Genomic DNA, 144,179 nt, shown 5'->3' with positions numbered 1-144,179 from the left:
CACACTAACCCAAAGAAACTCTAATTCATGTACATTACAAGATGTATACAGGGATATTTATTACATCACTGTGTGTAATATTGAAAATTTTAAATCAAATTGCTTTGCCTGACCAGGTGGTGGTGCAGTAGATAGAGCATTGGCCCAGGACACCGAGGACCCAGGTTTGAAACCTTGACGAGGTTGCAGGCTTCGGCACGGGCTCATCTGGCTTGAGAATGGGATCTCTAGCTTGACCATGGGATCATGACCCCATGGCAGCTGGCTTGAGCCCAAAGGTCACTCACTGGCCCAAGGTCATTGGCTTGAGCAAGGGTCACTGGCTTGGCTGGAGCCCCCCAGTCAAGGCACATATGAGAAAGCAATTAATGAACAACTAAGGTGCTACAACTATGAGTTGATGCTTCTCATCTCTCTCCCTGACTGTCTGTCTGTCCCTACCATTCCCTCTCTCTCTGGGGTCTTTTTAAAACTCCATATAAAATTTTTTAAGACTATATTTATTCATTTGGGGGAAGGGGGAAAGGAAGCATCAACTCCCATATGTGCCTTGGCCTTGACCAGGCAAGCCCAGGGTTTTGAACTGGTGACCTCAGCATTCCACGTTGACACTTGATCCACTGGGCCACCAAAGGTCAGGCCATATAAAATTTTGAAATATTTGTTCTAGTTCTGTGAAATATGCCATTGGTATCTTAATGGAAATTGCATTGAATCTATAGATTGCTTTGGGGAATATGAACATTTTAACCCTTTGAATAGTGAGTTTTTTTCATGTTCACTGACCCCCAGGAATGAGTTTTGTGGGATTTTTTTTCTTTCAAAAAATGAAATTAGTTCCAGTTCCAGTTTTATTAACTTAAAATCATGTTTGTTTGATAACCAATTTATGGAGACAAGAAGAACATACATTTGCCTTTTTTTTAATGTTGCCTTACACATTTCTAAAATAAATCAATCATCTGGATGGTCAGGAGCCATGAAGACGTACATGAATGTTTGTATTACTCAAAGGGTTAATGATGTTAATTCTTCCAACCCATAAACATGTTATATGCTTCCACTTATTTGTATTTTCCTCAATTTCTTTCTTCAGTGTCCTATAGTTTTGAGAACAGGTTTTTTTTACCTCCTTGGTTAAATATATTCCTAGATATTTTATTCTTTTTTGAAGCAATTGTCAATGAGATTGTTTTCTTAGTTTCCTTTTCAAATAGTTCATTATTGATGTATAAAAATGCAACAGCCTGGCCTGTGGTGGCGCAGTGGATAAACCTTTGGCCTGGAATGCCAAGGTTGCTGGTTCGAAACCCTGGGCTTCCCTGGTCAAGGCACATACAACAAGCAAACAATGAACAACTAACATGAAGCAACTATGAGTTGATACTTCCCATTCCATGCTCCCCTTTCTCTCCTGTCTCTGTAAAACCAATAAATAAAGTATTTTAAAAAATGCAACAGATTTCTAGATATTTATTTTATATGTTGCCACTTTACTGAATTCATTTAATTATAGTAGTTTTTGGTAGAATATTTAGGATTGTCTTATACAGTATTATGTCATCTGCAAATAATGACTGCTTTATTTCTCCCTTTCCAATTTGAATGCCCTTTATTTCTTCTTGTCTGATTGCTATGGCTAGGACTTCCAATACTATGTTGAATAAGAGTAGTAAAAGCAGATATTCCTGTCTTGTTCCTGATTTTAACGGAAATGCTTTTTGTTTTGTCAAACTATATGAAAAGGCCATTGTAATCAAACACCCTAATAAAGCGTTGACCTGGAAATGCTGAGGTCGCCGGTTCAAAACCCTGAGCTTGCCTGGTCAAGGCACATATGGGAGTTGATGCTTCCAGCTCCTCCCCACCTTTTCTCTCTGTCTCTCTCTCCTCTCTTCCTCTCTGTCTCTCTCTCTCCCTTTCTCTCTCCTCTCTAAAAATGAATAAATAAAAAAAATTAAAACAACAACAACAGCCTAGTACTGGCATAAGAACAGGCATATAAATCAATGGAACAGAACAGAGAGCCCAAAAATAAACATGCCTTTATAGTCAATTAATATTTGACAAAGGAGGCAAGTGCATACAATGGAGTAAAAAGGGACTCTTTAATAAATGGTATTGGGCCTACCAGGCGGTGGCGCAGTGGATAGAACATCAGACTGGGGTGTGGAGGAACCAGGTTCAAGATCCGGAGGTCGCCAGCTTGAGCACGGGCTCATCTGGTTTGAGCAGGGCTCACCAGCTTGAACCCAAGGTTGCTGGCTTGAGCAAGGGGTCACTCGGTCTGCTGTAGCCTCCCAGTCAAGGCACATATGAGAAATCAATCAATGAACAACTAAGGAACTGCAATGAAGAATTGATGTTTCTCACCTGGCCTGTGGTGGCACAGTGGATAAAGTGTCAACCTGGAATGCTAAGGTTGCTGGTTCAAAACCCTGGGCTTGCACGGTCAAAGCACATACACGCTCCTCCCCCACTGCCTTTCTCTGTCTCTCCTCTCTCTAAAATCAATAAATAAAATCTTTAAAAAAAAAAAAAAAAGAATTGATGTTTCTCATCCATCTCCCTTCCTGTCTGTCCCTATCTGTTCCTGTCTTTGACTCTCTCTGTCTCTCCCACAAGAAAAAAAAAGACTTAAAATGTAAGTTGTAAAATCATAAAAGTCCTAGAAGAAAATATATGCAGTAAAATCTCAGACATTTCTTGTAATAATACTTTTGTTGATACATTTCCTCAGGCAAGCAAAACAAAGGGGAAAAAATAACAAATGGGATTACATCAAACTAAAAAGCCTTTTGCACAGCAGAAGAAACCATCAAGAAAATGGCCTGACCAGGCAGTGGCGCAGTGGATAGAGCATCGGACTGGAATGTGGAAGACCCAGGTTCGAGACCCCGAGGTCGCCAGCTTGAGCGTGGGCTCATCTAGCTTGAGCAAAAAGCTCACGAGCTTGGACCCAAGGTTGCTGGCTCAAACAAGGGGTTCCTCAGTCTGCTGAAGGTCCATGGTCAAGGCACATATGAGAGAGCAATCAATGAACAACTAAGATGTCACAATGAAAAACTGATGATTGATGTTTCTCATCTCTCTCCGTTCCTGTCTGTCCCTATCTATCCCTCTCTCTCCCTGTAAAAAATAAATAAATAAATAAATAAATAAATAAATAAATAATAAATAAATAAATAAGAAAATGAAAAGAGCCTGACCAGGTGGTGGCACAGTGGATAGAGCGTCACACTGGGATGCAGAGGACCCAGGTTCGAGACCCTGACTGAGGTCGCCAGCTTGAATGCGGGCTCATCTGGTTTGAGCAAAAGCTCACCAGCTTGGACCCAAGGTCGCTGGCTCAAGCAAGGGGTAACTTGGTCTGCTGAAGGCCTGCGGTCAAGGCACATATGAGAAAGCAATCAGTGAACAATTAAGGTGTCGCAACGAAAAACTGATGATTGATGTTTCTCATCTCTCTCTGTTCCTGTCTGTCTGTCCCTGTCTATCCCTCTCTCTGACTCTCTCTCTCTGTCTCTGTAAAAAAAAAAAAAAGAGAGAGAGAGAGAGAGAAAGAAAATGAAAAGACTGAATGGGAGAACATATTTGTCAATATATTTGACAAGAGGTTAATATCCAAAATTTATAAATAATCCATAAAATTCATCACCAGGAAGACAAACAATCCAATTTAAAAATGGGCAAGGGCCTGACCCGGCAGTGGCTCAGTGGATAGAGCGTCAGGCTGGGATGCAGAGGACCCAGGTTCGAGACCCCGAGGTCACCAGTTTGAGCATGGGCTCATCTGATTTGAGCAAAGCTCACCAGCTTGAACCTAAGGTCGCTGGCTCGAGCAAGGGGTTACTCGGTCTGCTGAAAGCCTGTGGTCAAGGCACATATGAGAAAGCAATCAATGAACAACTAAGGTGTCGCAACAAAAAACTGATGATTGATGCTTTTCATCTCTCTCCGTTCCTTGTCTGTCTGTCCCTATCTATCCCTCTCTCTGACTCTCTGTCTTTGTAAAAAAATAATAAAATAAAATAAAAATGGGCAAGGGACCTGTATAGACACTTCTCCAAAGAGGATACACAGATGGCCAGTAGACATATGAAAAAATGCTCAAAGTCATAACTCATCAGAGAGATGCAAATTAAAACCATAATAAGTTATAACCACATACCTGCCAGAATGGCTTTCATCAATAAATCAACAAACAACAGCCTGACCAGGCAGTGGAACAGTGGATAGAATGTTAACCTGGGACACAGAGGACCCAGGTTTGAAACTCCGAGGTCACCAGCTTGAGCATGGGCTCATCTGGCTTGAGCTTGGGCTCATCAGCTTGAGAGCAAGGTTGCTGGCTTGCGTGTGGTATCATAGACATGACCCTATGGTGGCAGGCTTGAGCACAAAGATTGCTGGCTTAAAGCCCAAGGTTGTTGGCTTGTGTCCAAGGTCATTGGCTTGAGCAAGGGGTCACTGGCTCAGCTGAAGCCCCTGGGTCAAAGGCATATATGAGAAAGCAATCTGTGAACAACTAAGGTGCTGCAATGAAGAATTGATGCTTCTTATCTCTTTCCCTTCCTGTCTTTCTGTTCCTATCTGTCCCTCTCTCTGTCTCTGTCTCTCTCACTTAAAAAAAAGTCAACAAACAACAAGTACTGGTGAGGATGTGGAGAAAAGGGAACACTTGTGCACTGTTGGTGGGAATGCAGACTGGTACAACCACTGTGGAAAACAGTATGGCATTTCCTCAAAATAGTAAAACTGGAACTGCCTTTTGACTCAGTGATTCCATTTCTGAGAATATATCTTAAGATTCCCAAAACACTAATTTAAAAGCATATATGCACATACCTATGCTCATTGCAGTGTTATTTACAATAGCCAAATTCTGGAAACAGCCCAAGTGCCCATAGATAAAAAAGCTGTAGTACATCTACACAATGGGATACTATGAGCCATAAAAAAGAAGAAAATCTTTCCTTTTGTGACTACATGGATGGACCTGGAGATAATTATGCTAAGTGAAATAAGCCAGTCAGAGGAAGACAAATACCACATGATCCCATGTATATGTGAAATCTAATGAACAAAATAAACTGATGAACAAAATAGTAACAAAGGCATGGATGGACACATGGAACAGAATGACAGCTGTGGGGTGGGTGGGGGGTTTGGAGGACTGAATGAAAGGTGAAGGGGTTAGGCAAAAACATACATACATAACAGACAGTTAACAGTGTGGTAATGACCAGAGGGAAAGGGGGTGGGGCCTAGGTGGATGTGGGCAGAGGTGGAGAAAATAAGAACAGAAAGAGATGTTGCTAGGGGCAGAGTGTGAAGGATGCAGTGGGCACACTGTGGTTTGTTGAGCTGTGTACTTGAAACCTGTATGGTTTTGTGAACCAAAGTCATCCCAATAAATCCAATTAAATAAAAAAATAATAAAAATTAAAAATTATCTACAAAAAATAAGTAAAAATAGAAAAAAAAATAATTTTGTCCTGCAAGAACAGAGTAAATAGATGCATTGTGGTGTATTCCTGAAAAAGAATGCTATGTATAAAATAAGAAAAAAAAATGAATAAGCCAGAACTAAGTATAAGAACATGGACAAATCCCAAGAACAACGTAAAATGAAAAATCAAATTGAAAAAAATGTATAGACCCTTTATATAATTTTTTCAAAAATATCAAACAATGCTGTACATATTTATGGATATATACAGTGTGTCCGTAAAGTCATGGTGCACTTTTGACCGGTCACAGGAAAGCAACAAAAGATGATAGAAATGTGAAATCTGCACCAAATAAAAGGAAAACCCTCCCAGTTTCTGTAGGATGATGTGGCAGTATGTGCACATGCACAGATGGTGACATAACACCGTGTATACAGCGGAGCAGCCCACGGCCATGCCAGTCCAGATGTGGATGGTACAGAGGAAAGTTCAGTGTGTTCTGTGGCTTGCTAAATTCGAATCCGTGACCAAAGTGCAACGTGAATATTGGTGCGTTTATAATGAAGCGCCACCACATAGGAATAACTTTACTTGGTGGGATAAGCAGTTGAAGGAAAGCAGCAGTTTGGTGGAGAAACCCCGTTCTGGTAGGCCATCAGTCAGTGACGAGTCTGTAGAGGCTATATGGGATAGCTACCTAAGGAGCCCTAAAAAATCTGTGCATGAGCCCACATCGAACTGCACTGAATAGGTATGAAACTGGGAGAGTTTTCCTTTTATTTGGTGCAGATTTCACATTTCTATCGTCTTTTGTTGCTTTCTTGTGACCGGTCAAAAGTGCACCATGATTTTACGGACACACTGTACATACGTGATAGAAGTTCAAAAACACATGTGAATGATAAATATTAAAACTAGGGCTTTACCAGGTGGTGGCGCAGTGGACAGAGCGTCAGACTGGAATGCAGAGGACCCAGGTTCGAGACCCCGAGGTCGCCAGCTTGAGCGCGGGCTCATCTGGTTTGAGCAAAAGCTCACCAGCTTGGACCCAAGGTCGCTGGCTCCAGCAAGGGGTTACTTCGTCTGCTGAAGGCCCACGGTCAAGGCACATATGAGAAGGCAATCAATGAACAACTAAGGTGTCGCAATGCGCAACAAACAACTAATGATGGATGCTTCTCATCTCTCCATTCCTGTCTGTCTGTCCCTGTCTACCCCTCTCTCTGACTCTCTCTCTCTCTGTCTCTGTAAAAAACAAAACAAAACAAAACAAAAAACAAACAAACAAAAAACTAGGACAGGGGACCTGACCAGGCGGTGGCACTGTGGACAGAGCATCGGACTGGGATGCGGAAGACCAGGTTTGAGATCCCGAGGTCGCCAGCTTGAGCATGGGCTCATCTGGTTTGAGCAAAAGCTCACCAGCTTGGACCCAAGGTTGCTGGCTTGAGCAAGGGGTTCCTTGGTCTGCTGAAGGCCCACAGTCAAGGCACATATGAGAAAGCAATGAATGAACAACTAAGGTGTCACAACGAAAAACTGATGATTGATGCTTCTAATCTCTCTCCATTCCTGTCTGTCTGTCCCTATCTATCTGACTCTCTCTCTGTGTCTGTAAAAAAACAACAACAACAACAAAAAAAAAAACCAAAAAAACCCAGGACAGGGGTACCTCTGAGAAGAAAGAAATGGGATCTATGGGCTATTCTGGAAGATTTCACTATATTTTTATAAAGTTTTCTTTCTTAAAAAAAAGAGATCTAAAGCAAATATGGCAAAATGTTGAGATATGACAGAATTAGAAGTCGGATATACCAGCCCTGGCTGGCTGGCTTAGTGAATACAGCATTGGCCTGTTGTATGGAGGTCCCAGGTTCGATTTCCAGTCAGGGCACACAGGAGAAGTGACCATCTGCTTTTCTCCACCCTCCCTTTTCCCCTTCTTGCCCACTTCCCCTCCCACAGCCAGTGGCTCGGCCCCCAGAGGGGGATGGATCACGGTGGGGGCACCTGCGGGATTCTGTCTCACTATCTCCCCTCTTCTCACTTAAAGAAAGAAAAAAAGAAGTTGGATATACCAATTTATTATGCTCTATATTTGCATATTTGAAAGATTTCATACTAAAACACAAAATACATCCTTCATTGCTACTGCCATCATCGTCCTGACTGCAGTAGTCTCTGATTTATTTCCTTGCCTTCTATCTTGCTCCACTCCAACTACTTTCCATATAACAGTCAGAATGATATTTTTAAAATATTCAATATAAATCTGATCTCATCAACCCCCTACTCAAAACCTTTCAACAGGTTTATATCACTCTGAAAATAAAACTCAAACTCCTTATCACAGTCCACAGTTCTTTGTTTTATTGCCCACATTTAGCCCTTAATCTTCCTCTACAATCAGTATTTATCTCCTCAAAATGATTTGTTTTCCTTTTGGAACTTTTCACCACCCCAAATTATATTAATTCATGGCATATGGACAATTTTTCCTGTAGTCCCCAGCCCTCTTAGAATACAAGTTCCATGAAGGCAGATACTTTGTTCTCTAGTATATCTCCATTGCCAAAAACACGGTTTGACTCATATTAAGTATAAAATAAATATTTTCTAGATGAACGAATAAGTGAATGACTTCATTTTCATTCAAACAGGGAAGGAATAACACTTCAGTGGTAAAAAAAAGAAAATAGTGTAATAAAATGCATGGAGGTTGCAAATTATACAGTACTCTGTCAACATTATCGATAAGCAATGACATAAATGTTTATTATGTCCAGGCATTTCTAAGCGTTGAAAGCACATCAGTACTTTTTGGAGTGCATGTCAGCCTCACTCTCCTCATAAGCCCTGCAAAACTATCTTTGTCATGGGAGCCTCCTCCCTAGCCATAACTGATTGGATCTGGATGGAACACTGGCTGAGAAAAGCCCATCTGTTAGCCAAGAGGAAGCAGTTGGGTTCTTTTTCTTGAAAATTTGCACTGAGATGTGCAGGCTAAGGAAGTTTGAAGATGAGTCATGTTAATGGCAGGACATTTTTGAGTGAAGGGAACAGCTGCAGAGGTCCTTAAAAGTGCGCTGGTATTTGCCCTTTCCGGACCTTGCTGTTCAATGTCTCCTTGGCCTAATGAGGTAAGTTACCAGCTATCCTTCCACTAAAACCCACTTCCTTCATTTTAAAAACTAATAAGGGCCCTGGCTGGGTGGCTTATTGGATAAAGTGTTGTCCCAGCACACCAAGGTCAAGGATTTGATCCCTCCTCGGGGCAGGTAGGAGAAGCAATCAATGAGTAGTCAAGTGGCCCTGGCTGGTTGGCTCAGTGGTGGAGCCCCGGCCTGGCGTGCGGGAGTCTGGGGTTCGATTCCTGGCCAGGGCGCACAGGAGAGGCGCCCATTTGCTTCACCCCTCCCCTCTCCTTCCTCTCTGTCTCTCTCTTCCCCTCCTGCAGCAAGGCTCCATTGGAGCAAAGATGGCCCGGGCGCTGGGGATGGCTCTGTGGCCTCTGCCTCAGGCGCTAGAATGGCTCTGGACGCAACAGAGCGACGGCCCAGAGGGGCGGAGCGTTACTCCCTGGTGGGCATGCCGGGTGGATCCCGGTGGGGCGCATGCGGGAGTCTGTCTGACTGCCTCCCTGTTTCCAGCTTCGGAAAAATGAAAAAATAAATAAATAAAATAAATCAGTAGTCAACTAAGTGGAACAATGAGTTGATGCTTCTCTCTTTCTCTCTCTCTCCCTTCCTCTCCCCCTTCCTCTCTCTCTCTCTTCCTCTCCCCCTTCCTCTCTCTCTCTCTCAAATCAATGGAAAACTTGAAAAGAAAACTAATACGGTTAGGTTCCTTTATTTTGTTTCTCTTAAACACAAACAAACAAAAAGGCAAACAATTGATAATCAAGGAAAATTGACAAAGGTAGTCTTTGCACGCAACACTATGAGAGGTGTATTACTGTTTCTATTTACAGATGAAGAGCCAAAGCCTGAACAGGTCCAATACCTTTCCGAAAGTCACAGAGGAGTAAATATTCCAATCCTGGCCTGGGTGACTCTCGAGAGGGGCTCTGAACTGCTACATGTGGCTGTAGGAAGGCAGCAAGAGGACTGTTGTACAGATGAAGTTAGAAAGACAGGGAAAACATTTCAATACCATTTTGGGTGGATTAGAAAATGACTGTTGGGCAGATAAAATATATTATGCTCACTTTGTAAAAGATGGCATTACCCACGTGGAAGCCCGTTGCCCAGGTGATAATATTAATTGCTTGGGATGGGTGTGATTATATTAATGTGTGTTGGGGGTAGGCTGTGGGCAGGCAGGATCCTTGTAGCCTGGGGCTTGGTTTTAGGACTAAGCCTTTCCCACCCTTTTTGATGTGGGGTGGTGCACTCTCATGAGGAATCCCATTATGCCTCAGATAAGTGACTTTGTATCAGAGACATCCTTGTTTGTATATGGGATTAAAGGTTTTGATTTCTACTATAAAGTGGGGCAGACCAGGAGCTTGTTCTCAGTTCCTGAGATTAACATTAGAGAGGAGAGCCTGACAGGCAGTGGCACAATGGATAGGGTGTCAGACTGGGATGCAGAGGACCCAGGTTCGAGACCCTGAGGTCGCCAGCTTGAGCGCGGGCTCTTCTGGTTTGAGCAAAGCTCACCAGCTTGGCCCAAGGTTGCTGGCTCAAGCAAGGGGTTACTTGGTCTGCTGAAAGCCTTCGGTCAAGGCACATATGAGAAAGCAATCAGTGAACAACTAAGGTGTCGCAATGCGCAACAAAAACCTAATGATTGATGCTTCTCATCTCTCGCTGTTCTTGTCTGTCTTTCCCTATCTATCCCTCTCTCTGACTCTCTCTCTATCTCTGTAAAAAATAAAATAAAATAAACTTAAAAAAAATAAAATGGGGAGAAAAAAGATGGCAGCGGAGTAGGCGGATGCACAGATGCCCTGCTCTCACCACCAAACTGGAATACAAATCAATTTAGGAAAAATCAGCATGAAAAACCAACTCTGAACGGCAAGAACGGCTCTCAAAAACCAAGGAGCAAAGAGGAAATCACAGAAGTCCTGGTAGGGAGCCCCTGAACCTCCTCAGCTTGCCGGAATGGAGGGGTGGGGTGGGCCTGAGAGCCCAGAGAGGATCTCAGAGGGAGGGGAACAGAAACTACTGCTCACAGCCACTTTCCTGGTGACAAGGGAGCGAGGAGCGAGGTGCTTTGAAAGGACCAGCTTATCTACCAGGTGGAGAGGACAGGGAGAGGGACAGACTGTGAGGGGATAAGGAATGCAGGAGAGGAGCTAAAAGGGCTGACTCATCCGTGCTGGAGGCGGCCATAGCTGGGGGAGGGACTGAACCTTTCACAAAACAGAGCTGAAGTGCTTCCGGATCAGAGACCTCTGGACATATCTCCAGCTCCAATCAGCGTAACAAGACACAGCTGAAAACAAGAAGTGGGGAGGAGGGGCAGTAACTCAGGTCTCCATGGAGATCTGAGATACACCTCCCCCTACTGAAGCTGAGAAAACACCCTGCCCCCAGTGAGTCTAGCTGGCTAAAGAGGCCTTCAGAGTCTCAGGTTACACCCACCACATTCCTGGATACAGTTTCAAGGAAGCCCCCTGCTGAGATCAGTAAACAAGACTATCACCTGTTAAGAAAACAAACAAATCAAGACTTCAAAGCTGCCCAAATCCGAAAGTGGATTACAGATAACAGCTGATACCAACCCAAGAAGACCTAGAAATAACACAACTGAAAACTGGAGGCAGACAACACCAAGCCTAGACTCAACCAACTCTACAAATAAAACAAACAAAAAAAAGAGGATGAGAAGACAAAGGAGTGCAATCCAAATGAAACCACAAGAGACACCTTTGAGAGATGAACTGAGTGATATGGAAATAATCAAACTTCCAGATGCAGAGTTCAAAATAATGATTGCAAGGATGCTTAGGGATCTTAGAACAACAATGGAGGGGCAGTTTAAAAACCTAAATAAAGAAATAGCAAGTATAAAAAAGAATCAGTTGGAGACGACAAATACAATATCAGAAATAAAGACCACAATGGAAGGAATTAAAAACAGAATAGATAGAGCAGAGGATTGAATCAGCGAGTTAGAGGACAACTGGAATGAAGGCATGAAAGCAGAGAAGAAAAGAGAAAAAAGACTCAAAAAGTCAGAGGAAACTCTTAGAGAGCTCTGTGACAACATGAAGAGAAATAACATCCGCATCATAGGGGTTCCTGAAGAAGAAGAAAAAGAACAAGGGATAGAGACTTTGTTCAATCATATCATAGCTGAAAACTTTCCTAAATTAATGCAAGAGAAACTCTCACAAATCCAAGAAGCACAGAGGACTTCATTAAAGAGAAACCCAAAGAAACCTACACCAAGACACATCATAATTAAAATACCAAAGCTAAGCGATAAAGAGAAAATATTAAAAGCTGCAAGAGAAAAAAAAGTTATCACCTACAAAGGAGCCCCCATAAGGATGACATCTGACTTCTCAACAGAAACACTTGAGGCCAGAAGGGAATAGCAAGAAATATTCAAAGTAATGCAGAACAAGAACCTACAACCAAGACTACTTTATCCAGCAAGGCTATCATTTAAAATCGAAGGAGAAATAAAAAGCTTCCCAGACAAAAAACAACTCAAGGAATTCATTACAACCAAACCAATGCTGCAGGAAATATTAAGGGGCCTGGTGTAAACAGATCAAAGTGGGAAAAGAATACAGCAAAAAAAAAAAAGGAATACACCTTTAAAGAAGAAAATGGCAATAAACAACTACATATCAATAATAACCTTAAGTGTAAATGGATTAAATGATCCAATCAAAGGAAATAGGGTAGCTGCGTGGATAAGAAAACAGGACCCATACATATGTTGTCTACAAGAGACACACCTTAGAACAAAAGACACACATAGATTGAAGGTAAAAGGATGGAAAAAAACGTTTCATGCAAATGGAAATGAAAAAAAAGCTGGGGTAGCAATACTTATATCAGACAAATTGGACTTTAAAACAAAGGATATAGTAAGAGATAAAGAAGGCCACTACATAATGATAAAGGGAGTAATCCAACAGGAAGATATAACTATTATAAATATCTATGCACCTAATATAAGAGCACCTAAATATATAAAGCAGACTTTGATGGATTTAAAGGGCGAGATCAACAGCAATACTATAATAGTAGGGGATTTCAATACCCCACTAACATCACTAGATAGATCCTCAAGAAAGAAAATTAACAAAGAAACAGCAGACTTATTAGAAACACTAGATCAACTCGATTTAATAGATATCTTCAGAACCTTTCACCCTAAAGCAGCAGAATATACATTCTTTTCAAGTGCTCATGGTACATTCTCTAGGATAGACCACATGTTAGGGCACAAAAGTGTTCTCAACAAATTTAAGAAGACTGAAATCGTATCAAGCACTTTCTCCGATCACAACGGCATGAAACTAGAAATGAATCACAACAGAAAAGCTCAAAAATTCTCAAACACATGGAAACTAAATAGCAGATTGTTAAATAATGAATGGATTAAGAATGAGATCAAAGAAGAAATAAAAAAATTCCTAGAAACGAATGACAATGAGCATACAACAACTCAAAATTTATGGGATACAGCAAAAGCAGTGCTGAGAGGGAAGTTCATAGCACTACAGGCACACTTTCAGAAGCTAGAAAAAGCTCAAATAAACAACTTAACCCTGCATCTAAAAGAATTAGAAAAAGAGGCCCTGGCCTGTTGGCTCAGCGGTAGAGCGTCGGCCTGGCGTGCGGGGGACCCGGGTTCGATTCCTGGCCAGGGCACATAGGAGAAGCGCCCATTTGCTTCTCCAGCCCCCCCTCCTTCCTCTCTGTCTCTCTCTTCCCCTCCCACAGCCAAGGCTCCATTGGAGCAAGGATGGCCCGGGCGCTGGGGATGGCTCCTTGGCCTCTGCCCCAGGCACTAGAGTGGCTCTAGTCGCGGCAGAGCGGCGCCCCGGAGGGGCAGAACATCGCCCCCTGGTGGGCAGAGCGTTGCCCCTGGTGGGCGTGCCGGGTGGATCCCGGTCGGGCGCATGCGGGAGTCTGTCTGACTGTCTCTCCCCTTTTCCAGCTTCAGAAAAATACAAAAAAATAAATAAAATAAATAAAAGAATTAGAAAAAGAACAGCAAGTAAAGCCCAAATGTAGTAGAAGGAAGGAAATAATAAAGATCAGAGCAGAAATAAATGACACAGAGGCTAAAGAAACAATACAGAAGATCAATGAAACTAGGAGCTGGTTCTTTGAAAATGTAAACAAGATTGATGAACCTTTAACTAGACTCACCAAGAAAAAGAGAGAGAGGACTCAAATAAATAAAATTAGAAATGAGAGAGTAGAAATAACAACTGACATAACAGAAATACAAAATATTATAAGAAAATACTATGAAGAACTATATGCCAAAAAACTAGACAACCTAGATGAAATGGAAAAATTCCTTGAAACATACAATCTTCCAAAAATCAATCTGGAAGAATCAGAAAACCTAAACAGACCGATTACAACAAAGGAGATCGAAACAGTTATCAAAAAACTCCCAACAAAGAAAAGTCCAGGGCCCGATGGCTTCACAACAGAATTCTACCAAATATTCAAAGAAGAACTAACTCCTATCCTTCTCAAACTATTTCAAAAAATTCAAGAGTAAGGAAGACTTCCAAGCTCCTTTTATGAGGCGAGCATAATTCTGATTCCAAAACCAGGCAAAGACCACACAAAGAAAGAAAATTATAGGCCAATATCTCTGATGAATATAGATGCTAAAATCTTCAACAAAATATTAGCAAACCGGATCCAACAATATATGGAAAAAATCATACACCATGATCAAGTGGGATTTATTCTGGGGAGGCAAGGATGGTACAATATTCGTAAATCAATCAATGTGATTCATCACATAAACAAAAAGAAGGAGAAAAACCATATGATAATTTCAATAGATGCAGAAAAAGCATTTGATAAAATCCAGCACCCATTCATGATCAAAACTCTCAGCAAAGTGGGAATACAGGAAACATACCTCAACATGATAAAGGCCATCTATGAGAAACCCACAGCCAACATCATACTCAATGGGCAAAAATTAAAAGCAATACCCTTAAGATCAGGAACAAGGCAGGGGTGCCCCCTTTCACCACTCTTTTTTATTTTTTTATTTTTTTTGTATTTTTCTGAAGCTGGAAATGGGGAGAGACAGTCAGACAGACTCCCGCATGCGCCCGACCAGGATCCACCCGGCACGCCCACCAGGGGCAACAATCTGCCCACCAGGGGGCAATGCTCTGCCCCTCCGGGGCTTCACTCTGCCATGACCAGAGCCACTCTAGCGCCTGGGGCAGAGGCCAAGGAGCCATCCCCAGCGCCCGGGCCATCTTTGCTCCAATGGAGCCTTGGCTGCGGGAGGGGAAGAGAGAGACAGAGAGGAAGGAGGGAGGGGGGTGGAGAAGCAAATGGGCACTTCTCCTATGTGCCCTGGCCGGGAATCGAACCCAGGTCCCCCGCACGCCAGGCCGACGCTCTACCGCTGAGCCAACTGGCCAGGGCCTCACCACTCTTATTTAACATGGTCCTGGAAGTCCTAGCCACAGCTATCAGACAAGAAGAAGAAATAAAAGGAATTCAAGTGGGAAAAGAAGAAGTAAAACTATCATTATTTGCAGATGATATGATATTGTATATAGAAAACCCTAAAGTCTCAGTCAAAAAGCTACTGGACCTGATAAATGAATTCAGCAAAGTGGCAGGATATAAAATCAATACTCAGAAATCAGAGGCATTTTATACACCAACAATGAACAGTCAGAAAGAGAAATTAAGGAAACAATCCCCTTCACAATTACAACCAGAAAAATAAAGTACCTAGGAATAAACTTAACCAAGGAGACTAAAGACTTGTACTCAGAAAATTACAAAGCATTGATAAAAGAAATCAAGGAAGATACAAACAAGTGGAAGCATATACCGTGCTCATGGTTAGGAAGAATAAACATCATTAAAATGTCTATATTACCCAAAGCAATCTATAAATTCAATGCAATACCAATTAAAATACCAATGACATATTTCAAAGGTATAGAACACATATTCCAAAAATTTATATGGAACCAAAAGAGAACACGAATAGCCTCAGCAATCTTAAAAAAGAAGAATAAAGTGGGAGGTATCACACTTCTTGATATCAAGTTATACTACAAGGCCATTGTACTCAAAACAGCCTGGTACTGGCATAAGAACAGACATATAGATCAATGGAACAGAACAGAGAACCCAGAAATAAACCTACAGTTCTATGGACAACTGATATTTGACAAAGGAGGCAAGGAAATACAATGGAGTAAAGACAGCCTCTTTAACAAATGGTGTTGGGAAAATTGGACAGCTACCTGCAAAAAAATGAAACTAGATCACCAGCTTACACCACTCACAAAAATAAACTCAAAATGGATAAAAGACTTAAATGTAGGCCGTGAAACCATAAGCATCTTAGAAGAAAACATAGGCAGTAAGCTCTCCGACATCTCTCGAAGCAACATATTTGCTGATTTATCTCCACGGGGAAGTGAAATAAAAGACAAGATAAACAAATGGGACTATATCAAACTAAAAAGCTTTTGCACAGCTAAAGACAACAAGAACAGAATAAAAAGACAAACTACACAATGGGAGAATATATTTGACAATACGTCTGATAAGGGGTTAATAACCAAAATTTATAAAGAACTTGTAAATCTCAACACCAGGAAGACAAACAATCCAATCCAAAAATGGGCAAAAGAGATGAATAGACACTTCTCCAAAGAGGACATACAGATGGCCAACAGGCATATGAAAAAATGCTCAACATCACTAATCATTAGAGAAATGCAAATTAAAACCACAATGAGATTTCACCTCACACCAGTCAGAATGGCGCTCATCAACAAAACAACACAGAATAAGTGCTGGCGAGGATGTGGAGAAAAGGGAACCCTCCTGCACTGCTGGTGGGAATGCAGACTGGTGCAGCCTCTGTGGAAAACAGTATGGAGATTCCTCAAAAAACTGAAAATCAAACTGCCTTTTGACCCAGCTATCCCACTTTTAGGAATATACCCCAAGGACACCATAGAACGGCTCCAAAAGGAGAAATGCACCCCCATGTTTGTGGCAGCATTGTTCACAATAGCGAAGATCTGGAAACAGCCCAAGTGTCCGTCAGAGGACAAGTGGATTAAAAAGCTTTGGTACATATATACTATGGAGTACTACTCAACCATAAGAAATGATGACATCGGATCCTTTACAATAACATGGATGGACCTTGATAACATTATACGGAGTGAAATAAGTAAATCAGAAAAAAAAACTAAGAACTACATGAATCCATACATAGAAGGGATATAAAAATGAGACTCAGAGACATGAACAAGAATGTGATGGCAACAGGAGTGGGGGGTGGTGGGAGGGGGGATGGGGTGAAGAAGGAGAGAAGGGTTGGGGGAGGGGAGGGGCACAAAGAAAACCAGATAGAAGGTGACAGAAGACAATTTAACTTTGGGGGAGGGGCATACAGCACAATCAAATGTCAAAATAATCTAGAGATGTTTTCTCTCAACATATGTACCCTGATTTATCAATGTCACTGCATTAAATTTAATAAATAAATTTAAAAAATAATAAAATAAAATGGCCAATGGCCCTGGCCGGTTGGCTCAGTGGTAGAGTGTCGGCCTGGCGTGCAGAAGTCCCCGGTTCGATTCCCAGCCAGGGCACACAGGAGAAGTGACCATCTGCTTCTCCACCCCTCCCCCTCTCCTTCCTCTCTGTCTCTCTCTTCCCCTCCCGCAGCCAAGGCTCCACTGGAGCAAAGATGGCCCGGGCGCTGGGGATGGCTCCTCGGCCTCTGCCCCAGGAGCTAGAGTGGCTCTGGTCGCAACAGAGCGATGCCCCAGAGGGGCAGAGCATCGCCCCCTGGTGGGCAGAGTGGCGCTCCCTGGTGGGCGTGCCGGGTGGATCCCGGTTGGGTGCATGCGGGAGTCTGTCTGACTGTCTCTCCCCGTTTCCGGCTTCAGAAAAATACAGAAAAAACAAACAAACAAACAAACAAACATTAGAGAGGAGAGCAAAGCAAGGCCACGTGGATGAGGCCAGGAGAAGCAGCCAAGATGGTGGAGTGCTGAAGGAGAAGCCAGTTTGTGCAGAGTTTGTGCAGAGAGAAGGAGACGGAGAACAGAGGTGAATAAATCTGGTGAGCTAGAAACCTTTGATTCTAGGAAACTCAGATAAGTCAGTGGCTTTGGGAGCCCTGAATGGAATGGGGAGTGTTTTCCCACTGTGTGTATTTCTTGCTCATTGAGTACAAGCTGGGATTAAAGCTAATGGCCCACCAGTTCTTGGCTCCATTGTTTCATTACCATCTGTCTGAATCTAATGCGAACCTGCATGGGCCAGGCGGCTGTGATGGTGGCCGTGGCTACTGGCTTTAAAATCGTGGGGTGGTCAGCAATGGGGGATGGTCACGTGAGACACCAGACCTGGGAACTTTGGCTAGACTGTCCACCCACATCCAGGCACGCCAAAAGAAACTTCCCAGGAGCCCTTTGGAAAAAAGCGACCGTCTGCCAGCCAGTGAGATTTCACCACGTCATATTAGCTCGACCACCCTAGATGGGACCCTTTAAATATATCCCACGCAAGTCACTTCATGCGACTTCCCTGGCCTCCATGTCCCCAGGACCAGGGAACCTCGTCGGGCGGGATGCACTCTGTACTCAATAAAGCCTTTTATTATTCCACACTTTGTGGCTCCGGCCCTTTCCTTCTTCCTCGGCGGGGAAATATACTTTACATTTTGGTGCTGAAAACCCGGGAGGAGTTGCAAGGACCACTCCTCTTCCCTTCCCCTCCTAGAAAGAACCAGGACCTCCGACCTTCCACCCACTTTGGTGCACAGTGCAGTAAGTCCCCTGCCTCCAAACTCCCCTCAGTTCTTTCCGCTGAGACTCCCTGTCCGAAACCGCAGCTACATCAGGAACCTCTTTCTGTTCCGTTCCGAGTGAGTGTGTGCCCATGGAGATGTTCTGAGCACATCCACTTTACCTATCCGTCAGTGGCCAGAGATTGAGTTGCGGGACATCAATGTTCAACTCTGACCACTCTGAGAACTGAGGGCAGTCGTGGGGGCACAGGAATCTAAACCTAATCCAAAAACACTCCTGGAGTGCCTTATCTGAAATATCTCCTTCCCTTAAATAAGAAGAAACAGTTCTTCTCCACTGTGGCCAGGCCACAGAACCCACTGGATAATCAGACCAGGTAGCCTCCTGAAGGGACTTTCAGTTTTAACACCCTCACCAATTTAACTATTATCAAAAAAGCTGGGAACTGGTTAGAGATCCCTTACATTCAGGGCTTCTAGTTATTCGCACTCCTATCCTAAATCTCTGTGCCGCCTGCTATCAAGCAGGCTTTTTTTTGGCCAGAGAAACCTCACCTAAAACCTCCACTCCTAATCTTTCCTTTTCCACCGACACCCAATTATCTCCCCCTCCCACCTGACCGACCCCAGGGCTGCCCCTCTCTCAGGACCCCTCTCTGGTCCCTCTGTGGACCTCTTTTGTTCGGGTCTCTTCCTACCAAGAGCCCCCTCCCTACACGGAGTCTTGTTTCTTATTCATCTGCAAATACAATTCTCTCTTTCTCCTCCCCTGCTGGCCAGGGGCCCCTCTCTTCTCCACTGTGTCCTTTTTTTTTTTTTTAATTTTTTCATTTTATTTATTTATTTATTTGTTTGTTTGTTTATTTATATATTTATTTACTGAGAGAGGGGTAGATAGGGATGAACAGACAGGAACAGAGAGAGATGAGAAGCATCAATTATCAGTTTTTTTGTTGCGACACATTAGCTGTTCATTGATTGCTTTCTCATATGTGCCTTGACCATGGGCCTTCAGCAGACCGAGTAACCCCTTGCTCAAGCCAGTGACCTTGGGTCCAAGCTGGTGAGCTTTGCTCAAACCAGATGAGCCCACACTCAAGCTGGAGATCTCAGGGTCTTGAACCTGGGTCCTCTGCATCCCAGTCCGATGCTCTATCCACTGCACCACCGCCTGGACAGGCTCCACTGTGTTCTTAAACCCCTCCTCTGTCAGGCCATTCTCAGCCTGCCATTGGCGCCTTTTTTTTTTCTTTTCTTTTCTTTTTTTTTTTTTTTACAGAGATAGAGAGGGATAGACAGGGACAGACAGATGAGCAGCATCAGTCATCAGTTTTTCATTGCAACACCTTAGTTGTTCATTGATTGCTTTCTCATATGTGCCTTGACTGTGGCCTTCAGCAGACCGAGTAACCCCTTGCTCAAGCCAGTGACCTTGGGTCCAAGCTGGTGAGCTTTGCTCAAACCAGATGAGCCCATGCTCAAGCTGGCAACCTCGGGGTCTCGAACCTGGGTCCTCGGCATCCCAGTCCGATGCTCTATCCACTGCACCACTGCCTGGTCAGGCCTGCCATTGGCTCTTCCACTGGTTTGCAGGACCCCAAGGCCCAACCCCAATTTTCTTACAGGAAGTTCTGGCCCTGTCCTGCCTAGAAACTTCTTCTCTTTCAATGGGAGACATAATTTACATACCACCTTGCATTGATTGTAGTTCCTCCCCCTTCCTGGAATCTTGAGGGTAAAATACCTCTAGGCTAGTGAGGGAAGTTGAACCCTGAATGATTTGTAAACATCTTTGATTGTGTTACCTTGAAAAATCTCAATGTCCCTGTGTATCCCCTAAACAAACGTTGCCAGTTGTACCGTGAGGTCATGGTCTCCCCACCTGCCCGTGTGTGCTGAAGGGTATATAAGCAGTCCCTAAACTATTTTTGGGACTGCATGATTTTGGCCTGTAGATGCCCTGTGTCAGCCATATATGGCCGGCATATTTAATAAATCTCCTCCTCTAATAAAACTCTTTAAAATTCATCTGGACTGGGTGTCTCTACATGAACTCATTGAAATGAGGTACAGTGCCTTTCAGAATCTGGGGTGCAGTACTTTAAAACACATATACCTCAAATAACACACCTTGTGTAAAGCCAGTAGCCATGGCCACCATCACAGCCGCCTGGCCCATGCAGGTTCGCATTTGATTCGAACAGTTGGTAATGAAACAACGGAACCAAGAACTGGTGGGCCATTAGCTTTAATCCTAGGTTGTACCTGGCGGGCAAAAAATACACACAGTGGGAAAACAATGTTGTAGTAATATAAGGTTATAGTAATTAAATATATAGAAATATAAAAATGTGGAAGATATATAAAAGTAATTAAAAGGATATTAAAAATAATTATTAAAATTAAGTAAAGTTATGCCAATTGGATAGGAATTAATATAGTGGCTTAGTGCCATAACTCTGTAATGTGATAAACAGACTCTGACTTTCAAGCAGAGCCCAGTTAGTATGTGTGTGTGAAGTTATACATAGATAAGAAGTGGCTTGGTGTTATTTACATTAACTTTGTAAATTAATGAAAATAACATCTTAAAAAGTGGTTTAATGTAAACATTTCAGTAGATTGACATAAAGGGGGTTCCCTGTGAGGAACTCCCAAAAAGGTGGTTTGAGGTGATAATTCTGTAGATTGACACCTGTTAGAAGGCGTTGGCCAGAAAAGGTACTAAAGCTGAGGGCCCCCCTGCTGCAGTAGTCGTCCAGACTCCAACATTGATGTGGACTGTCTGCACACCACTCTGAGCTCTGACCAAAGCCAGCCGAGAGGAGCACGCCGATGGGGCCCCCTTAAGCTGTACCCAGGCACGCCAAAAGGATTTGTGAGTAATAAATTGCCTGTGTGATTATTGCAACTAATTTGTGTGTCGGTCATGTCTTTCCTCTGGTGGCATTTAGCAGTAGCATCCTCATAGCTGCCTCAAGAGTAGCCTTGAAGAGGCTGCCAGCCTGCTAATAAGCAGGAGTGTCCCACTGCACGGGGAAGTCGAATCAGGGACGCCTGGTCGACGTAGAGCTTGGGCTCTACTGGGACAACACTTCCCTTTCCATTCAGGGCTCCCAAAGCCACTGACTTATCCGAGTTTCCTAGAATCAAAAGTTTCTAGCTCACCAGACTTATTCACCTCTGTTTCCCATCTCCTTCTCTCTACACAAACTCTGCACAAACTGGCTTCTCCTTCAGCACTCCGCCATCTTGGTTGCCTCTCTTCTCCTCCATGTGGCTTTTCTCCGCTTTCCCCTCTAATGCTAATCTCAGGAACTGAGAGAGGGCAAGCTCCCCGTCTGCCCCACTTTATAGTGTAGATTCAAAACCTTTAATCCAATATACAAACAAGGAAGTCTCTGATACAAAGTAACTTATCTGATGCATAATGGGATTCCTCATGAGAGTGCACCACCCACATTATACAATCAGTCAAAGGTGTGGGGAAAAGCTTAGATTTAAAACTAAGCCTTAGGTTATAAAGACTTGGCCCACTTACAGCCTGTCCCCCACACCCAATACAAACTATAAGCGAGCAAACATATATATCATATTTACAAACTTATTTGACCATCCTTGGAAGCATCATTAGTGTGCACACCAGACACAATTCCATTTCTTTCCTAATTATTTAAATGTTTTAAAACTCAAGCTTAAGAAATTATAATGTTTTATAAAAGGAGAGAAAATAATTTTTTCTTAGAAAGAGGGGAGATTCCCCCCCCTGTAGATATTAATAGTTTAGCAAGTAACACATTGATACAGTTTAAAATCTTATTCTGGAAGCAGGAAGCCTGCCTTTCATTCACCTGTGCTTTTGCAGTCCCTGGAATCCTCGTGGCACCTGAAAGCGGGCCACTTTATGAATATAAGACAGACAGCAGCAAGGCGTATGGTGGGAAGCTCTGGACATGGACAACAGTAACTGCCAGATGTCCAACATCACAGTCCCCTATAGAGATGCTGAGTGGCACAGCTGGAGCAGGGTACATCCATGACAGCAAGATCCACATTCTGATCTTGTCTAACACGCTGAAAAATGCTCACACGTAAAAGAGCAGGAAAAAGAAAACTCAAGGCTCAGGGTCTGGCTGGGGAAGAGCTGCTAATCTGAAAATCCAAGTGGCCTTGAGAGGAAGAGGACATGGAATGGGACATGGAAATATCTTCCAGAAGTAAAGTTTATCTGTTTAGCAGAACAGTGCCTCTATTATTATTATTATTATTATTATTATTAGGTTACTAATAAGAGAATGGTCAACAATTTCAAATGGTGCTAAGTTTACATAAGATAAAGAGTGAAAAATAACCTATAATTGGATATCCTAATTAGGAAGTTATTGATAACTTTAACAAGAACAGCTTTAAAGAAGTTGCGACAGACAATGCTGAGAAATGAATGGGGAGGTGAGTGAAGAAGACAGGATAGCTAATCCTTTCACAAAGCTTGAAGTGAATGGGAGAGAGGTGATTCAATTCAGCAATTATGAGAGCTTTCTTTAGATCAAGAAGACATGAATCTTTTTGAGGGGAGAGAACTAGTGACTAAGGCTGACGATAATGAATAGGGTATGGTTTAGAAGAAGAATAAGATTCACAGCAAGAGAGGCAGAAGGGAAAGCCACTGAAGACACAGAGTACTGTAATTAATACATGAGGAAAATGGAGCAGAGGAAAATGTATAGCCCCTATTTGTTCACTTTTAATGAGTAGGTCTGATGTGGAGGCAATTGGAGCCTTCTCCAAAGTTTGATACATAATTAGCATCCCAGAATGCCCCTACCAACCAACCAACCAAAAAGAAAAAAAGTCTACAGCAGATTTTTTCCCAACCTAAATGGACCACTTATAGGCCATTTTAAAGTAAAGCAGGAACTTCCAAACCTTTATGGGGAAGGGGAGCCGGGCCCAGACAAAAAGGGATGTCAGAAGTACAGTAGTCTTGGGAACATAAGCATTTGGTCACAAAGGCCTTGAACAACTGTCAAAATCACGGACAAATTCTATGGTACATAAACTTGGGTTAACTTGCATTTCAGAGACAGAATTAAGAGAAGTTCACCAGTTGCAATTCCCGCCCCAAGCCCTGCCAATCATCCCCTCTCGGTCTCTTGATTGGTCAGTGCTATGCAAATATTCTAGATTACATTTGCTAATTTTAACATTGATTGGCATGATAAAGATTCCATCTCTGCCCAGTGATTGGCTGATCTGTCTAGGCTCTGGCCAATCCTGAAAGGGGCGGTCTGATTAAGGGTCAGGTTTCTCCGAGCTGCTTTTCTCGGGTGTACTTACTGGTGGATCAGCAAGTGGCTCCTTTTCTCGCTTCTCTCCGGCCCAAACACAGTGTCTGATGGAGCTTTCTTACCAGGCCCTAAAAGTCAAGCATCAGGCACGGGAAGCGGTAAGGAAAGCAAATATGAAAAGAACTGTATCAGGAAATCATCTCCCCTTCTTTCTGCAGCCCTATTTGTGTGTTGCCGGTTACTATGGCGACAGAGTCCTCCGCTGAGTGGCGCAAGCGCATGGAAGGCCTCTAGGTACCATTGGTAAAGTCCTGGGGCCGGGCTTGAGGTTATCACATGATGCTGATAGGATAGATCTGGGACAGAGGCGGGTTTGGAAGTGACTACGGGTTTGCTGAAAGGAAATGCAGAGTCTGTTTGTGGCTGAGGGAATGGAGCGGCGAGGGGGAGGTATTTGTTAGACAAGCTGAGTCTTGATAGGTGAATGGGTTTGGGAGTGGCCAAAATGAAGATTGTTGAAAGGCCGGACAGTGTGACCTGATGGTTGGAATATTGTATTCTGGTCCGGTTTCACCACTACGAGTCTGAGAGACTTTAGGAATTCCATTTTTGGGCTTTAGTTACCCCACTTGAAAGGTAATTGGACTGTGCTCCTTTTCATGAAGATTACATAAATTTTATAATACGTACAATGGTTTCCTGTTGTCTCTGCTAATTAGCCAACAATACTTTTTACAACACTGAATATGACTTGAGGACATACTCTATGCCAGGCACTGAGGAAGTAAAATCAATGCTTGGGAAGTAGGTGGAAGATAAATAAAATTAAACAATAATAATAATAATAATGCTATCTGAGCCCCACCTCTAGAGATTCTGATTTACTGGTTTGGGATGAATGAAGTCTGTGCATTGATATTTTTTTGAAAGCTTAGCAGGTGATTACAATGTGTAGCCAAGGTTATGAACTGCTCTAGTGTTTCCCACCTTAAAAAAAAAAATGAAAGAAAGAAAAGAAAAGCCTTGGTTGGTTGGCTCAGTGGTAAAGTGTTGGCCTTGTGTGTGGATGTCCTGAGTTCAATTCCTGGTCAGGGCACACAGGAGAAGCACCCATCTCCTTCTCCAGCCCTCTCCCCTTACTTTTCTCTCTCCCTCTCTCTCTTTCTCTCCCTCTCCCCTCTCCTCCAGCAGCCATGGCTCAATTCCAATGAGTTGGCCTCAAGTGCTGAGGATGGCTCTGGTTGCAACTGAACAAGGGCCCCAGATGAGCAGAGCATCTTCCCCTAATGGGCTTGTCGGGTGGATCCTGGTCGGGGTGCATGTCAGAATCTGTCTCTGCCTTCCCTCCTCTCACTAAATAAAAATTAAAAAAAAGAAAGAAAAAGAAATACTAAAACTAATAGTACAAAAAATAGCCTGACCAGGTGGTGGCGCAGTGGATAGAGCGTCGAACTGGGATGTGGAAGGACCCAGGTTTGAGACCCCGAGGTCGCCAGCTTGAGCGCGGGCTCATCTGGCTTGAGCAAAGAGCTCACCAGCTTAGACCCAAGGTCGCTGGCTCCAGCAGGGGGTTACTCAGTCTGCTGAAGGCCCACGGTCAAGGCACATGTGAGAAAGCAATCAATGAACAACTAAGAAGTCGCAACGCGCAACGAGAAACTGATGATTGATGCTCCTCATCTCTGTCCCTGTCTATCTCTGCCTCTGTAAAAAAAAAAAAAAAAAAAAAAAAAAGTACAAAAAATATATAGGCCCTGGCCTGTTGGCTCAGTGGTAGAGCGTCAGCCTGGCATGCAGGAGTCCTGGGTTCGATTCCCGGCCAGGGAACACAGGAGAAGTGCCCATTTGCTTCTCCACCCCTCCCCCTCTCCTTCCTCTCTGTCTCTCTCTTCCCCTCCCGCAGCCAAGGCTCCATTGGAGCAAAGTTGGTCCGGATGCTGAGGATGGCTCTGTGGCCTCTGCCTCAGGTGCTAGAATGGCTCTGGTCGCTACAGAATGATGCCCCGGATGGGCAGAGCATCGCCCCCTGGTGGGCATGCCGGGTGGATCCCGGTTGGGTGCATGCGGGAGTCTGACTGCCTCCCCGTTTCCAACTTCAGAAAAATACAAAAAAAAAAAAAAAAAAACCAAACAAAAAACCCAACCAAGACCGCCTGACCTGTGGTGGCGCAGTGGATAAAGAGTCAACCTGGAAATGCTGAGGTTGCCGGTTCAAAACCCTGGGCTTGCCTGGTCAAGGCACATATGGGAGTTGATGCTCCTTGCTCCTCCCCCCTTCTCTCTCTCTCTCTCTCTCCCCTCTCTATAATGAATAAATAAAATCTTAAAAAAAAAAACAAAAACCCAACCAAAACCAAAAAATATATAATTTTCTGTTTGACCTCATATCCTGCCCTCATCTTCCCCAACAACAACCACCTCCTTTTCTCTCCAACCTTGGTACAAGGTTGGCTACACTTTGTTACTACTGCCTCATTTTTGGATTGAGTTTAAACCATTCCTATCTGAGCTTGAACTACCTGCATTGGAACCTTTTAGACTGGCTTTTATTGTTGTTTTGTTTTTTGTTTTTAAAGAGACAGAAAGAGAGTCAGAGAGAGGGATAGACAGGGACAGACAGACAGGAATGGAGAGATGAGAAGCATCAATCATTAGTTTTTCATTGCGCATTGCGACACCTTAGTTGTTCATTGATTGCTTTCTCATATGTGCCTTGACCGTGGGCTTTCAGCAGATCGAGTAACCCCTTGCTTGAGCCAGTGACCTTGGGTCCAAGCTGGCGAGCTTTGCTCAAACCAGATGAGCTTGCGCTCAAACTGGCGACCTCAGGGTCTTGAACCTGGGTCCTTGGCATCCCAGTCCAACGCTCTATTCACTGTGCCACCACCTGGTCAGGCTAGACTGGCTTTTAAAAAGTAGATTCCTGGACCTCACCAAGACTTAGAAAATCAGAAACATTCTGAGATGGGGGTCTTGAAAATTGCATTGTAAACACACAATCCAGGTTTGAAAACTACTTCCCTAAATGGTCTCATACATTTTCAGGACTTCCATTGCCATTTATACCCTAAGTTCCACATGTTGACTTCCAATGTCAACAATCCCCTAAACTGACTCTAGATTGGACTTTGTTGCTGAGCCCAAACCCTGAGGTATCCTAGACTCTCAGAGGATAGACTACAGAGAAGACAGTGAATCAGCTAATCACTTGACAAATCTAGTGGGGTATCTCAAGTATCTGCATCTTAAATTGTTTAACACTTAACTTTTAACCTTCCTGTCTAAAACTTGTGCCTTTTGCTCTGGCTGGATAGTTTGGTTGGTTAAAGCATGGTCCTGGGAAAGAAAGCTTGCCAGTTCAAGTCCCAGTCAGGGCACATATGGAACCGGATCGATGTTTCTGTCTGTCTGTCTCTCCCCCTTCCTCTCTAAAGTCAATAAATTAACAAGACAAAACAAAAAGAACATGTACCTTTCTTTTCCAGTCTTTCTCCATCTGGTTTATTTCTCCTAGCTGTTTCTTCCTTGTAGTCTTTCTTCTTTGTCCTCTACATAAGGAAGACATCAGCAAATCTTACTGATTCTGCTTCTATACTGAGTCTTGAATCATCTGTATCTCCATAGCCATGATCCTGATCCAGGCAACCATAAACTCTTAACTGACCACTTTAATAACCTCTTAACCATTCCCCTATTGGTTTCAGCCAATGATCAGAGTGATCTTAAAATTGTGTCACTTCTTGTCTGGGATCCTGTTACTGGCTTTCCATTACACTTGGGATAAAAGCCCCTCAAACCTTGACCAGAGCACTGCAGTGAGGTGGCCTAAGTTCCACATCCAGCCTCTTCCTTTCTGCCCTCCACTTTCCATTTGGCCTTCTACTGCTCCAGGGTCATTCTCTCTAATCTGACACATCTCTGAACTCCATATACTCTGTACCATACAAATTAGTATTTAATTGTGATTCACTTATATTATTATCTGTTTCCTGCCTGTAACATAGCCTCTCAAACAGAATTTATGTAAAAACTGGCAGAGACCCAGTTTCACTTCTTGTTTTATTCCCTATACAGTGCCGAGAGCAATGTTTAGGTTTGCTCCCCGATGGCTTCATCTCTTGGGATCTGATTGCAAGGAACTGTGCTGATTAGGGGTCTGGAGAAGGAAATAAGGTAGAGGTGGGTGTGGTGACCTGGTGAACTAGTATAAACAGTACTGGGTACCCACAAAAATTTTTTCTCATAGAGATTATCTACTGTATTAGGATTTCCAGAATACTTCCTTTTTATTTGTTTGATTTTTATTGTTGTTTTAAATTGTTTATTTATATATTTTTCAATTAATTTTATTTTTAACTAAGTAGTCACACATTGCTAAACTTTATAATAGTTCTACAAATTAAGAGTCTCCTGCTTCAGCACACCCTGCCTTCAAGAATTACTCCCCAGAAACAATCACTTTCCCCTCTTTTAGCAACATCTTCAAAATAAAAGTTTATACTTCTGAATTTTGGTTTTCATTCTCAAATGTAAATCCACTCACTTTTATTGAAAATGAGAATTTGATTTTCTTCTACCTACCTCACTCTTTCCCCTTATTCTATCATTAGTCCATCCTTCTTTCCCCGTATTCTTCCAACATTTTTCTGTTATAATTTTGGGTTAAATAAGTATTCAATATTTATATTAATCTGATTATGTAAACATTATTCAGAGCTGAGCCATATGGTACACTTTAGTTATATTTTATTTTTTTACTTATCTTTTGGAGAATGCAATCATATCTTTTTTTTTTTTTTTTTGTATTTTTCTGAAGTTGGAAATGGGGAGGCAGTCAGACAGACTCCCGCATGCGCCCGACTGGGATTCACCCGGCATGCCCACCAGGGGCGATGCTCTGCCCATCCAGGGCATCGCTCTGTTGAGACCAGAGCCATTCTAGTGCCTGAGGCAGAGGCCATGGAGCCATCCTCAGCGCCCGGGCCATCTTTGCTCCAATGGAGCCTTGGCTGCGGGAGGGGAAGAGAGAGACAGAGAGGAAGGAGAGGGGGAGGGGCAGAGAAGCAGATGGGCGCTTCTCCTGTGTGCCCTGGCTGGGAATCGAACCTGGAACTCCTGCATGCCAGGCTGATGCTCTACCACTGAGCCAACTGGCCAGGACCAATCATATCTTAATTAATGCCTTATTCTTTGGCTTAGTTGTCTATATATTTGATGCCACTTCCTAAACTTTTTGAAAGAACTGTAAAACTCCTCTCCATTTTTGGATTGGATTGTTTGTCTTCTGGTGTTGAGATTTACAAGTTCTTTATAAATTTTGGTTATTAACCCCTTATCAGACGTATTGTCAAATATATTCTCCCATTGTGTAGTTTGTCTTTTTATTCTGTTCTTGTTGTCTTTAGCTGTGCAAAAGCTTTTTAGTTTGATATAGTCCCATTTGTTTATCCTGTCTTTTATTTCACTTCCCCGTGGAGATAAATCAGCAAATATATTGCTCCGAGAGATGTCGGAGAGCTTACTGCCTATGTTTTCTTCTAAGATGCTTATGGTTTCACAGCCTACATTTAAGTCTTTTATCCATTTTGAGTTTATTTTTGTGAGTGGTGTAAGCTGGTGATCTAGTTTCATTTTTTTGCAGGTAGCTGTCCAATTTTCCCAACACCATTTGTTAAAGAGGCTGTCTTTACTCCATTGTATTTCTTTACCTCCTTTGTCAAATATCAGTTGGCAAAAGAGATGAATAGACACTTCTCCAAAGAGGACATACAGATGGCCAATAGGCATATGAAAAAATGCTCAACATCACTAATCATTAGAGAAATGCAAATTAAAACCACAATGAGATATCACCTCACACCAGCTAGAATGGTGCTCATCAACAAAACAACACAGAATAAGGTGCTGGCGAGGATGTGGAGAAAAGGGAACCCTCCTGCACTGCTGGTGGGAATGCAGACTGGTGCAGCCTCTGTGGAAAACAGTATGGAGATTCCTCAAAAAACTGAAAATCGAACTGCCTTTTGACCCAGCTATCCCACTTTTAGGAATATACCCCAAGGACACCATAGAACGGCTCCAAAAGGAGAAATGCACCCCCATGTTTGTGGCAGTATTGTTCACAATAGCGAAGATCTGGAAACAGCCCAAGTGTCCGTCAGAGGACGAGTGGATTAAAAAGCCTTGGTACATATATACTATGGAATACTACTCAGCCATAAGAAATGATGACATCGGATCATTTACAATAACATGGATGGACCTTGATAACATTATACGGAGTGAAATAAGTAAATCAGAAAAAAAAAACTAAGAACTATATGAATCCATACGTAGAAGGGACATAAAAATGAGACTCAGAGACATGAACAAGAATGTGATGGCAACAGGAGTGGGGAGTGGGGGGTGGGGGGAGGGGGGATGAGGCGAAGAAGGAGAGAGGGGTTGGGGGAGGGGAGGGGCACAGAGAAAACCAGATAGAAGGTGACAGAAGACAATTTAACTTTGGGGGAGGGGTATACAGCACAATCAAATGTCAAAATAATCTAGAGATGTTTTCTCTCAACATATGTACCCTGATTTATCAATGTCACTGCATTAAATTTAATAAGTAAATTAAAAAAAAAAACCCTCCTCTCCATATGGTGAAGCTCACCAGAAGTTCTTCAGTTCCATTATTTTTTTTCTTATAGACATCCTTTCTGGCTTTGCCCTATGTATCTCTTCTATCAGGCTGTTATTGATTTTAGATAGGAAGGGAGAGAGACAGAAACATCGATCTATTTCTGTATGTTTCCTGACCAGGGATCGAACTGGCAACTTTTGCGTATCAGGATGATGCTCTAACCAACCAAGCTATTTGGCCAATGTCTGAATCATATGCTTTTATAATAAATCTGTGATCTATTAAGTAAACAAAACCAAAACAAACCTGGTACTGGTATTTTGAGATATCCATAAATGGGAGCGTTAATTATCCTTAGGAAATGCATCCTCCCTTGGTTTTCTTTTTTCTTTCTTTTTTTGTATTTTTCTGAAGCTGGAAACGGGGAGACAGTCAGACTCCCACATGTGTCCAACCGGGATCCACCCGGCACGCCCACCAGGGGGCGACGCTCTGCCCACCAGGGGGCGATGCTCTGCCCATCCGGGGCGTCGCTCTGTTGCGACCAGAGCCATTCTAGCGCCTGAGGCAGAGGCCATAGAGCCATCCCCAGCGCCCGGGCCATCTTTGCTCCAATGGAGCCTGGGCTGGGCTTTGGGAGGGGAAGAGAGAGACAGAGAGGAAGGAGAGGGGGAGGGGTGGAGAAGCAGATGGGCGCTTCTCCTGTGTGCCCTGGCCGGGAATCGAACCCGGGACTTCTGCACACCAGCCCGACGCTCTACCACTGAGCCAACCGGCCAGGGCCCTCCCTTGGTTTTCATACTATAGTCTCCTGGTGTTCCACTTTACTTTTCGGCTTCCTTGATGAGCTTCTCTTTCTCTGCCTCCTAAATTCTTGTTCTTCAGGATCTGAATTGGCCTTTTCCTTTATGTTTCCTTCCCCTGACCCAAGTGGACTCTGGCAGGTTTCTTTATGAACTAGTAAACTGATCATGCTTTTGCAGGCTTCTCAGTCTTTAATGTACACTCTAAACACCAGGACATTTTGAAATTTCAGATTCTGATTCAGTAGTTCTGGGGTGGGGTACATATCATAAGCTCCCTTGTAATACTGATACTACTGCTGATCTTTGGGTAGCAAAGATCTGGGAATGGAGAATTTTTTCCCATTTCACTTTCAATTTAGTGTTTAATTAAAATAAGACTATATTCAATGTGAGAAACCTCTGCTAGTTTCTTTTTATCAACTTGCATGTAATATCATTTAGAATGTGCTAAGGGCAAGGAAGCTCTGAGGAACAATTGCTTCGGTGTTTTTTAATTTGAACAGAATTAAAACAAACGGTAATTGGTACCAGTGCATAGGAATGGTTTTGGGAAAGCCATAATTGATCCACACATTCATGTGTACACACAAAATAATCTTGAAACAAAGATACTTTCATTTATTCACATGGGTCTTTATATGTACTTTTCAAAAATATGACTGCCTATGTGAGACTTTTATAATAAAAAATATCTATTATAAGTGTTAGCTAATTAATTAAATGGTTGACTAGGTTTTTAAATGCGTATTGTTAAATGTCTTAGCTTTTATTAATTGCATGGTCCCCCCCAAAAAACAACAACAGAGTGATTGAAAATTTAATTACATCAATGTTTTTTCTTTGAAGAACTAAGGCTTATTAAACTTTAAATGTTCAAACATTTAAGCATCTATTGAAATACCAATAGCTATAAACAATGAGCAATTCTAAATACTAATTAAACAAACTCTAAATCACCATAAAGCTAAGCTGAATTTTAAATAACTCTTATATTTTAAGTGCTCTGCTCTTACAGAAGGAAAATTAACCACTTCAGTACTGACCACGGCTGCAGCCTTGAGGGCATCGTTTAAAATGCTGTGGCTGCTGTTGAATCACATTCTTCCTGTACCTGGACCAGGAAAGGCAGACTGATTGCACAACCTGGAACACTTTGCTAATGTCACACTCCTACTCTTGGAGACGTATTCTTTGTTTTTTTCTTTTTTAACCACTAACTGAGAATATGAGAATATGTAGAGATGGATTTGTATATTTGATATTTTTGTGTTAAAAACATTCTTTCTTTTGTAAAAACAACAGGTTTTATTTTTAAATACACACACAAAAAAGGATATATCTGACCACCCAGATAAATCGTGAAACATTTTTAAAAGATTGATATAGACTTTTGCTTTCAAATATGATAGTGTAGTTGGTACCAAATTAGTGTTCCTGCTTTATGCAGCTAGAAAACTGGGCTAAATATATCATATAAACAATCTGTTTTCACCCATTGGACAATGTGATGATAAGAGAAGGCTTTCTGCCTGGAAGCAGTTACTGGATTCTGGCACATGAGGGAGTATCTCAGCAGAGCACAGCTGATGAGATAGAGTAGAGTTTGGGAAGATTCAGGTGATTAGAATTGGGAGGGAAGCCTGGCTTGTGGTGATCAGTGGATAAAGCGTCAACCTGGAGTGCTTAAGTTGCTGGTTCAAGGCCCCAGACTTGCTTGATCAAGGCACATAACACGAAGCAACTAGGAATTGATGCTTCCCACTCCTACCCTCTGCCTTTCTCTCTCTCTCTCTCTCCTCTCTCTAAAATCAGTAATAAAATCTTTAAGAAAAAATAGAATTGGGAGGGAAGAAGACCAGAGAGAAGGGAGCTATACAAACAAATTGCTTTATAATTCTGACTTTTTGGCTAAATATTAAGCTATGTGTATATACAGTGAAGATGAATGAAGCTTAGGAAAGACCAATTACTATAGGCTCAACAACTGTTGGTACTCATATAACAAGGAGAGACATTTGAATTCCAAACAACCTGAGTGGAAAAATCTTGTGGGACAACATTTAGAGATTTCAGGATGGCTATGCATTAGGAATGAGCTAAACTAGCCCTAGAATAAAGTTTACTTTAGATATATCTTACCTAACAAAGCTTAAAAATAATCCTTGATAGGATCAGACTTACCTGCAAATAACTAAACTATTTGCCAAAATAAAACTCAACACACTTAAAAAGAAAACAATAAAATTGAAACTTTCAAGAAGACTAGCATTCAATAAAAAATCATTAGTGAGGCCCTGGCCGGTTGGCTCAGCGGTAGAGCATCGGCCTGGCGTGCGGGGGACCCGGGTTCAGTTCCCGGCCAGGGCACATAGGAGAAGCGCCCATTTGCTTGTCCACCCCCCCTTCCTCTCTGTCTCTTTCTTCCCCTCCCGCAGCCGAGGCTCCATTGAAGCAAAGATGGCCCGGGCGCTGGGGATGGCTCCTTGGCCTCTGCCCCAGGCGCTAGAGTGGCTCTGGTCGCGGCAGAGCGACCCCCCCGCCCCCCCCCCGTGGGGCAGAGCGTGGCCCCTGGTGGGCGTGCCAGGTGGATCCCAGTCTGGCACATGCGGGAGTCTGTCTGATTGTCTCTCCCCGTTTCCAGCTTCAGAAAAATACAAAAAAAAAAAAAAATCATTAGTGGGCCCTGGCCGGTTGGCTCAGTGGTAAAGCGTCGGCCTGGCGTGCGGAAGTCCCGGGTTCGATTCCCGGCTGGGGCACACAGGAGAAGCGCCCATCTGCTTCTCCACCCCTCCCCCTCTCCTTCTTCTCTCTCTCTTCCCCTCCCGCAGCCGAAGCTCCATTGGAGCAAAGATGGCCCGGGCGCTGGGGATGGCTCCTTGGCCTCTGCCCCAGGCGCTAGAGTGGCTCTGGTGGTGAATGAGCGATGCCCCGGATGGGCAGAGCATCGCCCCCTGGTGGGCGTGCCGGGTGGATCCCGGTCGGGCGCATGTGGGAGTCTGTCTGACTGCCTCCCCATTTTCAGCTTCAGAAAAATACAAAAAAAAAAAAATCATTAGTGGTTACAGAAACAGGAAAATGTGATTAAACCAGCATGAAAATCAGTCAACAAATTTAAGTTCATTTCAGCAGGACTACTGATACCTTTAAATTTCTTTTTGGTGTCTGTTTGGTATAATGTGTTTTCTTGGAGTTTGTCCATCTCATCTAAAATTTTAAATTTATTGGCATTGTTCAGAATATCATGGTTTTTTGTTTGTTTGTTTGTTTTTTACAGAGACAGAGTCAGAGAGAGGGATAGATAGGGACAGACAGACAGGAACAGAGAGAGATGAGAAGCATCAATTATCAGTTTTTCGTTGCGACACTTTAGTTGTTCATTGATTGCTTTCTCATATATGCCTTGACCGTGGGCCTTCGGCAGACCGAGTAACCCCTTGCTCAAGCCAGCCACCTTGGGTCCAAGCTGGTGAGCTTTGCTCAAACCAGATGAGCCTGTGCTCAAGTTGGCGACCTCAGGGTCTTGAACCTGGGTCCTCTGCATCCCAGTCCGATGCTCCATGCACTGCACCACCTCCTGTCAGGCAATATCATGTTATTTTATCCAAATATATGCAGGATCTGTAACCATCTGCCCTTTTTATTCTTGACATTGTTTCTTTGTGCCTCTTTTTTTTTCATCAGTCTTGCCAATGATTTATTAATTTTGTTAGTCTTCTTAAAGAATCAACTTTTGTTTTGTTGATCTTGTCTACTGGAAGTTTGATTTCTACTTCATTTTCATATTTACTTATTAGTTCTTAATTATTACTTCTTTCCTTCTACTTTTCTTGGGTTTATTATTCTTTTTCTGATTTCTTCAGATGGTTAACTCATTAATATTATTACCTTTTTTCTCTTCTAACAAATGCATTTAAGGACTTAAATTTCCCTCTAATCACTACTTTGCCTATTTCCAACATTTTAATAGGTAGTATTTTCACTTTAATATTTTCATTCAATTCTAAATATTTTCTCATTTCTATTGGGATTTTTCTCTGACCCACAAGGATTTAGAAGTATATTACTCGCATATAGGAAATCTACCGATATCTTTTTTTAATTACATTTTTAAAATTAATTTTAATGAGATGACATTGATAAATCAGGGTACATATGTTCAGAGAAAACATCTCTAGGTTATTTTGACATTTGATTATGCTGCATTCCCATCACCCAAAGTCCAATTGTCTTCTGTCACCTTCTAACTGGTTTTCTTTGTGCCCCTCCCCTCCTCCAAACCCACCCTCTCCTCCTCCCCACCCCCGTAACCCCCACACTCTTTTTTTTTTTTTTTTTTCATTTTTCCGAAGCTGAAAACGGGGAGGCAGTCAGACAGACTCCCACATGCACCCGACCGGGATCCACCCGGCATGCCCACCAGGGAGCGATGTTCTGCCCCTCTGGGGCGTCGCTCTGTTGCATCCAGAGCCATTCTAGTGCCTGAGACAGAGGCCACAGAGCCATCCCCAGCACCCGGGCCATCTTTGCTCCAATAGAGCCTCGGCTGCGGGAGGGGAAGAGAGAGACAGAGAGGAAGGAGAGGGGGAGGGGTGGAGTCTCTGAGTCTCATTTTTATGTCCCACCTATGTATGGAATCATAAGGTTCTTAGTTTTTTCTGATTTACTTATTTCGCTCAGTATAATGTTATCAAGGTCCATCTATGTTGTTGTAAATGATCCGATGTCATCATTTCTTATGGCTGAGTAGTATTCCATAGTATATATGTACCAAAGCTTTTTTTTTTTTCTTTACAGGGACAGAGAGAGAGAGTCAGAGAGAGGGAGATAGGGACAGACAGACAGGAACGGAGAGAGATGAGAAGCATCAATCATCAGTTTTTCATTGTTGTTCATTGATTGCTTTCTCATATGTGCCTTGACCATGGGCCTTCAGCAGATCGAGTGACCCCTTGCTCAAGCCAGTGACCTTGGGTCCAAGCTGGTGAGCTTTGCTCAAACCAGATGAGACCGTGCTCAAGCTGGCGATCTCAGGGTCTCGAACCTGGGTCCTCTGCATCCCAGTCTGACACTATATCCACTGCGCCACCGCCTGGTCAGGCAAGGGTTCCCTTTTCTCCACATCCTCGCCAGCATTTATTCTGTGTTGTTTTGTTGATGAGCGCCATTCTGACTGGTGTGAGATGATATCTCATTGTGGTTTTAACTTGCATTTCTCTAATGAATAGTGATGTTGAGCATTTTTTCATATGCCTATTGGCCATCTGTATGTCCTCTTTGGAGAAGTGTCTATTCATTTCTTTCGCCCATTTTTTGATTGGATTGTTTGTCTTCCTGGTATTGAGTTTTACAAGTTCTTTATAATTTTTTGTTATTAACCCCTTATCGGACGTATTGTCAAATATATTCTCCCATTGTGTAGTTTGTCTTTTTATTCTGTTTTTATTGTCTTTAGCTGTGCAGAAGCTTTTTAGTTTGATATAGTCCCATTTGTTTATCCTGTCTTTTATTTCATTTGCCCATGGAGATAAATCGGCAAATATATTGCTGCGAGAGATGTCAGAGAGCTTACTGCCTATGTTTTTTTCTAAGATGCTTATGGTTTACGGCTTACATTTAAGTCTTTTATCCATCTTGAGTTTCTTTTTGTGAATGGTGTAAGTTGGTGGTCTAGTTTCATCTTTTTGCAGGTAGCTGTCCAATTTTCCCAGCACCATTTGTTGAAGAGTCTGTCTTTACTCCAATGTATGCTCTTACCTCCTTTTTCAAATATCAGTTGTCCATAAAAGTGTGGGTTTATTTCTGGGTTCTCAGTTCTGTTCCATTGATTTATATGCCTGTTCTTATGCCAGTACCAGGCTGTTTTGAGTACAATGGCCTTGTAGTATAACTTGATATCAAGAAGTGTGATACCTCCCACTTTATTCTTCCTTTTCAATATTGCTGAGGCTATTCATGTTCTCTTTTGGTTCCATATAAATTTTTGGAATATGTGTTCTATATGTTTGAAGTAAGTCATTGGTATTTTAATTGGTATTGCATTGAATTTATAAATTGCTTTGGGTAATGTAGACATTTTAATGATGTTTATTCTTCCTAACCATGAGCACGGTATATGCTTCCACTTGTTTGTATCTTCCCTGATTTCTTTTATCAATGTTTTATAATTTTCCGAGTACAAGTCTTTAATCTCCCTGGTTAAATTTATTCCTAGGTACTTAAATTTTTTTGGTTGCAGTGGTGAAGGGGATTGCTTCCTTAATTTCTCTTTCTGACAGTTTGTTGTTAGTATATAAAAATGCCTCTGATTTCTGAGTATTAATTTTGTATTCTGCTGAATATACCTTGCTGAATTCATTTATCAGGTCCAGTAGTTTTTTGACTGAGACTTTAGGGTTTTCTATATACAATATCATATCATCTGCAAATAATGATAGTTTTACTTCTTGTTTTCCAATTTGGATGCCTTTTATTTCTTTTTCTTGTCTGATTGCTGTGGCTAGGACTTCCAGAACTATGTTGAATAAGAGTGGTGAAAGGGGACACCCCTGCCTTGTTCCTGATCTTAAGGGGATTGCTTTTAATTTTTGCCCATTGAGTATGTTGTTAGCTATGGGTTTGTCATAGATGGCCTTTATCATGTTGAGGTATGTTCCCTGTATTCCCACTTTGCTGAGAGTTTTGATCATGAATGGGTGCTGGATTTTATCAAATGCTTTTTCTGCATCTATTGTAATTATCATGTGGATTTTCTCCTTCCTTTTGTTTATGTGATGAATCACATTGATTGATTTGTGAATATTGTACCAGCCTTGTGTCCCAAGAATAAATCTCACTTGATCATGGTGTATGATTTTTTTCATATATTGTTGGATCCAGTTTGCTAATATTTTGTTGAGGATTTTAGCATCTAAATTCATCATGGATATTGGCCTATAATTTTCTTTCTTTGTGTTGTCTTTGCCTGGTTTTGGAATCAGAATTATACTCGCCTCATAAAAGGAGCTTGGAAGTCTTCCTGTCTCTTGAATTTTTTGAAATAGCTTTAGAAGGATAGGAGTTAGTTCTTTGAATATTTGGTAGAATTCACTTGTGAAAGCCATCAGGCCCAGGACTTTTCTTTTTTGAGAGTTTTTTGATAACTGTTTCAATCTCATTTGTTGTAATTGGTCTGTTTAGGTTTTCTGATTCTTCCAGATTAATTTTTGGAAGATGATATATTTCAAGGAATTTGTCCATTTAATCTAGGTTGTCTAGTTTTTTGGTGTACAGTTCTTCATAGTATTTTCTTACAATATTTTGTATTTCTGTTGTGTCAGTAGTTATTTCTCCATTCTTATTTCTAATTTTATTCATTTGAGTCCTCTCTCTTTTTTTCTTGGTGAGTCTGGTTAAAGGTTCATTGATCTTGTTTACCTTTTCAAAGAACCAGCTCCTGGTTTCATTGATCCTCTGTATTGTTTCTTTAGCCTCTATGTCATTTATTTCTGCTCTGATCTTTATTATTTCCTTCCTTCTACTACTTCTGGGCTTTACTTGCTGTTCTTTTTCTAGTTCTTTTAGATGCAGGGTCAAGTTGTTTATTTGAGCTTTTTCTAGCTTCTTAAGGTATGCCTGTAATGCTATGAACTTCCCTCTCAGGACTGCTTTTGCTGTGTCCCATAAATTTTGAGTTGATGTATGCTCATTATCGTTCGTTTCTAGGAATTTTTTTATTTCTTCTTTGTTTTTTGTTTTTTTTTCCAGAGACAGAGAGAGAGTCAGAGAGAGGGATAGACAGACAGGAACGGAGAGAAATGAGAAGCATCAATCATTAGTTTTTCATTGCACGTTGCAACACCTTAGTTGTTCATTGATTGCTTTCTCAAATATGCCTTGACCGCGGGCCTTCAGCAGACTGAGTAACCCCTTGCTCGAGTCAGTGACCTTGGGCTCAAGCTGGTGAGCTTTTTCTCAAACCAGATGAGCCCGCACTCAAGCTGGCGAGCTTGGGGTCTCGAACCTGGGTCCTCTGCATCCCAGTCCGACGCTCTATCCACTGCACCACCGTCTGGTCAGGCTATTTCTTCTTTGATCTCATTGTTAACCCATTCATTATTTAATAACATGCTATTTAGTTTCCAAGTGTTTGAGTATTTTTCAGTTTTTCTGTTGTGGTTGATTTCTAGTTTCATGCCATTGTGATCAGAGAAAGTGCTCAATATGATTTCAATCTTCTTAAATTTGTTGAGACCACTTTTGTGCCCTAACATGTGGTCTATCCTAGAGAATGTACCATGAGCACTTGAAAAGAATGTATATTCTGCTGCTTTAGGGTGAAAGGTTCTGAAGATATTTATTAAATGGAGTTGATCTAGTATGTCCTTTAAGTCTGCTGTTTCTTTGTTAATTTTCTTTCTTGAGGATCTATCTAGTGATGTTAGTGGGGTATTGAAATCCCCTACTATTATAGTATTGCTGTTGATCTTGCCCTTTAAATCCATCAAAGTCTGCTTTATATATTTAGGTGCTCCTATATTAGATGCGTAGATATTTATAACAGTTATATCTTCCTGTTGGATTGCTCCTTTTATCATTATGTAGTGACCTTCTTTATCTCTTGCTATAGCCTTTGTTTTAAAGCCCATTTTGTCTGATATAAGTATTGCTACCCCAGCTTTTTTTTCATTTCCATTTGTGAGAAATATTTTTTTCCATGCTTTTATCTTCAGTTTATGTGCATCTTTTGTTTTACGGTGTGTCTCTTGTAGACAGCATATGTATGGGTCCTGTTTTCTTTCTATTCTTTTCTTTCTTTCTTTCTTTCTTTTTTTTTTTTTTTGGTATTTTTATGAAGTTGGAAATGGGGAGGCAGTCAGACAGACTCCTGCATGTGCCCAAATGGGATCTACCCATCATACCCACCAGGGGGCGATGCTCTGCCCATCTGGGGCATTGCTCTGTTGCAACCAGGGCCATTCTAGTGCCTGAGGCAGAGACCATGGAGCCATCCTCAGTTCCCGGCCAACTTTGCTCCAATGGAGTCTTGGCTGTGGGAGGGGAAGAGAGAGACAGAGAGGAAGGAGAGAGGGAGGGGTGGAGAAGCAGATGGGCACTTCTCCTGTGTGCCCTGGCTGGGAATTGAACCTGAGATTCCTGCACTCCAGGCTGATGCTCTACCACTGAGCAAACCGGCCAGGGCTGAATATTCTTGCCATCCCCTTCTGGCCTCAAGTGTTTCTGTTGAGAAGTTGGAAGTCATCCTTATGGGGACTCCTTTGTAGGTGATAGTCTTTTTTTCTCTAGCAGTTTTTAATATTTTCTCTTTTTCACTTAGCTTGGTATTTTAATTATGATGTGTTTTGGTGTAGATTTCTTTGGGTTTCTCTTTAATGGAGTTCTCTGTGCTTCTTGAACTTGTGAGATGTTTTCCTGCCTTAATTGAGGGAAGTTTTCAGCTATGATATGTTTGAACAAAGTTTTTATTCTTTGTTCTTTCTCCTCTTCTTCAGGAACCCCTATGATGCGGATGTTATTTCTCTTCATGTTGTCACAGAGCTCTCTTAGAGTTTCCTCAGACTTTCTGAGTCTCTTTTCTTTTTCTGCTCTGCTTCTGTGCCTTTATTTATCTTGTCCTTTAGCTTGCTGATTTGATTCTCAGCTTTATTCTTCCTGCTTTTAATTTCTTCCATCGTGTTCTTCATTTCTGATATTGTATTTGTCATTTCTGATTGATTCTTTTTTATTATTTCAATGTCCTTTTTTATATTTGCTATCTCTTTATTTAGGTGTTCATAATGACCATCTATTGTTGTTCTAATATCTTTGAGTATCCTAACAATCGTTATTTTAAACTCCGCATCTGGTAATTTGGTTATATCTGACTCATTTAGGTCCTCTTCTGGGGATTTCTCTGATTTCATTTGTGTTGCATTTCTTTTCCTTCTCATTTTGTCTGTTTAAAAGAAATTTTTGGCCACTGGAGTCCACTGGGTGTGGCCTTTTTGTTCCTTTGGTGTGGTCTGTCTGTAGGCCTGCCACCCCCTCTGCTGTTGCTGCCTAGGGTGTTAGGGTATGGGCATTGCCGGTGCCTGCCCACTGAGGCTGTTACTGTGGTTTTCGCTTCTCTTTCACAGGAGTGGCTGTGATAACGTGCTTGGGTGTACAAGCCTTGGTGGCCTTGGCCTTCACCCTGCCCCTGCAGGTGGTGTTATGCTCGGCCCTGAGGGCAGGGGTGAGCACCTGTGCTCAGCTGCGGGTCTTGGCCTGATTCTGGGCTTTTGCCCCACCCCTACAGGAGGATCCCGCTCGTGGGAGGGCTGCAAGCCTTGGCTCCACAGGTGGGGTGGGCCTGCGTGCCCAAGCTCAGTAGTGGGACTCCACCTGTTCTGGACTTTTGGCTCCACCCCCACAGGAGGAGCTGGCTCCCAAGTCAGGCCACAAGCCTTGGTTCTGAGGGTGGGGCAAGGCTGTGCTCCTGCACCCTTGCTCTAGGGTGGGTCTCCGCCCCATCCATGGCTCCTACCCTTCTCCTGCAGGCTGGATTGCAGGCAGCCACAGCTGGGCTTGAGCACTTTTGCACTCCCCTCCTCCCCAGCCAGGCAAGACTTAGCTCACACCTGGGCCTCAATGGTGGCCAGCTAGCTTCCACCCTTGCCGACAGAACCACGCTTCCGCGTCCTGCTGCCACCCACCCCTAGGCGAGCCCTTAGCCGTGTGGGTGGGGGTGCTGCAGCTCAGACCCTAACACTCACTACTGCAGTCCCGAAAGCTCCCTCCTTCTAAGCGACTCTGCTCTGAGTGCTGTGGGAGAGCCTGTTTGGCTGGTGTCCTGCTTCCCTTTGCTGATATTGCTGTTTCCAGGGGAAATATTCACTTCAGATTTGGGGAGGGATTCATCCCAGAGTTTAGGGTGGCTGTCTCTCAAAATGTTTCTCCCTGTGCCTCCTAGATTACACTCTCTTCCTGCTACTCTGGTCCTCTCCTCTCTCCCTGTCCCCCAGACCCCCGGGTGAGTGGTTGTGAGAGAGGTATTCTGTGTGGTCCCTTTAAGAAGAATCCTGCTTCTGAGAAATCAGTCTCTTTCTCACAAACAGTATCCTGACTTGTTCCCAGCTAAATACTGTCCATACACCTCTTCTAGGCTCTGGGGCTGCAGGCTGGGGCTTTGTTCCTGGAACTCAGGACCCTCCCCTCTCTGCTAAACTCACTTCCCACCATGCCAGTCTCTCCTGGCTGCCGTTACTCCGGGGAGCTAGGCAGCCCTCTCCACGTTTCCGCTTTTCCTACCAATCTCAGTGTGCCTTCTTTAGTGTTCCTTGGTTGAAGAGTCCTCTTAGTTTAGTGCAGTGTTGTTTTTTCCAGATGATAGTTCTTAAAATTAGTTTGTAATCCACTTTGGTTCTGGGAGGTGGAAGTTGGTACGTCCGCCTACTCCACTGCCATCTTGTCTTCTCCTGACAGTTTTCTAGTTTAAGTATATTGTGTTCATACAATAATATTCTATGTGATTTCAGTCATTTGACATTTGTTGAGAATTGTTTTATGGCTCAGTGTATGGTTAAGTTTATTAATTGTGATGTTCAAATTTTATACCTCACAGATTTTTTTCTTTTCTATCAATTACTGAGGAAAGCATATAAAATTCTCTCACTGTGGCCCTGGCTGGTTGGTTCAGTGGTAGGGTGTTAGCCTGGCGTGTGGATGGCCAAGGTTTGATTTCTGGTCAGGGCACATAGGAGAGGCACCCCTTTGCTTCTCCAGCCCTCCCCCTCTCACGTCTCTCCACACACCCCCTCCCACCCTCCTGCAGCCATGGCTCAGTTGGAGTGAGTTGGCCCAGGGCACTGAGCATGGCTCCATGGCCTCTGCCTCAGGTGCTAAGAAGAGCTTGGTTGCTGAGCAATGAAACGATGGCCTAGATGGGCAGAGCATTGCCCCCTAGTGGGCTTGCCTAGCATGGATTCTGGTCGGTCGGGGCACATGTGGGAGTCTGTCTCTCTGCCTCCCTTCCTCTCACTGAATAAAAAGAAAGAGAGAAGGAAAGAAAGAAAGAAGGAAAGAAAGAAAGAAAGAAAGAAAGACAATTCTCTCACTGTGATCTTTTTAAATTTTTATTTATTTATATTTTTTACAGAGAGTGAGTCAGAGAGAGGGATAGACAGGGACAGACAGACAGGAATGGAGAGAGATGAGAAGCATCAATCATTAGTTTTTCATTGCGCATTGCAACACCTTAGTTGTTCATTGATTGCTTTCTCATATGTGCCTTGACCGCAGGCCTTCAGCAGACCAAGTAACCCCTTGCTGGAGCCAGCGACCTTGGGTCCAAGCTGGTGGGCTTTTGCTCAAACCAGATGAGCCCACGCTCAAGCTGGTGACCTCTGGGTCTCAAACCTGGGTCCTCTGCATCCCAGTTCGACGCTTTATCCACTGTGCCACCGCCTGATCAGGCTGATTTTTTTTTTTACCTATTTCTCCTGCTTCTGTCAACTTTTGCTTTATTTATTTCGATGCTATAGTTTTAGGTACCTAAAAATTTAGGATTGCTATCTTCAATTAATTTGTGTGATGTGAGATGGGGGCAGAGTTTCATTTTGGTGAGGGGAAAATCTAGTGACTTTAGCACCTTTTTAAAAAAATTTGAATTATATAGCCAACTTTGTAAAAAATAAAATTACTATATATTTGTAAGCCTATGTCTGAATTTTCTATTCTGTTCCACTGATGTATTTGTCTGTCTATATGCCAACATCAAACTATCTTAATTATTATGCCTTTATGTTCAGCATTGAAAATTGATAGTGTAAATCCTCTGACTTAGCTTTTTTTCAATGCTGCCTTGGTTATTCTAAATTTTCACATAAAAAATTAGTTTTTAATTTTCACATAAATTTTAGAATTACATTTTCAGTTTATTGAAAAGGCCTGCTGAGCTTTTGATGATCCTGCATTGAATCTGTAAATAAATTTGCGGAATTAACATCTTAATATTTATTTTCCCTATCATAAACATTGTATTTTCTTTCATTTCTCTTAGCTATATTTTGTCATTTTTAACAGAGAGGTTGAATTAACTTGCTAGGGCTGCCATAACAAAATACCAGACTTGGTGGCTTTATTTTCTCACAATTCTGAAAACTAGAAGTCCAAGATCAAGGTGTCAGTAAGTTTGGTTTCTCCTAAGGCTTCTCTCCGTGGCTTGCAAATGCCACCTTCTTGCTGTGTGGTCCATCATATGGTCTTTCCTATATTGGAGAGCATCCCTGGTGTCTCTTTGTCCAAATTTTCTCTTCATATAAGAATACCAGTCAGTCTGGATTAGGACCCACCCTTATGGCTTCATATTAATATAATCAATTCCTAAGAATCCTATCTCCAAAAACAGTCACATCCTAAAATATACAAGGTTAGGGCTTCAATATATAAATTAGGGAATCGGATACAATTCAGACCTCAAAAAAGTCTTAAACATCTTTTGTTAAATTTGTTTCTATTTGATTTTTATATGCTACTGTAAATGGCATTGGTTAAAATAGTTTTTCTAAAGTCTGTGTCTGATAGTTACAATATCTTGAGTCCCACGTGGATGCTTCAATTGTCATTATTACTGAGGTTTCTCATTATGTTGTACTTATCTTAGACTATGCAGGGCAGTGTAGTTGATAATTTGTTTTTGGAAATAATTTGTAATAAAGGATGATGTTATCTTCCTGTAGAGGTGATTTAAGTGTGTTTCTACCTTGTGCCTGCAGGGGCTTACTAGTAATCCAGGAACATCTCAGTCCAATTTCAGAAACTGAACATTTTTTCTGGGTCATATACAGAACTGGGGCCCGATCTGGGGCAACTTAACTTCTCCTCTGTCCTTATTCCTAGGATAGAGCCCTTCATGGGTTTTACCTATGGTTCCCTACAGGGTCCTGTATCTTAATTATTATGCCTTTGTGTTCAGCATTGAAAATTGGTAGTGTAAATCCTCTGACTTCAGCTAGGTTTCAGACTTCAACTTTTGTACCTGTATCACCTTGAGGTTTTCAAATGTACTACTCAGCATCTTTGCCTCCTAGAGACAGGTAAATGTCCTTGGAGAAAAGTGGCTTCAAATGCCACAATCATGTGTGTGCATTAATGAACACACACGCACAATACGCACATACACAAGCAGGTATATCTGAAGGATAAAAGTCTAATAGTTGAAATTGTTATATCAAAGAGTTTGTATATGTGTGTATTTGACATATGTGCATACGTAACTGAACCACAGTACATATCCATATATACTTCCAGGTCCTTTTCTATGAGTGTATATACACACAGGCATCACACTCTCCTGACATCTGTGGCACGAGGGTTCACAGGTCTAACACTTGAAAACTACAGTTGTCAGAGTGCAAAAGTTTCCACGAAGCCAAAGATTCTGGTCTCCTGTAGAAGTGCCACTGCCAACCCTACTGTCCTTGCACTCCTCATTTCAGATTCCACACCCAAGGCGAGTGGGGGGTTCATCATCGGGAGAATCTGTTATTGATGTCTTTCATGGTCTTGGCCATCACTGGAACAATCTGCTTCGCAGGCTTCCAGCTGCTGTTGACCACCCGCCCCAAGTGGGCACTGGAGGTGCTTGTGCAGTCATGTGCCAGCTTTCCAGGGGTGGGGTGAAAGCTGTAACACTAACACCGTTAGAGGGAGTGTGGCCACTTGTTGTGTGAGGTGTGGGCCTGACACAGTCTTTTTCCTGAACAGCTGCTCCTCTTTCAAATGAGTTGAAAAGGATCATCTTTACTCGTTGGCCTTCGGGCCTAATGGCATGTACAGATCCAATTTTCAGTGTCAGTGCTCGTACGCAATAGTATTTCTCTAGGTGACATAGCTGATCAGGTGTGCAGCTCTCCAAAATGGGTTGGAGAACAGAATACGGCACTCCTCTCCCTGGGAAGAGTAAGTTGATGCTGTTGCTAAGGACCTCGCTATACTGCTGGCACAAGGTCACCATCTTGCAGAGGTGGGCACGCTTGGACCTGGAGAACACCCGCATCTTAGAGTTCATTCTGAGCCCGGTAAACCCAGCTTCTTCCTCTTCCTGAGGTGAAGACTGTGCTCTTTAATTCGGTTGGAAGGAGGACATGAATTCGAAGGTAGGAAGTGGACGGTAACTGGGCTGGACCCTGGGTAACGGGAAGTCTGGCAGCATGGGTGACACATAGTGGTGACCTTTATCAACTCGGTCCCGTGGGCTCCAGATGGCCGCGGGTCTCGGACTGGTCTGCTTTGGCCTCAGGTAATTCCTGACGCAAGTCCAAGTTATCACTAGCACTTTTAGAATCCTTTTTCTTAAATCTTTTTCCTTCAAGCACAGTGGCTGGAGTCTTCACACTCTTCTTCCTCTCAGGAGGCTGGTCCTAGGTGAGGTATGCCTCAAAAGACAGGGTGGACGGCTTGAATTCCTCATCCATATCTGCCTCCTCCAGGCCAGGGAGGGAACTGCTGGCTTCCTACCCAAGGGAGAAGTTTTGACTTTCCCTTCAGGAATCTTGAGGTTGTTGGCAACCCTTCCTTTCAGCTTGAGAAGCAGGCCCCGGACCCTACTTTCTGCATCTGAGTGGTCTAGATACTGCTTGGCTTTGTGGGGATGGGTTTTCTCTGAGTAGTCGTACTTTCACTTTTTCAGGGGGTTGTCTGAGGCTACCTCTGATGGAGGGGAAAACTGCAAGCTGTGGCCCTCTCTTTCCTTTCCCTTTCTGACACCATGAAAAGACAGATTTTCCTTGGTACCTGTCTAGGGAGAGGCCTTGGACTTTCCTCTTGGAGAAGGCCCGGTGTGATCTCTGACTGATCAAAGCAGAGGACTTCCATCCATTGGCACCCACCTGGTGGTGTCCTTTTGGGATGGTGGGTGCTTCTCGCTTTGACTCACAGCCTCTCCCCTGGGACACCTCCAGGTGTCATTCTTGGCCAAGTTCCTGTCTGTCCCAGGAGACTGCAAGCTGTCTGTCAGGCCTCTGGCGTTCCTTGTGGGCCTGAGCAGGAACCCTGTAATGGCTCCCAGACATCTGATGAGAACCTGCTCTGAGTGGAAAGGGCTGGCTCTTGCCAGAACATTCCTGCTGAGAGTCAGCTGGTGGAACTCGATGGCCGGTCCGTTTCTCCCCTCTCTTTTCACAAAAGGGGGGACCTTGCAGGGGCCTCAGTGCTTTCTCTGTGGGTGCTCAGAGCTGTGCGATTGCCATGGGATGCTGGGCGGTCTCCCTCCATCTCCTCCTTCTGAAGAGAGACCCTGGGTGCTTTCAGGACTTGCTCTCCTCTGAGGCCCTCTCATGCCCAGAGTTTCATATATATATATATATATATATTTAATGAGACACTCAAGTTCTATGGCTTTTTAGCAATAGAGCATCTAACGTGCCAGAGTTTCTTCCATGGGAACCAGCTTTTTGCACCGGGCCATGAATGCCTGGCAGAGTTTCCTTCTATCTGCAGTGGGTCCAGGTGGGCACAATTTGGGGCAATGGCACTGCTCCCTTGCCCTGGGCTGTGCTAGGGGCCATTTGGTGCATCCTGTGGAGTCCCAGGCACCCCTGGCCCCTGGAAGGCCTGGCTCAGCTTCCCTCATGTGGGGGAGCCAACCCATGAGGTCCATTATATTATCCCCGTTTTTTGGATGAGGAAACTGAGGTGTAGGGAAATCAAATTAATTTGCATATGCAGGTCACAAAACTGGTAGAGGGCAAGCTGTAATTTAAGAAGTCTAGGTCCAGTGTGAGCATACCCTTCTGAAGTAGGCAAGGAGTGCAAGTCTAGAGAGAGAAAGGGATCTGTCTAAAGTCAAACAGCTTACCCCCAGGAGAGTTATAATAGCTCCTGCATCTGGTTTGCTGCAGAGCAGTGTCTGACCCGGGTATCCATCAATTCCTTTCAAATGAATGACTGAATAGCCATTTGCTCTGATCACCTGAACATCAGCAGTAGGGCCTGACACTCCAAATGTCCTTGAGGACATTTACTCTCAGCCTACAAGGACTCGATTTCATTGTTACTATGATTACTTCATAGTCATAACTGACAATGTCAGCACTGACTCCCTCTCCTTGATTAGATCAGGTCTGGGGGATCCTAGCCAGGAATGCACCCGGCCTGACCCCTTGCCCAAATCAGGAAAGCTCAGTGGCTGCTCTTCCTTGATTTTTTTATGTGGACATTTTTTGACCTCTTGAACAATTCTGTAGTAAGTTTTTGTTCAACATTTTCCTCATATTATTCCAGTTGTCTTAACGTTATTTATTGAGCAGTCTATAGTTCCCCCATCTATCTGGGTTTTAAGGATATCCCAAGTTTTAGAATTTATGAGATCTGAGAATTCCTGACAGTTATCATTGTTTGTAGTATTCTCCGTAGTATCAATTGGTGGTTTTAATATTGCATGATTACTCTGAGTCATAAATCAGTTTTAAGAAAAGGATATTAACAAACAAAATAAGTAAAATAAAAACACCACATTCCCACAATCCACTGATGTGTTAACCAAGGGTGAACCTCAGTGTATATCCATATATCCTTCCAAACCCTTTTGGGTGTGTGTATATACACACACATGCATACACACTGGATTTTTTTTTAAGAAAGAGGAGGAAAGATAGGCTAGAAGGGAGAGAGATGAGAAGCATCAACTCTTCGTTGCGGCACCTTAGTTGTTCACTGATTGCTTTCTCATATATGCCTTGACCAGGGGGCTTTAGCCAAGCCAGTGACACCTTGCTCAAGCCAGTGACCTTGGACTCAAGCCAGTGACCTTGGGCTTCAAGCCAGCAACTATGGAGTCATGTCTACGATCCCACGCTCAAGCCGGTGACCTCTGGCAACCTTTGGGTTTTGAACCTGGCTCTTCAGCATCCCAGGCCAACGCACTTATCTACTGTGTCATCGCCTGGTCAGGCCACACTATATTTTTTAATCCAAACTGAAATTATATTGTAAATATCGTTCTTTAACCACTTAGTTCTCTAACCAGCATCCAATCCAGGATCATGCATTGCCTCTGGTGTTTGTATCCGTTAAGTTTCTTTGGATGAACATAGCTTTTTAGCCCCTCTGGTCTCTATTTTTATTTTCAATGACACTGACTGACTTTTTAAAAAAATCATGAAGATTGTTCTGCAGAACCTATCTCCTCCACCCTGTTTTTTTCACAGAGACAGAGAGACAGTCAGAGAGAGGGATAGATAGGGATAGACAGACAGGAGGGAGAGAGATGAGAAGCATCAATTCTTCGCTGCGGCACTTTAGTTGTTCATTGATTGCTTTCTCATATAAGCCTTGACTGGGGGGCTACAGCAGACAGAATAACCCCTTACTCAAGCCAGTGACCTTGGGCTCAAGCTGGTGAGCCTTGCTCAGACCAGATGAGCCTGCTCTCAAGCTGGCGACCTTGGGGTTTCGAACCTGGGTCCTCCGTTTCCCAGTCCGACGCTCTATCCATTGTGTCACTGCCTGGTCAGGCGACCCTATCCCTTTCTTGATTTGTGTGATTACTTCCTTGAGCTCTCATTTGCTGCCCATCCCTGCTGAATTGGAAGTTTGTCCTAAAGGCTTAATGGATTGAAGTTAATCCTTGAGCTTACCTTACAGGTGATACAGAGGACATCAGGAGACTGTGGTGTTGCCTTACTGTGACGGCAGTCTGATCTCTGCAACATCCAGCTCTGTTGCAGCCAAAAAGTAGCATGTGTTAGCATGAGCTTTATGAAAAGAACATATATATATCATGATTCCATATCTAGTTCAATGTTAATAACAATGGCACAGAATGGAAAGTCCTCCATGTTTCAGTGGATTTTTATACTTCTTTGAAATCTCAAATTTTATAACCAGTTCATGATCAGGATCAACAACAAATGCCCCTCTTTGTGGAGTACTGTTGCCGAGCAGAGTGGACCAGTCTTGACTTTAAATTTATTGAATTGGCCTGACCTGTGGTGGCGCAGTGGATAAAGCGTCGACCTGGAAATGCTGAGGTCGCCGGTTCGAAACCCTGGGCTTGCCTGGTCAAGGCACATATGGGAGTTGATGCTTCCAGCTCCTCCCCCCTTCTCTCTGTCTCTCTCTCCTCTCTCTCCCTCTCTGTCTCTCTCCTCTCTAAAAATGAATAAATAAAAAAAAATTTTATTGAATTAAGTACAATAAATGTAGACATTCCTTGGAAAGTTCTAGTGCTTTTTCAAGTTATGCAGCATTTGAAACTTAGGAAGTTTCCTGGTAGAAACAGGAGGTAATCAGGAAAGAAACAAAAAAACAAATTAGAACCTACGGGTATATATATACAAGCTTTTAAGTGAATATTAGATGCAGGGACTATAAAATAGAACTATAATAAAAAACATTTCAAAGGAGAAATGTGTCCTTTTTAACCGTTTATTATTGAGATGGAAAGCTTAATGCAAAATTTGGATCTTATTACAGAAATTGAGATAAGCTCATGCAAATTAATCTCCATTGCACCCGTAAAAAAGAAATTAAAAGCACTAATGTTGCATGTGGTGTATATACAGTAACATTTCCTAAATATCTTCTGGGTCTAAAACTAGGAATGATATTCAATGCTTCCTTTTCCTCAGGCTACAGTATCATAGGATTCAATTTTGAATTTGATAATGGAGGCATTTTTTGTTGCACAATAGCCCACAAAGGAAATGAAGAAGAAAACAGATTCATGAAGCAGAGACAAATGAGATACCTTGGTAAATGCTCACTTCTGGGCTGCCTTTTCTTGGTAGATAGAAATTAGTTGAGCATCTAATAGTGTCCATTTTAGGGGCACACTTTTTTTACAGTTTAAATTGACCATTTGTTGGTGGCCCATTCTTAGTTTCTTAATTCAGCAGATAATTTTCTATGCTGATTTGAGTGGCATGAGTAGAAACATGTTACAGATCTGGCAAACTTTACACTTTAATTAACAAGTTTATAAGTCCACATTCTACATTTCAAGTAACAGTACATCTTACTAAATTCTGAATTTCCATCAAGCTTGTCTCAAAGAAAAAGTTGCATTATTATTTCAAGGCCCGGAGACCTCAAGCACAAGCTGTTTCACAATCTGCATAGTAAAGCAGCCTCATTACCAAACAGAATTTTAAATCACTGAGCCAAAGGATGTCCCTCAGTTCTCATCATCTGCCATAGATATCAGGGCTATTTTCCAAACTTTGTGATTCTAGCCAAAATAAACCCTGGAAAGACTCATGACTGGAGTTGGGACAGCTACCATTTTCGAAGAATGTAATCAAAACCCTGCACATGCCTCTCTGATAGGTTATTTATATTCTTTGAAGAATATGGTCAAGATTGTTTGGATAAGCTTAAGATCCAGAGATCTTTCCATCGCAAGAACCGGAGCTTTGCCTTCCTATCCTGATCTACTGTGAGTTCACTAGGTCAGTGGCTTTCTGTTTCAATGGCTCTCCAAGAATTCTAAAAGGAATTTGAGGAAGATAATTCTGGTAAATCTTCGGCTCCAGTTTTTGTTGTTGTTGTTGTTGTTGTTGTTTGTATTTTTTCTGAAGTTGGAAACGGGGAGGCAGTCAGACAGACTCCCGCATGCGCCCTACCGGGATCCACCCAGCACGCGCACCAGGGGGCGATGCTCTGCCCATCTGGGGCGTCACTCTGTCACAACCAGAGCCATTCTAGCGCCTGAAGCAGAGGCCATGGAGCCATCCTCAGCGCCCGGGCCAACTTTGCTCCAATGGAGCCTTGGCTGCAGGAGGGGAAGAGAGAGACAGAGAGGAAGGAGAGGGGGAGGGGTGGAGAAGCAGATGGGCGCTTCTCCTGTGTGCCCTGGCCAGGAATCGAACCCTGGTCCCCCACACGCCAGGCTGACACTCTACCGCTGAGCCAACTGGCCAGGGCTAATATTTATGATTCTTATTGAAAGAAGCTTTTTTTTGTCCCAATGAACTGAAAAAATATTAACAATACTTAAGAAGTTTTCTTCTACTTTTAGGTGCCTTTCAGCTTATGATAAAAACCAAAAGGAAAAGCTTAGAGGGAGATACCTGCCTAGACGATTTTGTGGGTTTTCTTCCTGTCCGGTCCCATGGTCACATTGATGCAGCCAGCTTGTTAGAGCCTACTCATCAAAACAAGGAAAGAAAGATGCACCATTGCCACATCTCAAGATGTGACCAGGCTCTGCCGTCAGGGTGGTTGGGCAGCGTTCACAGTTGTGTGGGTGACAAGCAGCTCTGGCCACCATTTCTACTTTGAATAACTTCAAAACGTTGCATGAAATTAATTCTATTGTTAGACTATTTACTTTATATATTAGGGCAAAAACATTACTCAAATTATTTACACTCCTTTTAGCCTTCTTTTCTCTACCTCTCCCCGTGTTTGCATGTTAAAACTTCCTTATTGAGATACAATTCACATACCAAGCAAATCATTCATTTAAGGTGTACAAGTCAGTGGCTTTTAGTATATCTACAGAGCTATATAACCGTTACATTAATTTTAGAACATTTTTACTACCCCCAAAATGAAACTGCACACCCATCACCTTCTCAAACCCTTTCCTCCCCTTCCTTTTTAAAAATATCTCTCTCAAGACCTTTTTCTGTTCCTCTACTGAGTTTTCTGGTTCTACGTCTTTACAAAATTCAGAGCTATAAGCCAAAGCCAGTGCAGAGTGTGCAGTATTGAGGAACACACACACACACACAAAATACTCCTTGGCTATTTTTTTCTCAGCATCCTAATCATAGAGAATATTTGCATCTGTGCATGTTTGGATGAGGAAGCACACTTTCCAGAGTAAAGGAGGAGAGACTGAAATACATGAACAAAGCAACCAACAGCTGCTGAGCACCCACCATTCACTGACTCTGGCATTGCATTGCACCCCACGGTTTGCAAAGCACTGCGCACTTAGAAAGGTACTAGTCTGTGTCCAGGGTAGTCTCTTTGAAAACATTCATGGCTTTCATGGCTCTTTAATTTGACATTTTTGTTCTCGAAGTGCTTTCCATACAAATGAGATGGATTTGCTTCAGTTACAGTAGGACTGTGACTTCAGACATTAAAAGACATAATTAATCTACTGTAAGACACACTACTCCTGGTGCAGCATGGCATCTAACTTTTTGAAGTTCTAGTCAATAATTGCTTTGAAATGGTCACTAAAATTGTAGGATATTTGGTTTGAGAACTTATAAGAAACATCATTCACCTGTCACTATGTGAGGTTAGTTGAAAAGGCTGGTAAAACTTTAAGGAAAGTCTCTTAGATTCATTAAAAACTGAGCTCGTCTGACCAGGCAGTGACGCAATGGATAGAGCATTGGCCTGAGATGCTGAGGACCCAAGTTTGAGACCCCAGGGTCATCAGCTTGAGCACAGGCTCATCCAGCTTGAGTGTGGGGTTGCTGGCTTGAGTGTGGGGTCATAGACATGACCTCATGGTTGCTGGCTTGAGCCCAAAGGTTGCTGGCTTGAGCCCCAGGTCACAGGCGTCACAGGCTTGAGCCTGTGGCTTGAGCAAGAGGTCACTAGCTCTGCTGGAGCCCCCTGGTTAAGGCACATATGGGAAAGCAATCAATGAACAACTATGGTGCCACAGTGAAGAATTGTTGCTTCTCATCTCTCTCCCTTCTGTCTGTCTGTCCGTATCTGTCCACTCCCCCATTTCTTTCTCTTGCGCGAGCGCGCACGCACACACACACACAAAAAGAGCTCAGACAATTCTAGTTCTGTGAATGAGTGTCTGAGCTATTGAGATTAGTTAATGTCACTATTATTTTTCCCTAGTCAAACTTATTCACATTCTGTGTATATATTTTATACAATTCATATTCTGAAAAGTAATTTTTTGAGGATAGACCAGACATTTGGGGCTCTTTGAAATAAGGTAACTTAATGGTTCAGTTCACCGTCTTTAGTAGGTATCAATCACCCCTGTCTTCACGTGTCCTACATTGGACACATGACCATCAGTCCTACATTGAGACTTGTGACTTCTTTAGTAAGTGACCCAACTTTAAAAGAGAGCAATTTACCCATCGTGGACAGGGTTAGGAATAAAGGAAAACACTGCAAATAGTTTTGTTGATTCTTGTCATACAACTTTAGAGTAGGGTTATTGAGAGTAGAAATATTTAACAAACACACTTTTTTGAAATGATTTTTGTTGTATTTACATGTCATCACTGCTTTTTGCTGCCCTACTGTTCAGTGTTTAACTAATTCAATGCTGCCTGCTTTAAAAGAAACTATATTTCTTTTCACTTTGCTGTCATAAGATTAAAAAAAGACAGATAATATCAGTTGTTTGATTTTGTAAAATTTAGAACACAGATTCTTTTTTTGTGGTTTTGTTTGTTTGTTTGTTTGCAAATTAAAACAGCAATTTTTCTCTGGTCTCAAGTCAATGTGCTGGGGTGAGAGGGGAAATTGATGAGGAGGGATTAGGACAGGGGAAGAATTGATGGAGGGAAGAGCAATGGCTCTAGAAGACTTGGGTTCTGCTCCCAACTTAACATGCTTCTGAGTAAACCTCTCAACTTTTCTAGACCTCAGGTTCCTGAGACTCAATGACCTCCAGGTACCTAAATATTCTGAATCAAAGCCCCCAGCATGAGTTTGAGAATTTGTACAATTAAAAACATATACCGTCAATCCTATTACTGTATATTTCATATGAGGTTATATTTTTATTTTGCAAACTTGATTTGGGTTAAATTTTGTGATGATTTTCATCTTTATTATTATGGAACTAATAATTTGGAACGACCTAAATTTCATGAAGTGCTTCCTCTCCTAATACACTAGATGGCACTACAGGCGAGGCAAATCAAATTAAAAAAAAAAAAAAAAAAGGAAGAAACTGACCACCAAAACTACTTTTGGTAAATTAGAAAGGCCTGCACCAAGGGTTGTTGCGTCAACACCTTCAGAAAGATGAATGAAAACTGTCAGTGTTGGGCAACTTAATATCAAGACAATGTCATTTTTACAATGGCTTTCAAACTTTTCTATTGTGATCAACTAACGAAAACCTCTTAGATCGAGATCCAGAACACATACATATGGGCAAACACAACAGAAGTTTCACGAAGCAGTAGTAAGCCTTCTTAACTGTTATACATTCTTTGACAATTCTTTTGCATTGTAAACTATGCTACTTGTAACCCATTAAGTTGGTTTCATGACTTGTAGTTTGAAAACAAATAAACAATTATCTAGTAAGTCTATCAAGAAACACCAGACTCGAGTTAGCATTTGGCACCATGGCGGGTACTATGGGCAACAAAGAAATATTTAACGATACATTTGTGTTTTGGGAAAGGGAATAGTTAGTTATCTTGAAAGATACTAGATAGCAGCCCTGAAAATATCAGTGGAAGCAGATAATTTAAGAGTAGATTTTATGTTGTAGTTGGATCATATCAAAGTAAAGTAGCAGCCTTTACTTTGATATGAACTTTTGCTGGGAAAATTACACACTGTAGAACAAAAGTAGTCACAAAATAAATGCATATTCCATTCATATAAAATTTAAAAATGTGAAAACTAAAATATGTTTTTAGAGATATATACATAGTCAGTAAAACCACAAAGAAAAAGAATTATCATAAAAGTCACGATGGTAGTTACCTCTGGTGGGAGGAGAGGAAAACATCTGTAAGGAACACAACAGGGAGTTTCTAAGTCACTCTGGGGCTTAACCAGGGTAGTATTTGTTTTTATTATTATTACTACTATTATTAAATATAAATGGGTGTTTCTTACACTCTTCTGTATGAATTATATATTTTATGATAACAAATAAAAATAGCAAGATTACCGTAATTGCTTCTTGATTCTTTATATCTTCTTGGTAATTTGATTTCTGGTTTGTTAACCCTCCTTGACTACCGGGGTCTCTTCAAGGACAGAGATTGAAATGTACCCAGAGTCCTGTTTTCAGAATACCTGTTATATACTTGTAAAGCTCTGTCCTTCAGGTTGACTTCAGATTTTAGAAATAGTTAAACCTGCCAATAAAGTGTGTTTTTAAATTGGATAACTTCAAATAGCAGCAAATGACAGGACTGTCCAACAGCAGAGGGTTAAGTTATGGTTCAATCTCCGCAGTTATTAGAAGTTATGTGTTAGAAATACTTTTAATGTCTTGGAAAAATATAGAGGTGGGCAAAAGTAGGTTTGCAGTTGTTCATATCCTTATGCTTATTAACTGAAAAGAATGTCACAAAGGCACAGTGCACTTAGGTACAATCGTGTAAGTGTTCCAATTGCCGGCCTTCATTATTCACACATTCTTGCCGTCTACTTGCTCTATTCAAGCACTCTTCAGCACAGAGTTCTTTATTGTCATCAATAAACCTACTTTTGCCCACCCCTGTATTTACCAAATGGTTTTAAGAAAAAAGAAAACCATAGGTTATCAAAACACAGAAGAGGCATATTTTGTAAGAAGAGTGGGGAATGTGACTAAAATGTTTTATTTATTTTTTTCTTTTGCCTTTAGGCATTGTCTCAGTTTTCTACACACTACTTCTGTAAATGTGGGCTAAAGTAAGACTGGTCATTTTTCTACATTGATGACAATTTAAATAGAGGAATTTCAGAAATGTTTTAAGCAATGGAATAAAAGCATGACTTGCCAAGGTGACTGCTTTGGAGGGTGGCTCCACTTAAATTATTCAGTCTGATATATTTATTAAAAAAATAAGTCACTACTTTCAAAAATAGACATTAATTTTCTGGAGAAGTTTTAGGTTCACAGAAAAATTGATCAGAAAATACAGAGGAATTTTATATCCTCCCACCCCCACACATGCACAAACTTCCCGACTCTGAACACCCTGCACCGGATGAACCTACATTGACACATTATAATCATCTGAAGTGCATAGTTTACATTAGAGTTCACGTTTTCTTTTTAAAAATTTTTTATTTTATTTATTCATTTTAGAGAGGACAGAGAGAGAGAGAGAGACAGAGACAGAGAGAGGAGAGAGAGACAGGGGGGAGGAGCTGGAAGCATCAACTCCCATATGTGCCTTGACCAGGCAAGCCCAGGGTTTTGAACCAGCGACCTCAGCATTTCCAGGTCGACGCTTTATCCACTGCGCCACCACAGGTCAGGCGAGTTCACGTTTTCTATCATACATTCTATGGATTTTGACAAATGTATAATGATGTGTATTCACCATTATAGTATCATACAGAATAGAATCACCTGAAATCCTCCGTGTTCTGCCTCTGTCCCTCTCTCCTAGCCCCTGGCCATCACTGGTCTTTTACTGTCTTCATAGTTTTGCATTTTCCAGAATGTCATATAGTTGGAATAATACATTATTCAGATTGGCTTTTCACACTTAGTAACATGGATCTAGGTTTCCTCATGTCTTTTCATGGCTTGATAAATCATTTCTTATTAGTGCTGCTTAATATTCCATTGTATAGATATACCACAGTTTATTTATTCATTCACTTATTGAAGGATATCTTGGTTGCTTTTGGCAACTATGATTAAAGCTGCTATAAACATCGACATGTAGGTTTCCCTGTAGACATACAAATTCTTTTGGGTAAGTACCATGGGGTGTGATTACTGGATTATATGGTAAGAGAACGTTTAGTTTTGTAAGAAACTATCAAACTGTCTTCCAAAGTGGCTGTGCCATTTTGCATTCCCACCAGTAATGAATTCTCTACATCCTCATTAGCATTTGATGTTGTTAATGTTTTGGATTTTCACCATTTCAATTGCTGTATAGTGGTATCTTGCTGTTGTTTTAATTTGCCATTCCCTGGTGACATACGATGTTGAGCATCTTTTTATGTGTTTATTTGCCATCTGTATATCTCTTTTGTGTCTGTTCATGTCTTTTGCCCACTTTTAATTAGGTTGGTTGTTTTCTTAGTATTGAGTTTTAAGAGCTCTTTGTATATTTTGGATAACAGTCCTTTATCAGATATGTCTTTTGTAAATACTTTTTTCCCAGTCACTACTTTTTTATGTTATAAATTTAATCCTTCAAGGATTAATTATTTATTTAAAAATTTTTCTTCATTAATTTGAAGGAGAGAGAGACAAAGGGAGATGGGTACGGGTAGGGAGAAAGACAAACCTCCACTCATTGTTCCATTTAGTTATACACTCATTGATTACTTCTGATACATGCCCTGACCAGGCATTGAACTGCAACCATGAGTTGCAGGCATGCCAGGATGACACTTTATCCACTGAGCCACCTAGCCAGGGCCTACTTCAAGATTATAATTTTCATTTAACCTCCTTTTCTCTTGAACTTCTGAGAGCCCTGATTTATTTACAGGGAGTGGCAAAAATAGCTTTACAGTTGTTCATATGGAAAAGAATACAATAATTAATAAATATAATACAAGAATAAACTGTAAACCTACTTTTGTCCTACTCTGTATTTTAGGCTAAATTCAAAGCAAAACATTTCATTGACAACAACAAAAAGTATGTGCAAAGCTGTGTGATAAATAAAATGTAGATTCATTTTTTTAAAAAGTACTAACTACCATCTGAATGGTAGAAAACACAATAAATTTTGGTTGATACTTTGCTTCCTTACAAGCTCTTTAAAACACAAATTCCAGCCCTGGCCGGTTGGCTCAGCGGTAGAGCCTCGGCCTGTGTGCAGAAGTCCCGGTTCGATTCCCGGCCAGGGCACATAGGAGAAGCGCCCATTTGCTTCTCCACCCCCCCTTCCTCTCTGTCTCTCTCTTCCCCTCCCGCAGCCAAGGCTCCACTGGAGCAAAGATGGCCCGGGCACTGGGGATGGCTCCTTGGCCTCTGCCCCAGGCGCTAGAGTGGCTCTGGTCGCGGCAAAGCAACGCCCCAGAGGGGCAAAGCATGCCCCCTGGTGGGCAGAGCATCGCCCCTGGTGGGCGTGCGGGGTGGATCCCGGTCAGGCGCATGCGGGAGTCTGTCTGACTGCCTCCCCATTTCCAACTTCAGAAAAATACAAAAAAACAAAAAACAAAAACACAAATTCCTCTAGCTTGACCAGGTGGTGGCGCAGTGGATAGAATGTTGAATTGGGATGCAGAGGACCCAGGTTTGAGACCCCGAGGTTGCCAGCTTGAGTGTGGGTTCATTTGGCTTGAGCAAAGCTCACCAGCTTGGACCCAAGGTCGCTGGCTTGAGCAAGAGGTTACTCAGTCTGCTGTAGCCCCACGGTCAAGGCACATATGAGAAGACAATCAATAAACAACTAAAGTGCCACAACAAAAAATTGATGCTTGTCATTTCTCTCCCTTCCTGTCTGTCTGTTCCTATCTGTCCCTCTCTCTGACTCTATCTCTGTCTCTGTAAATAAAAACAACAACAAAACAAACAAAAAACCCCCAAATTCCTCTATTTGCTGTTTTCTAGCAATGTGAATAAAAGCTTATCCCTTCAAGCAAAAGAAAAAGAAAAGCAAAACAAAAACAAAAAAACCCCTTTGTTTGAATCATTTTGGAGGACTGTCGTTAAAGAAATTTACCTGCCCACTTAAACAGCAAATATTGACCATAATTGAACCTCTTCATTATAACTTTGAATTATAAGAGAATAGTGTATTCTAAAAACAAGAACAAAATGTTACAGAAAAGGGACAATCAGAGATAAGAAGGAAGTCTTGGAAAGTAAAGAATATTATTGTCTAAATAAATTCTGTGGAATGGTTCAAAGAGGTCAAGGAAATTGCTCAGGAAATAAAAAAGAGACAAATAAATGAAACACTATAGGGGAAAAAAAGTCTTTAAAAAATCAACCCAGAATATTCCCCATTAAATAAGTATGAGTTCTTAAAAATAAACCAGAAAGAAAAGGGGAGTAATTTACCAAAGAAATTTTCCAAGAACGGAAGCATGGGGATGTCCAACTTGACAATGGCGAGCACAGTGGATGGAAAAGATCCGTACCAAGGAAGTTGTATAATTTCAGAAAACCAACGTTAAAAATAAGATCCTAAAAGCTTCCTGGGAAGAAGACACATTACATAAAAAGAATTGGGAATAGAATGGCAATGTTATGCCCTTTTAAACTCTCAAGTGTAAAGTAGAATAAAGACACTTCCAGGCATGCAAATTCTCAGCCACATTATCTCCATGCAAGAGGATGTGTGCTCCTAAACCAAGTGAGTCGCCAGGAAAGAAGAAGATTCCATTCCTAGGGGATCTAATGCAGGAAACGGTTCAAAGAGAAATCCCCTGATGAGCGCCCATCCTAAGAGTCGACAATCTGGAGGGGAGTGGGAAGGGAAGGGGAGAGTATAACTGACACATCACCTGATGTATTTGATGAAGTGGAATGTGATATGACGGGGGGTCTTTAGAGGTATGCTGGTGTTTGAAATTTAGCCATAGGTATATAGAAAAGTAACCAAATTTTTAAAAGGAAGCAATGATTCATTTTTTAAAAAATGTTGTACAGAAATAGAAACGTAACTATAGTATGATACTTTTTGACTCAGCAGAGAACATTATTTACATGGTGATGATAATCCAATCATGGAATATTGATATAACTGTAAGGAGAAGGCAGAATGAGAAGTGTGTAAAACAGCTCAATCCTCATCTACCTTAACAGAAAGTAATAGTTAATGTCTACTATTCATAGATCATGAAACACAGTGATATATTTAGAAATATGGCGGTAAATAACAGAAGACACAGCTAAAGTAATTAAAGTTGTTATCTCTAGGGATTGAAGGGTGGGGTGGGTAGTAGAGCAGGGCAGGAGATTATAATTTTTCTTTAAGAATATACAGTACGGTATTATTCAGCCTTAAAAAGGAAGAAAATTTTGATACAAACTGTAACATGTATAAACCTCAATGACATTATACTTAGTGGAATAAGCTGAATACAAAAAGGGCAAATACTCTATGAGTTCACATATGAGGTACCTAGAACAGGCTAATTCACAAAGACAGAGAGTAGAACAGTGGTTTCCAGGGATTCAGTTATTGTTTAATGAATACAGAGTATTACTTGGGGAAGAAAAGACATTTTGAAGATAGATGGTAGGGATGGTTGCCCAACAATTTGAGTGTACTTAATGTCATTATCTAAACTGTACACTTAAAAGTGGTTAAAACATATATTTTAAAAGCATTTATTTAAAAAGCAACATAGAAAGAAAAAAATGACAGTACTATTTGATTTTTAGAACGCTTTGGATGAATGCATGAAAAGCTTTTACATGTGTTAGGAGTGTATGTTTGTACATAGATTTTTATGACATAATTTGGATTACTTGGGCCTTTTTTGCTTTTATTCAGTTCTTATCTGTGTTCTTCTTAGAAAAAGATGTTAGGTAAGTTATTTTCAAATAGGGGAAGTATTTTATGAATATTAATCAGGGTACCTTCGGTTTACTATTCAGTGCTAGTAGGAAAAGAACAATGGAAACACGTCCAATCACCTCCCAGCCTTCAAGCCATGCTTCTGGGTTTTCACAGAGCACCTTCACCTTCCAGGATATCGTTCTCTAAAAGGAGTGCTATATCTCACTGTCCTCTCATCTAAATTTTCCTTCTTGTTCACAGTGCGAGAAGAGGGCAGAAGCACGACGAAAAAACCTTCTTATTTTGATTTTGCATTATTTAACTGAAGAAGGGTATGTTACATTACAAATGTTTACAGAGATAATTCCTCTCTTTTTCTGACCTCTCCTTTCCCAGATACAAGTAATAGACTTTACTTTTTGGAGCGGTTTAATATTTACAGAAAACTTGAGCCGAAAGTACAGAGAGTACCCGCATGCTGTCCCCCACCGCCCCCGCCTCACCCAGTCTCTCCTATTATGAACATCTTGCATTCGTGTGGTACGTTTGCTACAATTGATGAGCCAGTGCTGTAGATTGGTATGTTATTATTAGCTAAATCCGTAGTTTACATCAGGTTTTGCTCTGGCGCTATAAAATTATGTCGGTTTTGACAAATGCATAATGTCACATATCTGCCACTAGAGAATCCTACAGAATAGCTTCACTGCCTTAAAAATCCCGTGATCTACCTGTTGCTGCCCCATCCCCAGTAACCTAGACTTTTGTTGCCTCATTTGCCTAAATATTTTCCGCATTATGCACTTAAAAATTTTATTAACAAAGCTACCCGGTTTACGTTATATACACCTTTTCCTGGTCAGGTTTGAAGCTAGCATAGGCCATTCAAGTGAACTTCTCAGAGGCCCCACTGCTGCCTATGTACACAGAAACAACACTTTTTTTAATTTTTTTATTTTTTTTGTATTTTTCTGAAGCTGGAAACGGGGAGAGACAGTCAGACAGACTCCCGCATGCGCCCGACCAGGATCCAGCCGGCACGCCCACCAGGGGCGATGCTCTGCCCACCAGGGGGCGATGCTCTGCCCCTCCGGGGGGGTTGCTGTGCCACGACCAGAGCCACTCCAGCGCCTGGGGCAGAGGCCAAAGAGCCATCCCCAGCGCCCGGGCCATCCTTGCTCCAATGGAGCCTTGGCTGCGGGAGGGGAAGAGAGAGACAGAGAGGAAGAGAGACAGAGAGGAAGGAGAGGGGGAGTGTGGAGAAGCAAATGGGCGCTTCTCCTATGTGCTCTGTCCGGGAATCGAACCCGGGTCCCCCGCACGCCAGGCCGATGCTCTACCGCTGAGCCAACCGGCCAGGAAACAACACTTTTAATGCTTCATTAAAGATACTGCATTTGCCTGAATGACCTGTGCGCAGCTCTTTTCTGTGCAAAGCTCATCCTGTGGCTGGCAGGGGGAGGCACCTTGGCCGTCTACCTGCTATGGCCTGAAGACTTGACTGTGTATTAACAAAGCATGCATTTCCCCTTTCTGCCATGAGATAGCCCCTTGCATCTCGAATCAATGAAAATTCTACTTAGAGTTGATCATTTTCCCTGAGACCTGCTGAGAAAAGGACTTGTGAGTGGATTATCAAGATGGAAAAGTGAACTACAGTGTAGGTACTTTTAAGGATATATCAGTGTCAGAAAAGTAGACCTGCCTTTAACAAAATACTAAGAATTCAGCAAAGAGGATAGATTACTGTGGATTGAAATACATCAGAGAAAGCTGTGTAGAGAAGATGGTGAGAGCTGGTCTTTTTTAAAAATATTTTTTTATTTTTCAATTACAGGTGACATACAATGAAAGATGTGAACAATAGACAGATGTGATGGACAAGGACATTCTAGGCAGGGGCACAGAGGAAGAAGGGGTATGGCATAATTGAAACAGATAGGGAAACAGAAAAACCAGAGTTTGAATACATGAGGGAGAAATGGTGAGATCAGACAGTGGAGGGTCATGGGTACAGGCTCTTGTAGCACATGACACACTCATCACAATGGGGACTTGGTGCCCATAACAACCCCCCCATCTCTCCTGCTGTGTCTTGCTCATTCTACTCACCCCTCTCCCTGTTGTCCTGTCCTGTCACTCTAGTAGTTAAGAACCTCTAATGGATTCTGTCAACCCTATCAAGTTCAGACTTCATAAAAGCTCAAATAGTGTAACAGAAACACAGTGAAGCAATTTTGTTCCCTTGATCTATTAATTAGGAAACATGGTACTCGCTGTCATCTATATAATTTTTTTGAAGTCAAAACCTTATGATCCTGGAAAGAATTTAGAACATGCTACAATGTCAGTAAAGACAATAAGCAATTGGGCCTGACCAGGCGGTGGCGCAGTGGATAGAGCATTGGACTGGGATGCCGAGGACCCAGGTTCGAGACCCCGAGGTCGCCAGCTTGGGCACAGGCCATCTAGTTTGAGCAAAAGTTCACCAGCTCGGACCCAAGGTCACTGGCTCAAGCAAGGGGTTACTCGGTCTCCTGTAGCCCCCACCGTCAAGGCACATACGAGAAAGCAATCAATGAACAACTAAGGTGTCGCAACGCACAACGAGAAGCTGATGATGGATGCTTCTCATCTCTCCGTTCCTGTCTGTCTGTCCCTCTCTATGACTCTCTCTCTGTGTCTGTAAAAAAAAAAAAAAAAAAAAAAAAGACTAAGCAATCTATAATATATGTTTTCATCTTTTTTCCCTTGCTTTATAAGTGCATATAAGTAAATATATGTGTATTTAGTCATTAAAAATGTTTGGAAGTATAAAGAAAATGTTAACAGTCATTATCTCTGAGTGATAGAATATTCTTTTGACATTTGTATTTTCTAGTTTTTCATTCTTTTTTTTTTTCTTTTTTCATTTTTTTCTGAAGCTGGAAACAGGGAGAGACAGACAGACTCCCGCATGCGCCCGACCGGGATCCACCCGGCACGCCCACCAGGGGCGACGCTCTGCCCACCAGGGGGCGATGCTCTGCCCATCCTGGGCGTCGCCATGTTGCGACCAGAGCCACTGTAGCGCCTGGGGCAGAGGCCACAGAGCCATCCCCAGCGCCCGGGCCATCTTTGCTCCAATGGAGCCTTGGCTGCGGGAGGGGAAGAGAGAGACAGAGAGGAAAGCGCGGCGGAGGGGTGGAGAAGCAAATGGGCGCTTCTCCTGTGTGCCCTGGCCGGGAATCGAACCCGGGTCCTCCGCACGCTAGGCCGACGCTCTACCGCTGAGCCAACCCGGCCAGGGCTAGTTTTTCATTCTTAAATTAACATATGTTACTATAAACTAAACAAATATTATTAGTTATAAATGGATTTAGTTTTTCTCTCTGTAAAACGGGGACATAATGCAGAAGCCTGGTGAGCCATCAGTAGGTATGGAAGCTGACCGATTACAGCCAGTTGATGTTTGCAAGTTCTTTAAAATTAGCAAGGTCAATGGAAATAATCATGGCAACCTCCTTTAAGAAACTTCAGCCTTCTAATTGGCCTGAATCTAGGGCAGGGAAGAAAGCATGATTTAAAAAGTTTTCTCAGCCCTGGCCAGTTGTCTCAGTGTTAGAGTGTCAGCCTAGCATGTGGATGTCCTGGGTTTGATTCCTGGTCAGAGCACACAAGAGAAGCACCTATCTGCTTCTCCTCCCTTCCCCCTCTCCTTTCTCTCTCTCTTCCCCACCCGCAGCCAAGGCTCCATTGAAGCAAAAGTTGGCGCTGGCGCTGAGGACGGCTCCATGGCCTCTGCCTGAAGCACTAGAATGTCTCCAGTTGCAACAGAGCAACGGCCCAGATGGGCAGAGCATCACCCCCTAGTGGGCATGCCAGGTGGATCCCAGTGGGGTGCATTTGGGAGTCTGTCTCTCTGCCTCTCTGCTGCAGAGAGAGACTTTTTTGTATTCAGAAAAATACAAAAAAGCACACACAAAAAAACAAGTTTTCTCTTTTCCAGATTCAAGTCAAACAGAAAGAACGTTAATCTGTAGCAGGAATTCTTTTTTTTCTTTTTTCCACACATCTGAAAACAGATTTATGAGCAACTGTAATTCACTGCTAGTAGAAATATAAAAAGTATAACCACTTTGAAAAACAACTGGATAATTTCTTTAAAAGTTAAGCATACACCTAGCATATGACCAGGGAGTCCACTTCTCAGTAAACAAAATTTTAAGTTGACACAAAGACTTAGACATACAGGGTGAGGCAAAAGTGCGTTTATAGTTGTGTGTACTTGAAACACAGAGTTTATTCTTTTTTTTTTGACAGAGAAAGAGAGAGATAGTGAGAGGGACAGGTAGGGACAGACAGACAGGAAGGGAGAGAGATGTGAAGCATCAATTCTTCATTGAGGCTCCTTAGTTTTTCATTGATTGCTTTCTCATATGTGCCTTGACTGGGTGGGGGGAGCTCCAGCAGAGTGAGTGACCTCTTGCTCGAGCCAGTGACCTTGGGCTCAAGCCAACAACCTTGGGCTTCAAGCCAGCGATCTTTGGGCTCAAGCCAGCGACCGTGGTGTCATGTCTATGCTCCCACGCTCAAGCCAGCAACCCAGCACTCAAGCTGGATGAACCCGTGTTCAAGCTGGAGACCTCGGGGTTTTGAACCTGTATCTTGTGTCCCAGTCCAATGCTCTATCCACTGTGCTACCACCTGGTCAGGCTGTAGCAGGAATTCTTAATCTGAGGTCCTTGGATAAATCTCTGAACTGTATGCTAATTTGTACATATATGCATATTTTCCAGGAGAGAGTCCTTGTTTTTAAAAAGAAGTTAAGGACCCTGGCCGGTTGGCTCAGTGGTAGAGTGTCGGCCTGGCATGCAGGAGTCTCTGGTTCGATTCCCAGCCAGGGCACACAGAAGAAGTGCCCATCTGCTTTTCCACCCCTCCCCCTCTTCTTCCTCTCTGTCTCTCTCTTCCCCTCCCGCAGCCAAGGCTCCATTGGAGCAAAGTTGGCCTGGGCACTGAGGATGGCTCTATGGCCTCTGCCTCAGGTGCTAGAATGGCTCTGGTTGCAACAGAGCAACGCCCCAGATGGGCAGAGCATCGCCCCCTGGTGGGCATGCCGGGTGGATCCCTGTCAGGCGCATGCGGGAGTCTGTCTGACTGCTTCCCCGTTTCCAACTTCAGAAAAATACAAAAAATTAAAAAAATAATGAAAAGAAGCTAAGAACTAAGATTAAGATCTGGGGAGTCTCCCTTTTAGAGGATTGTGAGACAAGGCACTTATTTTTATTGCTAAGACCATTTAAGTGAGATAGCTTTACAACTAAACAGGTTAAAAATGACAGTGAAGAACCCATGGGGAAGATGCTACTTAAACCCAGAAGTTGTAATGTGTAATGATGAAAAAATTACCAGAAATAATACATCTAGTGGGATGACGTCTTCTTATACTAAATTTCCTTGATAATGTTGATCAACATATATCACTGGCATTTCCTTTGGACCTCATGACATAAAAGCACTGAATTCATAAAAGAATTCCTTTGAATTGCCTCAGTGATAGCAAATCTTGTCTGTTGGGGCTGATTTTGGGTTTTATAAATTGCCAAATGTTATCTAAAATGAATAAAGAGGTAATCATGTTGGGAAAATACCCACTTTTGGCTACAAACGAATAAAAGTAAATCACAAGACATTTTCTTAGTTGACTTACTTATTTGACTAAGTACTTCCAGACACATTTTAAATAATGAAGACCCTGGACTTTTAATGCCTGTTTGCTTTTACTCTTTCTACCCAGAATTAATCTTCTTGTTTTTCTTTTGTGAAATGGCCAGATATATCGATGCAGCCACTGCTTTGGAGCAAGAAACTAAACTGGGGTTACGACGCTTTGAAGTTTGTGACAACATTGATCTTGAAACTATTTTGATGGAATATGAGAGCTATTATTTTATAAAATTTCAGAAATACCCTAAAATTGTCAAAAAGGCACCAGACACAGGTACATGGCTCTTTTCTAGAAGTAAAACCTTATCTCACTTTTAAGATTAGCAGTTCTTCTTCATTTTATTCCCAGAGAGAGGGTGCCCCTCACACAATACTGAAAGAATGGACCGAAAAGGTCCTATAGCTTCTCTTAGATTCAGTGCAGACAGTTTACATTTGCTCCTCTAGACAAGGACATTCCTTTCGTTGTGTTGGCATTTATTTGAGAAACATGTTTCTTAAGACAATGAAAGCAAACCCCAGTGAGTCACAGGTTCCTGTTTTTTTTTTTCAATTCCAGTTTGCAGTCAATATTATTTTGTATTGGTTTCAGGTATACAGCATAGTGGTTAGACAATCATAATCTTTACAGCTACTTTTTAGAAGACCAACATTACTTTGATTTCTTTAGAGATGGAAAGAGCTGTTAGAAGAGAATAAATGACAGAAGACTCTTTTCTTGTTAGGAAGACCTATTACCTATCTTGAAAATAACATGAAAATGAGTATTGGGAAAGCTAATAGCTCATGTATAGATAATGAAATGCTTTTGAAAGCCATCAATCCAGATAATGATCAATATTTTGCAAAGACCCAGTATAGGTTAGCAGTCAAGGAGGCTGGCTGGAGGAAAGATCTAAAATGAGGGCCCTGTGTTTTGTAGTGACATTGACTTAGAAGTCTGTAAGTGGGGGAAGTAATTATAAACCAAGGGAGATCATTGTCCTGTTTACAAGGCACTTGTTAAGCCACAGATGTTAACATTTCATGTGGGGACCAGGAAACCAAAAGGAGTGTCAATTAAAAATAGCCAGGGCTGAATCTCAGAACTGGAAGGGGTCTGAGAGAGAGGAGTTCTATCTGAGCTCCTTTCCAGTGCAGGACTCAGAGCTTAGAGTCCTTGGCTGGTGGACCTGGGTCTTGGCAGAGAAAGCACTGAGTCCTAACCACTGGGTCACCAGAACTATTATCGACATGACCTGATTTCTGAATTGCTAGTTCTAATCTAGCTTGGAAACACATTCTCCAGGGATATGGACACTGTGTCTTTATGAAGGTAAACTGGAAGAGTATGACTGGTAAGTGTTCCCTGCCAGACTCATGGACTTGTCCTCGTGTCCCACAGACCACAGCAAAATGCTGTCAAGTTCATGGAAACCTAATGAAATGGTAACTATAAAGCTAGCCCATATTGGAATTCTCACTAGGTCCATGGTCTCCAACTGGTTTAATATCTGGGGACTTTGGGGGTCTTTCTCTATGTGAAAATGTTTGAGAAGCCTGTACTGCTTTCTCTTCACTGGTAATTTCATGTCTCTCTGATAAAAGTAGCTTAAAGTCTTTAAATTCCAAAAGGCTATAGCACAAATTCAAAAACAATGTAAAAGGAAAAGCATACCTGAAAAAGTCACTTTCTCTTAAAAATTAAATTCTTTCCTTTTCTCCCAATATCTGTTTTGCCACAGCAGAAAACAATTTACCACCAAGAAGTGGAGGGAAGGCTAAAAGGTAAAGTGAAGGGTAATTCATCTTGATCAACTCAACTCTCGGAGTTTGTGGGACCCTTTGCAGAAGATTCTCCAGTGCAGCTCCATGACCGTCTCCCAGGCTGGGGCCATATGACTTTAGCGGGCTCAGCCGTGCGTTCTCCTCACATTACAGAGGTCCAGGACATGGGCCAATATCTGTCAGTTCTCCTGCAAATAGTTGCATTCACTGGTGCTCTGTCTTTCTAGGCTGTGTGCTATGAAATGGATGTACTTCAGAGATGAAATGACCTGGGTTCAATTCTGGGCTCTGCTTCTGACAAGCTAGGAGCACCTTTCTGACATACAGTGCATTCCTAGCATACACTGAGCACCCGAGAAATATTATTTCCCCTTTTTAAATCATACATGATTTTTTTGTTGACACTCATGTTCTGACCTGTCTGAAGATATTCAGGTTCGTTCTTTCTCCTCCTTTTCTGACACACATGTTTCTTTCTTCAGCTTTTCAAAATAAAATCTCATTTGAGACTTGCAGCATCTGCAAGTCTTTTGACCATTCTGGGGAGCCACAAGGTGCTACCACTCAGCGTCCTCTGCCATATTCCCTCTTCCCTCTCCCAACCTGCAACCATTGTCAGAACCTATTCAGAAATGGCCAGGAGTGCAAGGCAGCGCTGCCAAGGATGGCACAGCTTTGGGGCATGCAGGCCTGGAGATTTTTACTATTATAATAAGGCCCAATCCTTAGGAGAGGGTTGAAATGGGGGTCCAGTAAGGGCTCCACAACCACTTATTCATTTGAAGAAAATTTCTTTATATCTTAGAATGCAATTAAAGAAGAATTAGATTATAATCAGAAGTAACTCATTAGGCTTCAAAAAGTGAGCTCCTTATGGTCCACTAAGTTCCCTGCTCTTGGGACTCCAGTCTCTGGTCCACAGCCTAAGAACAAGGGGTCAGACACCTCAAGGGGCTGCTTGACGTCACTTATAAAATGGCAGCGAAGCCTCTGAATGCTTCAAGGTAATATGCACAGTAATCCTCCGCCCGTGGCTATCTTTCTTTTGCACTATTCTTTAGGAACAGTTTTATTATTTTGACCAAAGTGTAATTCTTTTCTTTTTTTTTTTTTGTATTTTTCTGAAGTTGGAAACAGGGAGGCAGTCAGACAGACTCCCGCATGTGCCCGACCAGGATCCACCTGGCACACCCACCAGGGGGTGATGCTCTGCCCATCAGGAGCGTTGCTCTGTTGCAACCAGAGCCATTCTAGCTCCTGAGTCAGAGGCCATGGAGCCATTCTCAGCGCCCCGGCCAACTTTGCTCCAATGGAGCCTTGGCTGCGGGAGGGGAAGAGAGAGACAGAGAGGAAGGAGAGGGGAAGGGGTGGAGAAGCAGATGGGCGCTTCTCCTGTGTGCCCTGGCTGGGAATCAAACCTGGGACTCCTGCACGCCAGGCCGACGCTCTACCACTGAGCCAACCGGCCAGGGCCCCAAAATGTTATTCTTTTATTTACAGTTTTTATAAAGCTAGTCAGACTCTGGTAATAAATAACTACTTGTGAATAAAACCAGCGAGGAGCATTTTAAGAGGCCAGCTTTGGGAACACATTTGAATTTCGATTATTTTTCAGCCACTCATTCATGTTTGGAAGTTGCTCCATGTTCCTTACCTGGCAGAGCAGTCTGTGAGCAAATGTCATTGGAGCGCTTTGCTTCCTTTAGAGCATGAGGGCTTGGGTTTCCTTCAGCTCTTTTCTGAGTAGATGTTCATGCCAGCAAGCATGAGGGTTGGAAAGCAAACAGCTGCTGTCAGGAAGGCTAACAAGAAAATAACGAATGCTGTTTGTTTACAAGTTCATACTCAAAGATAGTTACTGAAATGAGAGGTTGTGTCGTGAGACTGGCTATTAACAAATGATAGTGCCTTTTCCCAATTCTTGCATCTCGCGCCAGAGAGCACAGCTGACTCAGAGGAGGAAAGGTTCTTTAATGTGACGGATGACAGAATTAGGATGTCAAAAGATCCTGACAGTTTGGGAGATGGGCCCAAAATAAAAAGATGAAATTTAATGAAATATGGTTTAAGCTCTAAGCAAAGATCCATAGCTAATATCACCCTGTCACATAATCAGAGACTAGGAATCTCAGCAGACTGCAGGTGCAGCCTAAGTCAGCGGTGTGGTGTGGTTGCTAACGGGGTCTCGGGTCTCACTGATAGAACTAGTCCAGAAAGTAGGAGGTGGCTCCATTCTGGTCAGAAGACAGTGGATAAAGGGGAGGTGTCAGGATGAGTCAGAATGTAGGAGCTGGAGGACCTTACTAATGATCAAACTGGAGACACTTAGCTTGAAAGAACAGGAGACGGGGTGAGGGTAGTCCCTAGAACAATGCAGTAGCTGTTTTCACTCTGTAAAGAGGAATTGGACCTTCTTTGCAAAGTTACACAGGACACACTTAGGACTAGTGACTACAGTTAAAGCACAATGAATCTGGTTCCCTAATAGAAAGAATTTTATAATCGTTGGAGCTAATTGGAAATAAATTGCATTGCTTTGCACATTAGTGCACTTGTGTTTGGTCATGTTAACACTAATCTGTGTATCAGTTGCCCCCAGTGGGAAATCACAGCTGGGAAAACAGACTCCTAGTTCCCTGACAGCCTCATAGGGCACTGAGGCAAATTTAACTCTCTCTATAGATCTAGCTATCATCTATCTATTTATCTATCTATCTACCTACCTATCTATCATCTTTCTAGCCTTACTTCATTTAAATCAATGCTGTTTGCAAGGGTTTGCACTTATAAAGTGCTTGGTATTCATTTCACAGATATTTTATTGTGCCAGCAAAAGACCTGAGGGACAGACACTCTTATTTCTAATTTACAGATGAAAAACAGATGCCCTGATAAACAGACAGCTGTTCACCTCTCATGACATGTACCCTAATGGGCTCAACACTGGTGTGGACATTGGTGGTATTGCTGGCGTAGGGCCGTAGGTGGTCTTGCTGGCTAAATAACTATGCATATATATTGGACATAAAGAACTTTTTATTTCTCACAAGAAATGGAGTTGAAATGGCAGCTCTCTGAGACCCTTTAGCACAAGGAGAGAAAATCTTCTAGAACTACCTCCTGCAAATGCATCTCACATGTAAGGGCAAGAGAATGGAGAAAGCTGAACAACTGATGATGTGGGCATGCGTGTTCTGCCCCCAAGCAAATCCTGCCCCTCTCTGGGTTTCAGCTAAAACTACTCAATACTGAATTTTACATCTAACTATGAGGATTAGGGGGAAAACTACACACCGCTCACAAAAATTAGGGGATCAGGGAATGTGCAGATACTCCAGTGCTTTTAGCCTTTTGTGTAGTGCATTTTCACCAATGAAATAAAAGTTAGTTTTACATCTCATTTGCATAATAGAACAACTTTCTTTGACTTGTTTGCTTTTCTGATGTTCTTGTTTAATAAAAAAATCAAATGGTTCTTTTTTTTATCGCTTCATATTCATTTTGAAATATCCCCTAATTTACTTGAGCAGTATATTTTACCTCTGTGTTGATGTATAAGGTAGATAGAGTCAAATGCATATATACTCATAAGTACCACCGCTGGCTGCCTACCAGCGGGCTCCCTTCCCAGTCAGCACCTCCCATCTCCACCTCAGCTAGCCACTCTTCTGGTTTCCAGCCCCATCAATTTGTTTTGCCTAAAGTACACAATTCTGATGAAAATTTGTTTTACAAATATGAAGGATCTGTGACAACAGAGATGAGGTAAGGTCGCTTTCCTTCCATGAGTCCCTTTTGACATTCATTGTACACAGCATGATGGGAGGTATTTTAAATAGGCAGAGTACACCCAGAACACTGGGTTGAAATCATGGACAAAACCCTAGGCTTCCTAATGCTTGTTAATTAAAAAAAAAAGACTTTATTTACTGATTTACAGAGAGAGAGAAGAAAGAGAGAGGTGGAGGGGAGCAAGAAGTATCACTTTATAGTTGCCTCACTTTAGTTGTTCATTGATTGTTTGTTGTGTGTGCCTTAACCGGGCAAGCCCACAGATTTGAACTAGCAACCTCAGGATTCCAGCTTGAAGCTCCATCCACTGTGCCACCACAGGTCAGGCAATGCTTACTAATTTGAGTAGAGGATTCCTTCATCCCCTGTACTATTCTGGTCTGAGTGCTGCTCTTTCAAAAAGGTGGAAAGAAACAATGGAAGGATGTTTGTAAAGCAATGTGTTCTTGGGAAAATAAAGCTATTTACAGAACTAGAACCAAGGGACACAAAGGGGAAATGAAGAGCGTGAATGGTGTGCCTCCAGGAGGAGGCGGGCCCTTCAGCCCAGTCTTGAAGATCCCAATGGGTAGACTGAGTGAGTAAGGGCATGGGTGGACACGCTGGGGGGCGGTGCACCTGACTGTGTCTCAAGAAGGTGTGCTCTACAAGTTGTTTAGTTACCTCAAACTAAGTGGTTAGAATAATTTTTTTCAAGGTCTTTGTTTCCTCCCCTAGGATGATGAGTGACAGTTGTCAAAATCTTCCCAAGATCAGTCAGCAGAGGCCATGGTCCAAAGTCATGGCGGGGAAGCCAGGGGAAACAAAACCTCTCCATAAGGAACATCCTAAAGAGGTCAGGATGGCTTTGCTTGGTGTCGGTAACGTCGCAGGGGACTGAGAAGTAGCCCCAAGAAAATAGTCCCATTTAATTATTTTTTTGAGGACCTATGTTTTTTAAACTGCTGTATGATTTCGTTAAATTGTAGATTTTCTTCCAATTCGCCAGATTAGAGCCACAGACAAATCCCTAGTCTTCCTACTGTTTCTAAATGTGAGTGGGAGGGCTCCTTCTTGCCCCAGCCTTTCCCAGGGTCTGAGCACTGGGTGACAGGCCCCGAGGGGTGGGCCCGGGCCCAGGCAGAGCTGGGGGGCCTGGAGCCTGCCGAGCTCCAGCGTTCCACTTGAGGTGACTGTAGTGGGCGGGCCTTCCTGTCCTGAAGCACATCTCTGGGTTCCTAAATAGAGGCCAGGGGTAGTCTTGGGTGTGGCTGAACCTCAGAGTCTCCTGTTGGGTTTTTCCAAGTGCACACGGTTGTTCCCCACCTGAGACCTCCACACCAGACTTTCTGGGAGAGGAGATGGGAAGCAAAAGGAGACAGTCCAGCAGGCGGGTGAAGCCACCAGCCCCTGACTCAGGAGATCCATGCCTAGAACCTCCTGGTTTAGGACAAACATACCAGGTTTCCAAGGAAAGAGACCCAACAGAAATTGTGAAATAGAATTAATGTCAAATATGTCTGGTGGGATAGAAAGAAAGAATCACAAAACTCAGTTGGTCAAAAGGACTCTCTCAGCCTCAGAGAGGGTGGATGGAGTACCTGGCCATTGCAGTCTGACCCAGGCAGAAGGGGGGGGGGGCAGCGGGATAAATCCCACAGGAGCGGGCTGACTCTGCTGCCTCCCCACACTCAGCCACCCCTGGTCACAGACACCTCTGGTCACAGGAGAAAGACAAGCCAGTAAGTGGGGATGAGTTGAGGCACAACCATGTCTTCCATTGGAAACGCAACTCAGACCCCACGGCTTCCAAGACCTGCTCCCTCCATGTGGCACAGGCAGATGTTAAATTATTTCATCTTGGGGCTGCACAGAAGTGGCCAAATCATATGTAGGGTTCCCCATTTACAGAAATGATCTCCAAATTTTGATTTGGGATGATGGTATGGGCAGTGACAACCAGCATCTGCGTCACTTTCCACAGCTGACTTCTACCTGTCTTCCTCTCTCTTCAGGAGGTCGTCAATAACGCTCACATGGAGTGTCCTGACTTTGGCTTAAATGTGTCAGGAATTGGCAGGAGCAGTGGAGAAGGACATGTCCACCCACACAGAGTAAGTGAAACCCAGGAACCTGACACCGAAAGTGGAAATTTCTTTTGGTTTTTAAAAATGAAAATAAAAATAAAAATGGCCCTGGCCGCTTTGCTCAGTGGTAGAGAGTCGGCCTGGCATGCGGAAGTCCTGGGTTTGATTCCCGGCCAGGGCACACCCATCTGCTTCTCCACCCCTGCCCCTCTCCTTCCTCTCTGTCTCTCTCTTCCCCTCCTGCAGCCGAGGCTCCATTGGAGCAAAAGATAGCCCGGGCACTGGGGATGGCTCCTTGGCCTCTGCCCCAGGCGCTAGAGTGGCTCTGGTTGCAACAGAGTGACGCCCCGGAGGGGCAGAGCATCGCCCCCTGGTGGGCGTGCTGGGTGGATCCCGGTCGGGCGCATGCAGGAGTCTGTCAGAAAAATACAAAAAAAAAAAAAAAAAAAGTAAAAAAAATAAATAAATAAAAATGTCATTTTTTACATTAAAATAAGCTTTTTGTGTGTGGGTGACAGAGACAGAGAGGGAGATAGAGGGACAGAACAGTTAGGGAGGCAGAGAGATGAGATGCATCAATTCTTCATTGTGGCACCTTAGTTATTCATTGATTGCTTTCTTAAATGTGCTTTTGACAGGGGGAGGCTACAGCAGAGCAAGTGACCCCTTGCTCAAGCCAGCGACCTTGAACTCAAGCCAGTGACCTTGGGCTTCAAGCCAGCAACCTTTGGGCTCAAGCCAGCAACCTTTGGGCTCAAGCCAGCAACCATGGGGTCATGACTAGGATCCCATGCATAAGCCAGCAACCCAGTGCTCAAGCTGGCAACCTTGGAGTTTTGAACCTGGATCTTCCACGTCCCAGTCCGACGCTTTATCCATTGCACTACTGCCTGGCCAGGCTTAAAATAAGCTTCTAATGTTCCTTTTAGCTTAAAATTCTGTGATTAAAATGATGAACATTGGCATGACTTTTTAAATTATTTAAGGTGTGGCCTCATGCTCATTCTTTTCTGCTCTGTCAGCGGTTGCTGATTAGTGGCATCACCTTTCTCCTTGGAGGTGTGCCATTAGCTGGGGCATAATTTCCTGTGAACCATGAACCATTTTCTCAAACTCCAGGAGTGCTGGCTCACTTCCAGTCAACTCTTCTCAGCCAGACTCAACTCTGGGTTGTATGTGTTTGGAGGGGAAGCTGGGAGCATCTCCTTGGAAATCCAAGGTGCTGTCTCATGGCCTGAACTGGCTCCTTTTAAGGGCCTTAATCATATGAGTGATTGCTGGAGATGATACCATTTGAATCAGTGCCTTGCAGGAGAAATATTTCCCTGTTCAACTTTACTACTTTTATCATATTTTTAGTCACTTTTGTGCCTAGCAGTTTTGTGGCATTAGTTTCTCTCCTGACTGTCTCAAGTTCATATGAATGGATGTTTCTGATTAGGTCATCAGGAAGGGACTATTTAACCCAGCACTTAACCTTTGAAAGAGTCTGGCTATAAATTCTCTCCTAGCAGAAATGTCCTTAAGGTAAAATGGAGATGATTTTTCTCCCTAGCATTTCAAATGTTCACAGCTGAATGAGCCGGGTATGGTCAGTGGGCTAATCTCCAAAATGTGTCTCTCATCGCCACGGCAGGGCCCCTAGCTTTAGGATTTCCAAGTCCCCTTGCAAAGTTAGTAGGTGTGTTGCTCTTAAAGATAATGGCTTTAGAGTCAGCTTGCCAAGGTTCAAACCCCGGCTCAGACCTTCCCAGCTATGTAACCTTGAGCAAGTTGTTTAATTTTTCCAAGCCTTATTTCTCTCATCTGTAAAATGGAAATACTAGGGCTGTTTTAAATGTCATAATAAATGGAGGGCCCTAGTACGGTGCCCAGCACATAATAAACACTCAATAAATGCCCGCTACAGTTATTTGTTTTTGCACATATCCTTACTTTTTCCTTCTTCCTAGAGGGAAGACAAGGTGGCATTGGAAGGAGTATAAAGACAGGTATTTGGGTTTGAATTCTCACCTGAAGTCACTTGTTGCCCTGGTTGGTTGGCTCAGTGGTAGAGCGTTGGTCTGGCATGTGGATGTCCCGAGTTCGATTCCCAGTCAGGGCACACAGGAGAAGCACTCATCTACTTCTCCACCCCTCCCCCCTCTTGCTTCTCTCTCTCTCTCTCTCTCTCTCTCTCTCTTCCACTCCTGTAGCCAAGGCTCCATTGGAGCAAGTTGGCCCTGGGTGCTGAGGATGGCTCCATGGTCTCCACCTCAGGTGCTAAGAAGAGCTCGGTTGCTGAGCAATGGACTAACACCCCACATGGGCAGAGCATCATCTCCTAGTGGGCTTGCCAGGTGGATCACTGTTGGAGTGCATATGGGAGTCTGTCTCTGCCTGCCCAGCTCTCCCTAAAAAAAAAAAAAAAAAAAAAAGTCGCTTGTTAGCTGTGTGGCCCTGGGAAAATCACTTAACTTCCCTGGCCTTACTTCCACATCTATGAAACTAGGACACTATGCCTGACTAGCAGAAGTGCTTTAAGAATTGGAAATAATCATCAAAAGTACAGATTGGTAATTACAAAATAATCATGGGTATGTAAAATACAGAATAGGAAATGTAGTCAATAATATTGTAACAACAATGTATGATGCCAGGTGATTACTGAAAAGGAACACTTTGTAAAGTATATGACTGTCTAACCACTATGGTGTACACCTGAAATTAACACAAGGTAATATTGTGCCAATGGGTTCTTCCTGAGTGCGGAATGTTTCAAAGGGGGGAGAGTACAGGGGAAACAGACATTAAGGAAGCACATGGTATGTGTCAGGAACTGAAAAACACTGCGAATTTCTATTCAAACCAACTTCATTCTGAAGAATTTATTTACAACTTGTTTTTTCTTTTTTCTAGAGTGCCCCAGTCAGGAAATTACCTTGTTCATTATGAGTGCAGGTTCTTTTTAAAGCTTCACTTTAAGTTTGCCCTACACACCAAGGAACATAAATGTGTCCTAGTTTAATGAAGCTGAGCTATTAAGGATAGTCTTCCCTCAAGTTTCAGTGCTGTAAATAACCATTGCTCCCTTTCAGCGCCCGATCATTGACTTCCGAGGGCTGCTCACAGATGCTATCAAAGGAGCAACCAGTGACCTTGGCTTGAACAGCTTCGACTGTAACCCAGACCCCTCAGTAAGTGGCTAACATGTGACATTCATTTTGTAAACTGCCAAAATCTAGAACTTTAGAAATATAAATCTGAGTCCAGAGAAACCTTGAGATTGAGTAGAAGGTCATAGCAACCTGCCGTCATTTGTCTCACTATGGTCCATGCCCTCTTTTTCTCCCTAAATTACGAAGCAATAATGATAACATGAGGCTTTCTGTTCTCATCGTCAGGAACGATTGCTGAAACCTCTGAGTGCATTTATTGGCATGAACAGTGAGATGAGAGAATTGGCAGCCATAGTGAGCCGGGTAAGATCTGATATTCAATTCACAAATTTACAGAGGCGGACTGGGGCTCCTGGAGCATTGCGGGCTGCTTCTTTATTAATAACAATAAATATGATCATTTATTTATAAAGTGCCCCCACTTGCAAAAGCACTCATATTGTTTAGAGGCACAATAATGCATGATAAATAAATTATAGAATCATAAAATTACAATATAAAAAGCCCACCATCTCACTATAGAGGCCAAGAAAACTGAAAGAGAAAAAGACTTAGAAAGTAAGGGACAGGTGAAAGGTTTTAATCTGAGCCAAGAGTTAAGGAAAGAGAGCCTCCCAGAGAAGGGAAGAGCACGTCTGCGTCTTGTTTAAACAGTCAGAGCCTAGAAATAGAAATGTCAGGAGTCTGATGATTTCATAAGTGGAAATTTCCATGAAAAACAAGATTAGTAGGAAGGAGCTTACCATCCAGACTACTGATGTTTCAAAGCTGCTCCCCAGAATCTAAAGGAAGGGAAGTGTTTTGGTTAATGACACAGGCTCTAGAATTGGTTGACCTGGATTTGATGTCTAGATCTTTCTTTTTCTAGCTGTGTGGCTCTGGGCAAGTTCCTTGGGAACAGAAGAGATTCCTGAGCTATGGGAGACTTCCTAATTTCTAATGATCTTGTATTTCACGAAAGACTAAAAGCTAGGCGGGCTCAGGCAGATGTTTAAAATGATACTGAGGCTCTGGTGGTTGGCTCAGTGGTAGAGTGTCGACTCTGAGTATGGAAGTCCCCAGTTCGATTCCTGGTCAGGGCACACAGGATAAGCAACCATCTGCTTCTCCAACCCTCTCCCTCTCCCTTCTCTTTCTTCCTCTCTTCCCTCCCCACAGCCATGGCTGAAAAGGTTCGAGCAAGTTGGCCCCAGGTGCTGAGGCTCCATGGCCTTGCCTCAGGCACTAAAGTAGCTCAGCAATAACTCCAGATGGGTAGAGCATCACCCTGTAGGGGGCTTGCCAGGTAGCTCCCAGTGAGGGCTCATGTGGGAGTCTGTCTGTTTGCTTCCCTGCCTCTCACTTAAAAAAATTGATGCAGAAAACTGCACAGTGATTGAGTAATTCAGCTCCCCAGCTCTGGATTGCAGTCCAGCCATTGTTCCCTGCATGCCTACTATGTATCAGGTGTGTGCTGGGGGCTGGAAATACAAAGGTGAACCAATCAACACAGTCCTGTGCCAAGAGTTTCTTGTCCCATGGGCAAGGTGGACTTTGAGAGCACAAAAGAGGAACATTTTGTGCCAAAGGGAGGGTAAAGTGTTAGGGAAAAAGATATCCAGGAAATGGCCACATGAAAAAAAAGTATTAGACAGATGCTGGGAGCATTCTGGGCAATGGTACACACCCGTGAATTTGTACCGATTGTGCAGTGCTTCTTGTGAGCCAAGTAAGGCGCAAGGAATGCTGGGAAATGGGGCTGGAGAGAGAGGCCAGGGTTCCTGAGTAAGGGAACAGTGAACAGGGTCCCCAGTGAGAAACCTGCCTGTAGGGGGTGAGGAATTTTTCAGAAGCGTCCACTGAGAATGGAATATTCAAATGTGCTTTTAGATGGCTGTTCTAATGACAGTGTGGTGGATGGATGGATGGATATCACAAAAGTGGAGATAGGGAGAGAAGCTATGAAGTTTTTATCAGTGAGAGAAGATGAAGGACTGAGCCAGGTTGTAAGAATTGGGATGCATAAGAGAGCAGAGGAAAATGTTTTTTTATGGCCACAAAAATCAATAGTCTCATTACTGTTTTTGTAAAAGGACTAGTGATGATAGAGTTGTAGAGTGAAATGGCCTGAAGTGATCCCATCTGGAATCCTTTCCACAGTACCATGATAGACAGTGGTTCAGCCTTGGCTTGAATTCTTACGGGGATGGGGAGCTCACTACTGCATGAAACAGCCCTGTTGAGTGCTGATGGATAGTGTTTGATTGCTATCAGGAAAAACTTACTTTGGGGAACTTAAACACTACTATGTGGAATTCAATGTCAACTTTAGAAGAGGGCAAGAAATACTGCTATTCTCTATGACTGGATGGCGGGCAGGCAGACCCAGGCTTTGAAGAGCTTGGTTCTCCCAAGGTCCTGTAAGGTTGAGTCCTTTCTCTGTCATCCTCTCCAGGAATGGCCCATGCATATTATGCATGACCAAAATCACTTGTATGAATAGTGTATCTAATAAAAGTCGTCACCTGCAGGTGAAGGGAACTGGGAAGGCAGGAATGGGAGCATAACATTTCCCTGCATTTAAAAAAGATATTTTTATATTTTTGAACTCGTACATGTATTACTTATCTAAAAATTAAATAACTATAAACATAGTTTCCAGATTGTTGTGTAGTCATCAGAATGACTTTGGAAAGGAGGCTTTTTTTTATTTTTATTTTTTTATTTTATTATTTTTTTGGAGGCTTTTAAAAAAAATGTAACATTCTAGATATCTAATTTGCCTGAAACAGCTCCTACTGAGAAAGGCCCCTGAGTGACAGTCTTCAGGCGTCCTGTGAAATTGAAGTTTGGAAACTGTAAATGAGTTATCTGTAGACAGTACCTTCATTGATTACCCTGGGTGGTTGCAACAGGGCTCTACTGTGAAAGGGGAAAACTCACTTTTGCTTGGTTGTTGGCTTCCTTGAATTTGGTAGGAGCAATTGCTCTTGATGGAAGTGGGGAGTGATCACTGGGGAAAAGGAAAAATTGGTTTCAGAGGAGCATTATCTCTTTTATGCAACAAATTAAGAAAGTATTTGTAACAAGGAGCAAGAGAGAGAGAGTTCAGGCACCAGCTAGTAACTACGTTTTGCAGTAAAAGCTAATATAATTTGGAGGCATATTGTATAGCTTTCTTGGTTATGGTCATAAATCAGCATGGTTTGCTATTGACTGAAGAAAAGTATAGTCCATCATTAGGAGCTCCCCTCCCCCCAAAGTACGATATTATATTATCAATATCTTCTTCAGGGAAAATCATTTAATATTCTCATGGCATTCCTTTGGTGAACCAATCCAAAATTACAATGTGCATATATATACATATATCTAACATGAAAAACTTTTATCACCAGCTCTTTATGTCCTGTTGTAAGTCCGCTATCCTGCAGCTCCTGTGTTTATTACAGCTATGGAGGAAAATATTAGTTTTAACAAAATGACCAAATGTGCATTGCAGGACATTTATCTCCATAATCCAAACATAAAGTGGGATGACATTATTGGACTTGATGCAGCCAAGCAGTTAGTCAAAGAAGCTGTTGTGTATCCTATAAGGGTAAGGAGGGGAAGCCTCTTGGGGGTTATTTCTGTTCATTATCCATTGGACAAACTGTATGTCATACACCCATTGAGGAGAGAAGCATGGGGTGATTTTCTGGTTACAGGTTAACTTTTTTCCTGTCACAATACTTTGTCACTACTGGAGAACCAAGGCCCAGTCCATTCTAGGCAGTCTGAAATATTACATGTAGGTTCAGGGCAGGTGTCTGCTCTTAGTGGTAATATTAGGCCTAAGGCTGTAACATATATGATTGTTAGTCCTATAGATTGGTTCAAATTAGCCTGACCCCTTAAAAACATACTATAGTAGAACTACCTCCATAGGAGAGGGCCACTTACTTTGTTTTCATCAATCACTGTCCCCAATAGGCACAGCAACCCCCATCACCTGGGGCTTTGCTTTTGGCTGGTTGTAAAGACTAGACTGCCCTTCCAGGGCACCCGCCAGTAAAGCCAGCCTGTTGTGCTCATTGTTTTCTCCTGACAAGTCTTTGTGCAGAGCGGCTCACTAGACAGGAAGAAAAATAGAAACAAGACTCTCCTGTTTGGTTAACAAATGTGGTGATGAGAAGGTTAGTGTGTTACATAGCTTTTGCTGTGTAACAGACCTCCCCAGAATGTAGTGCTTTTGAAACAAGAATCATTTACTGGTTTGCAGTTCTGTGGGTAGGCTGTTTTGGCAGGGCTCAGCTGGGCTGGCTCATCTTTTTCACGTGCTATTAGTTGGCCTCATTCCAGCTGGAAAAGAGGGAGAGGCTGGGAAAGCTGAGATAAACAGCCAGCTGAGGCCTCTCTCCATGTGCCACTCATCTTCCAGCAGCCAAGCCCAGTCTTGTTCACATGGTGGCAGACAGTTCCCAGACAGAAGCAAGAAAAGGCAGGTCCCAATCCATGAGCATTACCCATGTCTTTTTTTATATTCCTCAGATTAGCTAGTCTTATATTTTTAAGTCTCTTCTTATATTTACTAATGTCTCATTGGCCATAATCACAATGCCAGGTCCAGATCCAGGTCATGGAAAAATATACCCTGACTCTTGGTAAAAGAAGCTGCACATAATTTGTGGCCATTTTCTGCAATTTACTGTAGTCAGGATTACAAATTTATTGCATAATCTATTTATTTTTACTACAGAGCTCATGCAGCCCCTGATTTTTGGATGCTTCCATTATAGTGAGACAAAATAAATAAATTTGTATTATGTTTTCCCCCTTTTTTCTTGTGTTAGGCAGCTGGGTAAGAAATACACTGATGTTCAGAATTAGCAGACATTTACTCACTATATCCGCTGAGTGGCTCTATACTTCTGGAAAGGATAGAACATCTCACTGAAACTCTCTGGATGTGTTATCTCCATGGTATTATAAACCCTGTATATGATGGCATAGAGATTTTGACATCAGCAAAGCAAGAAACTAATAGCTAGTTATAATTTTACTATTATCTTTCCTTTTGGTGGTTCTCTACCAGTGCTACCCACCCTCTAGATTGTTTGAATTTGAACTAATGGGAGAGACTCACTGAAGTCCATGCATGTCCCATTTAGAGCCAGTGTCTCCTAATGCATTTAGCACTGAATGTTCCCATCTCCTAAACTGGGCTTCACCATAGTTTTGTGCTTTAGTCACATACACCTTTAGTTGTTGGTTCTAGTGTGTCTCTAAGTTCATACCTGCTAGGTCTTCAAAAGATTGCCAAGTGCTCTGCATATAGAACTTGGGGGGAGGGGGAACTATGTTGTGCATTTAAGAAATAACTATTGGCCTGGCTGGATGGCTCAGTTGGTTAGACAGAGAGCATTATCCCAATATACCAAGGTTTCAGGTTTGATCCCCAGTCAGGGCACATACAAGAACAGATCAATGTTTCTGTCTCTGTCTCTCTCTTCCTATTTCTCTAAAATCAATAAATTAAAAAAAAAAAAAAATAACTATTGTAATGGAGAGGAAAAGTACTGCATATGCCTTTCTTTCCTTAAAAAAGTTGCTCTTTTAAAAAGCCACAGAAAGTAAGCCATGCATTCCTATCAAGTATGAAAGTAAAGTAGGGATGGAGAAGGTGCATGTATATAAGCAGCCAGTCCTAATTACAGGAAAGCCTGACTCTCAGAGCTGTGCTGTGTGTACCATGGCTTCCCGGGCTCACCTGTGCTAAGCGTAAGTGAAATACTGACACCAAACCTCATCACTGTTCCTTGTGCCCACAGTACCCCCAGCTGTTTACAGGAATTCTCTCCCCCTGGAAAGGACTACTGCTCTACGGCCCTCCAGGTAAACAGGCTTTCTGGTTTGGTCTGGTGGTAAATATGCAGGTACAGGATGAGCTGCCCCATTTGTCCTCACATCAGAGCTGAGGAACCTCTTTTTTTGGCTTATGAAACTGACTTCTATCTGTAAGCAGAGAAAGGATGTTCCAGTGCCATTCATACTTTCTCCACGTGTGTCCCTAGGTACAGGAAAGACTTTACTGGCCAAAGCTGTGGCCACAGAATGCAGAACAACCTTCTTTAACATTTCTGCATCTACCATTGTCAGCAAATGGAGAGGCGATTCAGAAAAACTTGTTCGGGTAGGAGTTCTTTGCTTTCTTTTTTTTAATGTATAATTGCCATACAACATCCTATTAGTTTCAGGTGTACATTATAGTGATTTGATATTTATACACATTACAAAATGATATCCACAATACATCTAGTTACCATTTATCACCATACAAAGTTATACAATATTATTGACTCTATTCCCTGCACTGTCTAGTGCATCCCCGTGACATTTATTTTACAACTGAAAGTTTGTACCTCTTCATCCCATTCACCTATTTCATCTGCCCCCAACCCCTCCCCTCTCTGGTAACCACCAGTTTCATAGATACAGGAATTCCTGATTTTGTTTTTTTAGAGTAAGTTCCAGCAGAATACAGTGGTACAATATGATGTTACAGCTTACTTGTTTTTAAGTGATTTATATGTTAGACTTTATCCTGGATCTTGACTACCCAAATCCCAGGAGATGGATTAACTATTATATGTGGATATTAATTATGCCTCCATCAGCAAAACATGATCTCCCTTCCTTTGGGAATTTGACCAACAGCCCTTTTGTAATTCATGCAACTTAGGAATGGAAGCTGGAAAAAAATTGTCTCTGAAGTGGCCTATTTTTTCCTTCATTCAAGAAGCATTTATAATTAAGCACGTGCAGTATATTCAGTTAACATTTATTGAGAGGCTACTATAGTATGCTAGTCCCTGTACTAGGTACTCAAAGGAAGAATCAGGAAACTTAAAACTTAATTATTTGTTCAGATGCTCTGGGCAACTTTCCTCCGTAGTGCTCAGAGCCTATAGGGTTTTGTTTTTCTTTTCTTTTTTAAATTTTTCCAAAGTGAGAAGTGGGGGGTTTGGGGGGAAGAGGGAATCAGACAGACAGACAGACTTCCACATGTGCCCAACCAGGATCCACCCGGCATGCCCACCAGGGGGCGATGCTCGGCCCCTCTGGGGCATTGCTCCACTGCAATTTGAGCCATTCTAGGGCCTGAGGCGGAGGCCATGGAGCCATCCTCAGCGCCTCGGCCAACTTTGCTCCAATGGAGCCTTTGCTGCAGGAGGGGAAGAGAGAGAGAGAAAGGAGAGAGGCAAAGGTGGAGAAGCGGATGGTTGATTCTCCTGTGTGCCCTGACTGGGAATCAAACTCCAGACTTCCATACGCCATGCTGATGCTCTACTGCTGAGCCAACTGGCCAGAGCTGTTTTCCTTTCATTAAGAGATTGTTTCCATATTTATAATATCTCATTCATAGTCTATGGTATATTTTATATTATAAAATTTTACTTTTTTGAGAATACCTGTTTACGACTTATACCTCAATGTAAGGTGAGTCCTTCTCAGAAATCCTGTTAAATGTTGTACTTTGTAGAATAGCTGATAAGTAATCAATACTGAGTGAATATAAATATTATATAGTTCCTGAAAAAATTACTCTAAAATACTATCTTTAAATCACATTTTTTTGATGACTCATTTTCAAAACATTATGGCTTAATTGGAAGGCATAATAGAATATTTTAAAGGATTGATTTACCTAAAGTAACCTATTATTTACTACTTTAATATTCTCAAAATGCTTCAAATGTACACATTTTTAATAAATTTTGTCACCCCTTCAAGACTGTAATTCATGGAAATCTAGGTCAACATCTTCTATCCTTTGTTCTTCATCTTGAGTCTAACTCACCATATCCAAAGGTGGGGCTTGAATTTTGCTGGTCCTGAACCTGGGTTCTGTGTGATTCCAGTTAGCTGGATTTTAATAAGTTGAAATCCAACTAATTAGAATCCTTATCAGCCTGAAGGTTTTTTTTTAAAAGTTTCATTTCTGTGTACTAAGGAACAACAAAACTATTACAAAATGCCAAGGTGCTCAAAGAAAGATTACACTGTATTCCCTGGACAGGACTGACCCAGACAGAAGAATAAATTGAGATAGTTTATGAATATTCTCAACAAAGATCAGAACTAGATGGATTTCCTTGTTCAATGGTGAATAGCCAGAAAAGTCATTTAGCTGGAACTCTTCCTTCAGTGTGAGAATTTTAAGTATTCCTCTGCTTCAGAATTATTCTGTTAGAATTCTAAGAGTGAGCACATAACTTCTCCTTTTACTTGACAATATTTTAAAAAGTAACTAATCTTTTTGAAAAAAAAAAGTACAAAAGGGTTTATAGACCTCTAAGCTTTCTCCCAGAGGCAACTACTACTATAACACATATATCTATATGTTAATATAGATATAAATAAATGTTTTATATAAATAAATGTCATTATAGAACACTTGTTTATACCTATAGTAACATCAACAACTGTATATATAATTTTCTCTCTTTTTAAACACAGGTAGGAATATACTATCCATACCCTTCTATATCTTGCAGGGTTTTTCTCACTTCAGTATTGTTTCACACTATTATAGACAGATAGACGTGTTCTTTTATATGTCTGAATGACATTTCATTGCATGGGTGTGTCCAACAATGTATTAAACCAGTCTTTTCTTTTCTTTTTTTTTTTTTTTTTGTATTTTTCTGAAGCTGGAAATGGGGAGAGACAGTCAGACAGACTCCCGCATGTGCTTGACCGGGATCCACCCGGCACGCCCACCAGGGGCGACACTCTGCCCACCAGGGGGCGATGCTCTGCCCCTCCGGGGCATCGCTCTGCCACGACCAGAGCCACTCTAGCGCCTGGGGCAGAGGCCAAGGAGCCATCCCCAGTGCCCGGGCCATCTTTGCTCCAATGGAGCCTTGGCTGCGGGAGGGGAAGAGAGAGACAGAGAGGAAGGAGGGGGTGGGGGAGAGAGAAGCAAATGGGCGCTTCTCCTATGTGCCCTGGCCGGGAATCGAACCCGGGTCCCCCGCACGCCAAGCCGACGCTCTACCGCTGAGCCAACCGGCCAGGGCCTAAACCAGTCTTTTCTTGACAGGCATTTAGGTTGTTTCCAGTCTCTTGCAATTATGAACAAAGCTACAATGAAAGGATGAAAGGTCTTATCATACATACAACTTTGCATATGTAGTCATGTAGGACAATTTCTTTGAAGTAGAATTGCTGGGCTAGAAGGGATGAACATCACTGATTGCCAAACTGCCTGCCAACAGGGGCACACAGCTTACACTCCCACCAATGGTGAGTGTGTTTGCTTCCCCACACCCAGGCCAACACTGTGCAGTACCCAAAATTTGTAATCTTTGCCAATCTGATAATGAAAGTAAGATTTCAGTGCTCACATATTTATTTCTTTTACTCTGAATAAGTTTGAGCATGTTTTTATAGGTTTAGAAGAATTTGTGTTTCTTTATTTCTTCAAAATGCATTTTTATTTTGTATATTAAAAAAATAATTCAAGAGGAAAAGAGACTCTGCTAACCTTGAAGGGTCTTACCTTCTATCCTTTCAGAAACTTCATTTTCTGAGCTCTTGAAAAGATCTTCAGCTGCAAAATCTTGGTCATGCTGTCAAGCTCTTTACTATGAAGCTTTCAGATAAAGATAGCCTTTGGGACCTTCCTCTAAATCAAAGAAGCTTTCCTACTATTTACTTATCTTTCTATTCCAATTAAGAGTTATTTATAGAGAACCCTTGGGTTATGTTGCTCCCTCCCCTCCTAATGTTCATGCCTCTTAGGAGTTGAAGCTATTGAATAGTTGAGTGGTCTCTTTAGCAAATGCACACACCTGTTGGTGCTTACATCTTTCAACACCCCCCCCCCAATGTATGATTTAACTTCTTCCAAGTACTTTTGAAAATTTTAGACCAATGCTTTTAGAGCACTTACCCAGGATTCTATATATTTTCTGGCAGTGGAGAGAGCACAGGCGTGGTCTATATAGAGATGTAGGCTCCAGATGTGGTCCTCCTTCCACCTGGATGTTTGGTATTGTCTTACCTCTTGGTCTCTCTGAACCTTAGGGAGCCCCTCAGAAACATGTATGGTTCTAATAAAGAGTTCTACTATTCGATTTTTCTTTGGGAAGATTGCTGTCACTGTAATCATCCTTAATATCAGGTATATTTGGACACATTTTTGGTGACAAGGAGAACAAGGTGCCTGCTTCTAATGAGGTGGTCTCTATTGTGTCCAAAAGGCATGTATGGTGAGTGTCCCAGCACTGATGCTGTTCTCTCAGTTCATTTAGACTGCGCCAATCATCTCAGCCAAATGAAATAGGATCCTGCAAAGGAAAATGCTTTTGTTTGAGCATGAGCATGGATGCATCACACATGTAAACAGTTTTCTACATGGTGCCAGGGAGCCCTGTAAGGGATGACTTGCTTACTCCTGAAAACCACAACCTGCCTTTTCTGAGCCCTTCCCTTATTATTTGTTCTGTGATGCTTTGCTGGTGCTAAGTGACATGGGAGTAAATCACCTCTGCCTATTAAAGAGCCTCTATTCCAGTGGTAGTCAACCTGGTCCCTACCGCCCACTAGTGGGCGTTCCAGCTTTCATGGTGGGCAGTAGTGGAGCAACCGAAGTATAAATAAAAAGATAGATTTAACTATAGTAAGTTGTTTTATAGAGATTTATTCTGCCAAACTTAGCAAAAATTTGACATAAAGTACTTTGCTAAGTAATTATTATTATATGCTTTAACTTGCTGTAACTCTGCTTTATAAATTTTATAAAGTAAAGTTACTTCCCTACTTTATAAATCACCATTACTGTGGAACTGGTGGGCAGTTAGAAAATTTACTACTAACAGAGATACAAAAATGGGCGGCAGGTATAAAAAGGTTGACTACCCTTGCTCTATTCTTTTCTAAATCTCTACTGCTGTCTCCGCTCAACCAGTGAAGAGTTGTATATGGTGCTCAAGAGATCACTTACAGGGTTAAAAAAAAGGTTTAGTTCTTTATATTATTTTATCACCACCACTTCTCCCTTTAGAGCTCCTTATTTTGTTTTTATATGGCTATTCCTCTGCTGCTTGCTTTCCTGTTCTTGTTCAGTCTATAACATTTTATTCTGGGATGGGACATCTTATTCAACTGGGAAGTGCCTTCAAGTACCTGGACCTACCAAACAGCAATATTAGGGCAGTATGGGGACCCCAGGAGTAATTTGGGGAGCAGAAAGGGGAAATATTCTTTGGTCTTTTTTACTCATGAATGGAATTCTGTCCTTTCCCAGCAATTCTTTCTTCCAGCAATAACCCTCTCATTGTCCCTAAAGGTTTAGGAAAAAATCCATCAAATGATTTTGCATATTCCAAGGCTCTTGTGCCCCTAAGAAATATGTCATTGATGGTCAGAGGGTGGGTGGAGAGAGGTGGTCTGAGGGATTAGCTAACAGATGGAAAGCTCAGGAACTGAGTTTTATCTTAAGCTCTCCTATTTATGATTAGTAACCTTGAGATAACCACTTACTCTCTCTCGCTCTAATTTTACCAAGTGATAAATGGAAATGATCGGACTATCCAACCCTATGGGGTATTCTAGGGAGAAATAATTGTAATGATTTTAACGTTGTTAGTGAAATAAGAGTGCAGCATACTTTAAGCTTTTAATCTCTGGGGCCATCTGAGCACTTTTAATATATGAATTTGAACACGTGGTTCCTTTTCTCCCACCCAGGTGTTATTTGAACTTGCTCGCTATCACGCCCCATCCACCATCTTCCTGGATGAGCTGGAGTCAGTGATGAGTCAGAGAGGCACAGCTCCCGGGTAACAGATGGGGATGGGGGGGTTGGGGGTGTGTGTTTGGTCATCACTTCTCCCCTCTTGTAAGTGTGTTTGATGGTCGGAAGCCCATCGACATTTACCAGCAGAATGAGCCTATTAATAAGCCCACAAATTTTCTGCAGACACACGGAACGGTCTTTAAATTAGATCCTGTTAACTGAACAGCTGATTTAAGTAGTTTTTATAACCGGAGGAAATGTCATCCTCCCTTCCCCCCCTTCCCCACAGAGTGGTTTTCAAGCCTGAAGATTGCCCAGCCCCAGAGTCCCAGGCTGCCATCACATAACAGTCCTGATGGCTTAAAATAGCCACCAGTGACTGCCTCCTCTGGAGCCAGAGGGGCTGCCTGTGGGGAGCGGGGCTGCAAAGAAACAGGTCCCAAGAGGGGCAGTCCTTGACAAGGTGTGTGAGGCCAGGGAAGCCACTGCTTCTCTGTGACATCAGGTTGTCTGAATTTAAATATGTCACATATGTTATCTCTAAAGATTAAGTGTCCACTAATGTCCCCAGCAGGAAAGACTATTCATTTCTAGTTCACTTTTCAGACTATAACGAGATTTCTGTGTGCGTGTGTGTGCGTGTGTATGTGTGTTTTAAGAATGCCATTCTATCTTGATCAGATGTATTTTTTTCTGAAATCTTTTTCTAAACTTGGCTCCTCTGTCTTGAAAAAAACAGGTCTCTGGCAAATTTCAACACAACTGTGTTTATTAATGGGCTCTAATGGTCTATCAACAAAGCAGAACTAGTAATAATAAAAAGCAAATAATTAGCTTGTTGAAAGTATAACTAGAATATAATTTATGAAATTTTACTTATTGAAAACCATTTTCCCAGCAGGGAAAACAACCATTAAGGTCCATGGGACCTGCCATTGATTGGAACAGGATGATTTCATGGCTTACTGGATGCTGCCAGCCCCAGGCTGGGGCACTCGGCCTGTCCAGAAAGGGCCTGACAGGAGCAGGCGACTACTCAAGCCCAGGCTGGGAGCCCTGCAGACCACCCTAGTGGTCATTCCCTCAGGAAAGCCCCTGCCTGCCTGGTCTGCCTTCCCCTAGTGACCTGTGCACAGACTGAATTCGCTTTGTCTGTCTCCATCTCCAGGGCCCCCAGAGCTTTGATTGAGCGCATTTGGAATCTCTTCATCTACTATCCTTGAGTGTGCTCCAGGTTTTGCACTGAATGTCCGTTTCCTTGTCTGGAACTTAAAATCTAAAACTGGAAACGTCAAATAGTCAGGGAACTGGTGCAGGTGCTTCTTGGGTTCTGTTATGTTAAAATAATAATTAGGGGCAAATGCTGAATGAATATGTAATGATACTGTGAGGCTCTCTTCTCTCTTAGGAAAAGGTAGTTACATAGTAAGGGGCATAGTTGCTTAAAACCCACATAACTCATTGGGTTGCCGCTGTATACAGGCAGAGGTGAGAAGTTGAATGTCATGTTGTCCAAGATAGACATTTTTTGCCCCTTATGTCCATCTGTACAAGTGAAGAAGAAGGAGAGCCTGCCGGATGTGGTCAGTATTTAGAGCCAGTTTAGAGGATGTTCAGACCCTACAGGGAGCTCTTTCTTGGTGAGAAGGACTTTGGCAGTGGTGATGGGAAGACTGGAGGATGAATTTGCACAGAAGACTGCCTCCAATCTACTGTGCAAGGAAAGCATAGGTCCCATGTCATTATTCTGCCTCTTATAAAGGAGAGTGAAACAGATTCAGACTATTAGTTGATCTCTCTTTTTGGACAGTTTATACTCATAAATTATAGTAAAAGAAACACTTCCTGTGAAAGTTCTTTTATGCCTGCTATATACGTAAATGAAAAGGATTGTACCATTTAAAAAAGGGTCAATAGTACTGCAGGCGGACAGAGCCAGGTTGTACCAGGGGCACTGTCTCTCCTTTGGTTATTTTCTAGATTGCTGCCAACCTTTAGTGTCCTTTTCAATATCATCATTCTACTCATTTACCTCCTCTCTATTACTCCGTTTGGGAAAGTAATACCCAGGCTCGTTTCCTCCAACTCTAGTATGAGTGGCTCCGAGAATGAGGCAGGGAAGGGGTTAGCGGGCAGAAGAGAAGCCATTCCAGTCACTGAGTCAGCGCTGTGAATGCTGCCCTTGCCAGAGCAGCGAGGGTTGGGCCAGGAGCGCTCACCTCCTTGTCTCCCTCCAGGGGAGAGCACGAAGGGAGCCTTCGGATGAAGACAGAGCTGCTGGTGCAGATGGATGGGCTGGCTCGCTCAGAGGATCTCGTGTTTGTCTTAGCAGCTTCTAACCTGCCCTGGTAAGAGATTTAGGAAGCTCATGTTGAACACATTTTCCTGAACCACTGAGTAGACAAAGATATTAGATTGACCACTCCGGGTAGAGTGCTGCATTGTTTGGTTCCAGCCTTGGAAGAGGAACTAGGAGGCTTTCCTGTTCCACTCCTCAATCCTTGCTATCTGTACCATGAAAGAATCTGCCTTGATAGAAGGAACATAGGCCTGGGCTGCCACTGACAACATTTAAAATGGCATTGTAAGTGTAAAGACAATTTACTATGCTTTAACAGGACTTTGGCAGAGAACTATAAAATGCTAAAATCTCCAGGACTAAAAAATATTCCCAAAGTAATATGTTTAGAATTTAACAGCATTAAAATTAAACTTTTTTTTTAAGTTAGGACAAAAATATTTTCTTTAATGTTGCACAGCAAATAGGAAGCTAAATAATCTCTAATTAAAAATAAAATCTACTCCCATCGTCTTTTATTCAAACTGTATCCCAGAGCGGTTTGAGAACAGTTCTAGAAGTGGAATTGGGAAATAAGAGATGTTGACTGGGGAAAAACAATATCTACATGGAAATTATATTTAAAAAAATAATTATAATCTCTTTATAGTTCCAAGAATATTTTCATGTACATTATTTCTTTTGAAATGCATGTGAGACACAAGACAGATAAGGCAATGCTGCGTTCCCGTTGGCAGAGGGGGACCAAGGTCAAGACAGGTCAATCCACCCAAAGTCAACAGCAAGTCTACAACAGAGCTCAAACTTGTGACACTCTTACATCACCCCTGTCCTTCCATTTGTTTCCACATTCAAAGACGAAACCTTTCTGTAGTGCATGCTGGCCATCTGGGCTCCCAAAGCAGATGCCACTGAAAAGAGATCATGACATCCATGTATAATCTGTTATTTAAAATATATTTATAATTTAAACCTGGTTCCACCTCCCCTCAAATTTATAAGATGTTCTCTAACATGTTAAGGTGATCAGCATTTTACATTTTGAAGATACAGGTTATTTACAGACAATATTAAAGTGGGGGTTCAAACAGAGATGGGTCATTTAAATACGACTGTAGAATCCTTCAGAGAAATAATCTCTGTTCCTTCATCTAGTTGAAACATAGTTGATTATAGCATTTTACTTATGTCCTAGGGGATGTTGGTGAACATAGTAACTGTGCATGGCTCTTCCAAGGTCTGTGACCCCAGGGAGACCTACACACCTTCTAGAGCAGTGGTAGTCAACTTGGTCCCTACCGCCCACTAGTGGGTGTTCCAGCTTTCATGGTGGGCGGTAGCGGAGCAACCAAAGTATAAATAAAAAGATAGATTTAACTATAGTAAGTTGTTTTATAAAGATTTATTCTGTCAAACTTAGCGAAAATCCGACATAAAGTACTTGGTAAGTAATTATTATTATATGCTTTAACTTGCTATAACTCTGCTTTATAAATTTTTATTTTATTTTATTTTTTGCATTTTTCTGAAGCTGGAAACAGGGAGAGACAGTCAGACAGACTCCTGCATGCGCCTGACTGGGATCCACCCAGCACGCCCACCAGGGGGCGATGCTCTGCCCACTAGGGGGCGATGCTCTGCCCATCCTGGGTGTCGCCATGTTGCGACCAGAGCCACGCTAGCGCCTGAGGCAGAGGCCACAGAGCCATCCCCAGCACCCGGGCCATCTTTGCTCCAATGGAGCCTTGGCTGCGGGAGGGGAAGAGAGAGACAGAGAGGAAGGCGCGGCGGAGGGGTGGAGAAGCAAATGGGCGCTTCTCCTGTGTGCCCTGGCCGGGAATCGAACCCAGGTCCTCTGCACGCTAGGCCGACGCTCTACCGCTGAGCCAACCGGCCAGGGCCTCTGCTTTATAAATTTTATAAAGTAAAATTACTTCTCTACTTTATAAATCACCATTACTGTGGAACCGGTGGGCAGTTAGAAAATTTACTACTAACAGAGATACAGAAGTGGGCGGTAAGTATAAAAAGGTTGACTACCCCTGTTCTAGAGGAATAGTGAACTCTCCACTCCCAGGGAGACCTAAGACTTTGTTGAGGAAGTTAGCGTGCTGCCACAATTTTCCTAAGGTGATCAGTTTTTGGTAAGCCCCAAATAAAACGGTTCAGAGAGGCAGAAGAAGAAGAAAGAAGAAGGAGGAGAAGGAAGAGGAAAAGAAGCAAGAAGAGGAGAAGGGGATATTAAACAATCAAAAGTCAAATTAAAGAAGTTTAGGAGGGTTTTTCTGAAAGAATTGCCTCTCAACATGTCAAATGGCAAATACATACATGCTTTTAAGCTTGGATTCTTCTATATCACAGATTGCTTTGTTACAATGTACCTTGAAACCAATACGTTCTAACCCATATGTCCTTGAGCATGGTTGGGGTTAAAAAAACCAAACATTTTATTATGAAAAATTCCAAAATCTAAATAAGACAGAAAAGCACAATGAACTCACCATTTCCTAGTTTAACTAACAATCTTATCTAACTGATTTAATCTATTCCTGCCCCCCTTTTTCTGCTAAATATCTTAATTGTATCACAGATTGTTGTTTCTCCCTTATGTATTTCAATATACATTTAAAAAAAATAAGGACATTTTCTTATATTACCACAATGCTATTATCACCCCCAACAAAATTAATATTAATCCCTTAAGACAGAGGGAAAGGGGATGAGAGGATGGGATCAGAGAAGGGAGGAGATTGGTGAAATATATACATAACACAGCATTATAGAGAGCAGGAAAGCAAATCCTGGAGGGAAGGGGGGAGGGCATTGGGGGAAGGGGGGCAAGGGGGATGTTGAGGGAACACGGGGGTGGGGGGATGTATTCAGTGGGACACTTGAATCTATGTAAGCACAATCAATTTAAATCAATAAAAGTATTAATCCCTTAATATTATCTAATACTCAGTTTATATTCAGGTTTCCCATATTGTTCCAAATATGTCTTTTTACAATTGATTTACTGAGCTGGTAGCCAAACAAAGTTTGAGTTTTGTAACTGGTTGCTCTCTTAAGTCTCTTTTAACCTAGAACAGACAGATGCCCCCTCCCCCACTTGCCACCCACTTGACTGCCAGGGAGTTGTCCTGAGAATGTCTATTAAACTTTCGGGATTTGGCTCATTGTATCCTCATGGTAGTATTTAGCTTCTTTTTCTTACCCCTATAATTACTCTAGACTAAAAGTTAGATGGATTAGATTCAGGATCAATATAATTTTTTGGCAAACATACTTCATAGGTGAGCTGCATACATCACATCACACTGCATCCAGAGGTAGGTAATGTCCTGTTGTCAAGCTTTGGGTAATGACAAGATCTGTCAGTGGATTCAGGTGTACAGTCCCCATCAGTAATTTTAGCATGCATTGATGATCTTTGCCTGAATCACTGATTTTACTGGGAGGGGGGTGGTGGTGAGTCTATCACTCCTTCTGATTGATAGCTGAAATTATTCTCTATAATAGAACTTCCTGTCATCCAATAGGGTTATTTGGTTACCCTGAAATACAGTTCATACTAGAAAAGCAGGATTCTCCCTCTCTCTCTCTCTCTCTCTCTCTCCCCTCCTCTCCCTCTGATAAATGACTTGTTAAGTATAGCCATATCAGGTTTTTTTTTTTAAAAAAAACCTTTGTTTAGATAAACTCACATACCATATAGTAACTCATTTAAATTTAATGGTTTTAACTGTATATAGTTGTACATCCATCACTATAATTTTAGACAGTTTTTCTTTAATCATCCAAAAAACCTTATACCTATTAGCAATCATCTCCCTCCCAACACACACGTATATAGCACTAGGCAACCAGTAATCTATTTTTTGTTTCTATCCTTACAATTACACTACAGTTGTTATGCTAACTCTGTGTTTAATTATAAAGAACTGCCAAACTCTATTCCAAAAGGCATTCCTACTAGCAATAGATGAAAGTTCCAATTTTCCACATCTTGTCAACTCTTGTTATTATCTTTTTGATTATAGCCATCCTAGTGATGAGAGGAGGTAGCTCAGTAGTTTTGACTTGCATTTTTCTTATGACTAATGATATATATATATTTTTATTTTTATTTTTATTTTTATTTTTCTGAAGCTGGAAATGGGGAGAGACAGTTAGACAGACTCCCGCATGCGCCCGACCGGGATCCACCCGGCACGCCCACCAGGGGTGACGCTCTGCCCACCAGGGGGCGATGCTCTGCCCCTCCGGGGCATCGCTCTGCCGAGACCAGAGTCACTCTAGCACCTGGGGCAGAGGCCAAGGAGCCATCCCCAGCGCCCGGGCCATCTTTGCTCCAATGGAGCCTTGGCTGCGGGAGGGGAAGAGAGAGACAGAGAAGAAGGAGGGGGGGTGGAGAAGCAAATGGGCACTTCTCCTATGTGCCCTGGCCGGGAATTGAACCCGGGTCCCCCACACGCCAGGCCGACGCTCTACCGCTGAGCCAACCGGCCAGGGCCCTAATGATATTAAGCATCTTTTCATGTACTTGTTGGTCAGTTGCTTATCTTTTTTGGAGAAACGTCTTTTTAAATTCTTCATTTTCAAATTTGTCTTTTCATCACTGAGTTATAAGATTTGTTTTATATAGTCTCTTTTATATATATATATACAAGTCCACTATCAGGTATATTATTTGTAGATACAGTGTGTCAGTAAAGTCATGGTGTACTTTTGACCAGTCACAGGAAAGCAACAAAAGACGATGGAAATGTGAAATCTGCACCAAATAAAAGGAAAATCCTCCCACTTTCTGTAGGATGATGTGGCAGCATGTGTGCATGCACAGATGGTGACATAACACCGTGTATACAGTGGAGCAGCCCACGGCCATGCCAGTCGAGATGTGGACGGTACAGAGGAACGTTCAGTGTGTTCTGTGGCTCGCTAAATTCGAATCCGTGACCAAAGTGCAACGTGAATATCAGCATGTTTATTTTATTTATTTATTTATTTATTTATTTGTATTTTTCTGAAGCTGGAAATGGGGAGAGACAGTCAGACAGACTCCTGCATGCGCCCAACCGGGATCCACCCGGCACGCCCACCAGGGGGTGATGCTCTGCCCCTCTGGGGCGTCGCTCTGCCCCGACCAGAGCCACTCTAGCGCCTGGGGCAGAGGCCAAGGAGCCATCCCCAGTGCCCTTGCTCCAATGGAGCCTCGCTGCGGGGAGGGGAAGAGAGAGACAGAGAGGAAGGAGAAGGGGAGGGGTGAAGAGGCAGATGGGTGCCTCTCCTGTGTGCCCTGGCTGGGAATCAAACCTGGGACCTCTGCACGCCAGGCCGATGCTCTACCACTGGGCCAACCGGCCAGGGCCTATTGGCGTGTTTATAATGAAGCGCCACCACATAGGAATAACATTACTTGGTGGGATAAGCAGTTGAAGGAAACCGGCAGTTTGGTGAAGAAACCCCGTTCTGGTAGGCCATCAGTCAGTGTCGAGTCTGTAGAGGCTATACGGGATAGCTACCTAAGGAGCCCTAAAAAATCTGTGCGTGAGCCCACATCGAACTGCACTGAATAGGTATGAAACTGGGAGAGTTTTCCTTTTATTTGGTGCAGATTTCACATTTCCATCGTCTTTTGTTGCTTTCTTGTGACCCGTCAAAAGTGCACGACTTTACAGACACACTGTATTTTCTCCCCTTCTGTGGCCATCAATCAGGCCTGCCCACCTATGTGCCTGCCTGCCTGCCTCCCTCCTTCCCTCCCTCCTTTCTCTTCCCTTCCGTCCTCTCTCCCTTCTTTTCTTTCTAAACATCTTTGCTCTTTCTCTCTTGCTGTCCTTGGTCAACTTCCCATGTCTGTTCTTCCTAGGCCTGGAGCCATTCAGAAGACTCTATAACTGGTTATTTTATGGCAGTGCAGTATAATAGAAGTACAATGTGAGGCACACATACACATTAAAAATTTCTAATAGCCACATAAAAAATATAAAGAAACATAAAATTCTTTTTTTTTTTTTTTTTACAGAGACAGAGAGTCAGAGAGAGGGATAGATAGGGACAGAAAGACAGGAACAGAGAGAGATGAGAAGCATCAATCACCAGTTTTTTATTGTGACACCTTAGTTGTTCATTGATTGCTTTCTCATATGTGCCTTGACCGTGGGTCTTCAGCAGACTGAGTAACCCCTTGCTCAAGCCAGCGACCTTGGGTCTAAGCTGGTGAGCTTTTGCTCAAACCAGATGAGCCTACGTTCAAGCTGGCGACCTCAGGGTCTTGAACCTGAGTCCTCCGCATCCCAGTCCGACGCTCTATCCACTGTGCCACCACCTGGTCAGGCTAAAATTTATTTTAATAAAATTTTATTTAACTCAATATATCTAAAATATTATAATTTCAATATGTAATCAACATAAAAATATTGTGATATTTTACTTTTTATTTTTCATAATAAATCTTTGAAATCTAGCATATATTATATTTTACACTTATGCACATTTCAATTTGGATTAGCCAACTTCAAGTGCCCAGTGCTACTTGTGGTTGGTAGCTACCATATTGGAGAGTGCAGGTCTAGAGACTAATTTCCCTCTATGCCACTGTAACAGATATTGATTGATTGCTTCCCAATGTTCACTTTATCCAAAATAAAATTTGGGGGTTCTATTTCTTAGTCTTTCTGCCATTAGGTGTGACCATGGCCAAGCTCCTTTGTTATTTGCACAAGATGATCCAAGTTCCATTTTACATTTTGCACCACTCCTGGAATCAGCCATTGATTCACAGAGCTCTGGTTTCTTTTAATGGGAAATGATATTCAGAGAATCACGGTCTCACAATTAGTCTCACAATCCTTGCTACTGGATTACCATTACTTCTTGGCCTTTTGAGTGGGCAGAGCTAGGAAATACATAGCTTTAAAAAAAAATTTTCATTCTTTGTACGCAACATGGGAAATGTGGCTGGTAATGGGACAGAGGTGTGGAGCTGTATGATGAATGTCTTCTTGTTTCAGTCTTTTTAGTGCTTTTTTTGGAGCCCTCTTGGGCTCTTAGTGGGCAGTTTTTTGCTTCTTTTCAGATGGGTCACTGACTCAGTGGTTTAATTTTCAGCTTTCTTTATTTTTTCTATCTTTAAACTTTACTGGCCCTTCTGTTTTTCCCAAATATAACCTGTAACTGATTTACTCTAAGGGATTTAAATGATTAGAATTGTATATAAAATAGAAAATAAAAGTCCCCTATAATCCTCTCTCTCGCCCTCAGGATAACCACTTTTGCTATATAGTTTGGTGTATATTCTTTCAACATCTTATTTTTTAATTTATTTTAAAAATTTAGTTAGGAAAGATGTGATACATATAAATATGTCATATTGTGAAGCATAACACCAAATATAATATCCAAGAACCCAGTATCTCATGTAAGGACTGGAATATTCCCTGCATTGGTTTTTAACTATTATTTTAAATTTAAAAAATTTTCAAGTATAACCTGACCAAGCAGTGGTGTAGTGGATAGAGCATTGGACTGGGATGAGGAGGACCCAGGTTTGAGACCCCAAGGTTGCCAATTTGAGCGTGGGCTTATCTGGTTTGAGCAAGGCTCACCAGCTTGAGCCCAAGGTCACTGACTTGAGCAAGGGGTCACTCGCTCTGCTGTAGCACCCTGGTCAAGGCACATATGAGAAAGCAGTCAATGAACTAAGGTGCTGCAGCGAGAATTGATGCTTCTCGTCTCTCTCCCTTCCTATCACAGATCTCTGTCCCTCTATTTGACCCTCTCTGTCTCTGTCATACAAAAACATTTCAAGTATAGTTTACATCCCATATTATTTTGTATTAATTTCAGCTCTACAGCATAGTACATAGTTTTAAAAGGAGGCAGGTAATGAGTCCATACTAGTTTCTCATTCAAATGTAAAAGTACAAGATTTTTAGTCAATTCTTTGATTTTATATTTGTATGCTTTTTCTAACTGTGAAATCTCAGTTCTTAATAACATTAACATGATTAATATTGTTTTTCCCTAATATATAAACCTATTTTACATTTGGGTGTGTAACAGTGTTTCCAGTCATAATGCCAATCTCTCATGCCTGTAACATTCTGATAAGGAATATGGTACCAACCTAGCCCGACTGAGAAGGAAGGGACAATCAGAGTTCTCATCTCAGCACCGGTGACGTGTGGGGCCAGATAACTCTGCTTTGGGGGCTGTCCTGTGCCCTGTATGTCCTAAGTGTGATGCTGAGCAGCATCCCTGGCCTCTCCCCGCTAGATGCCAGAGACACCCCCCAAGTTGTGACAACCAAACTGTGTCTCCAGACATTACCAAATGTTCCCTGGGCAGCAAAATCATCGCTAGTTGAGATTCACTGGACTAACAGTAGGAATTGACAGACATTATGTAGATATAAGTTGTCACATGCTCCACAGCTGAATTCGCAAGGTTATTTTTTTAAAGAACTCCACAGAATAACTGAACTCGATTTACCTAAACACACACAAAAAAATGTATTAGATAGACTGTTCTGTATCTTAATTTTTTTGTAATAAAAGATTCTGGAAATCTTCCCAAAAAATCCAGGAAATCTGACCTTACTTTCTTTATAGATGCATATGTGTCACTCAGTGCATATGGTGATCTATCACAGTCACCTAAAAATGAGCATTTGGGTTAATCCTATTATTTTGCTATTACAAACAGTGCTGCGATGAGTGATGATGTACGTGTAGCACTTTGTGTATTTGCCAGTGTATCTTGGGGGTAAGTTCCTGGAAGTAGAATTTTTGGGTCAAAGGGTTAATGTGCATGAAATTATAGCAGAGATTGCCAAATTTCCCTCTGTAGAGGTTGTACATTTTGTATTCCCACTAGTGTCCTGCTTTCATTACTTAACATTATAGTAAGAACATTTCCAATGTCATTAAATAATCCTCGAAAATTGGATTTTGTAATGGCTGCCCAAAATTCCCACATGTGAATATACTACAATTTAGTTAATCATTCCTTTCCTGTTGAACATATATGATGCTCCCAACTTTTCTCTATTATAATGACACTGGGACAACTGCCTTGAAAAAGATCTTTGACAAAAATCTGGTTATTACTTCAGAACAGATTTCTAGAAGTTGAATTACTGTATCAAAAGGTCTAGATATTTTTTAAGTTCCTGGCTACATATTTCCCAAGTCCTTCTCTGAGGAAGTAGTTGTATTTTTTATCAAGAATATTGGAACAGATCTTCATATTGGCTTCAGAGTCTTAGAAGAGGAAACAAACTTATCTGATTCAAGCAATGTTAAACCCAGTCCAAAAAATCCCCAGAGAAATTCTTTATGGAAGTTCTCATCTATAGCATCTTTCAGAGCACTAGGCTCTCCTTTACTGCTTGTTAACTTGTCAGTTTCCCTAGACAAACCCATTCTGTCTCATAGGAGCAGTCATCTTCTCCCTTCTCAGCAGTGATATAGCATGTGGCATCTTTGCTTATTCAGTGCTTCTCCAAGGAGCACCTTCCCTGACCTATAGCATCCCAGATAGAAGGAAAAGGAAGCAAGAAATAACAGCACATCCACATCATTTGATGTGTAAATAAGCAATGAGAAGAATAACAAATGCTGCATCATTAATATTACCACTTAAAGTAACAGCCATATAAGAAATGTTTAGTGAAGCACAATTAGGGCTAATTTGACCTACCTTGATTGTTGAGTAGTCAGAAACTCAGGCCTAGGAGTCCAGAGGGAAACACAATATTGAACAAGGCCATTCAGGCAAATGCCATCTTTAGCTATCTATTTAATTTGATGGTAGTTTAAACAAATAAGGTGTGAAAACTGTATATGTAAAGCATGTTAAAACTCATCTTTTTTCCTTGCTGTTTGCAAAAGGGCTAGAAATTTCACTATCCCTCTCAAAAATCAGACACCTGCTATGACCAAAATCTGGATTAAAAAAAACACACCCCAAATTCTAATATTTAGAAGAAAGCATGAAATCAAAGAGACTACTACACTGGGAGTGGGTAGAAATATACCTAGTAAGCCACTTATTCCCATTCGCATCTCCTCCTCTCTGGTATGACATTTCTGTAGAAGTGTCTACATGTGGTTGCAGAGCTCAGCAGACATAAACCCAGTTCTTTCCACAGTAACTCTGTGCATGCTGGGCTCCAGGGAGAAGCTGGCCCCATGGGAAAGGTATATAGGAGTTAGGTTACACAGGGCTCACTGTGGAAGACAAGGTAACCTTCAAAGCCTTATTCATGGGCTCCCCATCTACCAAAGAATACTACAACTCCTTAACCTACTCTTCAAGAACTGCCATGACCACTCACTTCATGTTGGTTATGGATGTAAATGCAAAGACTTTGCTTATAAAACTTTGCTTTTCTCCAATCATGCTGAGATAGTTTGAACTGAATATGTTTGAACTATTGAGTGACTAAAGTAGAATTATGTGTGGTTTCCAAATTTTGTAAAATTTGGAATGATCTCTGTCCCAGGAGCCACATGATTTAATGGGGAGACAAACCAAGGGGCTGAAGAAGGCTCTGGAAGGTTTGGTACAGGAGCTCAGGTGCAAGGCCTTATAGCCCATGTAAACTGTCTGGGTGGCCAGTGGACTTTACCACCTTATAGATAGCAGTGGGCATATGTTCGGTGGCCAGGTTCTGAAGTCTGTGAACCTTCCCTGTATGTCCCATGTCACTCTCACTGGCTGCTTTTGACCTTCGAGGTGATGGAAGTACCAGATAACCAAAATAAAGAAGACAGGAGAACCGAATAGCCAGTTACCAATCAAGATATGAGAGCTAAAGGGAGTGTTTTCTGGTTGCCACAAGTTAAAGTTTTTCATATAAATATATTGGCATAAAGAATAATTCCTGGGTACATTCCATTTGTCCTTTGTTTCCTCCCTTGTATGATTCTATTATTATTGATGTCATTAAAAGTGCATTCATCAGGTCTGGCTGTCAGGGACTTGCACTTATTTTGTGCCCACAGGCAGTTTTGAGGTAAATCTCTTGCTTTAGGGCATTAGCTGATCAATACAGACATCTACAGTGAGGGATTGTTTTCCCACCTCTCTGCATGAAGCCACTCTGGATGGAATGGGGAGACTGAGAGGAAGGTGCCCCCACAGAACCTTCCTCCTGCTGTCCCTGCCTTTCAGGGGGCAGCCGATCCAAGGAAAGGCCTTGAAGGAAACAGGGCTGGTCACTAGCTGTGCCATTTTTTCAACTTATTCACTCTTCCTTCCTGGTTTTCAGTGTGATCTCAAGTCTTTTTTTGTCTTTGAAGTTTACAGGACCAACAGTCCTGCACTTCAAGCCCCAAAACACCTTGTTATTGCTTTTATTTACTTATAAGGAGGATTTTTGTCTTAATCATTTCTGAATACTGGAGACTTAGCAGTGACAGTACATTTGACAGGTGGTTAATATTTGCTGAACTGAACTAATTCCTAAAATGTGAGTTTTTGGAATTCCCACTGCCCTCTCTCCTCTCCTTTCCCCTGCTCACCTCACCTTCCCATCCCACTGACTCAGCCCCATCTCTCCGCTGTCTAAATCACCCGTGGATTCATTAAGACGCACCCAGGTGGTCTACCAAATTTATCTTCTTGGAGACTTTTCTTCTTAAGTCTTCTTACCATCTCCAGACAGAACTGATTGCCCTCTTCACCCAGTACAGAGAGGAGACCCTGGCACCCCACCTCAACATCCTGGAAAGTTCCTTCTATTTCTGTGTCAGATCGTCTGTTTCTTGGGTCCCATTGCAGCCCATTGGTTTGGTTTACTGTCTCCCTTTGGTCCTCCGATTCTTTCCTGATAAAGGGTATATGAGAGGTAAAAGTTTTTTAGACTTTGTATATTGAAAATATTGTCATTCTATCTATCAACTTAATTCATGGTTTGATCAAGATTTTTTTCTCAGAATTTTGAAGGCATTGCCTTATTTTCTTTCAGCATCTCATGTTGCTGATGAGAAGTCTTATTCTTAATTCTATGTATGTACTTGCATTTTTCTCTCTGGAAGCTTTTATGATCCTCTCTTTGTCGCAGGGTTCTGCGATTTCACTGTGATACCACTTGGGAGTCTACCTGCCATGACTATGCTGGCTGCAGGCCAGTGACTGAGGCACAGGCTCCAGGCTCTCTCTCTGGGTTCAAATCCAGTGCCACCATCATTCACTAGCTTTCTGACCTCAAGCAAGCTGCTCAACCTCTGTGCCTCAGTTTCCTCATCTTAAAATGGAGATTATAATAGTACCTACCTCATAGGGTCGTTGAGAGAATTAAACAACTATCTCTAAACTGCTTAAAACAGTGCCTACGATTTAGTAAGTATTATTTAAGCATTATCTTTTATTAATATTCAAGTATGAAAATAAATCTCTTAAGAGTTCTGCAAAGGTTCCTCGACCCGGTGCCTGGAGTATGAATGTTGGTCTTGAGAGGGGCAGTGGTTGTACAGGGGAAGAGACAGGGTTGAGTCTCTGACCTGAGATGAATTTCAACACAGGGAGGCTGATAAAGAAACAGGTAACTGTAACTGCTGCTAAGGAACCCCTGGACTCAGCCCAGGATTGGAAGAATAACAGGGAAAGGCAAGACAATCCTTGAGGAAATTTGGTAATTCCAATTTATAATTCACATATGCTCTCTGGAAGGGTGCTTTCATTTTTCAATTTAAAAGGAAATGTCATGACAAAGATTCAGAATTACAGTAAGAAAAATGGGAGGATGCTTTGGAGATTCTCAGTATCTTTATGGATGAGAAATATCTGGTAATGATGCTTTCATTGTTAGTCTTTATTAACGGTTAAGCTGGACTGACCCACATGCATTTTCTAATTTCTATACTGGGAAGTCAAACCATGTTATTTTTCCTACTAGGAACTTGAAATTTTAACATATAAATAGTTCACGGACTTACACTCAAAACGATCTAGTGATAATAGGAATGATAATTCAGGGTAACCAAAGAGCCCCAGTTAATGAGGGAAAGCTCTATATTAAATAATAATTCCAAATAATACATTTAGAATAAAACATTTTAAAATCACCATTTTGTACCACTCTTGTAAAATAATTGATTCAAAGACCACTAACAGATACTAAAACTACTGAAAGGGGCAGGGAAAGAAGTATTCACATGGTTCCAAAGTATTGTACATAGAATACTTATTACTATTTACAAAGAGGGTTCTTTGCAATGGAGAGATACACTGTCACCAGATGATCCCAGTAATTAAACACCGCATCACTAATATTGAGACAAACCAAGAGGTGGGTTCCAATATCAAATATGAAAATATCCTCATCTATGCACTATACTTGCCAAAAATATTTATCCTAATTCTAATAACTAAGCTTTTAGACCTGACTTCCTAGAGGACCCAACTACATGATACCATGAGGAAAACGTCAAGTGAATCCAGACGTGGGACATACTACAACTAGCATTACTTTTTCAAAAATGGGCCAAAGCAAGGAGACTGGTCTCCATTATGAGGTTTAAGAGATATAACCATACGTAATGCACAATTTTTGATTTTCAGTTGGAAAAACTATGAAAGACATTTTTGGCATGATTGGAGAGATTTTAATATGGAATGAACATTAGACATATTATGCCATCAATGTTCATTCTGTCAGGTGTCATAATAGTATTGTAATTATGTAAGAAAATGTCCTATTGAGGGGAGGAGGGGAATTTTAACAGAAGCATTTAGGGGTGGGATTTCATGATGTAATTTACTTTGAAATAATTTAGCTGAATAGATATGAAGCAGATATGGCAAAACATTAACTGTTGTTAATCAAGATGGTAGGTGTATGGATAGTCAAATTGTTTTATTCTATTTTCTATTTGTTTGAAAGTTTTAAGAGACTTAGGGAAATGGCCTGCAGACACAAAACTGCATAAACCTGGGCTGACAGTGTTTTGGAAGGAGCAGGAGGGAGTGTGAAGAGCCACATTTGCACTGGGCACCCTGGAAAGAGCATTCAGTCTCTGAGTTCACCAGAGCAGTGGAGTGAGACAGTCATTCGCTCCAGAATGCATGAGAGTTTTGGAAGAATTAATGTACTTCCCAGAGTGCCCGAGTTATTGTGAGGGATAATTTACGCACTTGGCAGGATTGGATTGAATAATTCATGTTACAGCTGCAATGGAAATGCTCCTCGTTTGGTTGTTAGATTATTTCTCCCCAAATTAAGTCACTTAAAATTACCTTCTTTACATAAGGTATGCTTAGGGTGTATTTTCTTTTCTTTTCTTTAACCAATTCTTTCTCCCAAACAACATAAAGTGATTGCCCTATCCATTCAGGCATAGATGCAGAGTAATAGTTAAAATGCAGAATGGCTTCCTGCAGTGCAAAATTGTTCTTAAACTGTACTTGTTGCTTAGGAAGTGAGTTTAGTGCCCCAACCAGTTCCTCTGTTTCTGACATGAATGACTTCAGGGAGCTGGACTGTGCCATGTTACGCCGCCTGGAGAAGAGGATTCTCGTTGATCTCCCCAGCCGGGAGGCCAGGCAAGTCATGATCCACCACTGGCTGCCCCCTGTGAGCAAGAGCATGGCCTTGGAGCTGCGCACAGACCTGGACTACAGCCTGCTCAGCCAAGTAAGCTGCCCTGGGGAGGGGCATCCGTAGGCCGGGCAGCCAACACATGACAGTTTTCTAGGCAGGGTCTTCTCATGAGCTGTTCAGAGCCCCTCCTTGAGTCCCTTAGAAAAGACCCAAGCTCCCAGAATTGCAATGGGCCTCTTCTTCATGAAAGAATGAACTCGGTCACTTGGAAGTACTCAAGCAGAGAGAAAGAATAAGGTAAGGTAGACACTGCATAGGGTTTAGACTTGGAGAACGTATGGTCAAATCCTGGCCCTGCCAGCAGCTTATTAGCGGTGTGACCTCAGCAGAATCACTTACTCTCTAAGGCTCAGCTTCTTCATCTGTAAAACAGACAACAGATACGCCACAAGGATTACTGTGATGATTCAAGCAAGTCTTTCACAAATAGTAAAGCTCTAGGTACATGTCTGTTGCCCTCATTGTCACTTTCATCGCCTCATTTAAGTGGACACTTGAAGTTGACATTCATTGAAGTTCCTCAAAAGCAGCTATGGTCTTATTTACAAGAGCAAAAGTATCTACTAACTTTGATCCTTGGATGTGGCACGAGGGCCCATTTAGACTAATGAGGGTGGTCTCCTCCTTCACCAACATCTTGTAACATAATTTTGGATGGAGTTAAGTTTATCCCCAGCTTCTTAGGTTACCCAAAGAAATTAGAGGCCTCTCTTCCCTCAAGCATTATCTATCTGGGAATCTTTGTATAGTGTCCATGGGGGGAGGGCAGATATAGAATCTAAATCGGCTCTGATACTGAGCCCTGCCTGTAAGGATGTAATCCCCACCATTGGGCTGGTTTGTGGCTGTTTCAGGAGACCGAGGGCTACTCAGGCTCAGACGTTAAGCTGGTCTGCAGGGAAGCAGCTATGAGGCCTGTGAGGAAGATCTTCAGTGCACTTGAAAATCACCAGTCAGGTAAAGCTGGAATCTTTTCCTCCCAGCAATGGTGCTCTGGGAGGAAAATGTGTGTTTAAAAATCCAACTTTCACCAGCAGATGGAGCCTTGTGCCTGTTCTTGGTAGCTCTTTACACTTGCACATGCTCTTGTTCAAATCGCCCTTCCTGCACTTCCTCCTCTGGTGTTCTGTTTTGTATCAACTATGCCCCCAGAAGATAAACTCCCCCAGAAGATAAACTCCGTAGCTCTTGGGCTTTTATTTCTCTGGCACGCTGTGATGTTGGGCTGGATACACTGAGGCACTATATAAATATTAAATAAAACTTTGATGGTACATTTAAGTCACATATTTTTGTCTGGACTTCAGGGGCTGAGTTGTACATTAAAGAATTTTTTTCCGAGCCCTCTTTAGTCGTGCCTCTTCTGCATTAACCATTAAGAATGCTGCATTATGCATTGTCTTGAAAGAGGGTCTATTAGCATTTCAAGAGCATTGATCACCATAAGGTCGATCTTGTGCTGTTACTTGTTTTTATCTAGAGAGCAGCAATTTACCTGGGATCCAGCTGGACATGGTGACCACCGCCGACTTTTTGGATGTTTTAGCTCACACCAAGCCCTCAGCAAAGAATCTGACTCAAAGGTACTCAGCCTGGCAAAGTGAGTTCGAGTCTGTCTGAAAACACATTTACCCCAAACTGACCACAAAGACAACCACAGTGGTCTTCTGGTTTATTAGTGTAAGTGTAATAACATGATTGAAATAACAAAATAGTATTCTTGAAGACAATTTGGACTTGATATTCTCATTAATTTTTCATAATTGATGTCATCAAAATATTAAAGATTCGAATTAACAAGTCTATGTGCTAATTGGTCATACAATGGAGAACTCATGTAATTAGACTCCATAAAATTCTGATGAACAATTTCTTGCAGTGGTCCTTTTGCTTGTGACTGTTTTCATTTTGAAGGAAAAGATGTAGTTAGGAAAACTGTCGCACCTGATGGTTCTGATTTGGGGAGCCAATTAGAAACGAAGCTTGACAAGACCATCTAACCTGCTACGAGTTCAAGGGTGGATAAGAATGGAAGCAGGAAAGGAAATGTAGAGTCTATTTCTTTTGACAATATTCCGAATCTCATCAGCTCTCCCTAATTCTGACCTCAACCAGTCTTATCAGCAGAAAACTACCAGACTGGGCCTCACTCAGAAATGTCACTCCATCTCCAGAGATAACTGTTTTGTGTCTAGAGCTAATGGCAATATGACTAACACATCACCACCACTAGCTGCCAGATTGAGCGTTTTGAGTTCTGACTCATAACGACAGCTTTTGACTCTTCACATCTCGTGTGCTCTGTCCTTCTCTTCCCATGACCACAGCACCTTGCCGGATCCAAAGCTTAGGATGGAGTCCCTGCTCTTAGGCTCCCCCACATCTCCGTAGGTGTTATGAACAGCTAGAGACACCTCACTTAGAAACAAACAATCTCAGAAGCATCTACTTTCAACTCCAAATATATTTTCAGGGCCTCTACTAGGTGGTGCCACCCTGCCCCAACTAGAACTTATCCATGGTGAGTCGCCTTCTTATCTTTTCCTTTCCTTATTTTCTTTGTCCCTGCAAGACAGGCTCTTTCTCCAAAGAAAAACTTCCAGGAAAAGCAACATTTTGGACAGCTAAACATTCCACAGGACTTGACCCTTTTAAACAAAAACAAAATATTTGGGGGGTATTATTTTGAGGGGAATATTCTCAAATGTCTCTTAAAATGTAGTCAGGGACAATGTAGTCAAATTTAAAATATACTTCATATAACAAATTTGAAATAAAAAGATGTTTTATCGTAGGATATGCTTAACACACACACACACAAATTCTTCATGATAATTAGGTACACTATGCTTCACTGGTGACACCTGGATGAACTGGTCTCTACACCAAACGGCCTCAGACAGCTGTACTGTTCAATTTCTAACATCTGCTGTGCTTTGGGGTTATTTTCTTGGCCAAGCTGCCAGCTGACATTTCTTGTAGCTGTTAGTCCATTTGCTTGTGTCTACTACTATAAGTGTGGTTTTGCCATCCCTGACAGCAAGCAAATACATGCAACATTCTCCCACTTCCAAACTCCACACACAGCCTTCTGTGTTCTTTTTTTCTTTTTTTTTTTGTAAATGTTTTTCTGAAGCTGGAAACAGGGAGAGACAGTCAGACTCCCGCATGCGCCCGACCAGGATCCACCCGGCACGCCCACCAGGGGGCGACGCTCTGCCCACCAGGGGGCGATGCTCTGCCCCTCCGGGGCCTCGTGCTGTTGTGACCAGAGCCACTCTAGTGCCTGGGGCAGAGGCCAAGGAGCCATCCCCAGCGCCCGGGCCATCTTTGCTCCAATGGAACCTTGGCTGCGGGAGGGGAAGAGAGCGACAGAGAGGAAGGAGAGGGGGAGGGGTGGAGAAGCAGATGGGTGCTTCTCCTGTGTGCCCTAGCCGGGAATCGAACCCGGGACTTCTGCACGCCAGGCCGACGCTCTACCACTGAGCCAACCGGCCAGGGCCCCTACTGTGTTCTTAACACATCTCCACATCCTTGCTTTCTGTTCAAGAATCTCCAAGTTCATCTTTGTAATACTTCTTCCTTAATTCAATCATGTATTCAATCCTTCTCTTTTCCTTGCAGTCCGTCTCCAAATAGTTATGCATGTATGTTTTTAAGACATGCTTTTATTTTAGTGGCTTCTTTTTAAAAAATCCGTTTTACATATTAAAATGACTTCTTGCTTTGGATGAAATGAAATACAGCTTTCATCCCTCTGCCCTGTCCCTACCATACAAACATGTCTTTCACTATCGGCCCAGTTATGTTATGATTTTAGGTTAATAATCAGTGTTTCTATGAGAACTGTACATTGTTCACTGCAGAGCCAACTAGGCCTTGTGCATTTATGCTGAAAAAGACTATTGTGACTTATGTCAAAGAAACCGATACTACAAACATGGCCCTATGCAAACAACTCCATATAAAAAAGGGATGCTACTGCTTGAGGCAGAGTATTTTAGTGAAATGGATTACTGCAATTTAAAAAATTCTTCAGTATAGACACCCAAAGACTGCAGTTTCTATTACAGGAACAAAAATGGATCCAAAATCAACTGAACATAACCTGTGTTTTTGACTTACCTGTCCAACATGCCACTGTAATATTTAAATATGAAATTAAGGGTGAGGTGCCAAGGGAATTTGACATTAACAGCTACAGGTATTTGATGGATCTGTCACTTAGGGTAAGTTCCCTTTCCTTGCTTAGACAGTACAATCAGCTCTGACAGATGAAGACTATAGGTAGGCAGGGCTAGTGCAAAACTAGCCGATGCTGGAGTGAAGTGGGTGCAACAACCATGTCTGCTGCTCTGGGCTGGTCTTCGTCCTTTTCCACGCTGGCCAGCCACAGCTCGTGGCAGACACTCAACCATCGCCTGACCGTGGGTGTCCTCTAATACCCATTCCAGTCCTAAGATGGCAGCTGGTGCCTTTTCTGGGCCTAGGACAAAATGACAGTAAACCTGATGCAAATACTGTTCTTGAGGTTAGTACCACAAGATAGCCCTTTAAATGGGAGGGCTGAAAAGTGAAGTCCTTTAATTCAGTTTTAAAATCTCCTCCATGAGATCCAAGGCAGACCAGCCAGCTGAGCCGGGTCAATTTATACTAACCTGGATCTAAACTAAGATATTTTTTTATCTTATTTTTATTAATTTTAATGCAGCGACATTGATAAATCAGGGTACATTATATTCATAGAAAACATCTCTAGATTATTTTGACATTTGATTATGTTGCATACCCCTCACCCAAAGTCAAATTGTCTTCCGTCACCTTCTATCTGGTTTTCTTTGTGCCCCTCCCCTCCCCCCCACCCCCTCTCTCCTTCCTCGCCCCCTCCCTACCCCCCCATCCCCCACCCCCATTACCATCACATTCTTGTCCATGTCTCTTGAGTCTCATTTTTATGTCCCATCTATGTATGGATTCATATAATTCTTAGTTTTTTCTGATTTACTTATTTTACTCTGTATAATGTTATCAAGGTCCATCCATGTTATTGTAAATGATCCGATGTCATCATTTCTTATGGCTGAGTAGTATTTCATAGTATATATGTACCAAAGCTTTTTAATCCACTCGTCCACTAATGGACACTTAGGCTGTTTCCAGATCTTCGCTATTGTGAACAATGCTGCCATAAACATGGGGGTGCATTTCTCCTTTTCCAAAAGTTCTATGGTGTTCTTAGGGTATATTCCTAAAAATGGGATAGCTGAGTCAAAAGGCAGTTTAATTTTTAATTTTTTGAGGAATCTCCATACTGTTTTCCACAAAGGCTGCACCAGTCTGCATTCCCACCAGCAGTGCAGGAGAGTTCCCTTTTCTCCACATCCTCCCCAGCACTTATTCTGTGTTGTTTTGTTGATGAGTGCCATTCTGGCTGGTGTGAGGTGATATATCATTGTGTAAACCAAGATTTTTATTTATTCTCAAGAACCTTACTATGGACAGGTGGTTAGCAAGCCCTATATAATGTTTTTTAAATCAATAAAATATCAAACTGATATTTTTAATGGTCCACAGGGCCAAACCAGAATGGAGAAAAGTATACAAGCCATTTTTCTTGGCTGGATACGTTATGTTCAAGTGATCTCACCCATTTCTATCATTCTCTTTAACTCCTGACCATCAGTGGTCCTACCTCTTTGCTTTAGCTCTAAACCAGGGGTCCCCAAACTACGGCCCGTGGGCCACATGTGGCCCCCTGAGTCCATTTATCCGGCTCCCACCGCACTTCCGGAAGGGGCACCTCTTTCATTGGTGGTCAGTGAGAGGAGCATAGTTCCCATTGAAATACTGGTCAGTTTGTTGATTTAAATTTACTTGTTCTTTATTTTAAATATTGTATTTGCTCCCATTTTGTTTTTTTACTTTAAAATAAGATTTGTGCAGTGTGCATAGGGATTTGTTCATAGTTTTTTTATAGTCCGGCCCTCCAACGGTCTGAGGGACAGTGAATTGGCCCCCTGTGTAAAAAGTTTGGGGACCCCTGCTCTAAACTGTCTCCAGAGCATCAGGTCCATTATTTTCAAGTATCCAAGGGGGCTTCTCCTCTGGCAACAAGGCTAAAATGAATCTTGCTTTCTCCTCCCTTCCCACAGCAATACCTTCTAGCATTAAATTCCTGTAGTAGTTACAGCTAGTTTTTTATTGGTTCAGTAACCATCTGAGTGCCTGTGTTATAGCAGATACATTCTTTTTTTTTTTTTGTATTTTTCTGAAGTTAGAAACAGGGAGGCAGTCAGACAGACTCCTGCATGTGCCCGACCGGGATCCACCCAGCATGCCCACCAGAGGGCAATGCTCTGCCCATCTGGGGCATTGCTCTGTTGCAACCAGAGCCATTCTAGTGCCTGAAGCAGAGGCCACAGAGCCATCCCCAGCGCCCGGGCCAACTTTGCTTCAATGGAACCTTGGCTGCAGGAGGGGAAGAGAGAGACAGAGAGGAAGGAGAGGGGGAGGGGTGGAGAAGCAGATGGGTGCTGTGTGCCCTGGCTGGGAATCGAACCCGGGACTCCTGCATGCCAGGCCGACGCTCTACCACTGAGCCAACCAGCCAGGACCAGCAGATACTTTTTTTAAATGAGACACAGCCCTGTCTGGTGGGGAAAAGAGACATGTGAAGACCTAAGCATAATCTAACAAGCACTATGCGGGCTTGAAGGAGGGAACACCTCACTCCATCCTGCACTCAGGATGACATCACAGAGGAGGGAGGGAATATCATAATGTCTTATGATACTTATCATAATATCTTCTGATACTCCTCAGCTCCTCCAGGCTAAATCCTTTTTTTTTTTTTTTTTTTTGTATTTTTCTGAAGCTGGAAACAGGGAGAGACAGTCAGACAGACTCCTGCATGCGCCCGACTGGGATCCACACGGCACACCCACCAGGGGCGAGGCTGTGCCCACCAGGGGGCGATGCTCTGCCCCTCCGGGGCGTCGCTCTGCTGCTACCAGAGCCACTCTAGCGCCTGGGGCAGAGGCCAAGGAGCCATCCCCAGCACCCGGGCCATCTTTGCTCCAATGGAGCCTTGGCTGCGGGAGGGGAAGAGAGAGACAGAGAGGAAGGAGGGGGGGGGTGGAGAAGCAAATGGGTGCTTCTCCTGTGTGCCCTGGCTGGGAATCAAACCTGGGTCCCCCACACGCCAGGCCGACGCTCTACCGCTGAGCCAACCAGCCAGGGCCAAATCCTTTTCTTTTATGCTTGATTTTTTTCCTAGCCAGGCACTCAGCATGGAGGAACCAATAAACAAAGACTCACTGACCCAGGCACCCAGATAACAGGCTAAGTTGAATGTGGCCCACCCACCCACCAGGCACCAGGCAGCCCTCTCCATCTGCACGCTAAGCTTCTTTCTCTGGAAGACTCTGCTCTGAGGGAGTGTAACTAGTAGAAGGTCTCTTTTTTTTTAACTCTCAGGAAGACTTTCCCCATTGAATGAACTGTAGAGGTGAATTCTACCAACCCTTTCCAGACTTAAATGTGGACACTCCTGCTACATCTCCACCACCAATACCTAGCATTTGTCTGATTCTGTTCTAAGTACTTAATATACGAATCATGCCTTAAACCCTCACACCGAGCTTATGTGTGGCTGGCACCATCATTATCTCCCTCTTACAGATAAGGGAAAGAAGGCATGAGAGGCCAGGTGACTTGCCCAGGGTCGCAGAGCTAGTTACGTGCTGGTTAGGCTCCCAAATTTATGCTCTCTGCCCCTCCGTTCATCTTCCGGTCTTGGGTGGTGGTCCTGTAACATCTATCTTTTACATTTTAGAATATTTAAGTACCAAGCTGGGGCATCTGCGAAAACAAGAACAGAGTGCTCACCGAACTACCAAAAGGAAAGGATCTGCCATCTACTTAGCTTTGCTCCCTCCCATCTAAACCATGCTGATTTCTAAACAAGTATCATAACCCAAAGCTCATTAACATCAGTGTGCACTTCAATAAGGTGAACACTACAATGATGTACAATTACATGCTAATAATTTAATGCCCAAGAGTCCTGTAAAACGATTGCAAAGGCCCAGGATTATCACAGTATGCAAATGCACTAAGAAAATCATTACCGACTTAGTCCCCTTCATTTTGGTGGGTTTAACATGAGAAGAATAATCCATGCTACCAGACGAAATTTCATTTTACAGCTGTAGTAACCAAGTACATAAAAGCGTGAATCTGTCCCAATAGCTTCTAAAAGATTTTTCCCATAGTGTCAGAGGCAAAAATAATGAAATCTTGCAAATGTACAGTTAATAGGACCCTGGTGGACACTAACTTCAAAAATGCATGGTCTATAAGACATTAAAGGCTTGATTTTAGTTTCTGCACTGTTCCTGTTAATAACAATGTCTAATTAAAACATCTGTAAAATACTGATAGTTTTAATTTTACATAAAATTTCCAAAACAACTGTTACACAGTATAATAGGTATCTACAATGAATAGGTTATTAATGGAAATATTATTTTAAATTAAAATCAGGTTCTAAATTTAAATTAGTCATCTCTGGCTAATGAAGAGAAAAAGAAGTCAACCGTGCTGGGAATAATACAGCAGATAATCTAGTTTTCAACATCCGTTAAAGCAAATTCACTCAATCCCTTGGGCTAAAGGACAATTTATTTTGCTTCTTCTGACATGTACTCCACTTGGCACGTCTGATGGGTTTCACAGCTGAACTCAATATTAAAACTACAGCGTAACGCACCTCTCAATGCATTACTTTATAATTTAAAAACCACTGTTCCACTTCATTCACAATCTGGACCCACCCTCCCACTTCACCAGTGAGGAGACAGCAGAGAACACGGCTCCTTGCAGTATATTCTCCTCCTAGCCCAGCCTAATCTGATGAATATTTTAAAAGGAATGGCATAAAACCTTAGCTTTCCCTTTCTTTGGGTCTCATCTTCTTTTACAGAATAAAAGAAAAGAGATGAGCAAGGCTTAGTGGCTGGCTGTAATCCAATACCTTCCTTTCTAATTAATGCACAACAGAGGAGGCTGCACCAGGTCAGCGCTGAGAGGTGTGTCTGCCATGCTGGCACCGGCACCGGCACCGGCACCGGGTGCTGAGGATTCATTCCAGGTGATAAAAAGCTGTATTTCAGGTTGCTTCTGATTCTCATAATGGTTCACAGTAGATGTTGCAGAATGTGGTCCACAGCATGAGGGAAACTCTCACAAGTTAAGTAAGGAGGTGGATTAATTTTTTCTTCATCTGCTGCTCGATATTTTCCTGAAATGAAAGTAAAGCCAGTGAACAGAGGCCATTGCTAGAATGCCACAGTGATTACACCCCATGGACCTCTGGACTGCTGCAGAACCACCCTTACAATTACTAGAGAATTAGGGGCTCCGTATCACCCAAAACACTTCTACTGAGGCTTCAGGATGCAATGAGGAAACTCAAAGAAATGTCACATTCAGCACTGTCCCAGGTCCTCTAGCCTTTCACAATGGACAATCAGAGATACTGGGCCACCTGACAGCTGAGGGTTCCCTCCTACCTCCACACCTGATGCAATCATTTTCTACCCCTACCAGCCCGAAGGGTAGATTGGTGACTAAGTCAATGCTCCTAAATGGAAGCCCATACACCACAGGGCCTTGTCAGTTCCCAAAGGTGACTGCTGCCTAGGAACCCTGTGAACATGGCAAATGAGAATGCCTGGGCATGAGGAAGGAGAGTGATGGATGCTCACAGGCCTGGGCCAGGCAGGACGGGCCAGGCAGCCCAGGCTACATGCATGGCAGGGAACCAAGGGCAGGACACTGCCTAGCTCGCCCCAGATCTGGAATTCAAGGCAGACAATTGAATGCCCCAACACAATCGTTTCACACAGCAGTCACAGAGACCTTTTACAGATGTAAATCAAATACACTCTCTGTATGCTAGACCCAATGCAAGGTATTAGAGCTATCAAATCTATGTAAGCCACTGTGTTTAAATCTTCTCTTTTATAAACAGCCTATTAAATAGTTCCTCTACCACCATGTGAAACCAGGCAAAGGAGCTCACATAGCTATCTATGAAACCATTTATCTGCCACTTGATTTATAGGAGCTCAATGACAATTCTTGAACTTTTGGATCACCTCCTTAAACATATGCTATTAGTGTGAAGCTCAGCAGATACTGTCTGGGGACAGGGTAGGGTGAGAGACATTTTCATTATATCTGGAAAGGCTCATTAAGCTCCCAATGCAACAGTATTCAACCCCACACATAGCTCTCATGCCTATTCTTTTCTTACCTTGAAAGAACTTTTAAAAATCACAATCCATATAAGAATTGTACAAAATCATATACTGAGAGTTAGAAGGGACTGTTCCAACCCCATCATTCTTAAAGGGTCCAAAGAGATGAAGGACCTTGACCAGAGTCTCACACACGTAGCCAGTGCCAAGCTGAAGCCAAGACCCTGGACACTTAACCAGTCCACTTTAGTCAGAATACTGTATTAGCTGTGTCCTCTTCAGTAAGTTCATTGCTTTTCCTTAAATTTATCTGAGGAACCACAGAACATACCTAATTTGGGTACTGGAAATAGTTCCGAAAATAGCAAGTAAAAAGATAAGAAAAAAAGATTTTGTGTGTTTTTTAAAACATTCAAACATTAACACAAAGTATCAGATCAGATCACTTAGCTGGCCAGTTCCTGAAGAGATCAATGTCATCATCTTATAGCTAGAACAAAAATTTTTACAGGGCACCACAGTCAATGGTCTTTGGTCCACTCCAATGTGGTATCTGTAATGCTGTCAACTGTGTATGGTCACATCTGGCTAAGTATAAAAAGCTCTGAGCTCTGATCTTTCTAGTGCTGTCCAGCATGGGCCCTCTCACGTTGTCTTTTCTCCCCTGTAATCCTAAAACCGTTTGGCTTTTGTCGTTGTTTTTGTGGCACAAAAAAAATTAAAGTGTCTGGTGGGCTTTGCCATTTCTGCAAAACCTTTTCTTTAAGCAGTGTGTATTCTACCATCCCGTTCTAGAGAAGGCTGACATAGAAGACACATACCAGTCTTCACGAGGATGCCCAGCATGCCCACATCCTGAGCCCCACCAACATCATCCCTGCAATCCTAGAAAAGCATAAAAAAGTATTTAGTACAGGTCAATTAATTTGCCAATAAAACCCTACCAATTGATTTGACTTATTAGTCTGGGATGGCCAAATGTGACCCCATGGTTTTTTCTTAAAATAAAAGACAGGATGGTGTAAAAATGGGTCAATTCACACATAATAATCTGAGGAAGAATACCCTTTGGAAAAGGAAGTGTCACAGAGGTGGAAGGTGTACAACAGGGTAGTAATTCTAGAAATCAAACACAGCACAGACACAGCTCAAGTTCTGCCACATGTATATTAATCTCCTCTTAAAACAAAGCATGGAAAAAGGCATTCTATCCATTTGGCAGGTTTTAAGGTGAATGATCCAACTTCAGACACTGATGAATTAGATTCAGAAAATGCTGCCCATGTAATATATTATCCTTACGTTCAATCCGATTGTCCCTTACAGGTGCAATCAAGTCAAGTCGGTATGCTTAAACAGATTGTGGGACAGTCTAACATTCATTTCAGACTTAGGAATAACAGATCAATTAGAAAAGGGAGTGCTCTTTCCAATTCTTACTCAAGATGGGGATAAATATGTTGGTTGATGGTGATGATAAATACAAGGTAATAAAATCCAAGGACTGGAAGAAACATCAAGAAAATCAATCCTGCTATCACGTCTGTTACAAGCAGGATTCACTCAGACAATGCCTGAAGAAAACGTTGGGTTTTTTCCCATTAAAATCATTAGTATTATTCAAGAACAGCCCTTGGAAATGAGTTTTAGAATGTAAAAATTCTTCATTCAGAGTCTAACTTAAAACCTTTTCAGTTGCCCTGTTGAAACAGTGAAGATGGGGGAGAGGAAGAGAAGGAAGAAGGGAGGTGGGGAAAAGTGGACAAGGAAAGGGAAAAACTGCCACTCTCTGGGATAACAAACGACCCTGAGCAAAGTTACTATCACATGCCCTTCCTGCCTCCCACCCTGTCCCTAAACCAGTACCTCCCTCCCCAGAGAAAGAACTCAGAAGCCTCCAGGTTCAGACAGCCACTTCTTCAAACACACATTTGCCTGGGAAAGTCAGCTAAAGGCTTGCCTAGAGGAATAGATATGACTGAAAAGGTTTCTCAAAATGGTATCAGATTCAATGAGTATCCTATTTGGTTGAGTTGAACAAATACAGAAATGATAGGGGGTGTCGGAAGGACTGTGACACACTGGCACCATCACAAGTTAAGAAAGCAAGGGATCTCCAGTTTGTCTTGAGGGAGTCCAGAACCTCAGGTGCAGCCTCCAGCAGGCTCCGGAATTCAGGGTGGAGAGTCATCCTGTGGGATTCAGTTTCTCAGTCAGAAAATGAGGAGATGTAGACCAGACAATCTCCATGGTCCCTTCCACCCTAATTCATTATCTTTTGAAACTTAAATATAATCCTTGCCACCTACCTACCACAAGGCAGTGCCTTCTAGCTCTTTGTCCCTCAAGGCACCCATAGAAAATGTTTCTCCAGTACACTGGGGTAAACTCACACGTGTTCACGGCCAGAGGTCACCAGCTAGGGCCTCTAACCGTCCAGGTTCAGACCTGCCACTCAAAGGGCTGAGGCAATCAATATCTCTAGCTATTTGTGGCACAGTGATTAGAGAAGTACTTCAATGGAGCACATACTAAGGAAAAAATCAATAATGGTAGAATTCTATAGGTATAGGTTGTTCAATGCATAAGTAATATTTGAAAAATATATATTTCTGTAAAGATTTTTTTTTAAAAGGACATATAAAACACTTAATTGACTTGTATTTAATAGTCTTTTGAGTTATATATATATATCATCACACTATGGTCAGAAATAATCAAAATTTCAGTTCTTTAGGAAAATACCATAGGAATGCAGACAACTATTTTTTGTTCCCTCTTTGACAGTTCTCAAAGCTACTATTTGATGTGTTATATAAAAATGTTCTTTAGTAATGAAATATAACTATATACTTTATCTTATTTTCTAAGATATATCAAAAGTATAAAGATTATCTGGAGTAATGATTAAACCAATCATAAAAATCTAGGATCATTTAGGGCTGTCCCTACTTTCCATGCGGAAATAAAATATTTTCTCAAACTTTTGGTATAATTCATTATATAATCTCTCTTCTGCCTACTTGTATGACAAAACACTTATTTAGTTTTCTTATTTTTTAGATCAAGTGTTCTTTTTTTCACTGGTGTCATATTTTTAAATTTAAATACCATTTTCTTTCTGGGTTTGAAAGCACTGTCAAACTCAAATACTCTTGACAATCAAATCCCACTCACACTTGCTTACAGGTCCAACTAAAAACATGTTCTCCACCCATGTGAGTGAGTCATCTATGAAACATAATATTGCAAATATACATGTATCTCTCGGTATCTGAACTCTTAACCATATATTAACTTACAAATATGCACAAAATTTCCCCCACATTCATTATTGAAAACATAGTCCAGTAAAAACATCTACAATACACAGATGATCCTATAGGATTGTACATTTGAAACCTGTATATATTTTTAATAAATGTCACTCCAAAAATTTTAATTAAAAAAAAAAAGTTTTTTAAAAGAATACCACTAAATATCTACCAGAAAGCTGTATTTTTTGTTTTTGTATTTTTGTTTTGTTTTTTTATAGGTGGCCACTTATTACCATCAATATCATCAGAAGCAGAGTCTGCTTGTTTTTCAAAGCAGTTCTTTGAAGCTGGCTCCTCCCAGCATGACAGGTGAGCTCCGGGCATTTCCTGGGCTCTTTCTACTTACATCTCCTATCATGACGGCCTCCTCAGGTTTACAGCCAGTACCCCGCAGTGCTTCCAAAAAGAACGTTTTCTCCGGTTTCCCCACTACTGTGGCTTTGGCATCTGTGGCATACTCCAAAGCAGTCACAAATGGTCCAGGCCCCAGGGCTAAGCCATCTTTCCTCTTGTAATACCTGGCTTTGTGGATTGCTATCAGAGGTGCCCCATCCAGGAGTAACCTAGAGAGACAGAGAAAATAAAAACTGGCTGAAAGCAAGGCTTTTATGACTAGAAAAGAATGTCAGACTTACAAAGTGGTTTTATTCACATTCAGAGACAAGAGTTTCTTATTAACTTTTAATGACTTGCTGTCTTCTAATGAATTCGCTAAGAACTGCTGGGAATTACACTCAAATTCACTAAAGAAAGGTGACAGATTATTAAATTTGGGATTGCTTCAACCTTTTACCTTTAGTGGTTTCAGACACTTTATCCAGATCACTAGGGAAAGAGAATTAAGAGAAGTAAAGCTAAATAAAGCACTCAAGGGAAAAAGCTTAACTTAATGAGACAAGTTGTTCCAACCTTCCCTGATGGCAAGCAGGAGGCTCTCGAGCCCTTTACAATGTGACACAACTGTTGCTGCAGTGACATATTCAGCTCACTCCTAAAATACCTAATTTCCTGTTTCTTCTATTCCAAATATAAGTTTCTTTTTAGTTCAGAAACTTAATAGAGCATTTTACAAATACTTTTTGCTTGTACTTTTACATCTTCATTCTACCTTTTGACTGCTTCTGACATTACTTTGCAAATCAGGCCATCTTGCCTTAAACTACAAGGTTGACAGGAGAGAGAGCTTTTACTGCTTCATCTCATTTTTGGTCCTGATATAGGACAAGTATTCTCACACCAACAAAAGGGCACAAAACGTTTCCCCGTTAATTTGATAACCCAACTCTATATATAACTAAGGATCCTGAGTAGTGACTCAGGCAAAATATAACAAAACAAATCCAAAAAAAATCTCACCAACTTTTTTTTATTATTATTATTCATTTTAGAGAGGAGGGGGCGGGGAGAGCAGGAAGCATCAACTTTCATATGTGCCTTGACCGGGCAAGTCCAGGGTTTCAAACCAGCGACCTCAGTGTTGCAGGTCGACGCTTTATTCACTGTGCCACCACAGGTCAGGCCACCACCAACTTTTTAATGCTCATCTTCCAACCCCTATCTAAAAAACTTTGCCATCCACCCCAACAGTGCAGCCTTGTAGTCACATTGCAGAAATGGGTCACACACATACTATCATCTAATGGAATGTGGGACTTTTAACCAACGTAATAAATGATCTCACTAGCTTAATTTACTTTAAGTCATCTACTTTGTTAAAATATTTAGTATATCCATCGAGGTAGAATTCATCACATCTTACCCTTCCCAATTAAGAGTAATTAAGCGCTCAACTATGAAACTGCTAAATTATTCTTGTCAGTGGACATGGAAATGCCTTCCTGTGGGAGATGCAGAATTCAGACATTTATGATTAAATATTTTATTAAGTAAAAACCAATACTGAACTATTACAGAGCCTTACTGTTAGTTACTACAAATTGCTCACAGCACAAGACAGATCCTTTGAGTTTATTTACTAATCTTAACACAAATTTATTTCTTAACTCAGATCTTAAAATCCAGCTGTTAGGAAACCTGATCAAGCCACTCTGCTGGCCTTAGAGCAGCCTGGCTGAGAGCAATGAGACAGTAACGGATGATGTATCTCTCTCCCTCTTGTCACCCGCCCCCAATCCCATTTATTTGCTACTCTACCACGGAACTGGAATTCTTTATGCAACAGACCTCAGAATTGCTTTCCACTTACATAGCTAAACTAAAAACTCATTTGATTTGGCTTTGTTAATATTTTATTATGTATTAACTGGGGAGAAGACTTATCAGCTTGATTGATGTGTGTACTTAATTCCCAGGCAGTACTTCAGTACTTTCCCTGAAAGGACTGAAACTGTGGGTTCCTCTGCATTTCTCTAAGTGGGAACGGGTATCACACAAGGCTGGAAAAGATAGGCATGTCTCAGGGAAGCGGTTCCTGCTTCCACCATTCTCTGCACAGCAGAAGCCTTCCTGAGTCTTTGAAGAGCCAAGGCAAATTCAGGATAGACTAAAAGGTAATCATTTTCTAGGACAAATGATTAAAAGATCGTTTATAGTTAAACATTAAAAAAACATAAAACAAAAATAGACACCCACACAATTAAAAAAAAAGAATGATTTCTTTTTATTTTAAATTAAGTTTAAAGAGGAAGAGAGAGAGAAACATTGATTTGTTGTTCCACTTATTTATATATTCATTGGTTAATGTGCCCTGACCAGGGATCGAACCCACAACCTTGCATATCAGGATGATGCTCTAACCCAGTGGTCCCCAACCTTTTTGGGGCCACGGACCGGTTTAATGTCAGAAAATATTTTCACAGACCAGCCTTTAGGGTGGGATGGATAAATGCACAAAATAAAATTATGCGACTGCGTAAAAACTGTGGTATTTTTAAATATAATTGTCGAACTTACAAGCATCAAGAATGAGTCTTAGAATTAGTAAATCAAAAAAAAACCAGGAACTGCATTATTCCATATATAGGTGGGACATAAAAGTGAGACTAAGAGACATTGATAAGAGTGTGGTGGTTACGGGGGGAGGGGGGGGAGAGGGAGAGGAAAAAAGGGATGGGGGGGCACAAAGAAAACTAGATAGAAGGTGACAGAAGACAATCTGACTTTGGGTGATGGGTATGCAACATAAGTGAACGACAAGATAACCTGGACATGTTATCTTTGAATATATGTATCCTGATTTATTGATGTCGCCCCATTAAAAAAAATAAAATTATTAAAAAAAAAAGAATGAGTCTTAGACAGATGTAACAGAGGGAATCTGGTCATTTTTAAAAAATAAAACATCGTTCAGACTTAAATATAAATAAAACAGAAATAACGTAAGTTATTTATTCTTTCTCTGCAGACCGGTACCAAATGGCCCACGGACCGGTACTGGTCCGCAGCCTGGGGGTTGGGGACCACTGCTCTAACCAACTGAGATACCCAGCCAGGGCAACACTTCAACACTTGGAGTGTTTTTACACCTACTAGACAGGGCAACAAGGGGTTGGTTGTTTTTAACAACAGAAATAATGTATCAGAAGGAAATCTGAGAATGTTCTGCCTGTGTCTAACTATAAGCCCACGGAGGTACAAGCAGCAAGGAAAAAAGGGTACAAAGAAAGTCTGATGCAAAAATCTCTGGCTGTGAATTCCGTGTAGGTAATGAAAAAAACTGAAAAATCCTAGTGAGTGAGCAGTGCCACAACCTAAACATCTTAGGAAGACATATATGTAGCTCAGTGGTTCTTAAGTAGGGACAGTTTTGCTCCCCAGGGGACATCTGGTAGTGTCTGAAGACTATTTTGGTTGTCACAACTCGGGGAGTAGGGGTGCTACTGGCATCTAGTGAGTGGAAGCCAGGGATGCTGCTAAACACACTACAGGTATAGCACTGCCTCTCTCTACCCCGTCCCCCCAGCATTTTCTGGCCCCAAATTTAGTATCTACACTTTTTTTTTTTTTTTTTTTTTACAGAGGCAGAGATAGACAGGGACAGACAGACAGGAATGGAGAGAGATGAGAAGCATCAATCATCAGTTTCTCGTTGCGCGTTGCGACTTCTTAGTTGTTCATTGATTGCTTTCTCACATGTGCCTTGACCGTGGGCCTTCAGCAGACCGAGTAACCCCCTGCTGGAGCCAGCAACCTTGGGTCCAAGCTGGTGATCTCTTTGCTCAAGCCAGATGAGCCCGCGCTCAAGCTGGCGACCTCGGGGTCTCGAACCTGGGTCCTTCCGCATCCCCGTCCGACGCTCTATCCACTGTGCCACCACCTGGTCAGGCAGTATCTACACTTCTTAATACGTATAGGTCACAGCAAGTCACTTCACATCAGTGGGCCTCGGGTTCTCATCAATGAAGTAGTTGAACTATCAGGGTTCTTCAACCTTAGCACTACTGATAGTTTGACAAATTGGACTCCACTTAAACGAAGAACTTCATGTTCTTATATACTATTAAGAGAGCAAAAGGCAGAAAAGATATTTGCAGTACATATATCCAACCAAAAACTTGTACATATAACAAGTTCCTGAAAATCAGTGAGAAAAACACAATCCAATCAGAAAAGGTAAAAGATTCGAATGGGCACATCACAAAGAAGTTATCCAATGGTCAATAAATACATGAAAAGGTTTCGAGAACATTACTCATCAGGGGAACACAAACTGAAACGCAGGAAGATACCACTATACGCACCAAACAGAACAGCTGCAGTTACATGGACTGCCAGAGACTGGTGGGAACCTGGAGCAACTGAAACTCTCATTCATAGCCAGTGGGAATATACGACTTGCTATAATGACTTTAGAAAATTGTTTAGCAATATTTACTAAAGCTAAGCAAGTGCTTATCTTATTACCTACTAATTTCACTATTCTACAGACCCAAGAGAAATGAGCATATATTTCCCCCAAAAGACATGTTGAAGAATGTTCATAGCATTCTTCATGGGCTTTATTCTTAACAGCCCAAACTGGAAACAGTCCAAATGCTTATTAACAATAAATAAAAAAGTGTGAAATAGTCATACAATAGTCTACTGCCCAACTGCAAAACTAAAGAAGAAACAAATCAAGAAAGTACTGCTACCTGCAACAACTTGGCTAAATCTCAAAAGCAGACAAAAATGCTATCATTGTATGATTTCATTTATATGAAGAGCAAGAAATGGCATTACTGACCAGAATAAGTAGTGGTTACCTTAAGGACTGAGATGGGAAGGCTTCCAGGGTGCAAGAAATGGTCTAGACCTTGATCAGAGGGGTTACATAAGTCTATCTATTTGTAAAATTTTAGTAAATTGTATACTGACAATTTGTATACTTTACTGTGCATGTTATATATCAATCTTAAAAAACAAGCAACAATATATTTATGTGGCTTTTTCACCTGCAACTATTATTTGGAGCAGAAAAAGTTGCCTTGCTCATATAATAATCTCTCCAAATTAATAAATAAGAGCGGTTAGTAACTGATATTAAACTCAATCCTGTATTCTGTGAATCCCAAAGTGGTATATAAAGTGTCTCTCTTGCATATACTAATGGAATGCTTTTAAATAACTCAAGTTCTTAAGTCTTAAACACTTTCTCACAGTCTGGATTTGAATTAGAAAGACTGCACAGCATAGAAAACAGTCAGGAGTAACTAGCTGCACAAACACAGTAATAACTGAGGCCAATGTTGTTGCTCCCCCCACTTCCCTTTGTAAGGAATTGAATATATTAGAGTAATTAACTTTTAATTTTTTTCTTGAGGAGATGGGAAAAGAAAAGCAATCCAATATTCGACAGAAACAATTTATGGTGATAAGAACCTCCTGAAAAACAAAAAAACCTAATTTCAGCACATCTCTAAAACCTTTCCAAGATTCTCATACCTTGTAATAATTAGAGAAGAAATAATTAACTTCAAAATTAAGTCATTTTGAAGCTTCTGCCTCTTGCATTTAAATGTGAAAGTTGTGGCGTTACTTATTTTCAGACAGAATAATATTTTAATAAGCTCTTCCAGAAGCTGGAGAGCAATTGCTCTTAATTTATTTTTAAAAAAACAAACCACTCTGAACTTTTCCTAGGTTAAGCAATGCCATGCAGTTTTTCCTCAAAATTCCTCTGACCTAACAACTAGCTTTCTGAAAAAAATCTTAAGGAACAAACAAATACTGTTTAACAAAAGTTCTCAGAAGTTTTTCTTTTAAAACGTCAAAAACCTGAAAATGGGTTTTGCACATCTTAAAGTGAAATATGCTGTGGAAATCAAACATATTTTAGAAAACTATTTAAGAATATGGAAAAACATACACAAAATATTGTTAGGTTTTTAGAAAGCAAATTACCACATAGTATATATACCACATAGTATATATTTAGCGTCTCATTTTTGTCTAAATATGCAGGTGCACAGAAACAAACTACCTAGGTGGAAGGATTACAGATAATTTAGTTTATTCTCTTTTGATTATTTACAATTCCCCACAATGAAAACATACCATATTTCCCCATGTATAAGACACTCCATATAAAATACACCTTAATTTTGGGGCCTGAAATTTGAAAAAAAAAATGTTATTACATAAAGTTATTGAATTCAAGTTTTATTCATCATTAAAATTCATATAACTCCTGCCTGACCAGGCGGTAGAGCAGTGGATAGAGCGTTGGACTGGGATGTAGAGGACCCAGGTTCGACACTCCAAGGTTGTCGGCTTGAGAATGGGCTCATTTGGTTTGAGCACAGCTCACCAGCTTGAACCCAAGGTGGTTGGCTTGAGCAAGGGGTTACTCGGTCTGCTGTAGCCTCCTGGTCAAGGTACATACAAGAAAGCAATCAATGAACAACTAAGGTGCCACAACAAAGAACTGATGCTTCTCATCTCCCTCCCCTCCTGCCCTCCTGTCTGTCTGTCCCTGTCTGTCCCTCTCTCTGTCTGTTACCAAAAAAACCAAATAAATAAAAATAAATAAATAAATAAATAAATAAATCATACAACTCCTCATCACTGTTTTCAACAATGAGTGCAAAAACAAGTGCAAAAAAGCAGGAAATGCAAGTAAAATAATCTACAACCACTGTATAAGACGCACCCAGTTTTTAGGCCCCAAATTTTTCGAAAAAGGGTGCATCTTATATTATACATGAGGAAATACGGTATTACTTTTGTGCTGAGATATTTTTTAATTTTGTTAATGCTAAATTCAAATTAGATTATTATGTGATCTGCTTGCCCAGGTAACCTTCCCCCTAATAGAGATCATTATATTTAATTACAATTGGTCCATTACTATCATGCTCAAACTCTGAGTTTCTAACTGAAGTTAGAAGATGAAAAGACCTGTGACAAGCTAGTACTACAGCTGAGAGAAAGAATAAACTGGCACCACAGGCACGCACACTGACAAACCCTACACATTGCGAGAGAAGAAAGCAAATCGATAAATTAAGTATAAAACATGCAAAATAATATTATATATTGTTTAGGGATACCTATATAATGTGTTATAGTATTTTAAAAATGCATGCAAATGATAAACACAATTTAGAATCCTGATTACTTTTGGGTCTTGGGTGATAAAATTGATGAGGGATATGCAGGGGTATCAAATACGCTGACAATCTGTATTTCTTAAACTGCTTGAAGGCATATGAGGGTTAGTTATATTATTATTTGTATCTTTCAATAGTAAGTAAAAGGACAAAGACAATGGCTTTCAGGATTTAAATGTTTTCTAGAATCCAAATGATCAAATCATGTCTATTCCCTATAACTGGTTCATATTCTTCTCTAAAATCAATTCTCAAGAATTCAGTGTTTTCAATTTCAATCAGACATATTTGTAACAGACTGTACTATGCATTTTAGGGGGGCCTACCCATTTGAAACAGTATATAAGAAGCTGCGTAATGTAGAAGGCTAATGCATCCACCCGAGGGCAATATGCCCCTGAAGCTGGTATTCAAGGCAGCTCTGCACAGGGTTTAAAATCCAATGTTTATTCTCATTATCAACCTGAATAGTAATTTAACTAATCGGTGGTTCATTTGAGATGTCTATATTTGCCACTACAATCCAAACAGCTGTAGTCATTGGTTGGAAGGCACAGTCTCTGTGGAGACATCAATATGCAAAGAAGGGCAAGACCTAAAATCCTTCTGTTAACTCTCCACACAACTGTTAAGTGCATTTGTGAAATTAGAGTTGACCTATAAGTGCACAGTAATGCTTTAAAATGTAGTGTTTAAAGAAATCAATATGGTTAGGGAAGTGTACTAATTAGACAGCATCCGAGCAATTATAAAGTCAGTAATATGTCAACATACATTTTTATTACCGAGTCTACATTCATCTAAGACAGAGACCTATTAAATATGTCCTTCCCAAATTACCAGCTAAAATCAATCAATACCTAGTCCTTGAATTCTGTGGTTAAAGAAATGAATAAAAGGTAGTAGGGGTAAATTCGGAAGTAAGAAATTATAGTAGGTTTTCTCTATTTCAAATAAAAAACGATTTTGGCATCATAAACCTTACATAAGTAGCAGGTGATACACTATCTCTCCCAACCCCAAGAAGCCACAGTAGAATAACTGAAGTGAAGCAAAGAAACGTTAACACCATATACCCTCAAGTATATCTTCAAGCAATGTGGCATAGTAGTGTACCTCCAGGAAATAACTATAGTAAATGGATACTGAGCAACTATAAAAAGCAAGTATGTTCCGTTTAAACAAAAGTTTGATATCACAATGACTAAGTGCTTTAAGTATCCATAGTTTCCATTAACTAAGGCTCTAAATGCACCCAGGGGAAAAAATAGTGCTATTTCTGGCCACACAGACTGTATACAAGGACAGCCACTTTCAAGATCAACAGCAAATAACGTGCCCAGATGTGTGAGCCTTGTAGTGAGTTTTCGTTTCTTACAAATATTCTGATTCTTGGACATATACATCAAGATATGAATTCTACATTAAGTATAAGTTAGAATGATCCTTGTAGATCTTTGTACTGGTAATAAAATGATGTTTTGTAGCATTTTTAAAGTTAAATACCAAAAATTTATTAAGGCATTAAGAAAAAAAAACTTCTTAAGCTATCAATAGTTCAATGTATCCCTAAATAATATTTTGTACTTGCCATAAAAGATAATTTATACTGTTTAATGGTTTGACAAGAAGTAAAAGGCAAAATGAAAAATGAGAAAAATCCAAGGAAAAAAGTCACGATCTCACTTGAGAGCTGATTTGTAGGTGAATTCTGATCCAATTTATCTTAAGAAGCATAGAACCAGTATGCAGTCTTCCTTTTGGAAGCAGCAGCAAAAAGTTCACAAAAGTAAAATCCATATACAACTAAAGATTTGTAACATTATATGTGTTAGTTGTGTTTCCCCAAATTTCAACCAACAGACATTGGCACATCTCCACTAAAATATCCCACATCCCAAAAGGCCCCAACCTAGTCTTACCACCTCCTGACCCACACAGGGAGTGTTCTCCATCACACTGCCCAGGTTAGAAATCTGATGTCCTCCTAACTCATGGTCTTTCCTCAACTCCTAAACTCAATCATTCACCAAGTCACGTTGACTTTACATGAATCTGGTTTTCTTCATCCCAACCATCCAGTTCAGACTGCCATTATCACTCATAGAATTTCTTTGAAAGTTTGGTCAGATGTTTCAAAGCTGGGATTCTCACTGGAGAAATAATCACATTTACTATTTTTTGGTGTATTAGCCTGGATGCTGTTTTCTATCAGAAATTAGCATAGTCAGTGGAGAATCATGGGAGTGATGATGAAAGATAAAACTGCTAGCTTTAACAGCTGCAATTTTATTATGAATCTCTGCTCCAGAATATTGATTCTATAAACCAGAAAAACCTCAATGATCATCACATTTTAACATATTAATAATTTTTTTAAAACTAAGCAGGTATTAAAAAAAAAACAAAAAACTAAGCAGGATAGTATTAAATATTATCTGATATTGATCTTGAAGTAATTTTGAAGAGGTCTATCCTCACGTATGATCTAGGTGGCTAGAAAGTAAAACACGTATAACCTTCTATAACAAAGGCTCAAGAAGGGAAATAGGGAAGTATATGGTCAGATGAAAAATAACTAGAGACTTACCGGAATGCCTGGTTCAGAATTTGATAATGAAAATGTTCTGGTGCCAATCCAATGACCACAGCATTAGGATCACTTGTTTGTATTCCTGGGAATTGAAAAAGTAAATAACTGTTAAAAAATGCAATTAAAACTAATGTCACATTTTATAATAAAGTAGTTATAGTCAATAAAGTACAAATTTTTGCTGTGCAATATTCTGAAGTTTAAGAGAGTATTCTGCCCTCTGTTCTTTGGGAAATTGTATAAGAGATACTAAAAGGAAGAAAAAGTTCTCTTAGTATTTTGTGTATTTCTTTGCATGGTTTTACAGCTACTCGATTATTAGAATATATGAATTAAACTTGTAACCTAATGTTCTCAAACAAGTACTTTCTAACTCCAAAAAGCTTTACTGATTATAATCAACAAGAACAGCCACGAATTCCCTATGAGCTTATCAGATCAATAGCATCTGATGAGGGAATGAAAATCTATGAGGCAAGGAAATTAGACACTCTAATCGACACAGTTGAGGTTAACACATTCATGAGAAATATGGAGCACACTTTAGATTCTACTATTATCTACATAATGCCTTATCTACTTTTAGTGTCACAAATATTATTCTGTAATGTAAGTATATTTGAAGGCCTTGCTACCTGATAACAGATATGACAACCAAACAAATACATGCACCATCACAATTATTAAAAGTCTGACTAAATGTTCTATGGATTATCCATATGCCAATTCCTATTTGCCTCACTTATTGTTTGCTTTTAAGCATATTTGATTAACATTCCACCAAAATGTAAGGAAAAGAAATAGGAAGAGGAGAATTTCAAGATTTTGAATTTCCTCCTTACCAGCAGCCATGAGTATTGAATAACTGGAAAGTGTTGAAAGAAGAAAAAATTGTTGGCTACAATAAGAATTAGTTTTTTTGTGTTATTTTTATCATCTCCATCTACCACTAGCAAAGATAGGCAATAACAGCAAAGATATTTCTTGCCTTTCAAAAATCCATCTATTTCAGGTATTTTCATGTATATAAGGATGTTTCAAATATTGTCCTGGTTTGAAGGACAAAGATTTCTTGCATACCAGGGACTCTCCTATATCCCAACTCCAGTTCAATGCTGATACAACTAGAATCTTAACTTTCTTCAAATAAAGTCAAAAGAGAAAAACAATTAAAATGCTGTTTTGTAGTACTTCAGCTAACCCAGAAACACAAATACATTGATTATAGAGTATATCTGTTATTACTTGTGGTCACCCAGTTGCTGAATACCATTCTCATAATCGGAATTCACTAGTTCATAAGGCTTGGTGAGAGGCAGAGCTCCCCCTACCATGACAAAGGCTGAAAATATCAGACACTTCGCTGCTATGGGTGCTGGCATGAGACAGAGGCTCTGCCAACCAGAAACACCTACCCAAAGCTTTGAACTGGGAGCTAGTAAAACAAAGGAACAGAGAAAAGCACTCTGGAAGAGGTGACTGTTGCAGCCTCAGATTCTTAGGTAGCGATGCTAGCTGGAGCATCCAATCTTCAGTTCCACTGCAGTCAACTGGGAAAGCGGCTGAGTTCAGTGCTTAGCAGGGACAATCAATGGCACCTGATCAGTTCTGGGACATGATACTACACATTGTTCCTGGCTGCATTACCACTCAGACTAACATCCAGCTCTCCTTGGCAGTCCTGTGGGCTATCCAAACAACCTTTTTCCTTTTTTCGTCATGGAAATTTTTAGAAATACAGTGTGTCCGTAAAGTCATGGTGCACTTTTGACCGGTCACAAGAAAGCAACAAAAGACAATAGAAATGTGAAATCTGCACCAAATAAAAGGAAAACTCTCCCAGTTTCATACCTATTCAGTGCAGTTCGATGTGGGCTCACGCACAGATTTTTTAGGGCTCCTTAGGTAGCTATCCCGTATAGCCTCTACAGACTCGTCACTGACTGATGGCCTACCAGAACGGGGTTTCTCCCCCAAACTGCCGGTTTCCTTCAACTGCTTATCCCACCGAGTAATGTTATTCCTATGTGGTGGCGCTTCATTATAAAAGCTCCGATATTCACGTTGTACTTTGGTCACGGATTCGAATTTAGCGAGCCACAGAACACACTGAACGTTCCTTTGTACCGTCCACATCTCGACTGGCATGGCTATGGGCTGCTCCGCTGTATACACGGTGTTACATCATCATCTGCACATGCGCACATGCTGCCACATCATCCTACAGAAACTGGGAGGGTTTTCCTTTTATTTGGTGCAGACTTCACATTTCTATCGTCTTTTGTTGCTTTCCTGTGACCGGTCAAAAGTGCACCATGACTTTACGGACACACTGTACTTAAAAGTAGAAAGACTGTACAATAAGCCTTGCAATCTTATAATTTTCTACATATTTTCGGTCTTTTTAAAGCAAATCTCAGATAACATGTCATTCATTTTATCCTTCATATTTCAATATACTGTATATCTTTAACTGACAGAGACATTTTAAAAAAGCCACCTTAATATTGTGGCAACAAAATTAATAATAATTCTTTAATATCACTTAATAATAACTAGTCCATATCAGAATCGCCCCAAATGTCTCAAATTGTCTTTTTACATCTGATACGTGACTGGCAGCCAACAAGGTCTGTGCAGTACGTTTGGTGGTTCGATAGTTCTCTCTCTGTCTCATTCCGCAGCAGCTCTTCTCTTCACTTATTGGAGCAGCCAGATCATTAATCCTGGAAAGTGTCTCACACTCAAGATTTGGCTGATTGCTTGTAATATTATTTAATTTGTTCCTTTACCTTATTTTACCTTTATAAACTGTTAATTAGCTCTAGAGGCCACCTCAATTCTCATTCAATTTTAGGCAAGATTTTTTTATAGGCAATGCTATAAAACTCTTATTACATCACATCATGAAGCACATAAATACTGCTTGTTGTAATTCTAGTGATGTTAAGACTGACCAACAGGTTTAAGTGGCATCAGCCTGATTCCTCCATTGTGAAGCTCCCCATCAGCCCTTGACCTAATGTGTTTAAAATCCAGTGATGTCCTGGCTATTTCCTTAGGGCTTCCCAATGATGATTTTCTAATTCTGCCATACCTTTCACATCTACTAGCTGGAATTCTATAAAGAATGTACCTTTATCAAATATTTGGTTACTCTACTTCAAATAGGAAAGGGAGGAAAAATGCTTGTTTCACTCCCTTAACTATGTATAATAAAAATAGCAATACTAACATTATTAGTAACACTAAGCTACTGAATGAAGTTTAAGATTTCTTTGCAGTTCTTTTATCTGTAGAATTTCTCTTGATTAAAAATATTTCATGGTCACTGCAAAAATTTCTTATTTTTTAATTAAATTTATTGGCATGACACTGGTTAACAAAATTATACAGGTTTCAGGTGCCCAATTCTACAACACATCTCTGCACACCATACTGTGTTCACCCCCTAAGTCAAGTCTCTGTCTAGCACCATTTATTCCCTCTAAAAATTTCATACTATTCAGAATGACACCTATTTTTAAATAAGGAGATATTGGGTATCTCATTTAATCAAATTATTACAGTGGCTCTTGGATCGAGGATTATAATACTCAAGGTAATTTTGATCTGTGCTTTTTTCAAACTGTGGGTCATAATCCATTAGTAGATAATAAAATTAATTTGGAGGGCTCTAAGTAGCATCAAAATAAAACAAGTCAACCAAATAGAAAACAGTAATCCTCATACAGTAAGTACTGTTTAGCATATATATATAATATATATAATATTATATATATAATATATATATATATATAAACACACACATATATGCACTAGGTTACTAAGTAATGTGTTTCACTTATTACAGAGTGTGGTCAGAAAAGGTTTGAGAAACACCAATTTAGATCTGTTGACATTTCAATAATAATAGGAGAAAACCTGAATAAATATTTCTAAACATTGTTTTAAAAATGACTTATAAGAAGATATGAAGAACCAATATTTAAATCTTTCCAAATTTCCACTACCTTTGAAATCAGGTAGTGCCCGATCATCAACGAGCAGCATGGGGCGGACTTGTTTCTGCTCTACTAAATTTCTGGCTGCAGTCAGAGATGTAAATATCTCATCTTCAGAGATATCAAACTCCAGTTTTTTCAATCTTTCCAGTAGGTCTTCCTTGCTCTCTTTAGTTGTATTGGTCACAAACCTAACCATTACAGAAGTACCACGTAACCTGGAAAAGTAAAATTCAGATGTCAACAGGCAGCTTTTACATTATAGCCCCATAAAATCTCCTAATTTGGTAGCACTTGCCAAAGGTCAGGAAATGAAGGCTAAATCACCAAGTAAATGTTTTTATTACTAATAACCTTTTTTGTTATCTACCCAGAATTGCTTACATATTATCCACACCCTTGGGGCTACTTAACCACCAAAGGCTACAAAGGTAAGCTGGAAAAGCTGTGTCTACCTTTTTTGAGAAACCTTCTGTTACTTTAACTGAATTTTGCTGCAGAGATTTAAGAAAGAACTGAAAAAAACAAACTTTAGTGACCACTGTACTCACAGATTATGATAGGAGAAAGCTACCTTAGAGATTATCTACATACTAGTGCAACCTCTCTTCTTAAAGAGGAAAAAACTGAGACTTGAAGCAGCGAAGTGACCTGCTCAGCTTTGTACAGCTGGGCAGAAGCAGAGCTGAGACAAGAACCCCAATCTGAAAACCGAGGACGACACATCAAGATGCTGTTCTCCCTTCTTCTTCGCCAGTCACTGGTTAGACCCTCATGTATTACCAAATTTATAAACAGAATCTATCTAGACAAAGAAACAGTCCATTAAAAAAATAAAGTGTTTTCCCCTTAAACTACTTACATATAGGATTGTTTTGATTCTGTGATCTGCTTTTAGAACTTAAACTGGCAATCAGGTTTCAGAAAGAATTCATAGTAGTCTAGGTTTCTTTGAAAATGAAAATTATTTTCTTAGTTCTACAGTATTTTCATCCAAAATCTAAAAAGAATTTTAATTTAGCTACAATTTAAAATTTTTTACATTAATACTCTATTACTTTTTGTTTTATGCCTGCCCCAAATGGATTCAAGGTGTAAAAGCACTAACCACAATTTGAAACATATAAGCAAATAAAACAGAGATTTTTAAGTATTCACTGAAAGAACATGAAATTTGTATGATTAAATAGTTCACTGTAATCATGATTGCCTCTATCATATCTATGTGGTAGCTTTTCTGAAAAACATTAAATTTGGCGGTTTAGCTCTCAAAAGAAATTGATTATTTCAACATAAGTATCAACCTAAACATGAACCAGTAGAAGTACGGAAATAACCACATCATTTTTTTTTTTTTTTGTATTTTTCTGAAGCTGGAAACGGGAGAGACAGACAGACTCCCGCATGCGCCCAACCAGGATCCACCTGCCCACCAGGGGGCGATGCTCTGCCCCTCCGGGGCATCGCTCTGCTGCGACCAGAGCCACTTTAGCGCCTGGGGCAGAGGCCAAGGAGCCATTCCCAGCGCCCGGGCCATCTCTGCTCCAATGGAGCCTTGGCTGCAGGAGGGGAAAGAGAGACAGAGATGAAGGGGGGGGGGGTGGAGGAGCAAATGGGCGCCTCCCCTATGTGCCCTGGCCGGGAATCAAACCCGGGTCCCCCGCACGCCAGGCCGACGCTCTACCACTGAGCCAACCGGCCAGGGCCAACCATATCATTTTAATGAGAATTTTAAAAACGCTTTTCTTTTTACTGATCCATCAACTTTCCTTAGTCTGTCTGTTTCTATAGAAACCAAGACTGGCTGTAATAGTACAGCAATTTCTCCGGATGGAAACCACCAGTGCAACTGGTAGGCTCCTGCTCTCCAGAACGGCAGGCTCAGAGCTATAGAACTACTTAGTGATGTCATTCATCGTTCATCAGAAATAAAAAAAGGTTTTCTTTCAATCCAATGTAGAAAGCTCATCTTTAGAGCAGGGAAAGCTCCTGTCCACCTCTTTTCCCAGAGAAAGCCTAACCAAGAGACAGTATCAAGGAATCAAGAGAAAGACTAACTGTGCATCTGATTTTCTTTTGGCTTTAAACACCACCATGTCCACCTATAACATGAACATCATGACTCCTAACTAAACTGATAGCTTCCAAATGATGCCTACCAGATACATCAGTCTCTTTATATGTGTTTATTCCCCAAATGGAAAGTAACCTCCCTAAGAGAATACAAGCGAGGTCTGTGTCAATCTTTTGCCCTAATATTTGGCACTGTAAAATTAGTCACTGGACTTTCTGAATAACAGCATACTATGACTGATTTAAGGTGGGAAAATGATAAGCACCACATGCTAGGTGTTACTGACTTTGAAAACTCTAAATTATTTTACATGAAGGTGTTTTGTAGTAATTATTAGTACTATTGTACTGAAAAGTATTTTTTAAGACACTCAGAAGCAAACATTCACATACAGTTTACTTTAACAAACTTTTACCATGTATCCCAATTTGTATCTAGACAGGTTAAGTACTATGGTTGATACATCAGAAACATAAAACAGTCTCTAACCTTTGAAGACATTAAATTTAGTTGATGGAAATAATTCTAAAGTTTCAAATTAAATTTCATTTGAGCAGCTGCACTCTCCAGGCTAGATCTTAGGGTGAAGGGGAGTGGGCAGCACTATGCCATTGTGTATGTGTACATTTATTTCACTTTGTGATTCCTGCATTTGTGGTTTTTCCAATGCTATGTACTCTACATTTTAGGATCCTGAGTTTTCATTCACAAATTTACATTACTGACTTAGAAAAAGACACATACACAAAGAATGAAAAAATTAGCTCAAAAGGCCAAACCTAATAAAGGCTTAGAGAACAATGTTTGGAAGATATTACAATGCACACATTTTCTAGCTAAACCCAAGGCAGTTTTTGCATATATGGTTAGCTGGTGAAATGCCATTGCAAAGCCATCCGTTTCACTAATGATCTGCCTTGGTAAAATGGCACTTACAGACATAATTGTCAGCTGAACCTGGAGGATAGCTTGCCTTTTAAGAGCTTCCTGTGCGCCTGGCACAGCTGCATCTTCAACGTGAAGTGTGCCGTTGAGATCCACCAGAACAGCTTTTAATGCACGGCGTGCTGCCATCCTTCACTCCCTAGGAGAGAGCAAATGAAATTAAAAATACAGTTTAGAAAACAATGGACAATTAAAAACTGGGACATCTTCAAAAATATCATTCATATCCAGAAAGCTATTGCTTAGTGTTAAGCGGTTTCTTTTGGGAAAAACTGTTTTTTAAAATCAAAATCCAAAACTTCACTCATAAAACTTACATAATGCTTTGTTTTAAAAAAAACCTTGAATTAAAACTAGAAAGGGAAAAGAGGAGTTAATAAAAAGAAGTTATTATTTACTTTCAAGTTTCTTAAAATAACTCTTTGGTCTAACAATTTATTCACTTATTTAATTTTTAAATATGAGAATAATGTACTCTAGCCCTGGCTGGATAGCTTTGGTTAGAGCATTGTCCCGAAGCACAGAGAATACGTACTCTGAAAAATGGGTACATGGAAGTCCTAAGTCACTGGCAAAATCTTTTTTTATCTTTGGTTATATACGATGAAAATGTTCTAGTCACCCATCTTTCCTATTTGGTCCTGATATGATATATATGGCCGAGGAGCTAACACTATTCAGGTCACCAAGGAGGGAATTCCAAGACACAGTATCTTGCATATATTTAGACATATTCCTATCATTGTTATAGTAAAGATATTTTATTTTAGATTACTTTTTCTAACAACTTGGTGTTGGTATATTAAAGTATAATAATTTTTTGTCATATCCTTTAAGAATTCTAAACTTTTTTTATTAATTCTAGTAATTAGTCTATATAGATTCTTTTGGGTTTTCTATGTAGACAATAATTACCAAGTGCAAGTGACAATTTTTTCTTTCCTTCCACACCTTCTCTCATTTTCTTTTCCTGTTTTAATACCCTCATTAGGAACCCAATACAATTAAACAGAAGTAGTAATAGCATGCATGCTTATTTTGTTCCTGATTGTAAAGGAAATGCTCTTAATAATTAACCACTTTATTTGCTTGCTGTAGGATTTTTCGTAGTCATTTTAGCCAGTTAAGTTCTTGTCTAGAGTCACTTTGCTAAAAATTTCTGTTATAAATGGCTATTGGATTTTACCTCCTACATTTTCCCACATTCAATGAGATAGTATTTTCCCACTTGAAGTTGTTAGTGTGGTCAATTAATGTTGAACCAATCCTGCACAAACCAAACTTGGTCCTGATGCATTTGTTAAAAACTTATTGTCAGATTCAAATAAAAAAAGATTAGATACAATCTAAGTGATCATCAACAGAGGCTGGTTAAATAAATTATGGGGTTTGTCAGGTTTCTCCAGTTACTGTTTTTCCCTTTTTGTATTTTATTCTTTGGAAGTGACACAATATAGGGGATAGGGAGGAACTAAGTTCTACCTCCTGGTGAGAGGAATACCCTCATTATATTATTTGGAATTCTTAGCTAAGGAAGATTTGTCTCTTCTCCATTTATTTATTTAATCGCTTATATAACCAGTATAAGCTCACAGATATTTATTCTATTCTTTGGACTATAAACCAAATACTATGCTATTTTGTTGCTCAAACTGTTCTAGCTATGGCCATTGGGAAGTCTTTAAGGTTGGCTTCTGTGCCTCCACCCTCTTGTTTTTGAGTATTTCCTTGCCTTCTGGACCAACAAGATGCTCCAGGCTCATGTCATATTTTCCGGGCCTCAGCCCTGCAATCAATCATTTCTCCAAAGAGCCTTGATTCCTTTTATTAGAGAACAGTACTTAGAAATCAAGATCTGGGTATTGGGAGTGCTCATTACTAATACGTTTTCATTGTCTCTAGATCTTCTCAGCTGATAGAGCTAGGCAATGGAAATATGTACCCTAATGCATGCATACACACAAATCTATATTATTTCTGCATCTATCTATCTTTGTATATATTAAGCTAAACATAGGTAAGTTTCACATTGACACTTCCAATTCTAATACAGTAATATAGGGTTCATTAGAGCCTTCTTTTCTTTCTTTCTTTCCCGTTTTTTCCTTTTTAGTGAGAGGAGGGGAGGCAGAGACAGACTCCTGCAGGCGCCCTGATCGGGATCACCAAGCAAGCCCACTAGAGGGCGATGCTCTGCCCAAGGGCAGTTGCTCTGTTGCGACCAGAGCCATTTGTTAGCAACTGAGGCAGAGGCCATGGAGCCATCCTCAGTACACAAGACCAACTTGCTTGAGCCAATTAAGCCATGGCTGACGGAGGGGAAGAGAGAGAGAGAGAAGGGTGAGGGTTGGAGAAGCAGATGGTTGCTTCACCTGTGTGCCCTGACTGGGAATCAAACCCGTGACATCCACACACTGGGCTGACGCTCTACCACTGAGTCAACTGGCCACAGCATAGCTTTTTTTTCTTTGTAACTTTCCTCCCAGAGAATCAGAAATGTAGCTCACACCATCCATTTACTTATTTGTTCGTGTCTGGTACACTAAACACAAAGCAATTTCAGGATTTGTCATGAAAAACAAATTAGTAATTTGTACAGTGCTTATGTACAGTTCATTTTGTCTTTATCCACAGAATTTTCAGTCAAAACATGTTTCCAGTTACTCAGGTCAGCTTCTCCCCACTGCCTTCAGTGTGGTTATGTCATACAGTTGTGATACACTTAGATTCATTTGTCATGGTCTGCATTCCATCCTGGGTTCTCCCAACATACTGGGTGATAATATTTTTAAGGTTGCAAACATTGAAATTCATTCTTTGTGATGTACTTCTTATGTTTTGGTAACTGCATGCAGTTGAGAATCCACCACCTCAGTACTATACAGAACAGCTCCATCTTAGATCTGAATAAAAGCAAGAGACTAGGAGATGACAAGAACACTGCTACCTATTTTGGCTCCAAGAGCATTTGCCATACTAGGTGACCCTGGATTGGTCCTTTCAGGAAATAAAAAATAAAACTCAAGGACTACTTGAAGAAATAGATATTCCCAGCCTAAAAGCTAATGTTTTTTAAGTTTTGTTTTTTTTTAATCTCACACACCCCATCTGTTTAACACTGTAAACAATACCCTAGCTAGTGCAGTTAGGCAAGAAAAAGAAGGCATAAGGATTGAAATGGAGAAGTAAAACTATCATTATTCATAGATGATATGATTGTATATAAAAACTCAAGAATCCAAAATTTGTTACTAAAACTTAGTTTTGGAACCATCATTTTTCATCTAGCCCAGTTCAACAACTCTCTAAATGTCTTCTCTGCTGTGAGTCTTCTGTTTCTAGCCATAAATCCATCCCCTGAAATACAACAGTGCAGTGATGAAGTATAAGAACTAAGGAGTTGCACATGTTGGCATTTGAAGCTCAACTCGCTAGCATGTGAACCTGGGCAATATTCTTAACCTCTCAGCCTCAGTTTCTTCACTGCTATAATAGAAAGGTTAATACTTGCCTCTAACGGTTGGTAGGAGGATTAAAGAAAATAAGACACGTATTGTGAACAGTTTTCCACATATAGAAAGGTTGAGTTATGTAAGTGTTGGGGAAGGAGGAAAAGGGGGAAGGGTACATGGTGGATGTCAAGGGCTGCAAAAATCACAAAATATGATGCAATGTCCTTTAATAACTTCAGGATTTAAGAATCACTTTATACCAAAAATAAGGATATATTGCGGCATACAATTCAAAACTTGCATAAACATTTAAGTTAAAACAAGAGATTTCAATGAAAATTTTCTCCTGGGAGGTTGGGGGTGTTCAGAATATGCCTCCTACACCCTCCTCCCCCAGCCCGGGAATAAAAATTCTTTTCTTCCCTATATACTTCCAGTAGAAAAGTCTGAAACCACTACTGTATACACTCAATAAATTATTATCCAGTTTCTCCTCAGTTTAAAATCTACCAGTGGCTCCACTTCCTCAGAATAAAATCTGAACAATGAACACTGGTGTACAGAGCCCCGGTTCACCTCTCCAACTCATTTGTCCACACTCCCACATCCAAGTTACACTGCAGCCGGGCAAGAGTTCTACACTTCACCTCCCCCATCGCTGGACTTTCATCTGGGACCTCTTTTGCTCCCCGCATCCTACCACCTCTGCCCGCTACATCCTCCTTGTCCCCGGCCAACTCCTTCAGTCTCCCATGAGTTTCATTTCCCCTGGCATTCTTGGGCAGAGGGCCGGCCGGATCCCCCGGCGTGCTCCCATTACTACACTTAACACTGTCCCAACTGTTCAGCTCGGTGAGGGAAGGGGCTGTGTTGCCTTTCCCACTTAGCTACTTAGCGCTCAATCAAGACTAATGAATTAACTAAACTGAAAATTCCGGGTCTCTACAATTCCTAGAACAGGAATCTTTCAGCACTAAATAGCGATTCCCGCCATCTCCCAGCGGGAGGGACCTCGGGAATCGTCACTGCAAATCTGCCCCGGCGCACGTTCCAGGGCCTGGCAAAGGCCAGGCTGACCGGAACGGACGCCAGCTGCGAAGAACCAGCACCACCGGAGTCGCGTTCCGCCCTGGGCAACCAACAGCCGCGCGCACCCAGCGCCTTGCGGAAGCGCCTCGCGCTCCTCTCCGCGATCGCTTGGCAGCGCCGCGGCCCAGGAGGCGGCGTCCATCCCGAGGGGTGTGACAGTCCTCACCGAGCGAGCGCGTGGGTTGGTCCATGCCCAAGGGGGGGGGGGTGGCCTAGAGACGCAAACAGTTTAAGTCCTCGAGCCCTCTCACAAAGAAACGCAGCCTGCAGACCAGCGGGCAGTCGGCAGTCCCAGAAAGGCTCCTCACACCCGCTCCGCGCGCCGTCCCCGCTAACAGGAAAGTCAGCACACCTGCTAAGTCACCACCGTCCTGGCTGCAGGTCCGAAGCGTCCTGGGCAGCTTCCGGATGGACGCCGGAAACTGGGCCCAAGACCTCAACGGAAGTCCCGCCTTTCCCGTGTCCATCTTCGCAGCCTGTCCAAGATTTCCTTAGTCTTGTTCGTGCAATAACGGTTGTAGCCCTGCTCTTCCACCATCCAGAACTAGATGTTGTTCTTGAGACCCACTTCTTCAAGGGCGCGGCCTACTGGCCCAGATGCAAGAGGTAATACAAAACCTTTGCCTTTGTGAGTAGCTGTTTCCCATTTCGCAACGCCGTGGCTGAACCAAGTTTTATTGAGTTCTCTGCCACTTCCCCATTCTCAAGGGGTAACCCGTAAGTCATCTCCTAGAAACGTTTCCTTGAAACACCCAATCTCTGAGGTCATTTTGTTTTTGTACTTGAATATGCATCTAGCACTTACTCCTATTAACTACTACCTCAGGTAGCGTCCCTCTTTTCCTGCATCAGATAGCCCCAAACCTAACAGTTACCCATCTTGCCTCTCTGGGGATGCTACCGCAGGCCTTACCTAACATCTCTCGGGAAGCAGTATCTTGGAATACATAGTAACCTCCGTCACTGCTCCCCTCCTACACGTTAGGAGTCTACTTGTCACGTTTTGATCCAAATTAACAGCTTCATGTAGAGATGGTCATTTTACTCTATGAAAATGATTAAATGAAAAGACTCCTGAAGCAAGCTATCATGATAGAATACACAGCTTGGTTTCAGGGGTCTCGAACTCGCGGCCCGCATGTGGCCCGCCGAACAATTTTGTGCGGCCCACAGACTAATCCACGAAGTTCAAAATATTTTGGATAAAATTAAGTAAGCCTAGGGGCCTACTTGTATTTTTCATTTCTCTAGCATCCTAGCTAGATATTAGCTTAGTTAACAGCAGTTGTGATGCGAACTACAGTTTCTGGTCGTTTTGTGACACTGAGTAAACTGCATGTACGATTGTGCTTGTTGTACTAATTTTTTTTTGTTTTCAACTGCAGTGAGAAAAGTGTTACGTAATAGTTGCCTTTTGTAGACCTAGTGCGGCCCGGCGAAGGGCTGTGATCTTGCTCTGCGGGCCCACATGCTGAGTTGAGTTTGAGACCCCTGGTTTACATATATGGAACCCTTTGACAAAACTGCTGCTTGGTCCTTGACTAGAGACTCATGCTGCTAGCACACCATCCAACATCCCCTTCTGCCCAGTGCTTCAGTCAGCCATGTTGTGAGCTATAACCCTTTCTGTTCCCTGGACAAGGGACCTTATGCTTTACCACCCTACTAGGTCTGTAGGTTGTTTTTGTCTTAATTCTTAATTTGGTAAGGCCAAGTTTTCTGTGTGAGGGCCCAAGTGGTCGAAGGAAAAGGAAGCTGTTCCTAGTTTTTCCTTCAGAGCAAGAAGTCTGTTTTTGACCAGATTAAAACACTACTGAAAGATTTTAAGCAACTGGGTACTATTAAGATATGCATTTTTTTCCTAAATGCTTCCTCTGGTTGCAATATGAAGAGTGGGTGGGAGTGGTGGGAAAATGTGAGACCAGATAAGAAGGTACACAGGGCTATAAGTCTTATAGTATAAGAGATGCTTAAATTGTGTGGAAACAAAGCAAAAAAGACAAATTCAAGACTTTTAGGTGGTAAAATAGTCAGAAATTGGTGCTAGATTGAGGGTAAGGGAGAGGAAAGCATCAAGATAATGACTGGGTTCCAGGTTTGGGTAGTATAGCATCTAATACCTACTCCAAAGTTTGTTTGTTTTTATCTATTTATTTATTGTTTATTTATCTAATCTATATATCTAATCTATCTTATCTATCTATCTATTTGAAGTGAGAAGCAGGGAGGCAGACAGACAAGACTCCTGCATGCACCTGACAGGGATCCACCAGCATGCCCACTAGGAGGCGAT

At 41.6% G+C, this 144,179-nt stretch overlaps 2 protein-coding genes across 3 annotated transcripts; one reads left to right on the top strand and one right to left on the bottom strand.

Moving 5' to 3' along the window:
• The first annotated feature begins 23,761 nt into the window (after window positions 1-23,761).
• On the top strand, window positions 23,762-109,707 carry KATNAL2 (katanin catalytic subunit A1 like 2). Of its 2 annotated transcripts, XM_066246623.1 has the most exons (16): window positions 23,762-23,877; window positions 61,693-61,763; window positions 67,248-67,414; window positions 68,865-68,907; window positions 73,417-73,534; window positions 74,694-74,792; window positions 77,843-77,941; window positions 78,149-78,226; window positions 81,405-81,503; window positions 83,716-83,779; window positions 83,959-84,077; window positions 89,642-89,733; window positions 91,928-92,038; window positions 106,471-106,633; window positions 107,455-107,557; window positions 108,081-109,707. In XM_066246623.1, the coding sequence occupies exons 1-16, from the start codon at window positions 23,827-23,829 to the stop codon at window positions 108,218-108,220; spliced, it is 1,617 nt and encodes a 538-aa protein (XP_066102720.1). In that variant the 5' UTR covers window positions 23,762-23,826; the 3' UTR covers window positions 108,221-109,707. The 2 variants fall into 2 exon arrangements, with proteins under 2 accessions (XP_066102720.1, XP_066102721.1); XM_066246624.1 differs by lacking the exons at window positions 61,693-61,763; window positions 67,248-67,414; window positions 68,865-68,907 and having other exon boundaries at window positions 23,837-23,877.
• A 3,137-nt stretch (window positions 109,708-112,844) lies between these two features.
• Window positions 112,845-137,474, bottom strand: HDHD2 (haloacid dehalogenase like hydrolase domain containing 2). The gene is made up of 6 exons (XM_066246452.1): window positions 137,374-137,474; window positions 134,336-134,544; window positions 130,320-130,404; window positions 120,526-120,742; window positions 117,684-117,747; window positions 112,845-115,901 (listed from the first exon to the last, which is right to left on the bottom strand). The coding sequence occupies exons 1-6, from the start codon at window positions 137,472-137,474 to the stop codon at window positions 115,798-115,800; spliced, it is 780 nt and encodes a 259-aa protein (XP_066102549.1). The 3' UTR covers window positions 112,845-115,797.
• Window positions 137,475-144,179: the final 6,705 nt, after the last annotated feature.

The sequence above is a fragment of the Saccopteryx bilineata genome, chromosome 11 (genome assembly GCF_036850765.1).
Source record: "Saccopteryx bilineata isolate mSacBil1 chromosome 11, mSacBil1_pri_phased_curated, whole genome shotgun sequence".
Lineage (NCBI taxonomy): Eukaryota > Metazoa > Chordata > Mammalia > Chiroptera > Emballonuridae > Saccopteryx > Saccopteryx bilineata.
This window is presented reverse-complemented; position numbering and strand designations above follow the sequence as displayed.

Bases quoted from the DNA above. Each gene is read 5' to 3' on its own strand.
- KATNAL2 (XM_066246623.1), top strand. From the start codon at position 23,827: ATGGAGCTTTCTTACCAGGCCCTAAAAGTCAAGCATCAGGCACGGGAA. The intron at 73,535-74,693 runs GTCAGGATGGCT...CTCTCTCTTCAG, and splicing joins ATAAGGAACATCCTAAAGAG to GAGGTCGTCAATAACGCTCA. The intron at 106,634-107,454 runs GTAAGCTGCCCT...TGGCTGTTTCAG, and splicing joins ACTACAGCCTGCTCAGCCAA to GAGACCGAGGGCTACTCAGG.
- HDHD2 (XM_066246452.1), bottom strand. From the start codon at position 137,474: ATGGCAGCACGCCGTGCATTAAAAGCTGTTCTGGTGGATCTCAACGGC. The intron at 134,545-137,373 runs GCAAGCTATCCT...TTACTTTTCCAG, and splicing joins GCACAGGAAGCTCTTAAAAG to GTTACGTGGTACTTCTGTAA. The intron at 115,902-117,683 runs GTATGTGTCTTC...CTTTCATTTCAG, and splicing joins GGGCATCCTCGTGAAGACTG to GAAAATATCGAGCAGCAGAT.